Raw genomic sequence first — 144,179 nt, forward strand, 5'->3', positions numbered from 1 at the left:
TAGGTAGAATGCCTTGCCTAGATAGAGCTTTTAGGCCTTTAAAATTTATGTATGACAACCTATTGTGCCATAAGTCAACCTCAATCAAATCAGTAGTAGTTATTGCATTAGCTTCATTTAGCATTTCAACTCCCTTAACAATGAATAGATCATTGAACTTTTCTCCAACCAAGACTACCTTAGAATCCTTTAGGACTTCTACAGCCATCTTTTCTCTTGTATTCACAACCTAGAGAGTCAATCATCCCAAGGATAATAAGATTTCTTTTGAGATCGGGAACATACCTCACATTTCTTGGGAGTTTCACAGTTCCATCCTTTAGTCTTAATGAAACTGATCCAATCCCAATGATTCGGCAAGCCTTATTATTTCCCATGTAGAATGACTTTCCACTGATTTCTCTATAAGTGGTGCACAAAGGCTTGAAAGGAGTCATATGGTAGGTGCATCCGAAATCAAACACCCAATCATGTTTCCCTAAAGGGCTGGCTTGGTTAGCTTGGTCTTGAGTAGAAGCTAAATGTAGGAGCTCTCAACAATAAATTCTTCAGGTTGTTTGCCCTTAACATCTTTCTCCTTTTCTTGATTTTTCTTCTTCAAAATGAAGCAATCTTGAATCAAATGTCTTTCTTCTTGCAATATTTGCATCTCAATTTCTGTTTAGCCTTTTCTTCTTCATTAGACTATTGTTTTGCACTTTTCCACTAATTGGATTGAGGCTTGCCTTTCACAAACAAGCCTTCTCCACTAGGTCGATCCCTTTTAGAGGATTGTAATTCTATTTTTTTAGTTTTTAGGGCTAAAATTATTGAGTTAGTAGTGACAGATTCTCTGTCATACTTTAGTGCATTCTTTACCTCTCTATAGGCTTCGAGTAGGGAATTAAGACACACAAAAGCTTCATTTCATCACCAGGTTTCTCTCCAAGACACTTGAATTCTGATACATGCTTTTTGAACTAATCTAAATTGTCTATCGTGGACTTAGAAGAATGTGTCTTGTAGGTGAAGAACTTCTCCCTTAGATACATTTTATTAGGTAGATCTTTTGCTGCATATAACTCATTTAGCTTGATCCATATCTTGTATGTTGTCTCTTCTTCAATGATCTGCCTCAAGACACTATACTAAGATTCAAAATAAATGTTTCATGTGTTGTTAATTCCATATCTTCTCTTTCTTGTGCAGTGACTACATCTAGAAGCTTGGATGGATCAATGGGGACTCTATGAGCCTTTTGTTGACCATGTAAGGCTCTGATTTTTGCCTTCCAAATGGCAAAATCACCCTTTCCATCAAACTTATAAATCTCAACTCTTGCCATTGCCATTTCAAGTATGAATATGATTCTTGAACCTCCAAGATTTTCTTTCCTGAAGTCAAGATAGGTTCTGATACCACTTTTGTTAGGCTAACTTCACGAAATTCCTTACATGCCCAAAGATAATGCTGAAAAAAATGAGGAATTGAAGCCCACGATTGTTGAGAGGTCCAACAATTTGCTAGTAGGTGAAATAAAAGATAGAGAATTGGCCATGTCTTCTCTTTATGAACACACACATGGTTTGGAAACTTCATACAAAGAAAAATACCAATTGATTCGGTTTTTGGACAGAAGGTGAATTTTGATTCTCTCTCTAACTTTCCCTATCTCATAGTCGATTCTCTCTAGGGTGAGTTTCTACTAATGGAATGTTTGATTTGCATGCAGAGTAAGAAGATGAAGAGGAAAGAGAAGAACACCAACATATAACGTGGTTCAACCCAAAAAGGAAGCCTACATCTAAGGAAAGATCAGATCTTGAAGAAATTTCTCAGATGAGTTACAACTCGAGTTTTCTATATGTATTGATTCATCTAATTCTTCTCTTTTATAGTTTTAAGAGAGATCAATTACATGAATGAATTTTTTTTAAAAAAAAAACTAAAATTTTAAAAAGACTAGCCATTGGATTTAATTTCTACAACTTGGTCTATCATTTGTTCTTCCATTATTTATCATTGTCATTCTACCAACAATACCATCACATCAAGCGAAGAAATAATATCCTAGCAAGAAGTTACTATCATTGATAGCATCTAAAATGTGATATTTTTCACTTCTTAATTCTAGGTCGTTACTATGTTTAATATCTTTATTTGATGATTTTGTAGGTATTGAACATCTTGGAGGTAGTATCAGTCATTGCGAGCCATTCAGAGTAAATTGGGAGCAATTAGGAACTAATTTGAGCAACCAAGCTTCAAAGGGACGTGAACGGATGAAAATATCCCTAGATGGAGCATTGCAATGCTCAAAGAGCATTATGCAATGTTATAAGGCAGTAGCTACCTATTTTGGGAAAAACAAGGCAGTGTTGTAACGCTACAAATTGAAGACAGAAGTGCGCTGCAAAGCAAAGTAGCGTTGCAACGCTATAACTTTCCATCTGTGCAACATTGCAACGCCACAATGCTGCTCTATAAATACCATCTTTTCATTTTAGGGCAAAAAATATGCCCACCTTCGGCCTCTAACCGAATTTCCCCTCTCTTTTCTCTTCCACTTTGTATTTTGGGCATTTTTTTAGTAATTTGTCGAGTAATACCGGATTGTAGCTTCTCATTCTCCATGGGAAGGTAATATTTTGGTTTCTTAGCTTAGGGATTCAGAAGAACTCGATGTAATTTCTTGAGATTTCGATTTATTGATATATACAAACTTGTCTATGGGTTTTAATACGAATTTAGATTCATGAATTGCATGATTTTAATTGTTGATTGACGCCCAATAATTTTTTTGTGTGATTCTAATGCTTTGTAATTAACTTGTAATATTTGACACATATTTATAAGTTAATCCCATTGGAAGTAATAGGTTCGTTAGGCAAAAAGGACTGCTCCTATCAACCTAGAGAAAAAACATATTGATTGTTTAATTAGACGTTGGAAGTTAAACACTCATCTTAGCATAATCCCTAAAACTTAATGCGATTTGTTAATGTATGGAGCGAATTCGTTTTTTGTGCATTTTGATTAATTAGATAATTAGGATTATTGGTTGGGATTCCAATCAATTGGGCTAAGCATAAACAATAAGTTTAAGTCATAAATTGGTTCAATGATCTAAATTAAATTGGGTGAACCCATTCCTCTAAGCTAAGATATCTCGATTAATTGTGCTTCTATCTTTATTTTCTTGTACTTTATTTTATACAATTTCAATTATCCATCCACACCAAACCCCCTATTTATCTCTTTAACTGAAAACGAGCTTTGATGAACTAATCTTCCGCGCTTCCTTGAGGTTCGACCCCGGATTTTTCGCTTATACTACCAGTTAGTATAAATAGTTTGTTCGATGATTTATAATATTATTTGCATAGACACGGGTTTACAGGCGACGGTAAACTCGACCTTACCAATCACACTAAAGTTACTATCACTATGTATTATAGAAAATGATAGAACATTATCACTGTCTATCAGTGGTAGATAGTAATAGATTTCTATCACTATCTATCACCAATAGATAGAGATAGACTATGATTACTGCGTTGATAGATTTCTCTTTATAAATCTTTATATATCAACAAGAAACATTATTTACGAGCAATGATAATTATCTATTACCAACAAAACTATAAACTTATCTATGAGCAACAAAACTTTAGATTAAACACAAAACTAGAAGTTTAGTGATAGACAATTTTAGTGTATGTATCAATAATTATCTATAACTAAAATATCTATCATCAAAACATATGTATAATGATAGAGAGTGATAGAATACTATCATGGTCTATCACTAATAGACAATGGTAGTGGTCTATTACTAGTGATAGTGATAGAACACTATCATCGTCTATCATAAGTTTAAAAATTATTATATGTTTATAGACACTAGTATTAGTCTATACATTGATAGTGTTCTATCACTTGTTCATCTATTGCCTATCATTATCATTCTACCAACAATACTATCACATCAAAAAGAAATAATATCCCAGCAAGAAGTTACTATCACTTTCTATTAAAGACAATGATAGAACATTATCACTATCTATCAATGTATCACTGTCTATCAAACTACTATCATTGTTTTGATAGATTATTCTTTATAAATCTTTATATATCAGCAAGAAAACATTATTTACGAGCAATGATAATTATCTTTCACCAATAAAACTATAAAGTTATCTATGAGCAACCAATTTTTAAACTAAGTACAAAACTAGAAGTTTAGGGTTAGACAATGATAATGTATGTATCATCAACTATCTATAAACAAAACATCTATAATCAAAACATATGTATAATGATAGAGAGTGATAGAATACTATCTAATAGACGATGGTAGTGGTCCATCACTGTCTATCAATGATAGACAATGATAGAACACTATCATTGTCTATCATAAGTTTAGGATGAAAGATTATACCTTTGCTTTTACTTTCACCTTTTGCTTTTCAGATTTTATTTTCTTTTCTTTGCTTGATGATTCGCCTTTGACCATTTTTCTTGTTTTGTTACTTACCATCTGTTCACAAAATTTAGGTTTAATAACTATAGTCCCTGTTGTAGTCATTAATAGATTGAAAGAGTTGATGAAAAGAAAAGGAATGGATTATAACCGTCGAGTTGATGTGTTTACTAATATAGTCACTACTAGATTGTAATCCTTTAACTGATAGTAGTCTATAGAAGAAATGTGAAGACTTGACGAAGTGGAGAAAAAGAAGAAGCAGTAGCGACAGAAGAAGATGAAGAAAAAGCGGCAGCAACATAAGAAGAAGAAGAAAGTTGAAAGAAGTTGAAGAACGTTGGTGAGGAAGAACGTTGGGGAAGAAGATGAAGAAGCACGCAATTTCAATTCGGGCGATTAATCGGTTGTTGGGCTCCAGTGTTGCAATTAATCGGGTCATGGGCTTGGGTCGCGTGGGCTTTCTTGGTATTTCACTTGGATTGTAGCTGGGTTTAACAAATTTATTAAATTTTGCTATACTTTGTAAATACTTTTGTCTATTTTCTATATTTGAAAATTCTCCCATTTTAGTATTACACTTTTATGAGTAGTTTCAATTTGATTTTTTAAGTTTCAAAATATTATATTTTATCTTTTTTGAACATTTCCTTTGACCTTTCTCAATTATTCTTAGGAGGATTCTTTTTAACCCAAAATTAAAAAAAAAAAAAAACAAAAAAAAAAAACAAAAAAAACAAAAACAAAAACAAAACATAAAAACCAAATAAATAAAATCAAAGAAAGGGTAAAACCATAAGCCTTAAATAACAACACCTGAAATCTAGAAAACTCCCAAACGGGTGATTTAAAGCATGTGATGAAATAAAATCTAGATATGTCCTACATTCATTAGATATGTTCTACATTGGTCAAATGGAAATGTGGATGTGAATATTTGATGATTATGAATCAATTTTTTAATACGAGTTTTGTAAAATTTATCAAATCAGACCATTTTTTTTCTACAATGGGTTATATTGGCACGTGGTACTAAACTTAGGTTCTACATTGGTCAATTCCCTAGTTGGAGTTGTAAATCATTAATATTAACTCAAATTTTGAATAAAAATAGTTTCGTACAAATTTTGATACCAGACCATTTTCGTCATTTCTTAGAGGGCCAATCTTAGCCGTTTTTTGAACATTTTATTATTTCTTCTTTGTGCGAAATACTTGTTCACCAGAGAATAAATAGATAAAAAGGGGAGGGGGTGTTAAACTTAGATCAACTAAAACAATAGCCATATGTTTATTACAGGTAAATAGAACGATAATGATACACTCAGAAGAGAGAACAAAAGCCGGCAGAAGGAAACAGATTCCTGTCAAAACGCTAATCAAGAGATTGGAAAGAAAATTGTAACCTACGCTCTTTGTTGTGTAAAAACTAGTGTTTTTACTTGGTCAACCGAAGGTAGGGTGATATTGAATACAAGCATACAGTCAGATGGATATTTAGATTTAGGATTTATAAAATCCTTAATCATTTAAAAATCATTTTAATATTAAATTTTATAATTTAACAAAATTTTTATACTTTCGAATTTGATTTTGAATACTTAAAAGAACATTTTAAAGTGATTTAGAATATGATAAATGTTAAAATCACTTTCAAATATCTCTTAATCGATTGATAATTTCTTTGTTTCCAATAAAAGCAGCTTGAACACGTCCTTTTATGGATGGAATTATGGCATCTTGAACATGACCTTTCAAATGTGAAAAAATGTAATGTCGAGTAGATATTCCAATATTTAGAGTGGTTCAACTTCTGCACCCTAATTGTTAATTGTTTCGAAGCACAATTCCAGTCAACAAAAATAAATGCCTTCGGATTTTGTTGCAACTTGCCTTCATCATATACTAATACAGTCAGGGTGGATGCCAAAGGAAATGCTGTACATAATGATGCTTCTCTTTGCTATATAATATATATCATAAATACATAAATATACGGAATGTCTGAGAAAGAAAGGTGAAACAGTTATGGGACCATTTAAACAATGGAAAATTGAAGTTCTGAACCCACTGTGAGGTGAGTTGTAAGAGAAAGAAGTGAAACGTAGAAGGAAAAATGAAAACTGAAGGCCACATGGTTCTGAAGATGGCGCCTATAATTTGAAAGAGAGCATCTCCAACAAGATTTAGCCTCTAAAATTTTTGTCTCTGCAGTTACAAAATGATCAAATCACTCCACCAATCACAAATAAAGTTGTAAAGGCATGTAGAGGAGCAAAGAAAGACTTACATGAACATGTACAGAACATTACAAATACAAAACAAGGACGAACACCGAACCAATCGCCTGAAAGCATTCGGCAGTTATGTAAGGATTAACACATTTATGCATCATGATTGGGAGGATCATCCTTCAAACCCTTGGAAAGCAGGTCGTAGTTGATGGATGCGAGCTGGGAGAGATTCTGATTACAAGGAAACATAAACAACAAAGATAGATTGTAAGAGGCCACTCAAGTTATCTTATATTTTCTCCAGCGTGGGTGACCAAGAGGAATATGACATTACCAACTTCATACACAGTAAGTCACAAATTTTCTAAGCAAAGAAGACGGGCATGGCAGAGAGACAGAACAAGAGTACGTTCAGAAATATACATAATTTCTTTTAATTGCTTTTGAATTAATTAAGACATTGCAATCATCTTCATCTTCAATCTAAAAGTTTGTTTTAGTTTATTTGAAAGACAGATTGAAGCGAAAATATGCACACTTCAGGAAGCTGTAAAGCTAATTACTTTCTTGGTCCAGAATTTTTTCCTGATGTATAAAAAGATTTAACCACTCTAGTTCAAGCATACACTATATGTCATAGCCTGGGAGTGTCCAAACATGTTGCCTAAAATCAAGTGTGCGCATTAGAAGGATGAAATATCTAGTTTGTAGTAAAGATCAACATAAACATAAACAGCTCTTGCAGAATGACTTCCCCCAACTTCCCTGTTACGGATGAAGGTATAAAGATGAATAAATAACACTACCTTTCAGGTTCAAAGAGGAGAATAAAAATTAGAAAATAAAAAGAAAATAAAAAATGGGCCATTTAATGTATATATATTGTTGGACTTTCCATATTTGTATATAAAAATTAATTTGTCAAATAATTCTTTATTGTCTTTATTCTTTCCATAGAGGTCTTTCTCCTATAGAAGACCTAAATTACACATATTTAATAAGAAAATAAGATTATTCCCTATAAATTTAAGTTGGTATCAGAGAAATTTTTTAAATAAAAAAAAAACCCCTCAAACTAACACCTCTACAGCCGCCGCCGGTCGATTGTATCTCGATCATCTGTCGCCAGTCATTTACATCTCACCAAACAGTTTGCCTCGCACCAGAATCTCGTGTTTGTCTGATGTTTTTCGGCTGTAAATCACTGTTGTTTGGTCCTTGCCGGCCATTCGTGAGTGGGCATCGCCGGTTAACGTCATTATCCCTTTTACTAGGAAAATATGTGAACCAATGATTGTTTTGCGAAAATGCAACTTTCACAATTTAAAGATAAACAATCAATTTCCTTCAATAAATTTGGAAATGAATATTTTAGATAAGAAAAACTGGGATGTCCTAGTCTATGATACGAAAGTATAATTTGTTCTTTAGCAGAAAGAGAACTAATACTACTGAGACTATGAGTAATTTAGTAAGCGGGCCATTCGTCTGTAGATCATTGTTGTTTGGTCCTTGCCGGCCATTCGTGAGTGGCCATTCGTGTCTGATGCTTGATGGTCTGTAGTTCTATGATGCCAAGCATTGAAGCTTCTCTTTCAGGGGGAGAAATACTACAAAATGATCATATTGATCAAGTTCCTGAGTTTAAGTTTTATACTAGAAGAACATTCAACCAAAGGAACCTAGACAAGATAGTTGATCCATCACATAGCCAATCTGAGACTCCGACAACTAAAACTGGTAATCGTTCAACTGAAACTAGTAATCCTTCATCCATTTCTACTCCAACTATTGTCTGATATCGATGTTCCCATTGCCCTTAGAAAAGGTATTCGAAGTTGTACTAAATATCCTATGCAAATTTTGTGTCATATAAAAAATTATCGAATGGTCATAGAGCTTTCTAAAGCCGAGTATAGGAAAAGATAATTTTTCTCTTATTGAGTGATTGAGAAAAACTAGAGTATCAATCGTTGGGTTGAAATTAAGCTATCAATCTATACTTATATGGAAAGAAAAACAATTACAATATACAAGGAAATTATTTGAATTAATTCTCTAATTTACAGCTGCATAAGTTAGCTTGATTTCCTATACCCCTCAAACTGAATGATATTTGATAGTCATTCCAAGCTTGGAAACTAGTCCACCAAGGCTTGTTCGATGCAAAGCCTTAGTTAATATATCTGCAACTTGTTGGGAAGGATCATATCTCAAAAAATGGCAATCTATCTCAACATGCTTCATTCTATCATGATGTATTGGATTCCTTGCAATGGCGATTGCAGATTGATTATCACACAGTACTTCTCTAGTACCCTCAATCTCAACTTTGAGCTTAGTGAGAAGACGTTTTAGCCAAATTCCTTCACAAATTCCCTGGGCTAATGATCAAAATTCAACTTCAGCACTACTTCGAGCTATAACTTGTGGTTTCTTACTGCATCAAGTTACTAAGTTTCCCCATACATAAGAGCAATATCCTGATGTCGACTTACAATCAATACGGGATCCAACCCAATCTGCATCACAGTGTAAATTTCTAAGGATCTAGTCATGGCCTTTCTGAACATGAGGCCCTTTCCAGGATCGTTTTTCAGATATCTTAATATCCTATACATAGCTTCCATATGTTCCTTAGAAGGTTTGTTCAGAAATTGACTTACCACGGTAACAACAAAGCTAATATCTAGCCAAGTGCAAGTCAAGTATATTAACTTCCCCACCAACTGTTGATACTTGCCTCGATCAACTGGTTCATCTTCGGAATTAACTCCAAGCTTTTGCATCTATAGGTCTATCAGTCGGTCTACAACCACTCATCCTAGTCTCCTTTAAGAGATCTAAAGTGTATTTTCATTGAGTGACAAAAATACCTTTGCTGGATCTTGCTACTTCCATCCCTAGGAAGTACTTTAGATGTCACAAGTCCTTGATCTCAAATTTATTTGACAGGAGTTGCTTCAGTCGAGTTATTTCATTGGAAACATTTCCAATAAGAATTATATCATTGATGACGGGTAGAAATGCATGTCATTATAGGCCTTTTATTTAGAATTATGAGGGCTGTTAAATAGAAGATGCGGCGATTATATTAAGAATTCATGAGAAAATGAGCTTGCGTCGATCGGCATTAAGAATCTCAGCTAACCCACTTTTATGCGTTTTTATGCATTCAATTGTCTATCTTTGTAGTTAACGCAGGAAGCGGTCGCATACATGGAAACTAGGCTATCGCAAAGACGACCACATGCGGGGAATCTCTCCATCGCAGAGGCGAACACGTACGTTCGACGCATGGATGTTGCGGCCATCACCCACATGCGTCCATCGTATAGAAATTGCGGCCATCAAACAAATGCGATCATTGTAGGGAGATTGCAGCTACAGAATAATAACCATAATAGAGGGCCTCATGTGCTTTTTTCTATTGCTGCAAATCTAGAATCTCATCAATATATATGTGTGTGTATATATGTCTGCCATGTCTTGCCAAACAAGATACTTGCAACGCCCTAGGCCCAAGATTCGGAATTCAGATTCAACACCTTATTTGGTCCGACATTCCCCGCATCCCCTGCAACTTGACACATTTATCCTCTAATGGTTTAAAGACTGATGACTATCCCCACAAACCAACACAAGTCCTTTCAACATGTTTTTTTCTCACTCACACGCATCTTAGGAAAATTCCTAAGAGATCACCCAACATAGGATTGCTCCAAGCTAAGCACGCTTCACTTTAAAGTTCCTATGATAGCCACCAAAAAGGAAGGTGCACCTAGTTGGTATAAGTAGTAACTTTCAGTTCTTTTTAAGTTTTTCTCAACTATACTTCGATGTCCTCAAAATCCCTCTCATTCGGATGTAATCTCAATTCATTCATGTACCCCTCCTAAACTCGAGTTATTACAATACTTCTCTATAATCATAACAATAAGTAAAAGCCTGGACGCAAACAACTTTCTTGAGAAGGTTCTTTTTTTATTAAAAAAGAAAAAGACACCTTTTTAAGAAGGTTGAGGGTTTGATTTCTCAAAAGAAGGATGCAGCAAGAATTATAAAGGAATGATTCCCTCATTTAGTCATTTCCATCCTTTACAGGAGTTCAAAATTCCTTTTTAAAAAGGAAAATTTGAAATCTTAATCATTTCTAGTCTTAAACAAGAACGTCAAATAACAAGATATTAAAGGTATGAACATGAGAAGAATGTAAAGAATGTTCCACAACTACTGGGTAAACAGTATGTAAGGTATTTGAACAGATAAACATGAAAAACTAGGAATTCGTCATAACCTGCATGCCTAGTAATTTTTTAGCGGATACCTTGAAAGAGAAATTACTGAATGAGTAATTGACAGAAGAACCAGGCTCAAAATCTGTAAGGCCCCCACATTCATCTCCCTGTTCGTGAGATGCCAAGGAACCAGAATAAAGAAAATACAATTAGGATTAGTTTAAGGAGATTTAAATAAACTCTGATAAAAATCATGCAACTAAATTACCACTTCATCTTGACGATTGCTCAAACTACTATCACCACTTAAGCTGTCGGCATCACTTGAATCCTCAAGTTCACTGTGTGGATAGACATGATCATCTGAATGATTCCATGAGTAGCGGCTTGTAAAATAACTAGTATCAAGAGCACTTTCAGATGTTGGAACAAATGCAGCCTGTAAAAATTTGAAGATCATTATAACAATTTATAGATAGATAAAATTAATGTACACCTTACAGCATAAGTATTAACTGGTTCACTACAATACCTTTTGTCGGGCAAGCGTGTCCCAGTTAATATCTTTGAAGAACATATGCTGCTTCACCTGAGTAATATAAATTGGCTCTATGATGTAAGCATCCATGAAAGATCTGAGGGCACCAAGAGAACCAGCATCATAACAAGTTCATAAGCCACATTGAAAAGTTATTTACCTCTGACGCGCCTATAGCTCCAAGTCGCTGGTGAGGATCTTCTGTCAATAATCTGATAGTGCATGAATAAATATTATATATAACCAACAACATACAATTAATAAACATCCAAAACCTGGTAGCAAAGCCATGCAAATCGTCAATATTATGAAATAATACTAATATCTCAATGTATCTATCCTTTAGAGTGTGCAAATACTTCATACCAACCAAACGTCCCACCAAGGGCTCTTTATGATATTGAACAAGGGGTTATGTTAACCACCAAACAACTAAAATTCTTAAGCTAAAAGTTTATAGTATATTAAAGGCTAAATTATACAAAATACTACTAAATTTATACTGTGTCAAAAATACCCTTAAATATTCAAAAGTTCCAAAAATACCCTTACACTTTGAAAGAAAAAAGTTCAAAGGCACCCTTACTATTAGTTTTAGATATAAACCATTAGTGTATCGTTTCAAAAATACACCTAAACTGTCAAAAATTTCATAAATACCCTTAAACTTCAACATTACTCAGACTGTTAGTATATGAACACAGACCTTAATACTCCTTTAAAAAATATCCTTGAACTTTCAAAAGTTGCATTAATACTCTTAACCTTACGAAAAAAAATTTAAAAAAAATGAAAATGCTCCTACCGTTAGTATAGTGATCAATTTTTTTTTAAATGAGAACAAACGACTTTTATTGAGAAAAAGTGAGAGAGTAATGGGCATACAAAAACCAAGCCCACAAAAAGGGGACTCCATTTTCAAGAAGGGACTCCAACTATGCAAAATCATGCCTACAAAATAATTAAAAGAGGTCTTTGAGTAAACATGAAAATGAACAAGGGACCAGAGCTCCCTGAAATACCTCTCCACTTCCCTACACTCTGTCGGTTCCACTCGCCTCACTAAACCCATAAAATTGCACACTCCAGCATGCCAAAGAAACCGGTCTTTCTCCCCAAAAGGTGGATTGAGGAATTCCTCGATCATAGCACTGACATCTCTATGACCAGCACTCGGCATGCCAAACGTCTGGAGAAAGGAATCTCAAACACCACTTGCAAAGTCACAATACCAAAGAATATAGTCTAGGTCGTCTTCCGCCTTCTGACAAAGAATATAACAAAAAGGCCCAACTAGCGAGGACAACTTCCTGACAAGTCTGTCGATCGTGTTAGCACGGCCATGAATAACTTGCCAAATAAAGAACCTCACTTTTCCAAGAACCTTAATCCTCCAAAACACCCAAAAGACCAAGTCGCCTAAGGAGGAAGGATCAACCAAGTATAAAAAGAAAAACTTCCACGAGAACCCTTTCAAAGGATTGGGGCTCCAAAATATGACATCAGTTCCTCCCAATCTAAACAGGTGGCCCTCGAGTAAAGAAAGAAGAGCAGCCACATTCGTCGTTTCCCAATCGGAAAGAGAACGATAAAACCCAAAAGAAAAAGAACAAGAGCTCCCCGACCACACTAAAAAATCAACAACAAAATGGTTTTGAGAGACAAGTGATACAAACAAGGAAATAAAACACAGAGAGGTCTCTCCCCCACCCAATGATCTTCCCAAAAGTAAGTATCTCTCCCCTACCCCACCACACAACAGACCAAGTGAACACAAGAAGGGAGCTCTTTCGATATATTTTTCCACAAATTCTGATATGTACTTCTAATCCCTTTAGACAGTCAATTGAAAGAATGGAGGTCATGTTTACTTACACTTACGCTACACTATAGAGAGTTAGGCTCAGAGGTGAAACGCCACAACCATTTGCCTAAAAGGGTTTTGTTACGCAAACTAAGGTTCCCAATTTCCAAGCCTCCACCCCCACCCCCACCCCCAAGGAAACTTGTCTCAAGGATCTCCCAACTTATCAAGTGCAAGTATTTGCATTTCCCTTCGTCAATCTTTTCCTAGAGAAAGCCATACATCAACCTTTCCAAATACTTACACACATCACACAGGGGCATAAAAAGGGAAAAGTAATACACAAAAATGTCGATCAAAATTGACTTGATCAAGGTAAGCCTGCATGCATTAGAGAAAAACTTCCTTCCAAGAGGCTAACCTACTCCGCACTTTATCTACCACAGGATCCTACAAAGCGACAGACTTAGGATTACTTCCCAGATGAAGACCAAGATAAAAGAAGGGGAGACTGCTTATGTCACACCCAACCCACTTGACCTACCTTTTGAGCTTTTACCTTCATCGCAATTGATTCCCACAACACTACATTTCCCCATAATAATCTTCAAGCCCCATATATCTTCAAAAAAGGCAAAGACATGATTCAACATTAAAAACGAGTTTTCCTTACCCGAGCAAAAGAAAAGCATGTCATCAACAAATTGAAGACGGGAATGGGGGACCTTATCCACTCCCAACTCGAAAGGCTCAATGACATTGCCTTCGATGCATTTACTCATAATCCAACTCAAAACGTTCACAACAAGGAGGAAAAGAGAGGGAGAGAGGGTCTCCTTGCCTAAGACCTCTTGTCACCACTACTTTGCCGGAAGGACTTCCGTTAGTAAGGAAAGTGTAACTCACATTCCTCAGACAACCCGACATCCACATTCACCACTTATAGCCAAAACCATTCCTCTCTGTGATCTTGTCCAAAAAATTCCAGTTCACATGGTCATAAATTTTTTCAAAATAAATCTTAAAGGGCACACCTTCCTTCTTCCTGGATCTATAATCCTCAATCGCCAGCTATAAGGGATTGATCCAAGATTTGTCTCCCTGCTACAAAAGCCCCTTTCGAGTTAGAGATAGTCGACAGGAGCACCCTTTTTACCCGATTAGTCAACACTTTTGCAAGAATTTTGTACAGACTCATAATAAGACTAATTGGTCTAAAATCCTTAACTCTATTCACATTCTCCTTCTTTGGGATTAGACAAACGTACATCTCCAAGATGGAGTTATTAAGGATGCCCTTTCATAGAATTCCTGAAAGACTGACCAACTCCTCTTTGATCAAAGGCCATTTTTCTTGATAAAAAGCCAAAGAGAAATTGTCCGGACCTAGGAATTTAGAGTTGTCACTCCCAAAAACAGCGATCTTAATCTCCTCCACAAAAAAAGGTTCAAATAAGTTGTCCCTTTCTCCCAGAAATAGCGTTCCAATCAACCCCTTGGACAAAGGCTTTAGCTAGAACCTCCGACCCATACAAATTAATGAAGCAAGAAATGACTTCCTCCTCGACCTTCTTCTCATCCATAATTCTCCCCTAACTCATTAATCAGAGGCCCAATCCTATTCCTATTCTTCTGAGCATTGGGCACTATGTGGAAAAGAGAGGTATTACACTCTCCATCCTTTGCCCAAGCCACATTAACTTTTTGTCTCCAACTGCAAGTTTCCTTTATAACCACCTCCGCAAAAAGAATTTTGAGGGAGTCCCTTTTAGCCTTCAAGGCCTCGTCCAAAAGCCCTCTAACTCTATCTCATCAAACCTTGTAATCTTAGCCAAAATCTCCTGCTATTGAACTTATATCCAAAAACCTCCCTATTCCACGACCTAAGCTTCCCTTGCAGAGCCCTCAACTTACCCATAAAGCAAAATCCTTCCCATCTTCCTTGTATAGAAGCGTTCCACCGACTAAGAAGTTGGGCTTAAAAGAGGGGTGTTGGAGCCCCCAGTGTTTTCAAAGCACAAGGAAAACTTTAAGGCAACAAGCTCTTTAATCGCCTCAAGGCAAGAAATGGCCAAAAAGTATTGCCCGACTGAAGCAAGGCGCACTTAAAAAAATAATAATAAATAAATATTATTTTTTACAATTATTGATAAAAGAAAATACATAGATTTTTACAATGTTAAAATATTAAATAGATTTTTAAAATGTTAAAATATTAAAATCTTAACAAAATTATTAAGAATTAAAATAAGAATTAACTAAAACAATATGAGAAAGAAATATATATTTGGAAAAAGAAATAGAAATAGAAATGATTATAAATAGGTAAAAATGAGTTCTTTGAGTAATGGGGTAGAAATTTTTCCATTTGGCAGTTTGGTTGGCATGCAGCCAACCCTGATTTCTCTTCAAGGAAATGTAAAAAATAAAAGAACATTTCTTCTTCCCTTCTGATTTTTGACCCCTCTTCTTCCTTTGCTTCATTTTTGAAAAGCAACTGATGGATGGCCCGAAGAGTAAACAAAAAGATGACTTCTTCAACTTTTTTCTACTACTTGTGCTATTTTTTTTTCTTCCTTTCTTTGGTTTTTCTTGACTTGTTTAAATCTTGATTCTTGATATTAAAGAAGAAAGTTTGAAGAAAGTAGAAAACTTGAAGAATCATTAAAAAAAGGGCGAGCGCTTGTGTTGCTTTGAACATATGTTCAAGGCGATAGAAAGGCGCAAAAGGCGAGGGCCCCATTGAAGATGCTCAACCAAGGTACTTGCAAGGTGGTATGGCCTACATTGCCTCACCTCTCGCCTAAGGCGAGAGCCTTGCTGAGTGTTGATGGGAGCCATGTATTCTCAAAATGGAAAGGATTAGGCCTCCACGTGTTGGAATGCCTTGAATCTTTTATTTGGTGCTTCATGTTATAAGATATATTTAAATTAATCTATACGGTTGTCCTTTATTGTAATTTTGTATATCCTAGATTAGGGTTTCTCATTCTCCTAAATATATGTACCTTTTATCTAATGACATGGTAAGAAATTCATTCTCCAAAAGTACAGAGTACATGGTATCAGAGACATTTTTTGTTTAGGGTTTAGAATATTCTTTGACAGCCTTGTGAGTTAGGGTTTTTGAATTTAGGTCATCACTTCAAGTGGCTGTTTGACGACACCACCCACCTCAGGAGGAGCGCCGCCACCGTCCGCCTCAATCAAACGTCGCCATTCACCGGAAACAGTCGCGCGTAAGTCACACGCACCGCCAGTTCAAAGTTGCTCCGTTGCCATGCACCGGTGCGTGGGAGCACGTGAGGCCGCCTTCTTCGCTTCCATCGGTTAGGTTCGTCTCGGGTTAGATTTTCCAGTCCATCTGTACCTTTAGTTCTACTAACATCTACTCGAGTGTGAGGCTGTTTGGAAAATACCATTTTGTTCCTAGGGTTTGTGACTATTTTGCTCTCATTTGGGGTTGTTTCGCTTTTTGATTACCTTGCTTTCGATTCTAATTTGTTTAATTCTGCCTGTGGGATCATGTGTAGGTTCTTCATGGATGAAACGAAGCATATGGTTGTATCCAATCTAATTCCCTTAGCATCAAAGATAATAGAACATAAGTTAAATTAAGCTAATTACTATGATTGGCATCATACTATTCAGTTTTATATTATTTACTTAGTAATGATAAGGATGATCATGTGACTAAGAATCCACCACAAGATGATAAGAAAAAGGTTTGGCTTTGTGATGACGCTCGACTTTATCTTCAGATTAAGAATTCCATTGAGAGTGAGATTGTTGGTTTGGTAGATCCTTGTAATTCTGTTAAGGAACTCTTAGAGTTCTTAGAATTTTTGTACTCGAGAATGAACATGTCCATCGAATGTTTGAAATTTGTATGCAATTCTTTCGAGCAAAACAAAAAGCAAAATCTGTTACAAGCTACTATATGAGGATTAAAAAACCAACTGTTGAACTTGCCTTATTGTTAACTTTTAGCCCAGATGTCAAAGTTCAACAAGCGCAACAAGAAAAGATGGTTGTTATGATATTTCTAAATGAACTTTCACCTGAATTTGGAATCGCTAAAACACATTCTTTCTGTTTCTGAAATTTCGTCGTTAGAGGAGGCCTTCAGTCATGTTCTTCGTATTGAGAGCTCTCAAACTGGTTCGTCTATTTCTCATCTTAGTAATGCTCTTATTAGCAAGAATAATAATTCTCAAATCACTCCAGGGATGACCAACAATTTTTAGAGGCCTAATTATGAAAATCGAAAATCAGATTCTCAGGAGATTGTTTGTCATTACTGTTGTAAGCCAGGACATCTGAAATGTGATTGTCGAAAATTGTTGTACAAGGCTCAACGATCTCAACATGCTCAGACAGCTTCCACCAGTGATATGGCCGAAAAGTTTGTTACCATCTCTACTAACAATTTTGTTAAATTTCAAGTATTTCAGGAATCCTTGCAGGCATCTTCTTCATCGAACCCTACTGCCACCATTGCTGAGATAGGTAATTCGAAATGCCTTACATCATCTACCAAATGGATCACAGATTCAGGTGCCACCACTCACATGATGGGTAATTCTAACTTATTTTCTACACCTTTGTCCCTTGCCCCATCCTCATCTGTCACTTTGACAGATGACAGATGGATCCACCTCCTCTGTTCTTGGATCCGACACCATTCCTCTCACGCCATCTCTTTCTTTGTCCTTTGTATTACATTTGCCTCAAATGTCTTTTAATTTAATTTCTATTAGCCAGCTTCCTCGCGACCTTAATTGTTGTGTCTTGTTTTTTTCCTGGTTATTGTTTGTTTCAATATCGTATGACGAAGAAGATTATTGGTAGAGGACATGAGTCGAGGGGGTCTTTACATTTTTACCACCAGATACAAAAAGTTGTAGCCTGCTTTGGTGTCACATCCCCATTTGCAGTTCACTATCATCTGGGTCATCCTTCTTTGTCCATGCTGAAGAAAATATATCCTGAAATTCGTTCTTTGTCGTCTTTGAATTGTGATTTGAGTCAGTTTGCTAAATCTCATCGTCTTAGTTCTAGTCCTAGAGTTCATAAACGAGCCAACACTCCATTTGAGTTAGTTTATTCTGAATTTCTGATATTTGGGGTCCTTATCCAGTTGTCTCAAACAGGTTTTCTTACTTTGTTACTTTTGTTGACGATTATTCTCGTGTGACTCATATGCATGTTCCATCTAAAAATGGAGTTGCATCATTCATCAATCCTCTTGTGCAGACACTCCATCTCAAAATGGAGTTGCTGAAAGAAAGAACCGACACCTCCTTGAAATAGCCCGCACCTTATCCTTTCAAATGCATGTTCCAAAGCAATTTTGTGTTGATGCGGTGTCCACTGCTTGCTTCTTGATTAATAGAATGTATTCCTCTGTCCTCAATAGAGAGATTCCCCATTGTACTTTTTTCTACGAAATCTTTGTTTTCTATTGCCCCTAAGATCTTGGATGTTTGTTTTGCTCGAGATATTCGTCCACATCTTACCAAATTAGATCCAAAATCTTTGAAATGCATTTTCTTAGGTTATTCGCGTGTTCAAAAAGATTATCGTTGTTATTGTCCTACTCTTAACAAGTATCTTGTCTCTCCCGATGTTACAATTTTTAAAGATATACCTTTTAGTCCCTCACCGTCTAGTCATTGTAAAGAAGAGGAGGAGGATTTGTTTATGAGATTACCTCTTCCGCATCCTCTTCTACTCATCCTTCTTTTGTGTCTCTTCCTTCTCGCCCACTAGTCACTCGAGTTTACTCCAGGTGTCCTCCATAGCCACCTTCAGATACATGCCTACACCAATGGCTTCTTCGACATCTGATCTGGAATTGAGTGATGATCTACCCATTGCCCTTCAAAAAGGTAAACGCACTTGTACTTACCCTATTCTTCGTTTGTTTCGTATAACCAGTTGTCTTCACCCACTTATTCCTTTATTACATCTCTTGATTCCATCTCAATTCCTCACTCGATTCATGAAGCTTTATCTCATTCTGGGTAGCGTAGTGCAATGATTGAGGAGATGACTGCATTGGATGAGAATGGTACTTGGGATTTAGTCTTGCGTCCGACAGGAAAGAAGGCTACTGGATGTAAATGGGTGTTTGCTATAAAAGCCAATCCTTACGAAACAGTGGCTCACTTGAAAGCTTGTCTTGTTGCCAAAGGTTCTACACAAATCTATGCGACTGATTATTCTAATACATTTTCTCCTATTGCTAAATTAACTTCCATTCGACTATTTCTATCTATGGTTGCTGCTCATAATTGGCCTTTTGCATCAACTCGACATTAAGAATGTTTTTCTGTATGGTGATCTTCAGGAGGAAGTTTACATGGAGCAACCACCTAGGTTTGTTGTTCAGGGGGAGAGTGATAAGGTGTGTTGTCTTCGAAAATCTTTGTATGGACTGAAACAAAGTCCTCGTGCATGGTTTGGTAAGTTTAGTCAAGCACTCGAATGTTTTGGTATGAAGAAAAGTATTTCTGATCATTCTGCATTCTATCGACGATCGGACAATGGTATCACTTTGCTTGTTGTGTATGTTGACAATATCGTTATCATTGAAAATGATATATCAGGTATATCTTCTCTCAAGATTTTTCTTCAAGTCAATTTCATATTAAATATTTGGGACAACTGAAAGTATTTCTTGGGTATTGAAGTAATGAGAAGCAAGAAAGGTATTTATCTGTCATAACAGAAATATGTACTTGATTTGTTATCTAAGACTGGAAAATTAAAAATCAAACCGTGTAGTACTCCAATGATACCGAATTTGCAACTTGCTAGAGAAAGAGAATTATTTAAAAACCCTGAGAGATATAGAAGATTAGTTGGAAAGTTGAACTATTTTACAGTGACACGACCAGATATGCTTACACTGTGAGTATTTTGAGTCAGTTTATGTCTTCTCCTATAGTGGATCATTCGATTGTAGTAGAACAAATTCTATCTATCTAAAAGCTACACCTGGACGTGGGACCTTATATAAAGATCATGGTCATACAAGGGTTGAATGTTTTTCAGATGTTGATTGGGCTAATCTCGAGAAGATAGGAGATCAACCTCTGGATATTGTGTTTTTGTAGGAGGAAACCTAGTGTCACGGAAAAGTAAGAAACAGAATTTAGTTTCTCGTTTGAGTGTTGAGTCCGAATATAGAGCTATGGCACAATCAGTGTGTGAAATAGTGTGGATATACCAACTTTTATCTAAGATGGATTTCAGCATTATCGTGCCAGCTAAATTATGGTGTGATAGTCAAGCTACACTTCACATTGCATCTAATTCAGTGTTTCATGAATGAACTAAACATACTGAAGTGGATTGTCACTTTGTTTGTGAGAAAATATAAGAAAGGTTAATATCTACAGGATATGTGAATTAGACTGCAGAACAGATGGGAGATATATTTACCAAAGTTGTAAATGGAGTAAGGATAAGCTATTTATGCAACAAGCTGGGCATAATTGACATATTTGCTCCAGCTTGAAGGGGAGTGTCATAAGATATATTTAAATTAATATGTGCAGTAGTCCTTTATTATAATTTTGTATATCGTAGATTAGGATTCCTCATTCTCCTATATATATGTACCTTTTATCTGATTAAATGATAAGAAATTCATTCTCCAAAAGTACAGAGTACACTTCGAACAACCTAGTACGGGGGTCTCGCTACATTCTCTGGTGCTTCGAAGGACCTACACTGAATTCATATTTAGCATATTTATTTAATGGTTATTTACGATTATAACCCTAAGATTTAGAGAAGTGCACTATATAAACTCTCTAACCCTAAAGGCACCATTATTCTGTAATTTGTAACATTCTCGCTAATAAAATCATTCTCCCTCTGCCTCGTGGATGTGACTAACACACACTTAATGAACCACGTAAATTTGTGTGTCGAATCTCTATTTTTTTTTATGTTGTTTGTATTCTTTAATTGTCGATTTCGTAACACCATATTTGGCAACTCAATGTTAGGATAATAGGCCAATCATCCAATGTGACTCTCGGACCCAACACCTGTCTGACCTCCCCAAAAACCTTGATCCAATCTAAAGAGAGCAAGAATGTCAATCCTGTTCCTCGCTCTACTATTGGCTCAGGTAAACCTACCATTCTGCAGGTCAACCCAATTTCCTCTCTCGATAAAATCATTGAACCTTCGCATGGACCTCTCAACATGCGCACAAGTCATATTGAAGCCTCCCACTAGACATCAATTCGCGCCACACAGACCGAAAAAGTCGCCCAACTCATTCAAACTAAGCCCTCCCTCGTATTCTAGAAGGGTCATACACTCCTGTCACCCAAATAATCTCACCATCTTTCAAACCGAACGAAATCGAGAGTGAAAAGATACCCTTAATCACTTCCAGAGCAGAAAAAGTATGGTTGTTCCACAAAAACAGGATACCCATAAACTTCTCCAAAGAATCAACAGTCCCCACTCCAAACTTCAAGATTTCCAAATAATGATCATTTTATTTGAAGCTTTCTTGATTTTGAAAAATACCAATTTTAAAACAATTAACATCCTTTTTAAAAAATACCGTTGATATAGTGATCAATTTGTTTAAAACTTTTGGGTCAATCGGTGATTTAACACGTTGGTTAAGAAAAATGGACAACAGAAACAAGAAAGTCAAAATCATCTCCACTTAAAATGTCAGTTTGCTTCTAGATGTTAGTGCAATCTTCCTCAAGATTTTAGCAGCCCCTCCCAGAAAAACAATAGACATCCCATTGAGCAACACTAGTACCAATGTCAGTTTAGAAGAAGGGCAAAAATTCCCTGGGAAAATGCATCGTCCGCCATCCATGAATAATATAGCATGAAAGAAATGTTGAATCTTCATGGAGGATTCTAGAGACATTGATAATTGCTTGGACATCTTTCGTTTCTGTTAGCTCAATTACTTCTTCCAATCTTTTTCCCTGTTTAGTTATGATTACTTTCGTCTACAACTTCGATAATTTTTTGTTCTTTCATTGGTAACCTTCTAGTGCTTTTGAGTTGGCACATGTGCATAATACATATAAAGTTGTTGGTTCAAGTACACCTCCTCCCACTTTCTTTTCGTTATAATTCTATAGTTAGGGTTTTCCATTCTTATAAATATTTTGTGATATTTCCTTTTCTATGCTTTGTACACTTGTATATATTCATATCTTTGATGAATGAATAGAGCATTCTGATTCCTTCTCAAACCTAAGAGTTTTACATGATATCAAAGCTCTCTAAACAAACTTAGGGTTTTGTGAACCTTAGGGTTTGAGAATATAGAACCCGTTTGAGATACGTTTAGGGTTGTAGAGAGGTGAGTTTACATTTTTGCTCACAGTCGCCGTCTTTGGTTTATTCGCCATCGTTAGCCGCCGCCAGGGGGAAAAAAAGAGCTAATTTTTCGACACCATCCGGTCCGTCAAGGAGCCCAGTCGTCGATCTACAAAACCCCAAAGTCCGGATCCCATTTGACCAGCGCATGGGGCTCACGCACCGCTTGTTCCACTTTGTCGTCCGTCCACGCGCCGGCACGTGCACCATTGATTTTGGTTCGTTTTTTGTGGGTCTCCTCAATTTTGTTAACTCTTCTTGGTGGTGTGTTTGTTTGGGATATATAGATATACTCACTGCTTGTAAAGACATCTCTTCGGTAAATTAGGGTTTGATTCTCTGTTGTCCGGTGTCTATTTTTTGAGGTAATAGCTAATAAGAAACCAGTAGTCATGTCTGAGATTGTTTCTATGGTGTCAAAAGTAACTGAACACAAGTTGAATGGATCCAACTACTATTCATGGAGATCAAATGTTCGCCACTTTATTAGGAGCATGGAGATGGATGATCACATCACAGAAAAGCCACCGATTGATGCTAATAAAAAGATTTGGTGGCGGGACGATTCAAGAATACTTCTACAAATCAAGAATTCTATTGACTGAAATTGTTGAACTAGTAAATCACTGCGAATCAGTCAATGAACTATTGGAATATTTGGATTTCCTTTATTCAGGGAAAGAAAATATTAATAGAGTGTTTGATGTTTGTAAGACTCTATATCAACCTGATCAAGGAGAAAAATCTCTGACAAGCTATTTTATAGAGGTTAAAATACATGCGCGGAATTCAATACCTTGATGCCAATCAGCACGGATCCAAAAGTTCTAATGGCTCAACGTGAAAAGTTGTTTATCATGAGCTTTTTAGTAGGTCTTACACCTAAATATGAGATGGCCAAAGATCAGTGTTGTCAAGCTCAAATATCTCATCGTTGGAAGAAGCTTACACTCGAGTACTTCATACTGAGAAGACACAAGCAGTCATGTCATCTGATTCTAGTAGTGCTTTAATTGGACGTACAAATGATTATAGAGGGAATAAGGGATTGAATCAAATAGCTCCAAAGGTCATCCCAATAACCAGAGATCAAATCCAGGAGGTTTTGTTTGCTATTATTGTCATAAACCTGACCATATGAAGCGTGAATGCAGAAGGGTCAGAGGATGCCATCACCCTCTGCACATGTCGCCTCTACTCCTGATAATCTTGACAAGTCAATTACAATTTTTGCAGAGGAGTTTGCTAAATTTCAGTAGTATCAAGAGTCATTGAGGGCATCATCTTCTACTCCCATTACGGCCATCGCAGAGATAGGTAACATTTCTAAATGTCTTCTTTCCTCCACGTCAAAATGGGTCATTGACTCTGGCGTTACAGACCATATGACAGATAACCCCAGTTTATTCTCTAACCTTTGTACATCTACCTCTTCACCTAATGTCACTATAGCTGATGGAACCTCCACTCCTGTTTTAGGATCAAAAACCGTCCATCTTACTGAATCAATTTCTTTGTCATCAGTTTTAGATTTACCACATTTCTCGTTTAATTTGATTTCGGTCAGTAAACTCACTCATGATCTTCATTGTTGTGTCTCCTTTTTTCATGGTTATTGCTTATTTCAGGATCTTAAAACGAAACAGACTATTGGTAAAGGCGTGAATTTGGAGGTCTTTACATCTTTGAACTACAAACATCTACGGCCATCACATGCTCAAGCATATCGTCTCCCTTTGAAGAGCATTGTTATTTGGGTCATCCATCTATCTCTATGTTGAAGAGACTTCGTCCACAACTTTGCCCTCTTTAGATTGTGAGTCATGTCAGGTTGCTAAATTTCATCGTTTGAGTTTGTATCCTTGAGTCAATAAACGAGCTAGTGCTCCTTTTGAATTAGTCCATTCTGATATTTGGGGTCCATGTCCTGTTGAGTCCAAAGGAGAGTTTAGGTATTTTGTTACAATTGTCAATGACTATACTCGTGTTACATGGTTATATTTAATGAAAAGTCGTTCTGAGTTATTTTCTCATTTTCGTAACTTCCATGCTAAAATTCAAACTCAGTTTAGTGGTGCTCTTAAAATCCTACGGAGTGATAATGCTAAGGAATATTTCTCTCATACACTCAAGTCTTATTTAGATGCCCATGGCATTCTTCATCAATCTTCTTATGGCGATACTCCATCTCAAAATGGGGTTGTAGAACGAAAGAATCATTATCTCCTTGAGACAGCCAGAGCTTTGATGTTTCATATGCATGTTCCAAAATCCTTTTGGGCTGATGCTATTTCCACAGCTTGTTTCTTAATAAATCGCATGCCCTCTTACATTCTTAAGGGTGAGACACCTTTTCGTACTTTATGCCCCAAGCAACATTTGTTTCCCATTCCACCCAAAATATTTGGTTGTACCTACTTTGTTCAGGATGTTCGGCCTCAGCATACCAAGTTGGATCCAAAGTCCTTAAAATGTATTTTCCTTGGTTATTCCTATGTCCAAAAGGGGTATCGGCGTTATTGTCCTAGTTTAAATAAATATTTCGTCTCTCTTAATATCACGTTTTTTTAACATACCCCTTTTTTTCATCACCGTCTTTCTCTTCGAATAAGAGTCAGGGGGAACACAAGGAACTAGAGGATGATTTCCTTGTCTACACAGTTATTTCTCCTTCCGATCCTCTTCCTGATTCATCTCTACCTATGGCTATCTCTACTCTTCCACCCATCTTTAAGGTCTATACTCGACGACAACCTCCTTCAGTTTCATGCCCTGTACTAGAGTCTTCTTCATCATTGGATCCAAAAACGAGTGATGATCTTCCTATTGCTCTTCGTAAAGGTAAATGTACATGTGCTCATCCTATTTCCTCGTGTTTCATATAACCATTTTTCGTCTTTCACATGTTCATTCATTGCATCCTTAGAGTCTGTATCCATCCCTAAAACTGTTCATGAGGCTTTGTCTCATCCTGGTTGGTGTGCCGCAATGGAGGAGATGACTGCCTTAGATGATAATTGTACTTGGGATTTAGTTTCTCTCCCTGCAGGAAAGGCTATCGGTTGCAAATGGGTGTTTGCAGTTAAAGTTAATCCTGATGGTTCTGTTGCTCGGTTAAAAGCGCCTTGTAGCGAAAGGCTACGCACAAACTTATGGCGTTGACTATGCTGATACTTTTTCACCTGTAACAAAAATGGCATCTGTGAGGTTGTTTATTTCATTAGTTTCAATCAATCATTGGCCTTTACATCAGCTTGATATTAAAAATGCATTTCTTCATGGTGATCTTCAAGAAGAGGTGTATATAGAACAACCACCAGGGTTTGTTGCTCAGGGGAAGAATGGAACGGTATGTCGCCTTCGTAAATCCTTGTATAGATTAAAGCAGAGCCCACGAGCTTGGTTTGGTAAATTTAGTCAGGTGATTGAAAGCTTTGGAATGCGGAAGAGCACGTCAGATCATTCGGTCGTTTTTAAGAGATCTAAGGGTGGTGTCATCTTGTTAGTCGTATATGTGGATGATATTGTGATTACTGGTGATGATGCTTTAGGTATCCAGTCTCTAAAGACCTTTCTTCATAGTCAATTCTATACAAAAGATTTGGACATGTTGAAATACTTAGGAATTGAGGTAATAAGAAACAAGAAAGGAATTCTATTATCACAGAGAAAATATGTACTTGACTTGTTGATTGAAAAAGGAAAGCTACGGGCTAAGCCATGTAGTACCCCAATGATGCCCAACTTACAGCTCACAAAAGATGGAGAATTGCTAAAAGATCCTGAAAGATATAGGAGGTTAGTGGGAAAACTTAAGTACCTTACAGTGACTCGACTCTACATAGCCTATTCAGTAAGTATTGTGAGTCAGTACATGTCATGCCCTACAGTTGATCATTGGGCTGCATTAGAACAGATTCTTTGTTATCTAAAGGTTGCTCTCGGGCATGGTTTATTATATAAGGATTATGGTCATACTAATATTGAATGTTTCTCAGATGCAGATTGGGCAGGATCTAAAGAAGACAGAAGATCAACCTCAGGGTATTGTGTTTTTGTTGGTGGTAATTTGATTTCTTGGAAGAGTAAGAAGTAAAATGTGGTATCACGTTCAAGTGTGGAATCAAAATATAGAACAATGGCACAATTTGTGTGTGAATTGATTTGGATATATGAACTTCTTGTTGAGTTGGGATTTGAAATCACCACACTGACAAAGTTGTGGTGTCATAATCAAGCAGCACTTCATATTGCGTCTAATCCAGTATTTCATGAAAGGACTAAACATATTGAAGTTGATTGTCATTTTGTACAAGAGAAAATTCAACAAGGGTTGGTATCTACAGGATACGTGAAGACTAGAGAACAATTAGGAGATATCTTCACGACAACATTGGATGAAAGACGTATAAATTATCTATGTAACAAGTTGGGCATGATTAACATATGTGCTCCAACTTGAAGGGAAGTGTTATAATTCTATAGTTAGGCTTTTCCATTCTTGTAAATATTTTGTGATATTTTCCTTTTCTATGCTTTGTACACTTGTATGTATTCATATCTTTGGTGAATGAATAGAGCATTCTGATTCTTTCTCAAACCTAAGAGTTTTACACTTCTCTTATCTTATTCCCCTTCCTCTCTAGGATATATCCTCTATTTAAAAAAACATATGAAGAATGATGTGCAAGCTTCGGTAGTTACATAAATTTTCAACAATCAAGTAATCAAATCAAAAGTGAAACCAAGAAAACATAATTGAAAATAATACACCAATGAAAATTTTGTTTCTTGTCCCCAAAAAAAAAATCAAATATATATGTCTCTTACCGATCAATTAAATCTTGAGCATCATGGCTCATCTCTTCAGGTATCTGAGGCCAAGGGATCTTACGGTTGAGAATGTTATCAAATATAGTCTGTACAAAAAATAAAGATGAGTAAAATTAAACCATAAAAGTACAAAAAAAAATTTATGGAATTCTAGATAACATACCACATAAATACTGGTAAATAAAACCAAGTGACCTCATGCAAAAAGGGAATAATAACAGTAGAAAATTATCATGGAGGAGGAAAACAATTTTACTTTTGCCCTTACAGCGCAGCATTGTAGAAGAACAATTCATATTTTACCCACTACAGGAAAGGAACTAAGAAGAAATTGGAGAAAACCTCAAACTTTCCTAGCCTCTGTAATAAAGGCAGAAGGTTGGTACTGTACAGCTAAGCCATATCCTCATAGTGTACCTCATGTTTACCATGTGAAAAGCTTTGTTAATTCATTTTGCTCAGCCAACTGCATGGCTGGCGTAGGCATGCTTTAATTCAGAAGTTAAAAGCCTTCAAATCTGTCCTTTGGCATTGGAACAGATCCACTTTTGGTTGTTTAAACACCCAACCTTGCAAACCTGGATACCATGGAAGAAAGAGGGCCTTTCAACCACACCGTGGATTCAGAGCAGAAAGATCAAAGAACAGATTCTCTTGTCGAATTTCAAAAAAGAAACAAAGTGGAGGCAGAAGTGCAAGATAAGTTGCTTTTGGAGGGTGACATGACCAATATTCCTAAGTTTCTCCTCCTCATATTGCCCAACCAACCAAACCACATCTTCTTATAATGAGATAATCCCCCAATTGACTAAATGATTCAGTTTTCCCTCAATGATACCCTCCCTAAGCAAGTCCCTCAGGCATTTCAATAACAATATGAAGTAAGAGGAAAGGTGTGAAAGCATTGATCTCAATGGTTATTTGAACATTCCTAGCACAAGGAATACAGGGCTGAAAAATCACATGAAGCACAACCCAATCTTCTTGCCATCACAAAACTTTTTCCACTCTGCCATATTTGGTGGTCATCCCCGCCATCCTAGTCTGCCCATTCTTCCCATGGAAATCTCGCATCATCCTCTTGCCACCTAACTAAGGATCTAAATAAAAAGATAATGGCAAAGTACTCATAACAGACTATTCAACATATACCTAGAATCTCAAAATTAGAAACCATCGAAAAGATACTTCACGGAGTTCCCAAGTATTTAAAAAGAACTCTGTACAACATCCAAGATAACTTCCAAAGCACTATATTCATCTCAAAATAATAGCACACCTAGTATCTCTCAATCCAACCAGCATGACTCGGATGGAGATTCAATTGCAAGTGTTAGTAGTGAGGATTTAGAAAGGACAGAAACGGAGGAGATTCAAGATGGGGAAGAGATATTTGATGTCTCTGGCAAAGATTTACACCACCTTTTTCAAACAGAGGAAGAACACATGAAGATTGTGGTATTACTGAGCACTAGTTTTAAAGTTCTGTGGTAACAAAGTTTGGTCTTTTTTTTATTTCTCCTTGTTGAAGACTCTTTTGTGGAACACATGAGAGCTTGGCAACATTTTTTTATTGCTTAGCGCTTTATTGAATCTGACAAAGTTGCTTCCGGACATTTTCATACTCCAAGTAAAAACATTGTTAGTTGAATTTTGGTTTGAAAGAATCAGAAAGTCTTCCACGATAAATCAACTCGTTGGATGGATCAGTTGATACAGCAAGACTTATCGTTTCATCCTGGTGCACCATGCCCAAGATTTTTGCTCACTTCTCGGTCCAAGACTTAATCTTAAATTGAAGGCATTTATACAGCCAGCTCACTAGCTTTTGTTCTTAGATTGAAACGTTGTGTATTAGCATTTTACTTTATTCCCTATATTTTCTAGATGTACTTCTCTTTAGATCCATGTTACTCTTGAGATTGTTGTTTTGCTTTTGGATGGAATTGTTTGCCCCATTTAGTACTCACTTAATTTGCAAGGATATAATGTGAGCGCTATGGGGTGTTAACATAGTTGAGATGTCGGGGTGTGCCTCCTGATCCATTGGCCTTTTTGCTCTTCGTATAATCCTCTTGTACTTTGAACATTAGTCTCGTTTCATTGCATTAATCAAGAGGCTCGTTTCCTTTCAAAAAGAAAAAAATAACAATCTATGCATACTCACTTTGAACCACTCTTATGAAACACATTGGTGTTGTCTGTTAAAGTATATATGTGTAATTATTTGCTTATTAGTCTTGTCCTTTATTATCCTTTTACTATAGTTTAGAGCTTTCATGTATGCCTATATATATAGAGAGAGAGAGAGAATAAAATAGGCTCTCCTGTATTTTGGTCTCACAGTAACAAAGTATCAGAGCACTAGGTCTTTCCTAAGACAATTAGGGTTGTACGAGTGATTAGGAATTTGTGAACCCTAGGGTTTGAGGTTTGGAACACTTTTTTTTAGGGTTTGGCCATTTACTTGAGTTTTGTGTATCTCCACCCATTCCCAAAACCACGGCCATCAAGGTCTATTATCAGTGTTATTTTTCCTCCCCACCCTACCCAAAAGATAGCTCATTTGCCAATTTGCAAGAATTCAAAATTTGACCAAAAGATCATCTGCGCCAGACCCTTACACACCACCAAAAGTTCTAGTCATCAATCCACATGCAGACATTGAGAGTGCGTGCATGGCTGGAATCCTGTCTAATTTTGTGGCTTTCCCTTTTTTGCTACTCCATACCTGTTTGTGTGGTTGTTTTGGTCATAATTGACTGGTGTTAGAAGTTCACTTGGGAAAGAATCAAGTTTTTTATTGAAAACTTTGTCTAGTTTAGGTTTTTCAGAAATTGTGCAATCCATTAAGCCTAATCTCATGGATTCAGATTCATTTTTTAGATTTTACATTTGATGTTAACCTACGGTCGAACAAGACCATGTAGTGATGTCTAATGTGGTTCAATTGCGGACTCAATCTATCCACGGTTCGTCTAAAAATCCTTTGTTAATTTTGTCACCGAGTTCTCGAAATTTCAACATTACCAAAACTCATCAAAAGTATCTTCTTCATCACCTGCACGTACCTCTATTAAAACTATTACTAATTCAAGTAACATGAATCATTGCCTTCTTTCATCCTCTACCCAATGGATCTTAGTAAGACATTTTGGAAACGATAAGACCTTGCAGCTCCTAAATGACAAATTTTATTGGCCACAAGTTCACAAAGATGTAACAAAATTCATCAAACAATGTTTCACATGTCAAACAGCCAAAGGACAGCAACAAAATACAGGTTTATAGACTCGTTTACCCATCCCGAAAGCATTTGGGAGGGCCTATCAATAGATTTCATATTAGGACTCCCAAAAACTCAAAGAGGGTATGACTCCGTTTTAGTTGTTGATAGATTTAACAAAATGTCTCATTTTCTTCCATGTCGTAAAACATCAGATGTTGTATACATTGCTAATCTCTTTTTCAAAGAAATTGTTTGCTTCCACGGTGTTCCCAAGTCTATCGTTTTAGATAGGGATGTGAAATTCTTAAGTTACTTGTGGAAAACATTAGGGAAGAAGTTCAACACAAACCTGAAACTTAGCATAACAAGTCATTCCCAAACTAATGGGCAAACGGAAGTCACTAATCGAATCCTTGGAAATCTTATTCGTTGCATTGGAGGAGACAAACCCAAGCAATGGGACCTTGTCTTAGCACAAGCAAAGTTTGCATACAACCATATGAAAAACAGATCTATAGGGAAGTCACCATTTGAAATAGTATAGCTCAAATTTCCTAGATTAACTGTCGATCTTACTATTTTACCTTCCTCTACTCTATTGATCTTAGCTTAGAAGTGGAATCTATGGCTGAAAGGATAGCTAAATTACACTGAGGAAGTGACAGAACACTTGGAGAAGATGAACAACAAATACAAGACAAAGGCCGACAAGCATAAAAGATTCAAAGAATTCAAAGAAGGAGACTTAGTAATGAGCCACCTCTGCAAAAATCAATTCCTTGTAAGCACCTACAACAAGCTTCAACCAAGGAAGCTAGGTCCTTTTCAAATACTAAAGAAATATGGAGATAATGCTTACAAAATTGAACTACAAGAGGATTTACATATCAGCCCAATATTCAATATAGCCGACTTGACAAAATACTTTCCACCAAATCAGCTATCTCTTTCAGCTTAAACTCAAGGATGAGTTTCTTTCACTTGCATGGAAGGAATTTGATGTATTTTAAAATATTTTGATAGTTGTAGTTTATATACTTCCATTTTGTTAAATGTTCTAGCCAAATCTTGATGTCTTTGTAGTTTCTTTTTAAACAGAAACAAGTCTCTCCATTGAAATAATGAGATGAGACTAATGCTCAATGTACAATATCTACAAAGATGTCTTTGCAGTAAGTTAATCGATTATTCAAATTCTTGTTGTTATAATCTTGTATTTCTTTAGTTACCGTTGGTAACTATTAGGAGCTTAGGTTGTCAGAGAGTTAGTATTTAAACTCAACTCTTCACATCAATAATACATCTTTGAAAGCATATTTTTCAAACTTGAGTGTGTTCTCTCTTTGTGATACACCACATTTAAAAGTGAAAAACCCTAACTCTAAATAATGTTTCCCTCTTCAATGCACTATTCTCTTCTCCCATGCACACAGCCACCCTCTTTCCCCATTATCCTCTTCCCCCTCCTCCCCAATTCTACTCTCCCTTTGTCGCCTATGTCAGTTGCCGCTATCGACCACCTGTCATTGTTGTCATGTTCGACACCGACCACCCGTTGTCGCTTCTTCTAATCAATGTTGCTAACGCCGACCACTCCTCTCAGTTTGAAACGTTTGGGTTTCCTTTTTCTGGTGTGCGTCTCCATTTGCGTGTCAAAAAAATTTTAAATAAAAAATAAAAAGGACATGCATTTTCACATGTCGGACACGTGTTCAGAACATGTCCGGCCTTATACGTGTCCGACACTGACACTTCGCCAAAAATGAAGTGTCCGTGCTTCATAGAAAGTAGCTTCGGATGCAAATGGGTGTTTGCAATTAAGGTCAACTTAGATGGATCAGTTGCTCAATTAAAAGCACACCTAGTTGCCAAAAGCTATGCTCAAATATATTGAATTGATTATTTTGATACCTTTTCTCATGTGGCTAAATTAACTTCCGTTAAACTATGGCAGCATCTAAAGGTCGGTCTTTGCATCAGCATGAGATTAAAACTGCCTTTCTCCATAGTGATTATTACAAGGAAGTGTATATGGAGCAACTACTTGGGTTTTATTGCTCCAGGGAAGAAGGATAAAGTTTGTCGCCTACACAAAACGTTGTATGGATTGAACCAAGGGAAAATGACCCTTTTAGTCCCTAAGTTTTTAAAAATATGTGCATTTGGGTTGAGAACCAAGCAGTTTGTTTTGGCTCCATGTTCAACCTTCATTCGTAGCCAAAGCTCTAAAACTTCAGAGTTGCAAGTTTTGACTTTGATGGAAGTTTTTTCCTTTGATGGAAGTTTTTGCGGTTCGAAGGACTTTTTTGGCTCAAGATTTTTGAAGCAATGTTAAATTCTTAGTTAGTTTATGAAGTTTGGTCTTTCTTCACTACTTTGCAGATTTAGTGGTTTTAGTTCAAGAGCCATTTTGCTCCATTATGGGTTGAATTTAATTGTATTTGCTTTACTTTTCTGGCTTTGTCCAGTTAAGGGCTTCATTTGGTTGTATCTTCTTTATTTTGCTTATTTTGTTTCATCATCATCTGCACTTACTATCTTCAATTTTCAAATAGTAGCGCCACAGCCACTACTATTTCAGCAGGCATCACATCTTGATTTGCCAAAGATAATAAAACCGTTTCTCCTATAAAACTTACCAATTTTCACGTTCAAAGCAGGAATCTTTGCTGGTTAGAAAGTATGGAATTTTAAGCCCAAACGACTTCACCCTAATACCAGTTTGTTATGATAGAAACAGACCCACATGCAACTAATAAAGAATAAGAAGACACCGACACATAAATTTAGTATTTCACTGACGATATGTTAGCTACGTCCATAGGCAGAGGGGGAATCAGTTTTATTATCTTTGAGGAGAACAGAGTACAGAGATAATATATAAGACATTATATGAATAGAAAACCAAAGTCATATGGTCCTCTTTTATACTACTTGGAACTCATTACTTTCTTACCCCTTTTAGACGTAGAACCTAATCCTATTCCTTCTAAATATAGGAACTCGTGACTTTCCTATTCCTTTCAAATGTGGGATAACAGATTTTATGCATCTCAACAACTATCTCCAAACGAACTTTTCTCTTTCTAATGTTACATCTCTATTCAACCTAACCTCTTCTTTACAAATTGAATTAACGACTAAGCATAATCTAGGTTGGACAAAACCTCCCTTGAACCTTAACTTTCATGCAAGGAACTTGAAACTTTATTCTCATACAATCAATTTCAAAATAAAATAGACCGAGGAGTGAAGTGAACGTAAAGAAAAGAGGAAAAAGAACAAGAGAGATAATATGAAAGAGATTTATAAAATCAAAATATATAATAAGACCTCGTTCCAGCCCAAAAAAACAAAGAGTGATAAGTAGAACAACCCACCCCACATCTTGTTGGCAACTGAAAAGAGGAAAGACAGTAAGAAGACCTAGTTTATAACAAGAAGAAAACCTGGGGATGCTCTGCATTGAAGGGTGGAATGCCAACAATTAGTTCAAATAAAATTATCCCAACAGACCACCAGTCAGCTGTGGCGCCTACAGACAGAACAAGGAAGAAAATCCAGATTAGATATTTTTATTATAATTAAAACAGTTTACAATTATAATCGCTTCAGGCTAGATTTACAAGCTCTCAAAGTTTTGTAGTCCAAAGAAGGTGGAGATATTCAAAAATCAATTGTTCTTTACAAGACTTATTGTTGGACTGATCTCTATTTAAAATAAATAATTAATTAAACTTTTCATAAAGTGAATGAAAAGAGACTAATGCTCAAAACACACCAAAACAACACCATAATAAATAAGCAAAAGAAAAACACTCCGGATGAATAATAGACCAGGCAAAACTAGAAAGGAGAAAGAAAACCAAGACAAATAAGACTTTAAAAAAGGGTAAATGAAAGCACCCCATCTTCGAGATATATCTTGAACAGAAAACCCATCGAAGATCTTTGATAACGAACACCTATAAAGCACAAACATAGATATGGATACGATAGAATACAAAGATACGTCAATTTCTAAAAGAACTAAGATATGAATACATCTAGGATCCTACCTAGGATTTAATATTCTACAAGTTTCCTTGACACCCAAATGTTGGAGGATCAAGCAGGTTGTCTCGTGAGATTAGTCGAGGGCGCATAAGTTCGCCCAGACACTCACGGATATCAAAAAAATGGTATTAGAAAAATACGTCTAGGATTAGTTTTTGTCTTTTTCCCCTATTTTTTAGGATATATGTAAATTTGACATAAGCATACTAAATGCAATCCATTTTAAAAATATAAATCTCAAGTTAATTGACATTAGTACAAAATACGATACAAATCTAATACACTTTATGTTAATTGTTAATTTAGTTGAACATTTTTTTTTTAGATTTAAATTAAATTCAACTTTAACTTGAAATAAAAGTTGAAAACTTGAACTTAACTAATTTAGATTTAAAAAATGGAATAAACAAATAGTCAAGATTTAAAAAAGAGAGAGAGAGAGAGACCTTATCATGTATGGAACACATGCATAGAGAAAGAGACCATGTTTAAAGGACACGTTAATAGTATTAAATGTCCATCCAGCCATTTCAATAGAGACCTTTCACTTTCCTTTTTATCCTGGTTGCTGGCAAGCACCATTATCACCAACCTCCACGACGTCTTCTTCTCCGACTAACATGTTAGCAACGCTAAACACGATAGCACGGTATTTTTTGGTTCCTCGATCTCTTTTTTTGTGCGTTTGATTCACTGGTTCTTTTATCTTTTATTTTCTTTATTGTTTTTTTATTTAAACTTAAAAAATTTACTGGATTTCTCATTTGGGTGTTATAGTACTAATATTAAGGTTATTTTATTATTGTAAATATCTTTATTATATTGTCCTTTATGGTCTAAGTTTTACATGGTAGGTTTTACATGGTATCAGGGATCTAGGGAATTAGGGTTTTGTGAATCTTAGGGTTTGTGTATGTATGTATATCTTCAATGAATGGAATAAACAAGTNGTTTTGTGAATCTTAGGGTTTGTGTATGTATGTATATCTTCAATGAATGGAATAAACAAGTCTGATTCTCTCAAACCTACAAGTTTTACATGGTAGGTTTTACATGGTATCAGGGATCTAGGGAATTAGGGTTTTGTGAATCTTAGGGTTTGAGAGTTTAGAACCCATTTGTGTTTCATCTAGGGTTTTGTGGAGTGGTTGGTTTACACTTCTGTTCGTCATCGTCTGCCGTCACCGCCACCGTCATTGCCGTTGCCGTTATCTGCCACCACCACCACCGCAAGTTAGGTCCTTTCTTCACACCACAAGTTAAGTACTTTTAGGATGGGCTTAGTAAAAGAAAATGACCATTTGGAAACAACCAAACGGCCACCTCTTCAAAGAAAATGAAGAACCTTTGAAAGTGATGTAGGAAGTCTCAAGTGTATTTCTTGAAAGCTTTCTTATTTTCTTGTGAGGTTTTTTGGGTCTTTGTATATGTTTCTAGGCTGGCCTTTCTTAAGTTCTTTAGGCTGGGTTAAATGTTGTTTTACTGTAGTTAAAGTTTGGATTTTTTTTTAGATAAGAAACATATGAAAAATGAATAAAACCCCAAAGCACCTAAAGGTGATTACAACAGAGATTTCCAATTGGAAATAAGATAAGAAAGACTAAGTATTTAAATGGATGCTTAGTTTTGCACCAATACAAAGCAGTAGACAAAACCAATTCCATAAAGATATCAAAAGGTGAAAACACATAACTTAGCTAAAATAAAGATACAAAGTTTCAATTAGCTAAAATGACTATTTAAGACTGGACACCAACTTTTACCAAGCAATAACAAGTTTAGATCTTAGGATTTGACTATGTCGTCTGTTATTGCTTGGTAGAAGTTGGTGTCCAGTCTATAAGTATGTGTATTATAAGTTATTTTAGCTAATTGAATAATACTGAATTTTCTCCCATAATTGGTTTATGCCAAATTTGGTACAAACAAATTTAGAAAATGATACAGATAGTTTTCATTAAGTGAATGAAAAGAGACTTGGCTAAGAGGTCAATGGTTCAATCCATGGTGGCCAATGGTCAAAGATGATTAAAAAAGAAAACTAAAGAGAGCAAACCACTAAGAGGGTATTTGGGGCAAAGGAGTGGAATAATGAGCTCCAAGGAGTTATGAAGTCTAGGGAGTTGTGGACTCCTAAGGCCCATAGTGTAACAAGTTGATAAGGCATAAAATTGATGTTTTTTAGTAGCGGGACCCAGAAACTCCTTGGATCAAACAAGGAGTGGAGTTCACAACTCCTACTTCCCAACTCTTGAGCCGACGCCAAACATACCCTAAGAAACATAAAACTCCAAGAACAAAACCCAAACCATAGCAAAGAAACATAAATGACAAAACAGCACACTTAAAGAAGTTTCTATAGAAACATTCCAGCTACAATAAATAAACCAAATTTGGTAAATTGATCTACGAAGTCTTAAGTGTATTTCTTGAAAGCTTTTTTATATTTATTGTGAGGTTTCTTGAGTCTTTGTATATGTTTCTAGGCTGGCCTTTGTTAAGTTCTTTAGCTTGGTTAAATATCGTTTTACTGTAGTAAAAGTTTAGGCCCTCCTGGCTAAGTTGGCATGAAGAAATTTAAACGATCCAAATTCCCTCTTGGCTCAAGTGTTGAGAGGTCAATATTCCCCCAACTCTGATCTTTTGCAGGCAGTGGCTTGGCCACCAAGCTCGTACTTCTGGAAAGGCTTTGTTTAGGGCCTTAATTTATTGAAGCTCGTGATCCGGAAAAGCGAGGGTGATGAATTGTCCATTAATGTCTATGGTGATCCGTGGCTACCCAGACCACCTTCATTTTGGGTTATCACTCAAAGCTTTGGGGCTACGGACCTTAAGGTGTCAAACCTTTTGGATCCCAACTGCCAGTTAGATTCAGTTAAGGTTAAGAGTTTGTTTTATCCGGTGGGTAGTGAAGTTATTAATCTAAGGCAAACAATGATATGTAATTGTTGTATTTGGCACTATGATAGAAAAGGTTGTTATTTTGTTAAGTTTCGATATAAGGTGGCAATGTTAAATAAGCCTTCAAAATCTTCTTCAAGTGAGTTGGTTGGGGCGAATGGGTGGAAAAGGGTGTGGACTTCTAAGATCCCATCAAAATGAAATACTTCGTTCGGAAGGCATTCCACAATTTCTTAACGACTTGCCATAACTTGAGGGGTCGTCATATTGATATTGATCCTGTTTGTCCCCAGTGTACTGTGGGCTTGCAGTTGAAACAACAGCGTGTACTTCATTTGAATGCTCGAGAGATAGAAAATTTTGGGGTAACTCTTACCTCTGATTGGAAGTCTAAGGATGTTCACTTTTTTTATAAGAGGCGTTGGGTGAAGATGATTATGTCTCTTTCTACTAGGTTCGCACATGCATGTGTGGGGATGTGGGCTACTCAGGGAGACTGTAACAAAATTTACCATCAAACCTCTATTCCATCAATTTCTAATTGTTGTGAGTGACAGTTGACTATCTAATCTTTTTCTCAAATCTTGGTGTGAAAGATGTTGAGGTGTCGTTGAGCCCTTTCGGCCAGTCAGGGAGGTCAGTTATGCATGTGGATGCATCTTTTCATGAAGGGGGAGGGATCTCTGGATTTGGGGTGGTGATTCTTCATGAACATGTCATCTTACTTGCTATGTCTTGGTGTAAATACACATCCTACTCTTCTCTTTTGACCAACTGAAGAAACCGTTTGTAACTCCTTTGATTTGGGATTTGGCCCCTCTTTTGTAATTTGTAATTTCACACCTCATTGAAATTTGTTACTTTAAAAACAAACAAATAGAAGGAAAGCTTTAAGACAGCCACCCTTTAGTTGAAAATGGAGGACAAAAAAAAGGTGGTCCATACTAACCGTGTCCCGTTCCCAATAGTATCTCTGGTGCCAAATAATCTGGTGTGCCAACAGCAGAACGCTTCTTCCGTCTTTCTTGTTGATGCTCAGAAGCAGACATAGTAGGCTCATCATAGCCAAGAAGAGTGGTCCCGCTAACAGCTGGTCCAGACAAATCATCAGTACTGTTGATTAGACCAACCTTGGAAAGCCCAAAATCTGTCAGCTGCTTGAAGCAAAATAGGTCTGTAAGTAACAAAGAACCTTTTTTTTAAAAAGGAAACACACTTTTCATTGAATTAATGAAAAGAGACAAAGTCTCAAGGTACAAAATATACATATTTGGCAGATCAGGAGGTGCACCCGAGCATCTCAACTAGGTTGACACCCTCTTAGCACCCTCATCATGCCCATAATCGGAAATACAAACAAAACAAAACATCCAAAATAAGAATTGTTTTTATTTCCATTTTTATGAGAAGCCGAAATTTCAGTGATGGTAATTAAATGCATTTTTTTAAGAATAAAGGAACTTTTAACTGATAGTTGAGAAGATAGGAAAAAGAAAACAACAAAAAGAAAAATACCATCAGAGGTACACTAAAGAGAAACATAAAGCAATAAGAAAAACTAAAGGCTTAATCTCACATAATGGCCTCCAATACAAATATCATTACTTGAATAATCAGCAAAGCACAGGACAAAGAACACCATTTTGAGGCAGATAAGAACAAACATGTTATCAGGCTTAAGTTATTACATAAAAGCCTCCCAATTAATAAATATCCCGAGTAAGTTATTAGAGCAAACATATTCATCATTATTAGTTTACCTTAATATGACCATCATGAGCTATTAACAAATTATCAGGCTTTAAGTCCCGATGAACTACCCCAAGTGAATGCAAATACTCCAAAGCAAGAACCTGAAAAGTTGAAGAAACAAGCAAATAATTAGCTTGCAATACGAATAACTGTTTTCACTTTGCAGACCTAATGAAAGATGAAAAGGAACATATACATACAACTTCTGCAATATATACACGAGCAACCTCTTCATCTAAGCAGCCCAAATTTCTCAACAAGGAGTAAAGGTCTCCTCCGTTCAAATACTCCATCACGAGATACAAATTGTCACGACAAGTAAAAGAGTAGAAGAACCGAACCTGGTAAAATTAACTTTACAGTTAAAACAAAACCAAAAAGAAAATAAGGCAAAACTTATACGACCAAATAGACAAGCTCACCACAAAAGGGTTGCGCACAGAAATTAAAATATCACGTTCTGCCAAAATACTTTCAACAGCATTCTTCCGAATCATATCAGCTTTCTTCAAAACCTGGTGTTGCTTGCATAAAAATTCAATAAATGCAAGTCCTATAATTCCATAATACATAACTAATTGACAGATGGAATGATATGTTATTTTTCATTGATAGGATGAAAAGAGACTAATGCTCAACTTACAACTATGGTAAGTTCAGCAATATGATAATGAAAACTTGAATTAGAAGAATACAAGCAACGGCAATCCAAACAAATAGAAAAAGTAAAACTATTCAAAGAATAAAGCCCTCTAATTTAAACAAATAACTTGCACTGTGAAACTTGAAAACAGCTTGGAAAGAGAACACGAACACCAAGTGGATGCCTTAAGCCTTGCAACTACATAACCATTGAGCCACGTGAGTGATTTTTTATGAAAGACCCTTTGGTTCCTTTCAAACTTTTTTTTGAACAAAAAACAACCCACTTCATTAAGATAATGAAAGATGATACAAATGTGTGAAAGGAAACAAACACTAGAAAACAAAATATAATAAAAAAGGATCAGTAAATGCACCAGGACATCTCAACTAGGTTGACACCTCCGTAGCATTCTCATCATATCCTAAAAAGTAGAGCAAAAATTCTATAACTAAGTACAAGTCGGACTAGTCCTTGCCTAATATAAAGGCTTACACCAAAATGAAAATCTGAAAAATAAATTGTTGCCAAAATCTAAGCAGTTACAAGATCAAGAAAGCGAAAAAATGAAGGCGTTCCAATTGAGACTGATGTCTTACACCCGAATCCCATGGCAAATAAAAGCCTTTCTTCAGCCACACCTCCCAAGAACAGCTTAACACTGGAAGTTATAAGTTGTAGGATCAACGACATCCATTTTTGTGCTCATTTTCAAGAAGAAACCTTCATCATAGAAGATGTGGAAGCTAAGAAACGCCTCTTCTTGGCAGAATCTCAGCTCCTCTGGTTCTAGGAAAACATTTCTGGACTTTTGAAGCTCCCAACCTCCAGTTTTGTCGTCAATAGTGGTCATGATGCTTTTCGTGTAGTAAAACTCTCAAAGATTCGAGTCTATTCAAAGTGGTTTTTAAGATGTGTAGTTTGGCCAGCGTCTGGAGGATGTTTTTACATTCATATTCCATCACGTACTTCTAACTCCGGTTGGCTTTCTTTTAATAATATGTTAGAAGGAGCATTGAAACTAAAAAGAGAGATTATCATGCCAAAAAGTCATTCGGAGGTCCAAGTCTCGTATGCAGATATAGTAAGGAGAAGAAAGGAAAACAGTTCTTCTACAGGAAAACAAAATTCCCACCCTTCCCAGGCTTCAAAAAAACAGAGGTCCCCAAAGTTTTGGATTCAAAAAAACAATGATGTCCCAAGGAAGATTTCAGCAAATTATGGGTAGTAACTCGGTTATTTGAATTCAACAATTGGTATGAAGTATCAAAGGAAGTAAAGCTTTGGACCAATTCTAAAGTTTTGATCAATCCTCTTTCAGCAGAATCAGCTTCGATAAAGCTGGAAAAAGGGAATTTGGAAGAATTAGTAGCAAAACAAGGAGAGTGGCAGAGGATATGACAACTTCATTTGAAATTTGAAAGGTGGAATACTACCTTACATAGTCGTCCAAGGTCAATTAAAGGTTATGGGGGTTGGATATCCATTAAAAATCTGCCATTAGAATTCTGGTGCAAGCAAATTTTTGAAGCTATCGGCTCATATTTTGGAGGATTAGAAGCAATGGCTTTAGAAACACAAATTTTCTTAATGTAGAAGCTAGAATTCAAGTAAAGAAGAACTTATGTGGATTTTTGCCAGCAACCATCGAAATTTCAGATGAAAACAGGGGAAGTATTTTCTTACACTTTGGTGATATTGAATTTTTGGATCCTCCAGACAAGATTAAGAAGTTTTTTAATGAAGAAGACCTTTCAAATCCGGTAGATATAGCTCATATGAATCAAGTTTTGTTTGATGAAGGTATTTTGAATACAAATAAGTCTGAAGATTGGTCCTTCTTAAAATCAGCAGTCAACAATTCTAATTTTTCTAGAAATCCCCTGTTTTCAAAAGCTTTGATGACGCCAGCAGAGGAAAATACTAACAGCCTTTTGGTTAAGGAAGTTCAGGAGTCTTCTCAGCCAAAAAAATCGTTTCAAGAGCCTTTTCAGATGGAAGAAAATATGGTAATACCGCCAGAAGAGAGGGCTGTTGAGATTCAAGCTAAGTCCAATAGTTCTGACTTTTCTACCCTGTTTAATGTGAACAAAAGAGAGAGAAGGAAGAGCTGTCATTAAGAAGAGAGAAGGAAGATCAATTAATGGAGAGAGAATCAAAAAATGCATTAAAACTCACCAAGGGAAGTTCAACAGGCATGCTCTCGGTTATTCCACCAGCCATTACTCAATTTAATTCCAATAACAACCAGAATATCAGCACCTTTTCAGAAGAATTCCAACAATTTGAAAGATTAAATAATGGCATTTTATTTCCAACAAACAGTCAGAAAGTTCTATTGAATGTTGCAGCCCCCTCGTGCCCTGAAACCTTGGACCCTTCTGTGGTTTTTTCAATACCAACAAACAAGGAAGTCCAAGAGTCCTTTTCGGCTCCTTCCCTCCAAGATAAAGTTCTATTATTACCAAAAGAAGATCTCGGTGCCAAAATCTCTTCTTCTACACCTTCTGGTCATCTTCCAAACAACATAAGCAAGCAAAGGAAAGAGTTGCAGGCTGTTCTTTTGAAACCTTTCAGAAAACATTTCACAAGGAAGAAAACCTCTTTTCGAAATGATTAGACTTCCATGTTAAACACAGATCTTCTGGAGAATTGTTGTACTAAGGTGCAAATACCCTCTAGTCCAATTAACAGGTCAGTGGCTATTCCCTTCGAATCATTCCTGCTCTTTTCATGATTTTAAAGTTAGAGACTCAAATGTGTCTTTTTCTCGAGGTGTATTTGAACCTTTTCAAGCATCTATCAAAAATTATGCTTCTGATGAGGATTCCTTGCTGAGTATAAGCAGTGATGAGGAAGATATTCTAGCACTTGATCCCTTCGAAGAAGAGGTTTATCTCAGACAGGATTATCAACACAATCTGCCCTGCCTTTTTCAATCAGAAGAGGATCACAAATTATCCAACAGCTTCCCTCCTTCCATTAAGGCCATCGACAAAGAATACATCCCTAGCAACTTGACCTCAATTGTGGAAGATTGTGACTTGATCTTGGGTTAATTCCAAGATTCCATCATGAAAATTTTGTCATGGAACATAAGAGGCCTGGGCGATGTCTCAAAAAGACTAGCAGTAAAACAAATTATCAAGAAAACCAATCCAGATCTGGTCCTAATTCAAGAAACCAAGAAGGAATTTTTTGATATCAGAATCATAAAGGAGCTTTGGAGCTCCAAAGACATAGGATGGGAGCTAGTGGAAGCACAAGGCAGATCAGGGGGTTTATTAACTATGTGGGATGAAAGCAAAGTCTCAGTCATAGAAGTTCTCAAAGGAGGATACTCCTTATCTGTAAAATGTACAACAATTTGTAAGAAGATTTGTTGAGTTTCGAACGTTTATGGTCCCACCGATTACAAAGAAAGGAAGCACATATGGCCAAAATTATACTCACTCTCAGGTTATTGTTGTGAATCATGGTGTATAGGAGGAGATTTCAACATTACAAGAAGGGTTCAAGAATGGTTTCCATCAGGGAGACCAACAAAAGGTATGAAAAAGTTCAACAATTTCATTGATTCAACAAAGCTTATGGAAATTCCCCTTAGTAATGGACAATTTACTTGGTCAAGAGAAGGCTCCACAGCTTCTTACTCACTACTAGACAGATTCTTGACCTCCAACAATTGAGTGGTGTTCAGGCTGAAGATTAATTGGGAAAAATCAGCTATATGTGATATCAATATAGATCATAACAAGTTATGATCAGAAACTGTCAAGCTAAATTGCAAGGCTGTCACTCTTCCTTTTATGTATCTTGGCCTCCCTCTAGGCGGTTACCCCAAACAATTGGCTTTCTGGCAACCAGTGATTGATAAAATTCAAGGTAAATTGGACAAATGGAAGAGATATAACTTATCTAGAGGAGGACGATCCACCCTTTGTAAGTCAGTTCTTTCCCATATTCCTACTTACTATATGTCACTTTTCTTGATACCAGAAAAGGTGGTAAATACAATAGAAATACTTTTTGAGGAATTTTCTTTGGGAAGGGCATTCCGGAAGCAAATTAAACCACTTAGTAAAATGGGACCTAGTATCTCGGTCTGAAAAAGATGGGGGGCTCGGTATTAGTGGTTTGAAAGTCAAAAATCAAAGTCTACTAGCTAAATGGGGTTGGAGGTTCATCAATGAGGAGAACTCCCCTTGGAGGAAAGTAATTTCAAGCATACATAGAAGTAACAAGTTTGATTGGCACACAAATGGTAAATATTCCAGCAGTCTTAGAAGTCCTTGGGTCAACATTTCAAAAACTTGGCAAAAAGTAGAATCTTTGGCAGCCTTTAGAGTAGGAAATGGTAAGAAGATAGCTTTTTGGTTTGATTCTTGGCTGGACACTGTTCCGTTAAAAGTCTCTTTCCCTAGTCTTTTCAACATTTCAACCAAACCCGATGGTTCATTAAATGATTTTTGGGATGAGGCATTAGACTCTTGGTCTTTCCATTTTCGCAGATTACTAAAGGAAGATGAGTCTGAAAATTTCCAGCTCTTGATTGAAAAACTCTCCCACTCTAAACTTAATGCGCTTCCCGATAAAAGAAGGTGGATTTTAGAACCAAGTGGGTTCTTTTCAGTCAAATCACTTGTTTTATACCTATCTTGCTCCTCTCCATGGAAATCCAATAGCCTTAGAAGGGTCAATATTCTGATTTGGATAATGCTGAATGGCTTGCTTAACAGTGCAGATATTCTTCAAAGAAAGTTGCCCTCTCATTACATCTCTCCACAAGTTTGCCCACTATGTTTGGTAAGTTCAGAATCTCTTTCACACCTGTTCTTCCAATGTGTTTTTGCAGAAAATTGCTGGTTTAGTTTATTAAACTGCTTCAAGATTAGCTGGGTTTTCGACATTAATTTTAAGGATAATTTGCTTCAACTCTTGATGAGTCCAAAACTGAAGAAGAAGCCAAGATTACTTTTGGTCACGCAGTAAAAGCTTTGTTATCAGAATTATGGTTTGAAAGGAATCAAAGAGTGTTTCATGATAAAGTATCTCTTAGCCCCCTCAAATTTGATATCACTCATCTCAACGCCTCTTCTTGGTGTTCTCTTGCAAAAGAATTTAAAGATTTCTCCACTCAAGACATCAATCTCAATTGGAATGCCTTCATTTTCCCACTTTCATGATTTTGTAATAGCTTAGATTTTGGCTTTAAGTTTATCTTTCAGTTCCGCATCTGATGTAAGCCTATGTATCAGGCTTGATTTCTTTCAGCTTAGTTTAAAGTTTAAGTCTCGTTGCTTTAAGAGTTAGAAGATGATGAGAGTGCTATAGAGGTGTCAACCTAGTTGAGATATCCTGGTGCACTTGTCGATCCTTGTTATGTTATGTTCTAGTGTTTTGCTTTAGCATTTGTTTCCTTTCTTTCACTTGTATCAGCATTCATTACCTTAATGAAGTGACTTGTTTCTTGTTCAAAAAAAATTGAGACTGATGTCTTGAATGGAGAAATCTTTAAAATCTTTGGAGAGAGAGTACCAAGAGGAGGCATTGATAAGAGCGGTATCAAATTTAAAGGAACAAAGAGATGCTTTGTCGTGAAACACTCTTTGGTTCCTTTCAAACCATAGTTCTGATAACAAAGCTTTGACTGCATTGACTCAAAGTAATCTTGGCTTCTTCCATTTTGGACCAAATAAAATGCAGCAAGCAAATTTTTACGCAATAGACCAAAGTAAAGAACAATCAGGCTTCATAACAGGACCTTCCAATTTTTTTTGAAACAGAAACAAGACTTTTTCATCGAATTAATGAAATGAGTCTAATGCTCAAAGTACAATGGATCATGTGAGGAAAAAAATGAAATTATAAGAGAACTAACATAGCAACAAGAACAGGACTTCCTAATATTTGAATAACATTCTCCTTAAAAGATCCACCAAAAATTCCCCGAGTATGAAAGGTTTAGAAATTGTAGGCCTTCACTTGCAGCTTGACAAAGTGGACAAAACGAAGGAAATTAATAGGATTTAGACTTCCACATGCCCATGAAAATTTCCTTAACAATTGCCTCCGAAGCAGGCAAGAATTTCGTCAAAGATTTGACCTAATATCTTTCAGGAGGATCCAAAGCCCAATTGCAAAAATCATCTCTAGACTCCACTTTTTTCCTGACCTGCCCAAAATCATAGATTTCAATTTCTCCCAGAAGGAAAAAAACCCAATACAGAGTTCAATGATTCTAAGAACTCCATCTTGCTTCCATGCCACGTGATTAAAATACCTCTAGATTTCCAACACCCCTTAAAGGAAAGAGATTATTGAATTCCAGACTCTCCTTGGTCTTATTTCTGACAAAAGAGTCTTGGAAACTCCTGACACATTTATCTTCGGCTTCCCCTCTAGAAAAACAATTGGTGAACACATTGAGAAAGTCTAAGAGCCCTCGTTGGGTGAACATTACAATTTGGATTATGTGATGTAGGGATATTAAGGGTATTTTGGACATTTCTTATAAAAAGGGTATCTTGGATATTTCTTGTAAAATGACAGATTGTATTCTCTTTTTAAATTCAGTGTTAATTTTAGAATAAGTGTGACAAAATCCTTTTCCTTTAAGTCTATTTAAAGGAGGTTAGGTTAGTTAGTTAATAAGGTGTGTACAAGCCCTTTCTCTTTGGGTCTATTTAAAAGGAACTTATCACTCATTTTAATTTTTTTTTTTTTGAAAGGGAAACAAGCCTTTATTATTCATTAAATGAGAGTACAGGAGTTGTGTACTTGAATCATAAAGACAAAGAACTAAGGATCAGGAGCACACCCGGACATCTCAACTAGGTTGACACCCCCTTAGCGCCCTCATCATATCCGAACCAACAACTCAAAAAACAAAGAAGCCTTACAAAGCAACAAGAAAGAAACTAAGTACAAACAAACAAAAAGACTTCTTTAACGGCAGTTACAAAACATAGGAAATCAAAAACAAAAAGTCGAGAAACAAGACCACATTATGCTGAGAAAACAGTCCACTATTTTCTGAAACTAGCTGTCCAAATGAATGAAGGCCTGCCAATTTAAACTTATATCTTGTAAGGAGTACGCTTCAAAAGTTTTAGAGAGGGAGCACCATAGAGAAGCATTAAGTTTTGCAGCCTCAACAAGGGGTTTCCTTATCTTGGAACACTCTTTGGTTTCTTTCCAACCAAATCTCAACAAGCAATGCTTTTGCAGCATTAGACCACAACAGATTCAAAGTTTTCTTGAGGAGTGGCCCAATGAGGATCTACTGTACATTGTTTTTGAAAGCATTATCAAAGACCCAACAAGTGGTGAAGCATTTAAAAAGAGCTTTCCAGCAATTAATGGCATATGCACAGTCAAAGAAAAGGTGTTGGAGGTCTTCCCCATCTGATTTGCATAGAGCACACCAATTGGAAGAAAGAAAATGGGAAGACAGCTTCTGTTGTAAAACTGAAGAGAAATTAAGGGCTCCAAAAAGCATCATCTACACTGTTATATTTACTCTCCAAGGGCTGTCGGACTTCTAGAGAGCTTTCGGAAGGCAAGTTGTGGGTGGTGAAGCCAAAGAAAGATATGTGACCAGCACTGAGAAGGAGCCATTAGCTTCTAGGGACCACATGCGAGTATTTGGCAGTTTTTTAATTCTTTCTTGGACACCAGGAGTATCAAATTTTGGAACTCTAAGATATCTTCTTCCTTCAATAGCTTTCTGAAGTTGATGGACCATGAAGAAGTTTAAAAATCTCGATGATTTGACACTGAACCATTTGGGTTAATGGCTATACCAAACAAGGACGGGAAGCTATCTTTAAGAGGAATAAAATCCAGCCATGGATCTTGCCAAAATGAAATTCTTCTGCCATTTTCTAACTTAAAAGCTGCCGTTACTTCCACGATCTTGAGATACTGATCCAAGGGCTACAAAGGCTACATTTTACCTTTCTGGAAGTGTGCCAACCAAAAAAACTGCTTCCATGAATACTCTTAATAACTTTTCTCCAAACAGAAGTACTTTCGTGCATAAAACGCACGCCCCACTTAGCTAACAGTGCCAAGTTTCTAGCCTTCAAGCCTCCAAACCCAAGATCACCATCTTCTTGCTTTCTAGAGACAAGCTCCCATTTCACCAAGTGATTTATCTTGCCACCATTGTGGCCTTCCCAAAAGAAGTTTCTTATGATTCTTTCTAAGGCTTAAACCACCTTTTCTGGCATCAAAAATGAGGACATATAATAAGTTGGTAAATTAGAAAGGACTAATTTGCAAAGAGTTACTCTTCCTCCTCTTGACAGATTATATCTTCTCCATTTGTCTAATTTATTCTGTAATTTATCAATTACCGGCTGCCAAAACTCCATTTTTTTTTTGGGGTATCCACCCAAGGGGAGGCCCAAGTATAAGAAAGGAAGGTGTACTATTTGGCAATTCAGCCTTGAGGTTACTGCCCTCAACTTGTTCTCTTCTATGTTAATTCCACAAAGGGCAAATTTTTCCCGATTAATCCTGTGTCCAGAACACCACTCAAAAAGTGCAAGGGTTTTTCGAAGATTATCTAGCATGTCATCACCATATTTGCAAAATAACAAAGTATCATCTGCAAATTGAAGGATGGAGATCTGAACTTTGTCTTTTCCAACCACGAAGCCTTCATACATACCTCTTTCATGGATTTTGTCAACCAAAACTTCAGCTCCAATATTCTTTCAAGATTTCTCCAAGACTCTTTAGTCTTCACCAATTGGTATCAGAGTAACCTCGTGAAAAGACCTCATGGCGAGTAAAGGGTTTGGTAAACTCCCCACTCTTCTCCCCCTCTCTTCTAATGATGCGGAAGCATCTTTTTTCACTTCTCCTCAAACCACCAACCGAAGATTACGGAATCTAGAAACTTCTGTCAACGGCATCATGGATCATATGAGTGTTATGCAAAATTCTATGATGGGTTTGTAACAAGCGATTGAAAAACTGACTTTGGACGTGGGAAGAATGGTTGAAAATCAACCAAGAACTCACCAAGAAGCACCAGCTGGACACCAAGCTGGTGGAAACAATCAAGATCAGCTGCAAGAAGTTCAATAAACACCTTAAAACCAGCATCAATTGCTTCAAAGAAAGCAAGATTTGCCTAGGAGGATCCAAGAAATTCCTTCAAGAATTCGAGAACCAACAAGACTACATCAAAGATTTGAAGACAGAGGAGTGCAGCTGCCAAATCCTGTTCATAATCATCAACATCTGCCGGTTTACCCACCGGACTCGGGGCACCAAATTTGTTGGGGCTGGATTATGATTCATTTGAGGATGAAGACTCGGCTAGTCCACAATGTGAGCAAGAATGATACATCCACCTCAAAGGATTTGCACGAGCACAAGGGTACAAAAATCAAGATTATTATCATGATTGGCATGGCCAACCAAATTGGAGGCAAGAAAATGCCTTTAAAATGAAGATCAACATATATAATGGCAAGATAAATATCAAAATCTTTTTGGATTGGGTGAAAAGCATGGAAAATTTCTTTGACTATATGGGAACCCTGGAACACAAAAAGGTAAAACTTGATTCTTTGAAACTTAAAAGTGGCACATCGAAGTGGTGGGAAGTGGTGGGATCAAATTTAGGGCAATCGACATTTGCATGGTAAAAGGCCTATAACTAGTTGGCCCAAAATGTTGAAACTAATGAAGAAGCATTTCTTGTCAGTGAACCATGAAAGGCTTCTCTACCATCAATTTCGACATTACAAGCAAGGAGCTCGATCAATTGAAGACTACACAAAAGAATTTCATTGTTTAAGTGCTAGGAACAACTTAGCCGAGAGTGATAGTCAACAAGTGGCTCGGTTCATTGATGGGTTGCGGCAACTCATCAAAGAAAAGGTGCACCTTCAACCCCTATCTTCCTTGGTAGAAGCAATGTCCATAGCCTCCACAATTGAAAAAGATGAAACCCTAAAATAGAAACGGTGGGCTAGCCGAAGGAGTAATTGGGATAGAAAGTCAGCAACAACCAGAAAATCCATAGCAGAAACTTCAAAAAGGCAGTCCAGTGAAGCACCTACCAAAAATACCAAAAACAAGGGGAAAGAAGTTGAATCTAAGGAAAGTCCCACTTTTTCTTCTAGAAATAACAATAATCCTTATAATAAACCTAATCTTGGCAAATGCTTTAGGTGTGGTCAAATGGGACACCTTTCTAATGATTGTTCCCAAAGGAAGAATCTCACAATTCAAGAACATGAGGATGAAGAAGATGAGGACTACTATGGGGAACACATCAATGTGGCCCAACCGGATGAGGGAGACATTCTTTCTTGTGTAATCCAAAAAGTCCTCTCGACTCCGGTAATTGAAACAAACCATCAAAGGCACGCGTTGTTTAGAACCCGTTGTACCATCAACGGGAAGGTGTGCAACGTTATCGATAGTGGTAGCTCGGAAAGCTCGGAAAACATGATGTCTAAGAAACTTATGCACCACCTTAAGCTAAAAGATAACCCACATCCAAGCCCCTATAATGTAGGATGGATTAAAAAGGGGGGAGAGGTTGTTATTAATGTACTTTGTACGGTTCCATTATCAATTGGAACACACTACAAAGATCAAATCATATGCGATGTCCTAGAAATGGACACTTGTCACATTCTACTTGGAAGACTTTGGTAATATGATAACCATACCAAACATAGTGATAATGCCAACACAAATGAGTTTGAATGTATGGGTAAAAAGGTGATCCTTTTACCTATTGATTTGAAAACTCCTATGAGCAAACATACCATCAATGAGAAGCACAAGGCAAACTTATTTTCTATCATGCCTTATAAACAAGCATGGGCAAATGCAAATACATTCAAACTAGCTTTATTTGTCCATGCCAAACCCGAGGCCTTATTACCAACCCCTATGGACAGCAAAGTGCAGAACCTTTTAGACAAGTTTCCCTCCATTATTAAGGTCTCAAGTGACCTACCTCCACTCCGAGACATCCAACATAACATAGATTTCATCCTCGGATCTTCTTTACCTCACTTGCCCCACTATCGAATGAGTCCTAGTGAATATCGAGACATTCCAAGCCATTATCCAAGATCTTTTACAAAAGAAACATATTCAACCTAGCCTCAACCCTTGTGCTGTCCCAGCGCTTTTAGCTCCCCAAAAAGATGGTAGAAGGCACTTATGCATAGACAGTCGTGCAGTCAATAGGATAACAATCAAATATAGATTTCCAATCTCAAGATTTTCATACCTACTTGACCAATTAGCCAGTGCAAAGGTATTTTTCAAGGCATATCTACATAGTGGATGCCACAAAATAAGAATTAGACCGGAGGATGAGTGGAAAACTGCATTCAAAACTAACCAAGGACTATTTGAGTGGCTTGTAATGCCTTTTCTTTTTTTTTCTGAAAAGGGAAACAGCCTTTATTATTCATTAAAAGAGTTTACAGGAGATGTGTACTTGAAATATAAAGGCAAAAGACTAAGAACTACAACCAAAGGATCAGAAGGCGCACCCGAGCATCTCAACTAGGTTAACACCCCCTTAGCCCCTCATCATATCTGACTCTACAAAACCAAGAACTAAGATCTAAGATAAAGGAAGCCTTACAATGCAACCAAAAGAGACTATGAACAAACAAACGAAAACTTACAAAAGCTACTTAAACAGTAGCTGCAATACTCAGAAATCAAAAACAAAGACAACAATAGAGACAAAAATCCTGAAAGCACGACCACAAAATTCTAAAAAGTAGTCCACTATCTTCTGAAACTAGCTGTCCAATTGAATGAATGCCTGCCAACTTAGACGTATATCTTGTAAGGAGTAGGCTTCAAAAGTTTTAGAGAGGGAGCACCAAAGAGAAGCATTAAGCTTTGCAACCTCAAACCGAGCAAACCAAGGAGTTTCCTTATCATGGAACACTCTTTGGTTTCTTTCAAACAAAATCTCAGCAAGCAATGCTTTTGTTGCATTAGTCCATAGTAAATTTGAATTTGTAATGCCCTTAGGGATGTCAAATGCACCTAGCACTTTTATGAGACTTATGAACCAAATATTTTTACCTTGCATCAACAAATTTGTTGTCATTTACTTTGATGACATCCTAATTTATAGAAAGACTATCAATGGCCACCTTACACACCTCCAAGAAGTATTCTTTATCCTTGAATCTAATACTCTATACATCAATCCTAAGAAATGTTTCTTTTTATGCAGCAGCATCAAATTTCTTGGCTTCATTATTGGACAAGAAGGTGTCCAAGCGAATCCTCAAAAAAATTGCAGCATCAAAGAATGGTCAATACCTACATCGGTCAAAGAGGTGCAATCTTTCCTTGGTTTAGCATCATTTTACCGTAAATTTATTAAGAATTTTAGCTCTATAGCTGCCACTTTAACTCATTGTCTAAAGAACGGTAAATTCATGGTCTAAAGAGACTTTGGATAGTTTTAATGCTTTAAAAGATAAGCTAGCCAACCCACCGGTTTTAGCCCTCCCAGATTTTATTAAAGTATTTAAAGTAGCTATAGAATCAAGTTTTATTGGCATAGAGGTTGTCCTCTCAAGAGTCCCATCCTTTGGAGTTTTTTAGTGAAAAGTTAAGTGAGACTAGACAAAAGTGGTCCACTTATGAACAAGAACTTTATGCATTGGTCAGAGCCCTCCATCAATGGGAACATAATCTTATAGGCAAGGAATTTGTTTTAATAGTCAATCACTATTCCTTAAAATTCATTCATTCTTAGAAAAACATAAACCGAATGCATGCTAGATGGATTTCCTTTTTACAAAAATTCGATTTTGTCATCAAGCATACCTCTAGAATCACTAACAAAGTGGCTGATGCCTTGAGTAGAAAGTCATCCCTCCTTACCATGCTTCAAAGTAAAATTATTGTCTTTGACCACCTACCAACTTGTTAAGAGAATGACCCAAATTTCCATGATATTTAGCAAACATGTTTCTCTAACTCTACTCCTAAGGACTACCACCTTTTGGATGGTTTTTTATTTTGTGGTAATAGGTTTATGCATCCCACAAGGATCTCTACGCAAGGCTATCATCATGGAAGCCCATTCAGGCGGCCTAGCAGCTCATTTAGGCCGTGACAAAACTATGAAACCCTTGTCACCCGTTTTTTCGGGCCTTCGCTTCGAAAAGATGTCAACAATTTAGTCAAAAGGTGCTTTACTTGCCAAATCTCCAAAAGGTCACACTTAAAACACCGGTTTGTATACTCCTTCCAATCCCTACTAACATTTAGGAGGACTTATCGATGGATTTTATATTAGGGTTGCCAAGGATACAAAGGGAGTTTAACTCCCTTATCTATATTTGTTTTCGTGGATAGGATTAGTAAAATGGCTAATTTCATACCTTGTAAGAAAATATATGATGCTTTGAACATTGCTAATATTTTCTTTCAAGATATTGTCAGGCTTCATGAAATTCCAAAGGCAATTGTGTCTGATAGAGATGTTAAATTTATGATTTTTTTTTTTTTTTTGGAAAAGTTTGTGGAAGCGTTTTAGCACTAACCTCAAATTTAACTCTTCAAGCCACCCACAAACAGACGGTCAAACAGAAGTTATAAACCGAACAATGGCCAATATGCCTCGATGTCTAAGTGGAAATCAACCAAAATAACATAACACTAACCTTGCACAAGCAGAGTTTGCTTACAACAACATGCAGAATAGATCAATGGGGAAATGTCCATTTGAGATTGTATACACTAGGCCCCCTCGTTTGACTTTTAATCTTACAACTCTTCCTTCTAATGTAGATATTAGTGAAGAAGCTGAACAATTTGCTGAACGTATTCAAGAGCTACACTCGGAAGTCAATGACCACCTAGAGAAAGCAACCACTACATACAAAGCTCAAACGGATATTCATAAAAGACTGTTCAAGCCGGGAAACCTTGTAATGATATATCTTCGAAAGGACCACTTACCAAAAGGAGCATACAACAAACTTAATGACAAAAAGTTCAGACCATTTGCTATACTTAAGAAATTCAGTGAAAATGCTTACAAGATCGACCTCCCATCTTCATTCAACACAAGCAATACTTTCAATGTTGCAGACATATCTTCCCTTATCAAGCCCTAGATGAGTTCAAGCTTTCAACTTAAAACTCGAGGAGCTTTCACTTTGGAGGAAAGTAATTATAAGCATTCATGGAAGAAGCAAGTTTGGTTGGCATACCAATGGTAAATCTTCCAGCAGCCTTAGAAGCCCCTGGATTAACATCTCAAGATTCTGGTTAAAAGTGGACTCCTTGGCAGCCTTCAAAGTTGGTAACGGTGAAAGGGTAAGCTTTTGGTGTGATCCTTGGTTGGATTTGGTTCCTCTAAAAGTCTCATTCCCTAATCTCTTCTCCATCTCCACCAAACCCAAAGGTTCATTACAAGACTATTGGGATGAGACTTCAACCTCTTGGACTTTTCATTTTAGAAGACTGTTAAAGGATGAAGAGGCAGAAAAATTCCAGCTCCTAACTGGAAAACTCTATCACTGTAAACTTAATTCGCTTCCTGATAAAAGGTGGCCTTTAGAACCAAGTGGGTTTTTCTCAGTCAAGTCTCTTGTAAAGCATCTATCCTTCTCCCCAATTGGTCCGCTACTAGAATCACCCTTATGGAAGTCTAAGAATCCTAGAAGGGTAAATATACTGATATGGATCATGTTGAACGGCTTACTTAACAATGCAGATATCCTCCAAAGGAAGTTACGTACTCGCTATATTTCTCCACAGGTTTGCTCTCTTTGTTGGGTAAACTCAGAATCTCTCTTACACTTGTTCTTCCAATGCATTTTTGCAGAAAATTGTTGGACAAATCTATTTAAGTGCTTCAATGTCAGCTGGGTTCTTGATAATGATTTTAAGGCTAATGAGCTTCAACTCTTGATTGGCCCATATTTGAAGAAGAAGCCAAAATTACTTTGGACCAACGCAGTTAAAACTTTATTATCAGAACTTTGGTTCGAAAGGAATCAAAAAGTGTTTCAAGACAAAGCTTCTATTAGCTCCTTTAAATTCGATATCGGCCATAATGCCTCCTCTTGGTGCTCTCTTTCCAAAGCTTTTCAAGACTTCTCTATACAAGACATCAACCTCAATTGGAATGCCTTCATTTTCCCACTCTCTTGATTTTGTAACAGCCTAGTTATGGTTATTAATTCTCAGTTTATCTTTCGGTTGTAAGCCTTGTCATATGCAAGGTCTTCTTTATATTGTACTTAGCTATGGAATTTTAGTCCTTCTAGGAGATGATGAGAATGCTCGAGAGGTGTCAACCTAGTTAAGATGTCCTGGTGCATTTACTGATCCTTTTTGCGTTATTTAGTGTTTTGGATAGTTTTGCTCTTTACGGTTTGTTTCCTTTCATACACTTGTAACATCTTTCATTATCTTAATGAAGTGGTTTGTTTCTTGTTCAAAAAAAAACTCAAGGATGAGTTTAATTCTAAAGGGTCCGACTTGATGTAGGGATATTAAGGGTATTTTGGGCATTTATTGTAGAAAGGGTATTTTGGGTATTTTTTGCAAAATGACTGATTGTATTCTCTTTTTAAATTTAGTTTTAATTTTAAAATAGGTGTGACAAACCCTTCTCTTTTGGGTCTATTTAAAGGAGGCTAAGTTAGTTAGTTAATTAGGTGTGTATAGGCCCTTTCACTTTGGATCTATTTAAAGGGAATTTATCACTCATTTTAATTAAGTAATAAAAACTTTAGCTCCAAGATTTTTCCAAGACTCTTTAATCTTCACCATTATGCCTTGTGGTTTATTAAATTGTGCTTCAGTTATGAGAAGAAACTTCCCCCTCACAGCTTATCCCCATATATATGCCCTCTATGTATGGCCGCTTCGGATGACTTGCAGCACTTGTTCTTATTTGTGGATATGCTGAAAAGTGTTGGTATCGTTTGTTTGCTTGCTTCAATCTTAGCTGGCCTTCAGCAATGTTTTTGGTGACAATGTTTTGCAGATTCTTATTGGTCCAAAACTTAAACCGAATCCAAAATTACATTTTTTTTTTTTTGTACCAAACGGATCAAACCAGTGATGAGTGGAACGAGTTGAAGCCTTAACTCAGCCGCACCACTTAGCCAACAAGCTACAAACTGTTTTTTACCGAATCCAAATTTACTTTGGATTAATGTGGTCAAAGCCTTGCTTGCAGACATTTGGTTTGAAAGGAACCCGTGATCGTCTTATCAATTTCCTTGACAACGGCCTTCTCAACATCTAAGGGTATTTCAAATTTACAACCTAAGAGAAAGTGACATTTTGAACGGATTTAAAGGCTAAGAAGACTTTCATACTTCTGCTGATCAAGGATCAAAACATCTGCCAACCTTGTTTGTCAAATCCAATAGATACATGAATATTTTTGCTCCCCGAACTTGGCCAAAGTGCACACTCCACAAACAAGCCCACTGATGAACAAAACTTAGATAAGGGAATGACACCATCATCAAATCTGGTTTTTTTTCGAGAAGAAGGCATAAACTGGGCAGAGCAACAACTCAAACACACGGACCTCTAGCCACCTTACCATTGGCAACAAGAATAAGATCTTCTAGTTATTGCTCAAGTTTCCACAAAGAAACCAAACCCACCAAACAAACACAAAAGAACTGCTTATTAATGCTACAGTTATTGATTTCCATTAGATCAAGGAGAAACAAAAGCTGAATTACCTGCAAAACGAGACAACTTAGAGAAAATAAATTGACCAAAAAAGGTTGAAAGGATGATCGGAAAATGAAACTAGCCGTCGGGATTACTGATTAGGAGAAGAGAGGAGAGAGGAGAGAGCATACTTACCTTTTTTAAAAAATGATTAGATGGAATGACATGTTATACGCACAATCTAGTTTTACGGAGCCATGATGAAAAATACAAGAATGATTTGTGATTAATTCTAAACTTAGAAAATTGAAGGATGACGTCAAGAAGTGGTTTGCTGAATATGAAGAAAAAAGGAAAAGAAATGAAAAAAGCCCCATTCCTAAAATGAACTTTTTTCTATGACAAATCAGATAACAATGATTTGTCTCCTCTTGCATAGGAAATCAAGGAGATTTTTTTTAAAAGGAAACAATACTTTTTCATTGATATAATGAAAAGAGATTAATGCTCCAAAATATAAAATATCCAATTAAATAAAACAAATAGAAAAGAGAATCACAATGGATGAATTTGAAGCAAATAATACGAAAAGCCTACAACTAAGAAGCACCAAAATCTTAAAAAGAGAGCCCCAAAAGAAGCTAAGAAGCAAACCAAACTAAAATATTGGAGGAAATGTAGCCTTTTTTTTAGGCATCGAATGATGTAGTAGGATTAGGGTAAATTACGGTATCTTTGATAAGGACAACGGACCACCACATATTTCCACAATTGTATGATATTGTTCACTTTGGATAAAACCCTCATGGCTTAGACTTTGGTACCACCTAAAAGGCCTCATATCAATGGAGATAATTGTCCACACTTACATACCCTTGATCACTCCCTTCCCTAACCAATGTGGGATTTTGTTCGCACTCCGAAAAATCCTCCCCTCGAACAAAGTACCACTTTGAGCCTCATTGAACATATCCGTCCACTCCCAACCCTGAGAGCTTGCTCTAAATCTCAATGCATCTCCAATTCATCTTGAGTCAACTTGCTCTTCTACCCCCAAGGCACATCCCGTTCATCTCAAGTTAATATCCAAATAGAGCATACGAGCACGAACACGAGCACAAATCACACTTGCTCTTATCAAGGTAGGGGAAACCAAGACTACCCAAATAGAGCACGAATGAGGCTCACTAAATTTCTTCGTTCATAATTGAAGGATTTCACAATATAGCTAGATTTAGACCAAGGCTCTAGTATCAATTGATAAGGACAACGGACCTTTACATATCTCCATAATGATATGATATTGTCCACTTTGTGTAAAAACTCTCATGGCTTTGGTTTAGGTACCACCCAAAAAGCCTCATACCAATGGAGATAATTATCCATACTTGTATACCCATGATCATTCTCTTCCCTAACCAATGTGGGATTTTGTTCACGGTCCTAGCAATCTTGCTCGAATCCTTAATTGATGCGAACAACTTCTGATGCTCCTATATCATTTTTGGTAATTCATTTCAGTTTAACACTTTCAAATGTAGAGAAATTGTATGCATGCACTACAGGCTAAGAATATTATCCTCCATGAAATATGGAAAGTATAATTTGGAATAAGAAAAAAGATTATAGACATCATAGAAAATTCCTAAAGAAGAAGAAGGAAAAATAAATGTCGTTGAATGATGAACTCATCACAAGCATGGAAAAGAAGAGGCCAAAAAATGAGGTAAAACGCTGGGAACATTATTTAAGCATCAGTCGGAAAATTAACCTTTATTGCAAAAAGGTCCCCTGTTGTCCTCTTTTTAGCCAGGAAAACCCGACCAAATGCCCCACGGCTGATTGGTTTTATAATCTCAAAGTCATCAATTGATGTACGGTCCTTTGAAGAATGGATGGGACTAGTTCTTAAGCTACGAACAATGTCATCTTCAAGAGGAGTATCTTCATCAATAACAGTACTTACTATTTCAATCTTTTCATCATCCACCAGCTCACAAAGTTGCAAATACTTCTCCCTATAAAATCACCAACCATCAAAAGTCAAGCAAAATCTAAGGCAGTATACACATTCAAGAGAATGTTAAAAAGAAATTTGGCATGATGGGAGTCATTAGATACAATAGAACGCCAACACATGGTAAAGTAGTGCATATTACTTTGAAAATCAAATTTATACTGCAAACATACAGACCGGATTAACTTTTCAATGCGAGTGCCAAAAGTTTCAACTGTCAGTGCATTAAACTTCCTGCGATTAATGACAACTCTCAAGTCCTCAAGGCATGTCAGCAGATATCGCATCGAGCAATCATCACCCAGAGGTGTATTTGCTGAACAGCGTGCAATATCTGCAAGATCACTGATCTGCAAAGATAGAAAGTCCTTGCTCATTATTGGACAATAACTTATTCATGAACCTTGAGTTAATGATAATCATGTTTTATTCATCAGAAAAGCAGTATTTTATGTTTACAGGAAACTTGTGTTACTCATAAAGATCTTAATTGTGAAAGAACTACATGAAATTCTCCATGATTTATGCAGGACTAAAACATTACCACCGCAACACCCCCCCCCAAAAAAACATCAAAGTAGAATATGTTCGTGCTGTCCGCATACATCAAGAACTCTTTTTTAGCAATAGTCTTACCCAAGCACCTCCTTTATTAATTTTATAAAATGGAATTTACATGGCAGAAGTGACCAAAAATAAATGGAGTTATGAGAACTCTAAATTACTATGGTCAAACACAGTTAAAGCTATCCATTCAGAGATCTGGTTCAAAAGAAATCAAAGGATCTTTCAGGATAAGTCTCTTCTATGGTCTGCTTACTTTGATTCTGCTCGGGTTAAACTTCATCCTGGTGCTCTCTTTCCAAGCTCTTTGCAAAACTTTCTATTCAAGTCTTGTGTTTAAATTGGAATACTTTATCTTTCCTGCCTTGTATTGTTGTATCATTTCAAGTTTTGCTTGTTTTATGTTTGGTTTCATTGTATCTTGAACATTAACCTCTTTCCATTAAGTAAATGAAAAGTTATGTTTCCTTAAATAACTTTTAATTTTGATTTTTTATAAAGTCCGTTGTAGATTAAAGTAAGCAAAAAACCTCCACAATATCTAACTTGAGTAGGAAACTGAAAAAGCAGATGCTGCAAATCCTCACTTTCAGCCAAACAAAGAGGAAAAATCGAAGGACAAAGACAATGATTCAGAAGCTTGCATTGTAAGTGGATGAACAATTAAGCATGCCATGAATCATCACCCAAATGATGATATTTATACGCATAGAACTTTTAGTTTTCTACAAAACATGATAAATATCCTTTCCCATAAAAGCCGAAGTATCCAACTGCTTGGATAATGATTTAACAGAAAATCTACTAGAACGATCCAAGCTCCAATATCGTGAATTTGAACGACCCAAAATTCTCTAACTAGCCAAGCAACCTAATAATTGCTGAAATTCTGAAGCTTCCTCCTCCTTAAGCCTCCAGCAAAAGGACAAGTCCCAAGAGGAGGTGGTTGCATCCGAATGCTCAGACTGAACCCTTAGGATTAGAAGTAATATTAAATAGCCGAGGAAATTGGTGTTTCAAAGGGCATTCAGCATTCCAAGAATCAAGCCAAAAATATATTCTTCTCCCCTTTTTTTTAAACGGAAACAAACTTTTCATTGATATCATGAAAAGAGGCTAATCTTCGAATTACAATGAGACATAATAATCAATATAATCTAGAAAACGAGGGTTTTTTTTACAAAAAAAATCACGAAGAATACAACATGCATCTATATATAGAGAGATAGACTCACAAGTCGTATATCGGGTGATTTTTTTTTTTTTTTTTTTGCCCTTAATGTAGCTCATTCTAGAAATACATCTTCCAATGGGAAATTAAACAAATTACAATATATTTACACCATCATTTTGTATTTGACTATCTAATTGTCCAATATTATAACGAAAAATGAATAATGCAGTAGCCAGAAGCATAGTAAAAAACAAAATGTAGTAGCCAAAAGCAGTGTTGTACAAGAATTTAGAGCCTTAGCACATGGTATTTGTGGAGATATATGGTTTAACAGAATACTTGAATTAAAATTGTCTCAAAAGACTCCCATATGGATCTACTGTTTTGTTATCATCGCCATAACACATAATCTAGTCTTAAATGTAGTATTTCATAAAGGAGAAGATAGATGCAAGTGTAATATGCATTTCTTAGCTTCCAACAACTAATCAAACAGCTGATATGTTAACTAAAGGTCTTTCTTTTTTTTAAGAAAAGGATACCAAGATTTTTCATTATTTTCTCAATGAAAGTTGATTTTCCTATTAAAAAAAATAATAATAAATAAAGGTCTTTTCTTTTTTTTCTTTTAAAGAAAAGGATACTAAGATTTTTCATAAAGTGGATGAAAAGAGGCTAATGCTCAAAGATACAAGAAATAAGAAGACCTTGTAGTTGTTTTAGATAAGTAAGAAGAAATACAATAATATTCTTCTTCTATCCTAAATTCAAGTCGAAAACCCAAACAAAAGAAAATACTAAAAATAAAACAACCAAAAGTACGATCAACTAAAAACAAACAATGAAACTCTCCCAGTTCCTATTCAGGTATTGGATTGAGTAACCCTTAAAGTACTATGCTTTCTTATAATTACTTTCTACGTAGTATAAGAATTAGAAGTCCTCACAAAACTACACAAAACAATGTAGACACTTTTTATAGAGCAGCATTTTTAAGTTCAGTGATTATTCAACAAGTATAATCAACTTGAGTAGTTGAGTTAGGAAGCTTTCTTCTTATTTTTAAATAAAGTTTCTTCACTGTTTTCTTTTTCTGGAGTTTTTACTCTATATTGTTGTAACATTTTATTCGTAATTTTTTACTGCTGTGATACAGAGGATTTTCCGTTAAGATTGTTTCTCATTACTAATATAATTTGAAAAATAAATTAATTAACTTATTGCTTACTGGAGAAAATATCTACACTACGGTTTGTTTCCTTACTATATTTTGGCTCCTCAAAGATCTCATACATGCCACAGGGTATATTTTACAATTAAAAAATGTCGAAAAGAAATGAGCATTGACATAAAGGATACCTGCGTAAGATCGTCATGTTCGTAGTATGCACCTTTCCCAGCCAGAAACAAGTCAAACTGACTGGTTCTTGGTGTTAATAAGGGAGATCTAGGAGTCATGCTACCAGCCGATGATGTTGTCATACCTTGATCAGACTTTGGACCAAAACGAGTTTTACAAGACATGGAAGGTAAACCTTTTAAGTCATCCATAAATACAGAACTATCAGTTTCATGGAAGCAATCTAGCATGTCTTCTGAGCCCCTGCGGGACCAATCACTATGCTTTGGGGAAATATCAGATTCTTCGGTCACGCTAGAATTTGAAACTTTTGCAACATCCGGACTTCCTACATGCTGAGAATCCTTTTGCGTAAAAGACTCGATCATCTTCTCTAAAGTTTCAGCAATTCTGAGTAGACGTTCATTAACACTTATACCCTTTTGATCACATCGATCAGCAACTGCACAAATTCTTGAATGATCTTCCACATTTGCTGTAGGAATTTCTTCTTCACAAATGCGACAAATTATTGAACTCTCATCAGATACAGTTGGTTGATCACCCCAACCCCAAGAAGGCTTATGTTGGTGCTTTGTAGGTTGGTCATGAGAATCTCTGGGCGGATGAAGCTCAGAAACCTTGGCAGCAGCCAAATCAGTTTCAGAAACACCCAACCCGATTTTTGACACATTCAAAGATTTAAATTTCTTATTATCACCCCGATCCTTCAAAGTAGGTTCTTTCACACTTTTTGCTGCTGGAGAAGGCAATTTTTTCCAAGAAGCCATCCGGCTTCTGCCAGTAGGAGATACCAAATTCTTTGAAGTATCATCGGGAGATGTTGAGACATTATTCCCAGGTAGTATATTGTGTTCTCTGCTCCAATCTAAACCATGCTGCTCCTGGCTGTAAGATTTCCTGGAAGAAGCTGTCTTAGAAGCCTTGGCTGCACTAGAACTTTTCATTTCCCTTCCCATAGCTGGAGCAATGCGTTTATCAGCAGAATGCAGATTTCTCGACTGACGAAGCTGAAAAACATTTTCATCTTCAGCTAACCCACTTTCTTTATGGAACTGCAGCAACCTCGTACATCTAGTGAGAATGAACAGCATTCGAGTATGAAGTTGTTTCAGCATGCCAGGAGGAAGTTCTTGGCGTCTATCATCCAATTCCTGAACAATGCTTTCACACTGAAGCCAAAATTCACCAGGGGATGACATAGCACAGCTGCGAGCTAAAACCAACAAGTCTTCAATTGTCTCTTGCCACTCTGGATGAGTATCCACATTCTTTTCAAGAACTCCAACCAGATCAGCAGCAAAAATAGCCAAGTCAGAATTTACTTCTTCCTTTGCCTTGTCAAATTTTGCTCGTATCATAACTAAGACCTCCTGCAAAAAATGTAATCACAAACAGCATAAGCTTCAGGAGACAATTTATTATGGAGCTAGAAAATATCACACACAGAGACAAGATAGCACCTCCAAATTATTTAGACGACGTGACTTCCAAAGTGGGAAAGGTCGTACGCCTTTTGAATTTAGTTCATGGGAAAAACTTTTGATATCTGCAGGATACTTCCTTCGAGGAGCACTTGTGACTCGGAGTATGGCTTGAAAGCGTGGAGACTCGGACTCCTTTGGATTTTCACAATCATAAGAGGACTGGAAAGAGGAGTATTAATAACAATCTCAAGTACCTCACAACATAAACAAAAAGGTGAGTTCTTTTATATATCAGAAAAGGAATATTCTTTTTTAAAAAAGAAGGGAGGAAAGAGAGAGAGATGGGAGAAAAGAAGAAGAAGAAGGCAACAGCCTATAGGAAAATGTGAGATATATTAAACTCAAAGAAAATATATGAAAAATTATCAATCATGAATTAGAAGGAAGGTAGCATTGAAAAAAGTTTATTTTAACATTACATTACCTCTGGTGTACAGAAATCTAAATTTCTTAATCCTTCAGAACATCCCCATGATGATTCATAGCGTCCTGTAATGTTAATCACAATGTGTTGGACACAAATTACACTAACTTTCCAGTTAAGCAAACATAACTACCTCAAAAAAATGATACATCCGCCAGCAGACAAATAAAATGATGCAAGATTACATGTTGAAGGAGTCCATAAAATGGCAAGTAAATAAAAAGGAACAATAGAGACAGACTGCATGCATCATAAAGACTACTCAGACTAGCTTGGTTAACTTTCCTTATCAACCACCTCCTCAGATAATCTGGCGGCCCCTTTGGATATAGTAAGAAAGGATTGCATTTTTCCTACCTTTGTTTCTCCCTTAGGTTTTTTGGAAAAAAAAAAAAAAAATGAAAACAAAAAGAAGAAAAAGTTCAGGATACAAACTCCCAAAAGGAATGAAAAAGAAAAAGGAGAGATACAAAACAGCAAGTAGACCCATAAAGAGAAATAGACATGTATATAAGCATTAATAGAACAAAGAGCCTTTTCAATATCTTCGCCTGAAAGCTAAGGAGAGCTTGCAAACAAAAAGTGTATCTATGGAAAAAGTCTCCACCAATCACTGAACCAAAAGCTGTCACAACCTTCAAGCTTGGGCTTTCTGGGAGCCAATGGTTGATAACTTAGAGCTAAAATAGATAAATGGGAGGAGTCTTCAACTCTTTAAGGGATATAAATAAACTGACTCTATCGATTATAAATTGCTTGCCCATTTATTACTCATCCCTTCTTCAAGCTCCCATCAAAGTCACCATGTATTACCTTAGGGAAATCGATAAGGGACTTCATCTGCAATGGTAATAATTTAGGTGTGTACTTAGTGATTTGGAATTAGTCCTCTAGCCTACACAATATGGAGGCCTTGACGGGGTCTTGAGGTCTTCTTTCAAGTTAGGGAACGATGTTCTTACGATGAAATTGCTTTTTTTTTAAGGAAACAAGACTTTTTATTGATGAACTGAGAAGTGTCTAATGCGCAAATTACAGTGAAACAGAACAAGGAAAATGAAGCAAATACAACTAACTAAAGCCCATAACTAGACTAGGCTATAAAAGTAAAGCAAAATGAAATACAACTCAACACGGAACAAGATGGCTCTTGAAAGAAGACCGCTAAATCTGAAACTATGAAAATCAAGAACCATGTGATGAGTGAGATTCACACAGAAGGATAGCACTTTATGGATAGAAATTATTCTTGGCATCCATAGGCTTGAAAAAATATATATAGGCTTGAAATGTTATGATGGTAAACTATATAGGCTTGAAAAAAATATATATATTCTTGGCATTAGTCTCTTGTCATTTTATCAATGAAATGTCATGTTTCCTTTTCAAAAAAAATGTCAAGGCGGTAAACTAAACCTCCCAAAGGTTCTAGGAAGGGTAAGCCTTGGTTCCAATAGGGGTAAAAATTATTCTTTAAGTACTAATTTGCTTCATTGTCAATGAAATTTATTTCTCCTTAAAAAAATGATGACAGATTGGTGACAAGACCCTTAACTAAGGCTCTTATGGTGGAAGCGCACAATCATCAACATTCCAAAAGATAAATTTCCATCACAGTTCTCAAAGCGCAATGTGGACTCTAAGGCAACAAATCTCTAGATTACCTTAAAGGTTTGTTTGTTTCACAAGTTTTGCCAAGGAATTTCAAACAAACATTTAATATGTTTCTTTGTTTCACAGGATTTCATTTTTTGTTAATGAAAAGAGACTATTTCTCTTGATATTAAAATCCAAGATATTATTATCCATGAAACTTTGAAACTCATCTGACACAGATTTTCTAACGCCCTTTATACAGGTGGGATTTATATGTTTGGAAGATGAACAATAAAAATATAGTCTAATTAATTAATTAATATCAATTAATCATTACTATTAGTTTTAATTAATTAATTACTAAATAAATACATTACTCATACTTAATAAATTTCAATTAATACATTTGCAATAAATATTTTATGTTATCTTAACTATTTAATACAAAATTTTATTATTAATTATTAATATTGTATTTATTTAATTATTTTTAGTAATTAACTAAAATAATTTAATTAATGTTTTAGTGTTTAATATAAAAATATTCATTCATTTTTTATTAATTGATTAAATAATTAATTAATATAACAATATATTAAATAATTCTTAATTTAAACTATGACTATATTAATTGTTCTCTTAAAATAATTATACAATTTTGGTTTCTATGTATAAAAATGGTAAATCAAACATAGATATTTTGGGCCTGGTTGGTAGGCAACACAGACTTTGTTTTATTTTTTCAAATTCACAAAGTTTAGTGAATATGTGTATGATTGGTAGTTTGAATTTTGTATTTTAGAACTGTTTTCTAGATTCTACTTTTGAAAATTGTTTTCTGGATTCTGTAATCCAAACAGCACAAATTTTGAAAACTTTTGTATGTTTTCAATGTATCCAAATTTTGAATTAAAGATTTTAAAATGCAGAGTTATATTAAAAATGATAAAAATAATAACAAATAAATTATTTCTGTTATAAACTCAATTATTCTTGTTAAATTAAAATAACGTAATATATTACATTTTATATATTATATGATATTACAAAATAATAATTATACAAAAAATTTAACATAAAACAACTTCATAATTTAATTAGTAAGGGTTCATATTCAACCTAGCATGTAGCGAGTAACTAAATATATTTTCAAACATCTTTTGAAAAATTGTTTAAATTGGAATTTAATTTATAAATCTGTTACTAAACACATATCTGAAAACATGAAATGCAACTTTGTTTTCTTTGAATCTCATGTTTTCAAAATTCTGTTTTGAAATTGCCTACCAAACAGGCCCTTAGTTTCGAGACATTAATTATCATGCATATCCAAACATAGACATTAGTTATCCCAAATCCTTAAAACTCAGACATTTAAAATCCTAAATATTTAATATCTCTACCTATGAAACAATATTTGCGATCCAAATGGGTCGTAAGGGCAGAGGTGAAAATTTTTTTGTTGTTTGAGTGAAGCAACGTATAGTTAATAAAATACTAACAAAAATATTTATACCCATTATATTACATATTTTTTATAAATAAATTTTTAAATTTTAAAGGGAAAAGATCCTAGAAATTGGCAATTTCAATTTGAGAATGGTTCTAAATGGTACCTAAGGCTTCTTGGACTATTAGTAAACTAACAGAAAAATGGAAAGCAAACAGATTAATTGTTCTATTTAAGATGGAAAACCCTAACGGTTGTCGGCCCTTCCCTCCTTCTCTTAAATCCTAGACGTCAACGCTTTGCCTCCGTTCACCACCGTCTCAATTATTGTTTGCTATCCATTTCCATCCTGTCGTGTCCCTAGTTTGTCCATTCTTCAACCACCCTCCTTTCTCCACCATGGCAATCCCTAGTCGTGCTCCCTTCTCACGTCGAAACCTTAGCTCTTCCGCCATCATTGCCCATTCCTTTTGTCGGAGCCTCAGATCTAATCCCTAGTTTGTCGAAACCCTAGCTCTCAAGTTCCTCTCTTTCTTTTGATGTATTCTTGGCCCACCCCCGCTTGTCCTTGTCGGAAGGAACCTTATCCCTCTTTTTTCGTCACAGCCTTTCGCTGCCACCATGTAAGTTTGTCATTCTTAGTTTTACGCTCAATTTTTCTTCTTTCTTCAATGGGCTTCCTCTAAAGTCTTCAACTGTGTTGTTCAATATTCTTCAAATTTCATCTCTGTTTTCATGGATTTTTAAAGTTGTTGCACTCAAAACATATTCTACCATATTTGAGGAGAATGGTTTAACCTATTTGGCGAAGATGGGAAGTCAACAAAACGTGCCTATTTCAGATACTTTTTTGCATTGTTTTTTTATATAAGATATGAATGGTATATTTCATATACCCCCCCCCCGCTCCCCCAACCAAAAAAAAAAAAAAATCGAACGAATAAAAGCCTTCGAATTGTTAAAAATCATGGAAAGACTGTAATTACAAAAGAATTTGGTGTAATTTGTACACCGCCAAGAGGTTGTGTGTTGCACAACCACTCAAAAAGAATCAAAAGGAGCAAACTTATCTTCTAAAATTCTGCTATTTCTTTCTTTCCAAGTGCACCATAAGAGCGAGCGAGTAGCAAATCCCCAAAGGATTTTGCCTTTGCCACCGTAGGCAAAACTATCAAGCCCATCAAGCATCCAATCATCAACTTTGTTAGGAAGGCAACATATCAACCCAAAGGTTCTAAACAAAAGAGACCACCCGTTATTGGCAAACTCACACTGAAGGAATAAATGATCAAGGGTTTCCTCATTTTTCAAACAAAGGCAGCAAATAGAGGGGCAAAGGGAGGACTATTTTGCGTTGGTTTGAAAATGCTTTAGTTGAATTACTTCAATTTTCAGTTCATTTTTTCTTTTAAAGGAAATTTAGAGATGATTTTGGTTTCATCTACTTATCCAAATTTAGATCATCTTTTTGCTGCCATTTGAGTGCTCTGTTTGGCCTTCCACGCAAGGAAAAAAGTTGGTGCAAGTTCCTACTGGCTTCGACAAAAAAGGTTGGATGGTGTATTGGGAAATGTATTTTGGTTGGGACAAAACTTTTCAGTCTCCTTCTTGCAAATTCTTTTGGCCATGATTTATCTTTCTTTTAAGGAAAAAAAGGAGGAATCTTCATTAAGTGAATGAAAAAGATAAGAAACTAAGGCTCAAAACACAAGAAAAAGACAAAGGCCAAAAGAACAAAAGACACACAAAAAAAACTAAAAAGATAGAACAAGAAAGCCAAACAACTAAACCCTATGAAGAACAAAGACAAAATAAAACAAATCAATAATAAGAAATCATTCAATTGCATGGTAATCCTAAGTCTGTCGTTTTGGGTAGAAATGTTAAATCCATGATTTTTTTCCTTTTTTTTTTTTTTTTTGAGCTCCTTGTGGAAAGTTCGACACCAATTTACTTTTCATCACCACTTGCCATCCTCAAACCTATGGCCAAACCAAGGTGACTAATTGCACGTTGGGGAACTTGATTCAATGTTCAAGTGGGAACAAACCTAAACAATGGGACTTTTGTCTTCCTTAAGCTGAATTTCTTTTCAATCATATGACCAATCGTTCCACAAGGAAGTCGCCATTTGATATCATTTATACTAGCTCCCTCATCTAACTATTGATTTGTCTAATCTTCCTTCGTCAATTGATGTTAGCTTGGAAGCAGATCTCATGGCTTCAAGGATTAAGGAGTTGCAAGAGGAAGTCACAATCACAAAGTATCTTGAGGAAGCCAATGCATCTTACAAACGTAAAGCAAATGCTCATAGACAACATGTTCTTGTTGTTGGCGATTTGGTCATGGTCCATTTGCAAAAAGCTCATCTTCCAGCTGGTCACCACAATAAGTTGACAAATAAAAAGATTGACCCTTTCTCCATCTTGTCCAAGCTTGGTCAAAATGCCTACAAGATTGATCTTCCCCCCTCCATGCCCATCAGTCTCATCTTCAACGTCTCAACTCTTTCTCACTTTCATACTCTAGATGCACTTTCCTTGGTTGCTTAAACTTTGGACAAGTTTTCTTTTCAGTGGAGAGGTTTGATGTAGGAACATTCTTTGTTTGTAGCCATTCTTGCTTGTTCTTAGCCCTTCTTGGCTTTCTTGCATTTCTTTTGGGTTTAGGTTGTTTAGTTCTTGGGTTTAACCTTTGTTTTTGGTGGTTTTTGTCTTTCTTATGGCTAGTGGCCCCACAACTAAAAAATAACAATTTCATATCTTATTAACTCCTTACGCTATGGGCCCCACCACTACGCAAATCCCCAAACTTCATAACTCCACTCCTTGTCCCCAAACGCCCTCTAAAGGTTTAGTTAAGCTTTTCATCTTTTTTACTGCTTGTTTAACGGCCTAATGCATTTGTTAACTGCCTTCATATCTATAAATATGAAGGAACTTAGTCTTTTTAGACTACTAATGAATTGAGGTATTTTTTCGAACCCCTTGTGTATATTCAAAGGAACGACAGTATTCGTCATAAGTCATCCTTGGATAGTTTTGTGGAGAATACTCTTTGTACTGCCTTCAATCAGCATAAAGAGTAAAAGCGCAATTAAAAAAGGTAATAAATGAAAAAATCACAATATCGACAAGCTTTTCAAAATTAGAGGCCAGAAAACAATACCGGCTTCATTGGATGATTCGACATTCTGTAACCGAGGCTGTCCTAACAAATTTGGACTCCGTTCAGTAGATGGTGCATTACCAATTGGCATACTGTCGGAATTGCTAGCATTGTGAATATGGCTTTTAACATTGTCCTGAAAACCCAATCTTTTCTGACTCGCCGCCTCTGTCTTCCCCCCACTAGAAGACCCCGACCATGTTGAACCTGAATTCGAGCCTGAGCTTCCATCACCGCAATTTCTGGAAAGATTGCTCGAACCCAAGGAGCCCTTATCACCTTTGAAACCCAAAAAGCTCTCCTGCGGCAACGGGCCTGATCTTGTCTTTATCCTATTCAGTCCAAGGGATGATGCCAGAATAGGTGAAACCGATGAAGCCACGTCCTTCACATCGGCCGACTTCTTGGCCTTCGGTCCCAAGTTCAAGCCGGATATTGAGTCAGACTTCGAGGGCGTCTCGATCGGCAATGGAGCTTGACTGTCTTTTCGTTTCCAATCCTTGCTCCGGGAAGCATCTTTCAGAACGGTACCTCTGAAGCTGCTGCTGCTGGGATTAGAAATCTGGGGTTCATCTTTGGCGGCTGATTTGTTCTTCTTCTTGTCGGATCTGATGGGCGAATTGGAACCAAGGAACCGGGGACTGGATCCATCAGGGCTGGAAGAATCGGACTTCTTCGAGGACGAGAAAAACCTGCCTTTGAATACCATAGCAACCGCGTTCCTAGTGTTAACTGCGGTATGGAGGAAGTGTTCAAAATCGGTGCAGTCCCTAGCATAGAGATAGACACAGCTCGCTCAGAGTGACATTGAAGACTATGATGCAACTAGAAATAGAAAATTTGGAGAAGTTTGAAAACAGAGAGACGAAAGTAAACGTTTGGACTAGACTTTAGGTGGAACGACATCGAACGCGGGGAACGCAGCCTCATTATTGATGAATTGGGTTGTATTGAGTTGATCCAACTCAATTGTTAATTTTTCAATATAAGGGTCTTTGTTTAGTATAGAATTTGAAAAATAAAAAAATCAATAAAAATAAATTTGTATTTCATGTTTTTAAATACGTGTTTGGTAGCAAAATTTAGAAATTGGATTATAATTTAAACAATTACAAATTAGTTGTAGTTACCCACTAAATATTAGTGGTCAATAAACTATTATTAATTTATTTATTAACGTATTTTATGTTTAAAAAAATTGTAAAATTATTATTTTGTAATATTATATGATTTATAGAATAAATATGTCCCCATAGTTTGGAAGAAGTTGAAATTCAAATATTATGGTTAATTAGAAATTATCCCCTGTGGTTTGATAAAAGTTTCATAAATAGTCCCTATAGTGTGGCTATTTAAGAGGACTTTACAACTTAAAAACACTATATATATGAAGTTATATCAAACCATAGAAATTAAAATCTAAATTTTAAAATCATATGAGCTAACTTTTTAACTTTATCTAAATCATAGAGGACCAAATTTAAAATTTAACCTAATTTATAATAGGTTACATAATAAATATTTTAATTTTTAAAAAATTTAATTGAGTTTATAACATGATGTCTTATATTTATAAATATTTTTATTTTTATTTGATATAATTATGCATTTTTCAAATTATGGATGTAATGAAAACATAAAATAATGTTGTTTTCAGAATTTGCACTGTTTGTATCACAGAATTCGAAAACAGTTTTCAAAAATAGAATTCAAGTTATCTATCAAACACATATTCACTAAACTCAATGAATCTGAAAACATAAAACAGAATCTGGATTGAGACGCTAAATAATCTTTTATTAAAAACAAATCTAACCCAACTCAACCATGAAACATTTGTGTTAGGTTGATTCGCGTTATTCAGGTCATTTATTGAAATTTTTATTTTAAAATGAGGTAGAATACTAATATGTAAAAATTTGATTTAATTATTTTCATATATTGAATTAATAATAAAACTCAAATTCAATCGATTTAACAAACTTTTTTCAAAGTACTAAAAAACTATTTTTAGGAGTTGTTGAAGAATAAATTATCCAAAAAAAAAATAAAATTAAATAAAACCATGTCTATATGATTGTACAAGTAAAAAAAATATACATTTAAAAGTTAATATATAATAAGTTCAGGTTGGTTTTGATTATTTTAGTGACCCATGAACCAACTCAACTCATAAAAAAAAGTTGTTTTAAAAAAAAAAAACACATTTTTATTTAAACACTCTTGATAAAAACTAATTAAAATACACTTGAAAAGCTAGGTTGAATGGTTGTCCAAACACTATGATTTCTTCCAAAATGACTTATTTTTTAAATTAAATAATTGAAAATGTATTTCAAGTACACACTTAGTTTAGGATAAACACTTGAAAACAATTTTTAGAAAAATGGTTTTTGAGTGTTTAATGGTTAATTTCTTTCTATTTGTATAATTCTTAAAGTTATCAAAATGCCCTCAAAAGTCATCTATCTCACTTCCTTTATGTTATCGTGGCTACCACTACCCCTCCATCGCCCATCTCCCACCAATCTTAATTTAAAAAATTCTTAATTTGATTAAAACCTCATGAATGGCAACATGAGCACAATTGGCTTGAATGTGCATTATCAACTTTAAAGTATGAGGATCGATCCCCTACCTCCCATATCATTTTAAAAAAAATAAAAAAAAAATTAAGAGATATTTTCGATTCCAACTCATAGTGGTCTATAATAGCCCACTCAATAGTCGGGGTGCAAAGAAAATGGGTGGTTGCTTAAATGGCAATTAAGCCCAAAACAATAGCATCTGTAGCACAATAATTAAACAAAATTGTAGATATAGCACAAAAATATACCAGAATATTGAAAGAGTCCAAAAAGTCCCATGATTTTTGCTCACTAGTTTTCGTGCGCCTATTTATTTTTTCTCAATTTGAAAGTTATCATTGATAGCTTCTATCATCAACTATATCATTGAAGCTTCTATTAATTGAAATCAATTTTGAAATATTAATACTCAAGATTGTCAATGGCTATAAATGATAGACTTCTATAATTGGTTATTAACTTTGAAAGAAAATCGTCAACTTTTAAAGATCAAGCTATATTGTTAGTATGGAAAATTATTAGTGGTTATCACTGATAGACTTTCATCAATGACTATCAACTTTAAAAATCTAACTCAAAGTTATTAGTGACTATTGTTGATTCTTCTATCATGGTTATCACTGATGTTTCTAAGTGGTTATTGAATTCGAGAGAACTATGTACTTTGAAAGAGTAACACTTAAGGCTATCAGTGATAGCTATTAGTGGCTAACGATGATTCCCTAATACATTTTTATCGATGACTATCAATTTTGAAAGACTAACATTTAAAAACTATTAGTTGCTATTACTAATGGACTTCTATTAGTGGTTATCAACTTTGATTAGCTATTCATGGTTATCAGCTAAGTTATTGAGGTTCAAACAATGTTCTCCATTAATGTGTCATCTCATATTGGTTTCTTTCTTTATGATTATGATTGATCATAAATCTTTGATTATCAATAGTTATCAACGGCTATCAACTTTCAAAGATTAACACTTAAAGCTTTAATTGAGAAATCTATCAGTGACTTTGCCAATAGACTTTTATCACACGCTATTAGCTTTGAAAGATTAACCCTTAAAATTATTAGTGATGGAAGCCTATCAATGACTATCAATTTTGAAATATTAAAACTTCAAGTTATAAGTGATAGAAAGTTATCACTTCGTGTAAATTTGTGCATACAAAGCATAAACTGCTTATTTATTATAATAATTAACATGTATTGTATATATACTTTTTTTGTCACGATATATTAGATAGTATCAGTGATAAATTCTTATCAATGATAGAAGTTTATCATTGATAGACTCCTTTTATAGATATCATCGCCATCACCAATGTCTACCTAAGTTTTATCACTGATATCACTAATACACGGATATCATAAATATCTACCTAAGTTTTATCACCGATATCATAAACACACGGATATCATCAATATCTACCAAAGTTATATCATTGATACATAAATGTTACTTATATCTACCTAAGTTATATCACCAATATCATCGATTTAAACGCTAAAAATTACAAAATTCATATTTTAACATTTTAAATAGGGCTCCAACGAACTCTTTTCTAACATTTAAAGATATGAGTGATAGTCAGTGAATTCTTCAAATAATAGACTTAGCATGTCGGTGATATCACATGTTATCACCGAGAAGGACTAATGGCTTATAGAGAGCAGCTACAGAATGCGCAGAAAGACTTCCAATGGTGGCAAAAACTCTAAGGGGTCATTTGGTTGGAGGGAAATGAGGGTGGGAATGGGAATAGGTTTACAAAGTCCATGTTTGGTTGGTGGGATTTGTTTATTTACCTTAGAAAAGACAATTCCTAGGTATCTTTTACCCACACAAATGAAGGAAGCGCATACCCATTGAGAAGTGTGGGTTTTCATTTATTCTTCCATTTCCTACCACGATTTTCCTTCCTTCTAGTAGTGAAATTGTATAGCATTTTGTTACTCAGCGATCATATAGCATTTGATAAGCAAACGTGTAGCATTTGGTAGGCGATCATATAGCATTTGATAGGCGATCGTATAGCATTTTGTTACTCAGCGATCGTGTAGCATTTGGTAAGCGATCGTCTAACATTTGGTAGGCGATCGTATAGATTTTGCTACTCAAGATCATGTAGCATTTGGTAAGCGATCGTGTAGCATTTGGTAAGCGATCGTATAGCATTGGGTAGGCGATCATATAACATTTTATTACTCAGCGATCGTGTAGCCGAGCTCAGCGATCGTGTAGCATTTGGTAAGCGATCGTATAACATTTGGTAGACGATCTTATAGCATTGGGTAGACGATCGTATAACATTTTGTTACTCAGTGATCGTGTAGATAATTTAAGCGATCATATAATATTTTGTAAACGATCGTGTAGCGGAGCTTAGCGATCATGTAGATAATTTAAGCAATAGTATAGTATTTGTAAATAATCGTGTAGCGGAGCTCAGCGATCGTGTAGATAATTTAAGCAATCGTATTATTACGAAAACGATAATTAAAGAACACAAAAAAGGGAATGTAGAGATAGAGAAGATCGACACACAAATATATGTGGTTCACTACGAATTCTGAATAGTTTTCGGGGGCGTTGCCCCTGGTAAGCGAGACCCCCCTACTTGGTTGTTCGAAGCGCCAACAAACAGATTCAAGGTATTTCAACAAATACTTGATAGGGACAATCTCAATTTTTTTTAATTCCCACATACTATTTCTAGACATTGTTTTCCCATGCACAACCAAACATAGTCATCCTTGATTTCCAGTAATTTTATTCCCATACATCCTTAATTCCTGGGCATTGAGAAAACCTCAATCCAAACGGCCCCTAAGGTCCTATTTATAGTGACCTAGGGCAAAATTAATTTGCCTTAATTAACAAAAAATAATTTTCATATAAAATATTAAAATAATAATATATATATATATATATATCTATTCAATTATCAAATTCTATATCATATATTTCCTTAATTGAATTTCATTCAAATTAAATACATATAATAATAATGTGTCTTAATACACTAATAATTTAATTTGATATTTAATATATCAAATACAATAAATATTTTTTCCTATTTAATATATCAATTATATTAAATTTAATTTGAATACTTGAAATTTTCTCCCAACTAAATTGAACCCTAATTGTTCGTACGACCTAGCAATAGGACCTTATAGACCTATAGATTACAAGCTCAAATGATTCAAAATTAATTAATTAAACTCTTTAATTAATCAATTCTCATTCATTTGACTATAGGTCACTTCACATTATAGACCTATAGCTGCAATCTTATGCATTGTAAGATAAGTTGTGTCCATGAATATAATCATTACAAACCAATTCGATTTTCACGAGTTGTTCATAATTACCGCTAGGTCAAATGTCTGTTTTACTCCTTAATTACATCTTGCACCTAAAATACCACTTATCTGTTAATGAACAATATGTTTATGATCAAATCATAAACCAAGTTCCTCTTGGACCAATAAGGTCTCACTGTTCAAGTCTTGAAATCAACACTTAAGAGAACTACTCATCTACTTACCCTATGTATGAATGAGTGAATTCCATCTTTATGAACTTATCTTCCTACCTCCCTATCTGGTCAAGTCTACAAAATGCTAAGCTTATTGAATCGGCTACTTGGGTCATTCTCACCCATGAAAATCAAAGGACGAGCCTTCATAGGTAGGTGTTCATAACTCACTCAAGATTTAGATCCAGGTGCATATGATAATCCTATGAAATATTAACCTATTCAATGAACAGATTGATAAAAAGAGATTAAATATTTCATGGTCCAGTCTTATACAAACTCTTTGTATAAGATACCCCCACGAACATGTCTTCATATGAACGATTTGGATCAAATGGTTTGTAACAATTACAAAGTGGGTCGTATCCATAGTGCCACTAATATAAGCCACTCACCTTACACTATAGATCCTTTAGGTTATATCTTGAACACGATCTACTCATATGTCAACTACATACTATTCGATATTACATTTAATAAGCTTGGATGTTTAACAATAATGAATAATATAATACTGTATATAAAATAATTAAATTAAATTAAATAATTATTAAATAACTCATTAATTATGAGGTTTTAGGGAACAAATCTCAATATTTTAAAAATTTTCTATAATTGCAAATCTTTTCTAAACTTGTTATATTTGCAAATAATAAGCTTTACTCATTGCAATTATTCTAAAAAATGGGGAATAAAGGTTATTTAAACGAGTTTTTATATGAAGGGCCCTTTTTTAGGCCTAAATGAAAAATGTCCAAATTCAAAAACTTAAAAATCCTAGCCTTCTACTTGCGTCATAATCATCTAAACTTATCATTGTGATTCCACGAACCACGCTTAGTGGTCTGATGCTTGATTAACTCTAGCTTCTTGCTCGCAATCTTGCCCCAAGCTCTTGCGCTTATTCTCGCTTTTTGTCCGATAGTGTTAAATTTTTAAAGGCAAACAAAAATGTTCTATGTTCACATTTTTTCTTCTTTGATTTCTCACTTTTGCTCTCTCGTATTCCCCTTCTTTCTCAAACGAATTCAACCCTTGGTGTATCGCTCTTGATTATTTTTGTTGTTATCTTTGCTGCTAATTGAATTCCTAAAAAGTGTTTTGTTTTCCTTTTATTTAGAATTATCTATGCTTGATTTTATTAGATTTAATGTTGTTTGCTAGTTGATTTCAGAATTTGAGCAAGAGAACGAGACTTGGAGGTCAAAAGAGTAAAAATTGACCAATTTTGCCCAATAAAGTCAATAAGGGGCCAAATCTCCAAAATAGGAAAGAACGAAGGCCAAATTACCCAAGAAGAAGGGCGACATGGCGATCTCAACCAGTCTTGTGGTGAAAAGCACCTAAAAAGTACTTTTATTTGTCTTTTATTTGGAGTTGTTTATGATTGATTTTGTTAGATTTGATGTCCTTTGTTAGTGAATTTTAGGATTTGAGTAAGAGAATGAGATTTAGAGGTTAAAAGAGTAAAACGAACCAATTTTGCCCACTAAAGTCAAGAAGGGGCTAAATCTCCAAAATATAGGGAAGAACGAAGGCCAAATTACCCAAGAAGACGGGCATCGTTGTGCCCTAACCTGAGAGTGCATCGATTGGGTGGCCGCTGCAACGCCATGAAAAGCACAATAGTGTTGGTCGAGAGCGTTGTGGCACCGTAAACATCATGTTCAAACGGAGGCCACAACATTGTAGTGTTGTGAAAGAGTGTTGCAATACCACAACGTCAGTCTATTTTAGAAAATTCTAGTTATTTATTCTAGGGTTTTTAGCCTACCACCATATTGAATTTTGGAGTTTTGAGGCCTAGAGAGAAGGATTTCTAAGCAAAATATAGAAAGTCTTTGGTGCTGAAGTTGATTTGAGAGTGTTGGAGGGTCAATTTCACCATGGAAACAGGACTGAAGCGCTAAATAACGCCTTTTCTTTCCCTTTTGTATCTTTGGTTCTTGTTGTATTTTTGCATTCTAATGTTGGTTCTGACTATGGAATCCATGTTAGATTGAGTTTCTCATTGTTGTAGGAATAGATAAATTCTTAGGATTATTGCTAAATACTTTTGTGGATCTTGAATGTCAATTTATGTCAACACTTTCTAACATAATTGTTATTAATGCTTTTAGACGTTTGACCAACATATAAATAGGTTTATGATTTAAAATCTTACTTTAACAAGTAGGTTTTAGATTATGAATGATAGATGTCCTCCCTAAATGATCTATCTTAGTGTCTCTAATCTTGCTTATTTAGAATGGTTAATGTATATAAATGTTTATATTTGTAGGAACTCGAGTAATACATGCATTCCGAAGCGTTACAAAGCATTTGGGGTTGATTTGGAGCAATTATCAACTTATTGAAGTATCCAAACTTCAAAAGAATGTGAAAAGATGAAAAAGCCCCAGGAAATCATGGTGTCGTGATGCTATTCACAGAATGTACACATGGGTAGGCACTGCAACGCTGCCCTATGGTGTCACCATGCCCATCAAGCATTAGGCGATTGCGATAGCACAATGCACACATCAGAGAGCACACGCCAGCACGCAAGGTGAAAGGGCATGCACAAGCTAATGCCTTAGAATTGAGCTACGATAAGGGCTCACAGCATCGTAGCACCATCATGATTTCTATATATACTTTTCATTCACTTAGTGTTGGAAAAAAAGGAAAGTGTAACAACCCACATTTTTTTTAGTAATAATGTAATTTCAGTAACTTTTATTAATTGAGAGCATTTTTTTGGAATTTTTGGCTTAAGTGTAATTACGGGAATTTAATGGATTGACGTTGAAAATATTCAATTTGGAAATTAGTGGCAGGAATTAATTTCATTTTGAGAAGGAAAGGAATTTAACAAAATAAAGTAGAATAAGGAAAAGAATAAAATAAAAGTTTATTATATTTTCTTTTAAGTTATTATTATTATTTATAAAAATAAATATACCAACACCTTTTCTTCTTCTTCCTTACGCCGCCCGAAGACCCACCCCCAGGCTAGCCACCATGTGCAAACGCCAGGCCTCCTGAACTGTCCCATCATTTGGCCGTCCGTCAGCCGTCATCCCTACCTCCTCGCGTCGATGGTCTGAGCCACACACACAATCTCTCCCTAGCTGCTCGTCGCCCCTATCAGAATGATGATGCTTTATTTTTTGAGGTGAAAATATGGAATGAAATGCGGTGATGGAATTGTGTTGAGCAACAAGTTTTCTCAGTGGAATCCAAGTATAAACCCCACTGAGTTTTCTGGTAAGTCTAGGGTCAAACTCAGGGACTTGGAAAAATGGTATGCGGTGGTAATTTTCAAGAAGACTTTGCGGTAACTGGTAACTCAAATAGTTGTTTGGTGTTATTGGTTGCAGTAATAAAATAAATAAATGTGGCGGATTTGAGAAAAGTTTGATTATGTGATAGATGCACTGAGTATGCGGAGGAACGGGTTGAGAAGGTCTTTAACTAGTGTTACCTGGGAATGTATCAGACTATGCGATCATGTTACACTCATGCAACAACAAATCATTTTCCAATGCAAATGTGGTGCTCCTAAATCTATGATGCATTTGTTGAATGCAAAAGTATCCATAGAGCTTATTCCTAAGTCTCTACTATTTTCCTATGCGATGATGCAAGATGCACACAAAGACAAGGTGACAACATACAATCATATCCTATCTCTAGGATGCATGTGATGCATTAATAGCAAACAGTACTTTTCCTAAGCTCCTATCTCTTGATTATGTGTTCTAATCTGACTCTCCCGAGCCTAGATTCTAACCTGACTTTTCCAAGCCTAGATCTTGTCCTTAGACTACCCTCTCGAGTATCTCTAATGGACGAATGAAGCATACATAATACAAGATAATCGCATAGAATGAAGATCCCTAGTTAGCCTAGTTAAGTACTTCTCAATCCATTCGATAGATTTAGCTACTCATGCTTAATAAATAGAGAGTGAACAGATATAAAGAAGTAAATTCCATTTCTATAGATGAGTTTGAGTACAAAATAATAATGGAAGATAAGGATAGAGAGCCTGATAGCAATCTCTTACTTCCCAAGGCTTTTACACTATCAACTCTATTCGGTTCAAAAGATATTCCTGCTTTCACTGGAGCTGGCCCTCTCTCTGATCTTGAAGCTTCCGGCACTCTCCCAAGTTCACTGGAACGATCTGTTAGCACAATCTCGCTTATCTCGCTTTCGCCTTAAAATAAAAGAAAATCTAAGAACAAGGCTATTCTAACTATGGAGAAAATTATCTAAGTATTAGAACTTGCTGAACTCGCTGAATCCCTTTTCTAAAGGTTGCCTTCGGTATTTATAGAGTTTCGGGATGAACGGCAACTTCTCTCTTATGATTGCACAGATGAGATGGCTTTAATTCCCTGACTGATGCACCGAATATTTGTCACCAAAAAGCTGAGTGTACTTGTTATCGTTAGCGGCTTGTCAACTTAATTCGGATTCGACCGTTATCAGCTTTCTGTTCCATCGTGATTAATTATGCCTTTCACTTAGATGCGCCCACCAAATTGTGCCAGTTCTATGCGACAATCCTTCTTGAGCAGATGTTTGCGAGCACAAATCACCACAAAAGCTTTACGGTAATGCTGCGCTCGACCATTGATTTCTTGTGATCGCGCTTTCCGTCTTGTGTCAATGTATATTCTGCATAAAAATATAAAAGTTAACTATTTCTATACGATGAACGCATGCGACCGCAATGAGTTATGAACTTAATGCTTTTTGGACGCAATCTAACATATTTTATCAACGCAAACCTTCATTGTTTAATCACTTAGCACTGTAAGAACATGCATTTCTGCCTGTTATCAAACGCCGCTCGTCCGCCCGTGGGTTGCCACCGCTTAGATCGGTGGCAATGAACTCGAGCCCCCAGCCACATTGAAGCTATTAACGCCCAACCTCGAGTTTTGCAGCCATCGAGTTCTCCAGTCGTCGATGATGCCAAATATTGGATTTGGGATTCAAGCTTCTGGAGGAATTTTAAAGTCAATGGTGGGCTATCTAACATCCTTGAGGGTCATTATCGGTGGATTTTGGAGTAAATTGTATGGACTTTTGGTCGGTTTTAGGGCGCAGATTTGTTTGGGAATTGATTCAAGATTCTTTAGAATCATAGACGGTTGTCATACTTGGATATTATTTGGGCTTTCTTTCAAGGTAAGTAATCTTACTACTGGAACCACCTTTGTGTCGGGCGATAAATTTAAGATTTATTTTGAGGATTTTAAGACTTTTTACAAGGATAAATTTTTTATTGTTCTGATATTGAATGAACTGTTTAGAAAAGATATATGAGCATGTGATAATATGTCTGAAACATGTTAATGTATGAGCATGATTTAGAATTTTATGCGACATTAAAAGGACGATTGAGCATGACTCTAAATTATGATGTAAGCGACACTACTACTAGAATGTCTTAAAGCTAGGTGAAAGTTGAAGCATTTGTTGATATACATATTTATGTGATTTATTATGAAAGTGTGTAGGCAATATGATGTATTATGAAATTTCAAATGTTTGATTGTTTACATGAGTCAGTGTATGAAAGTGATATACTAGAGTTGATCTATTAAAACTAGATTAAACATATACGTTGAGGTTAATTAACATGATCTTAATGAGGAGATTTTAGAAGACTCATGATTATGTGAATGTTATATGAAGTTAGATGTAATCTTTTTTCCTTTCCAGACTATGTGACTGCATGAAAATGATGCATGTCCAAGGGCACTAGTACATGAAAGAGATGTACTAGGACTGGTGTGTATGAAAGTGATACATACCTAGAGGGTACTGGGGTGTACGTAAGAGGTGCACACTCAGTGGGTTATGTGTATACGAAAGAGGTGTATACATAAACATGTGTACGAAAGAGGTACACACTCAATGGGTTATGTGTATACAAAAGAGGTGTATACATAACCAGGTGTATGAGAGAGGTACACACTCAGTGGGTTATGTGTATACGAAGAGGTGTATATATAACCAGGTGTATAAGAGAAGTACACACTCAGTGGGTTATATGTATACGAAAGAGGTGTATACTTAACCAGGTGTACAAAAGAAGTACACATTCAGTGGGTTATATGTATACAAAAGAGGTGTATACATGACCATGTGTACGAAAGAGGTACACATTAAGTGAGTTATGTGTATACGAAAGAGGTGTATGCATAACCATATGTACGTAAGAAATTGTGTTTCCTTCGGGATTCACTAGAGATTATGTTTCCTTCGAGATTCACCAGAGGTTGTGGGTCCTACAGGACTTACTAGGGGTAGTGGACATACTTAACTACAGTAGGATAGAAATAAGTTTTTCATGTATGTATGTATCCCATGAGAACTAGAGCAGTTTATATGTTCCACTAGAGGTAGGCATTTAGAGGACATAGATGCCTAGCCTGATCCCAGTAGTGGGGTTACTTGCTGAGTATTTTTATACTCACTCTTTCTCATGTTTATGTTTCAGGTAAGAGTAGAGACGTACTGGTGAGTGACAAGCGGAATCCGTGATCGAGCCACTAGGACCAGTTTTATGCTTCCACTCATGATGTTTAGATTTCTTTCATGTTTTGCAACTTTCAATCTTGATGTTTGAAACTTATTGTGTAGTGTTTGTTTTTAGTCTTTTGCAGATTTCTAGACTCATTAAATTCTAATTATGATTTATGGGTACCCTGTTATTTGACTTTTTATTTAGTTTTAAATGAAAATCTTTTATTTGACTTTATTTATTTAGCATTTATTTTACCATAAAAGAGTATCGTTTTAAGTTCCATACATGCATGTATTTTGTTACAATGTATTTACATTGTAACAAAGATTATGGAATTGGATATCTCTTTTTTTGACATAAAAATATTAACGAGCAAGATTAGAGATACTAAGATAGCTCACTTAAGAAGCTATCAAACACACCAACCTAAACATTGCTCGTCCTTAACCAAGAAAAAATAAAACAATAATATGAATCATCTGTTGCAAATTTGTGACTTTAATCTCATATCAAAAGATAACAAAATATTCACAAAGTTAGAATCACTCAAATGCATATAATTGACGAGAAATTTAAAACCAACTCTTTATCTTGTAAGTGTGTGTATGCACACTTAACCAACCTTACCTAGGTCTTTATAAACCCCGAAAGGTTATATTAAACCCTCAACTTATTTTCCCCTACTCTAGCTTAAACACCAACTATCAAGTACCAAAACAATCAAGACTAATATATCAACTAAGGTGCCTAAAACAAACTCTAGGATACCCTAAACTTGCATTCCTTTTACCTAGAGGTACTAGCTTTCACACATTCACCATAGGGACTCGTGCCCAGCCCATTGGCTCTTGGGTATCCTAATCGATCACAACAACAATAGTTTTTTTTATCCCTAGTCATGCATACACAGTACTAAAGGGATAAAATCTTGTAGTGGAAGCATATGAACGATTTTGTTTTGATGTAGGGTAGATGAAAATTATAGAATTAGGTTAAAATACAGACAACTCATAATGTGAGTAATTAGTGGTTGAAAATAGAATTGAGATCAGGAAAAATTTAGGATCTTTCTTCAATGAATCCTAGCAATGATTCGTCTACAAATTGTCCTTCTTCTTCTACGTCGAATACTTCCAAAAAGCCTTCCTCGCTATATGTCTCGGCAAGAACACACTTGTGGGAGTGCTTGTTAAAAGAGAAGAAAGGAAATTTGAGATGGAGATATGTCTCATAGAATTTCTTCTATTTGTTTTTTAGAGAGAGCATTTTTGTTGAAACTTGTGTTAACCCTCTCACAAACTCTTCTATGGAGATTTAATGATAGGAAGAGAGCAACTGCCTACCTCTCCACACCTCTACGTTAAAAGAGGGGTGATTAGTTAAATATTAATTAATTAATAATTAATCTAATTAAATATCTTATATTTAATTAAATATATTTGAATCATATTAAATGCATATTCTTCTCTTAAATTATAGTTTTAATATGAATCTTATTCATATTAATATATAACCTATAGTTTTTATATAAATTTTATTTATATTAATTTAATATTTGGATCACATTTAAATACATGAATTCTCCTATAACATATAGTTTTAAGTTTGAATCTTATTCAAATTTAACTATATATTATAACGTATCGATGTACATTATATTAATTGCATCATATACAATTAACATATGTTTTCCTAAATCACCTTGAACATTTTAAATTATTCTTTCAAAACTTTTTCGTCCTTATTAATCTATCGTGAGCTAACAAGGGGACCTAATAGACGTACATATGACAAGCTTTAATGATTTGAGATTAATTAATTAAAAATTTTAATTAATCAATCAACATTCATTAACTATGGAAAAAACCACTATAGATCTATAATTGCACTCTTATGCATTGTAGGACATTACAGCTCGGTCAAATGTCTGTTTTACCTATATAATTACCATTGTATCCTTAAGTATCGTTGATTCTCTAATGAACAATTTGTTTATGGTCCAATCATGAATCAAGTCCCTCTCAGACCAATGAGAGGGTGGACCCTATTGTTCAAGTCTCGAAGTCAGTATTTAGGGGAATTACTCATCTATTTAACCTAAACGGAAAAGAATGAGTATCATCCCGTGAAATTACATTCCTAGCTCCATGTTCGATCAAGTCCCAAATTGGTAGGCTTATTGAGTTGGTGACTTGGGCCACACCCATGCAAATCAAAGGACGAGTCCTAATAGGTTGGATTTCATAACTCACTTAGGATTAAGATCGAGTTATATACGATTATCGTATGAAATATGAATCTCTTCCATTAACAAAGATACAAAGAGAGATTAATGATTTCGTGGTCCAGTCTTATACTAACTCTTTGTATATGATACCCCAACTCATATTTCTCTACATGAACAACTTGGATCACATCATTTGTAATGATTATAAAGTGGATCGTATCCATAGTATTACAAGGATGAGACATCTAACCTTATCTATATACTATAGACCCTTTAGGTTATTACTTAAACATGATCCACATATATGTCAACTACATACTTTTCAAGTTTCATATAATAATATTAGATTTTTACTATAATGAATAATTCATTATTGCATATTTAATAAAATAATTAAATATTGATCATCCCAAGTTTAAGGAAAATTTAAATTAATCATCTTTAATTATTTGGTTTTCTTCCTTTAATTTTGAGCCAAAAATGAGATAATTTGAAAAGATAATTAATTTTGATTTGAGATTTGGGGATTGATTTGATTTGATAAAAAATTGGAAGATTTAAAATTATTTTGAGGAAGAAGAGAAAATGTGATTTTGACTAAGTCAAAGTCAAAATTAGGTCAAGTCTTAAGCTTATATACATATAAGAAAAAAAGAGAGAAAATTTAGATGGATTTCACATGAACCAGCCGACAGGCCTCCTTTCCTTCATCTTCAACCTCACGACACACATCCATTCATCAATCTCAATGCTTACAGCTTAGGGGTCACTATCATCGCTCATTTTCGTCTCCAACCAATCACCTTCAGATGTTTGTCATGCCTTTACTGTCCGATAACAACGATAATCATGTCCGACAACACTTTCTCTCTCTCTAGTGATCTCTCCCTTACCAACTCCCTCCCTCATTCAAGCTCCAGTCGGAAGACCCACGCTCAGCCAACCACTGCCGCACCATCGTGCCTCTATTCGTCTGACCATCAGTGTCATCGTTGTCAATAGGGGCTTCGTGGTTCATTCTTCTTGCTCCATTTTCAACTCAAGTTTCTCTCTCTAGGCCTTTATTTTTTCTCTTTCCACAAATTTTTGGTAGCCACTAAAACATCTAGTGTTCGTTGTCACTAGAGGCGATCGATCCGTACAACCACCTTAAAGTTGGGTTTGTGAATAAGTTTCCTTTCTTTAAGAGTAATCTTTGGTTTACTTAGGTGGTGTTTGGCTCACCGACATAAGTTGAGTTGAGTTGGTAAAATAAACCAATTCAATGTTTTGCCCAAAAACTTTAAATGTTGGTGGAGTTGAGTTGGTATATTTTACCAACTTACCCCAACTTACCCCAACTCACCTCAACTCCTCATTCTTGTTTTCAATGGCTCCACCCATCGACCACTGTCGGCGCTACTGCTACCACACTCCGAGAACCAACTTCAGGCTCCGACAACCACTTTCGATGACAACTTTAGTGACCAACTCTGATGACCACCTTTGTGTGACCAACTCTCATGACTAATTCTGAGTTTTGATAACAAACTTCGATGATCAACTCCGACTACAAAATCTGGCAAAAATCACCTTCGACGACCACGTTCACATGACTAACTCCAGGCTCCGACAACAAACTCCGATGAACAACTCTGATGACCAACTCCAACACCACCTTCATGCGACCAACTTTGAGCTCCAACAACCATATCCGACTACAAACTCCAGGAAACTCCGACAACTTTAGGCTCCGATGATCAACTTCAGTGACCACCTTTGTACAACAAACTTTAGGCTCCGACAATCACCTCTGATGACAAACTCCGACAACTAACTCCAATACCACCTTCATGTGACCAACTTTGATCTCCGACAACCACCTCCGACTACAAACTCCAATGAAAATCATCTTTGATAATCAACTTCGAAAACCGCCTCCTACTATTATATTACCAGTGACTATTAAAGTATGTTGTAAAGTTGTTGATCATATAAATAATAGTATTTTGTCTACGTTAAGTGCAATATTTATATCAAATGAGTGTTAAGAATATTTGAAAAAATATGTATATAGTTGAAAAAAAAAAAAAATCATAAAATGGAGATTTTTGCTAGAACTTTGTTGGCAAGAATTAGTGAAAAATGAAGATTTATTCTCTAATGATCCTCCAAATTTGGAGGAATAGAAAGTGAAATTGTGGAAACAATGTGGTGACGTTCCATTGGCTAGTAAGGTTAATTGTTGTTTATTACCGAAAAGAAAGAAAGAAAGAAAGAAAGAAAAATTTAAAAAAATAAAAGAAAAAAATGCAATCCATATTGTATTCAAACAAATATGGGTAGAATTGTTGAATAAAAAAGTTCTAAAACAAAAATAGTAATCATAAAGGCAGATTATTTAGAGTCCAAAAAATTGCACCATATACTTCAGACATATGAACTCAACTTTTCATCCCAAATGCATACATATAAACTCAGACAAAATAACTTTACACCTCAAACACAGACATAGAAACTCTACAGATATATGAATATAGACATCATATCTCAACTCAGCGCCCCAATTAGCTCCTTAAGGTTTTTGGAATCCGCATTGAGTTTAGTTCTAGCTTTGGCCTAAGTTTTGGTTTATGCATGATATGTGGAGGCTAGATAGGAGTATTTGAAGGGTTTTGAGGTGTTGTTCGGCATAATTAAGTTTGTTTTAGAAAGGCTTTGGTGAGTATTTAAGGTTTCAAACCCTTTTTATCCTATTTCCTCTCGAGCTTACCTCTTTCACTTGAAAAGAGGTGTAAGGACAGTTGATATCACCCTTTTGTGATACCTACTGTCCATCTTTAACTGATTTGGCTTTAACTCAATTTTAGCCAGAGATAAATTAACTTTAAATTTTCATATATCAGAATTTAAGCTCATACAGTTTAACAAGTTCACAAATCATTTTCCCTACCCCATTTCCAACTACTAAGTAAGAAGTTTTATCTTGTGGCAGACCTCGTCTTTAAGTAGCAACCCGGACTCTTCTGCTACCTGAAAAGGAAACATAAAATGAAAGAATGAACTAAAGCCCAGCGAATGGTAAATATCTTATAAGGTCTCTTTCAACCCTTAGAGAAAAGGCTTAATAACATCATATCAACACCACGAGGTTACTATTCAAACCTTAGGTTTAAACATATTCATTTTCTGCTATCTCTACACACAGTAGATAGTTAACCATATTTCCCTATATGCACATAGCTCTATCTCGTGTGGGCTCAGAAACTAGACCTATTTCTCTGACCATCCCACGTGAGGTTCTTCCCACAGGCTCAGGAACTAGGCCTTATGACTCCATGACCATCCCATGAGTTTCCGCCACAAGCTCAAAACTAGGCCTTTATGACCTCTGTGATGGAACATAAAGAACAACATGCACAACGGAAGTAAGGATGGATAACGTTCTTATTACATAAAACTAAGAATATGCATGCATAAAGGGTTATAAAATACAACCAGAATCCACCGCAATATTCCTCTCTGTGCTCGATTGACACCACCAACGGTAAATCCTCGCTATTCTCCAGTTGAAGAACATGGTGGTGGGACTGTTTTGTTAGTGAAGATAAAGGAATTTCACTCTAGAAAAGTGGAGAGTAAGGAGATCTTGGTGGAAGAGTCAAGTGAAAAGTCAAAGAAGTATTGATTTTTCCACATTTCAAAAACCAAACTATTTAAAGACAAATTACATTCAAAATCCTATTTTGCATGTCTTCCACCTCAAAATCCACTAGCATGTAATCTTTAGGTGTCAAACTTTGGAAGTGCCACTTTAAAGTCCACTTAGTTAGTGGGAAAATCCAACAATTGGATTTTTCCACTAACTAATTTTAATATAAAACAAGCTTTTATGAAAAAAAAAAACACTTTCATAATTTAGAAAATATTTAAAAATAAATTTAATATCACATATAAATTATTTTTGACACCCCACTTTGATCAATCACATTAATCAAGTTTTAAAAAAACCCTTTCATGCTAATGTTCAAGAATACTCTAAAAAATAATTAATTAATAAATAAATTATTTAATTATAAATATATCTCATATAAAATACAGTTTTCCCTTAAGCCCGAATTTGAACATTTCAAAGACTCACTTCACCTAGTTCTTCAATTTTGCCCGTATTGAGCTAGCAAGAAGACCCGATGGACCTACAAATCATGGGCTCCAACGATCCAAGACTAACCGGTCAAACTCTTTAACCTAGTTAATCAACATTCGTTAACTAACAGGACTGTCCACTATAGCCTGTAGTTGCACTCCTCTCATTGTAGATATATTATGTGTCCATTTGATATAACCATAATAAGTAAGTCAACTCTTCCCTGGTTGTTCGTAATAATGGCTGGGTCATAAGCTGTTTTACCCCTGAGATTACATCTTGCTCCTTAAGTCCGACTAATCCTCTAATGAAAAATTGGTTTGTGATCCAATCCCTGAGGCCCCTTGTTCAAGACCTAGAGTTAGCACTTAAGGGAATAACCTTCTACTATCCCTAAAAGCGGGTAGGAGTGAATTCCGTCTTGCATCCTATGTCCCTAGCTATTTGTTCGGTCTTACCCCTGAAATGGGAGGCTTATTGAGCCAGCGCTGTTGAGCCAACCCTCACCTATGCAAATCTAAAGATAATCCTGAATAAATATGAGTTCATGGTTTGCTCAGAATTAAGGTCAAGTTACCTAGGTCATCGCTTTGAAATAGTTAGTCCTAATAATAAACAACGTTATAAAGTAAGAATGACTTAATTATTGGTCTGATCTTATGCAAACTCATTGCATAGGACGCCCCCACTCCTCATGTCAATACATGAACAAATTAAGATCACTTCGTTTGTAGCACTTTACAACAAATTGTAACAACTACAGATTGGGCCGCATCTGATAGTGTTACTAGATTAAGGTACCCATCCTTATTCGTATACTATAGACCATTTTGGCTATTTACTAAACTTGGTCCACTCTTATGTCTCCATATAAAGTTTATGTATTCATATAATAGCCATGGATCTTTATTTTATTGGATTTAGACTTTACAAGTACAATTCACATATTCAATTACAACTTTATTGAATAAACGTCAATAACATCTTTATTGATAATACAATATGTTTAACATGATAAACTGCGAGTTTTAGGACATATAACCCAACAACCCGACCAGCCCGTGTGATTCCACCACAGGCTCAGGAACTAGGCCCTAAGACCCCTGACCATCCTGCGTAGTGTATTCTTTATCGCCATACAAGCTATGCAAATACATGTATGGGATTTCATAACAAACGTTTAAAGGAATACCACTCACAGTTTATTAGTAGGGTTTCCCTTTTGTTTCCTAATTCCTCCCTGGATCTCAAGCCAATACCAATAGCTATGAACTAGGCCTTAGGACAACTGCAAAGTTTTCCTTCTTTAGGTTAGTTGGACGCATTAAAGCTCTACTGAATGATGGAACAAACACATGCACAGCGGAAGGAAAACGGATCTAAAGTACTCTAATTAGGTTAATTTCAAAAAATAAGCATGCTATTAAAACAAATAAAAGGGGAAGAAAAAATACAAACTTGTAGACTTGAAACTTCTCCAAATTAGCTCCAATCCCCTTACGAACTGTTCGTAGACCAACACGAGAGTCTTTCCGATTATTCTCTAGCCTTAGAACAGAATGGTGGAATCCGGTGAGTGACTAGTTTAGAGAGGAAAATGTTAAGTCTTTGAGAGAAAAATGTAATGAAATTATCACATAATCTCATCAATTTCGACTATGGCCAAGAGTTCTAAACAACATAAATTTCTTCCTTTTAAAGGCTATTACATGCCAAACATGCAACTTTGAGTTTGATGAGAATTTGACCCTAAAAAATCCACTAATTCAAAGTGGGATTAGTGGGGCAAGTGTCTTCAAATGAAGACAACACTTAGCAATGCAAAGTTGACATTTCTCATTCACAATTGTGGGATCTTTCCATTAACTTGGTCAATGGTTAAAGTTTGACTCTTGAAGTCCAAAGTCAACTAATTTCATTTTTTCAATTTCAAAGTCAAAAGTAAACAATTTTACTTTCAATGCATTTTTTACCTAGTCAACAATTTTGACTTTTAATGCAATTTTGACCAATTCCATTTAATTTCAAATTTAATTCTAATAATCAATTTTAAAATTAAATTAATATTAAAAAATTAATTAAACAATTTAATTAATTTAATTTAATATTAAATCCAACACTAGTTCCAATCAATATGAATCACTATTCATAATCTTGATATTTAAATCTTATTTAAATATCTTCTATTTTCTCTATTTTTATGTTTAATTCACAATTAAACATTAGGTTAAATATTGTATATATTTAACGATTTACTCCAAAAATCAAATTTGAACACTTCAAATTCGTTCATCACACCGTTCTATGGTTTAGTTCGATAGGAGCTAGTAGAGGGACCTCATGGACTTACAGATCATGGGCTCCAAGGATTTGAGATTAACCGACTAAGCTCTTTAACCTAATAAACCACCATTCGTTAACTACTGGATCACTCCACTAAAGCCCAGTAGTTGTACTCCTCTCACTATAGATATATTATGTCCACTCGATATAACCATGATTAGTAAGTCAACCCTTCACAGGTTGTCCGTAATAATGATTGGATCAAAAGCTATTTACCCCTGAGATTATATCTTGCTATTTAAGTCCCACTGATCCTCTAATGAACAATTGGTTTGTGATCCAATCACTAAACTGAGTCCCTATCGGGCCAATGAGAGGGTGGGGCCCCTTGTTCAAGACTTGGAGTTAGCAGTTAAGGGAACAACCTTTCTACTATCCCTAAAAGTGGGTAGAAGTGAATTTCGTCTTACACCCTATGCCCCCAACTATCTACTTGATCTTACCCCTGAAATGGGAGGCTTATTGAACCGACATTATTGAGCCAACCCTCACCCATGCAAATCTAAGGATAATCTGGAATAAATAGGAGTTCATAGTTAGCTCAGGATTAAGGTCAAATTACTAGGTCATCGTTTTGAAATGGTCAGTCTTAAACATAAACAATGTTCTAAAGTAAGAGTGACTTAATTCTTGGTCTGATCTTATGCAAACTCATTGCATAGAACGCCCTCACTCCTCATGTCACTACATGAACGAATCAGGATCATTTTGTTTGTAGCACTTTACAATATATATCACTATAGATATATTGGACTGATATCTGCTAATAATTCCAACTGCATAGCATATGTTAGGACGAGTACACAACATGACATAAATACTTTATCTTCTTGAGGATCACAAAAGTAACCACCCTTTGTCTCTTTAGGATAGCCTACAAATAGGCATACCTTTGAACGACGTTTTCTTTGGATTTTGCACCAACACATATACTGGGCATCCCCAAATCCTGAAGTGAAATAAACTACCTTTACATCTTTTCCATAACTCGTTTTAAAAAACTTTTCTGTTCAATATATACACTGCAGTCTCTACTGTGTGACCCCAAAAATAACTTGGCAACTAAGCATAACTCATCATAGAACGAACCATGTCCAACAATGTTCTATTTCTCTTTTCTGCAACACCATTTTGTTGAGGTGTGTCAGGTGCTGTGAGTTGTGACTGAATTCCGTGTTCTATTAAATAATCCTAGAATTTGAAGTCCATGTACTCACCACCTCGATCTGATCGAAGTGTTTTAATCTTTTTACCTAATGGGTTCTCAACCTCTACCTTATATTCCTTGAACTTTTCAAGTTTATCGGACTTTTGATGCATTAGGTAAATGTAGCCATACCTTGAATAATCATCGATGAAGCTAATGAAATATTCATACACTCCTCTCGCTTTAACATTCATCGGACCAAAAATGTCTGAATGTACTAGCTCTAAGGGTTATTTGGCTCTAAGACCTTTTTTAATAAAAGATCTTTTGGTCATTTTTACCTCAAGGCAAGATTCACATGGCGGTAAATGGCTTTCTTCTAACTGGTTTAGAAGTCCACTCATAACCAATCTTCCAATCCTATTGAGATTAAGTTGACCTAGTCTTAAGTGCCAAAGATAGGCATTTGGAGAATTTTTTTTATTTCTTATTTTGAGTTTCAGCTTTTTTAAACATCTCTATTTTCAAAATGGCTTTTACCTTAGTTGGTTTTAACATGTATAAGTTATTCTCTAGATATGCAGAACATACTTTATTACCTTTTGAGATAATGAACATTTCATTATATTCAAAAGAAACTTTGTAATTTCGTTCTAGCAAACATGGGATAGAAATTAAATTCCTTTTCATAGAAGGAATGTAATAAACATTTTCAAGTAAAATGTGTCCATCTCCAATAAATAACTTTATATCTTCCACTCCTTTAGCTGAAACAACCTCTCTTATTCTTATCTTAAAGGTTGTTTCGCTTTCTTTAGGTTGTCTTCGGGAACTAGTTTCCTAAGCAAAAGCATAGATATGATTAGCTGCGCTTGAATCTATTATCTAGATAACTTATCATTTTCCACTAAGCATGTCTCAATGACAAGTGCCTTTGCAAAAAAATAGCGAGATTGAGAACATTCCTCTATTAAAACATAGTTTAAATCATCAACTGCTAGTATATTCGATTTGCATGTTGATTTACCGCTAAAAGTGCTAGAAGCGAGTAAATTTGAAGAATTCAATATGCTGAAATTATAACCAAATTCAATTAGTAAATTTCTTTTAAACCTTATCAGATTTTAGCAAAGTAATAATGTACCTAATTCTTATTATTTTATTTGCAACGATACTATAATGAGTAAGAATAAGTGCTACCGAGGGACAGTCAAATACTCTTTCACTAAAGCAAGACATTCTTGACTAAATACTATCTCTAGAATAACTCATATTCTGATAATCATTTAGCTACCATTTTCGGTCAAGAACTTACTAACACGAAGTAATTCTATAAGTGTAACCCCCCAATTTCAGATCTAAGAGATTAACGGCTCCAATGATGCTACCACATTGGAGAGTCAAAGTTGGGAAATGGAATAAGAAATCCCATCCATTTCTGGAGTTTGAGTTGTTCCAAATCCTATGTTACAACCCTCTAAAGGAATACCCGTGGTTAGCGACTAGCAAATGCCGCCTTAAAGACGATAAGCAGTTGCAATATAGGAATCTCATGGTCCAAACTAGCGGAAGAGACCGCAGGACGCATTGACACACATCATTCACCCACTTACTATGAACTACTTCCCCTATTCACCTTGATATTGACTCATGCAAACACAATCCGAATGGAGGTCACTCCTAGGGTGACACGAAGCGTTGCATAGATCTCACGGTGTGAACTCTTGGGGACATGAGTATAACGACCCGATCCCCTAGGGTTTAAGTTAAGCCGTTACTAAATACATGCGTGCATGGAACTTAAAACGACACTCTGTTATGGTGAAATAAATGCTAATTAAGGTAAGTTCAAAAAGACTTTCATTAAATTCAAACATTAGAAACAACGGTAGGGTGCCCATAAATCATAAATGATAATAAATAAGTCTGAAAACGATTTTTAATAGTAAGTTTTAAACATCAAAACTAAAAGTTAAGAAAAACATGTAAAGAAATCTAAATCTCATGAGCAGAAGCATAAAACTAGTCCAAGTGGCTTGATCACGAATTTCGCTTGTCCGTCGCTGGTGCATCTCTACCTTTACCTGAAACAACAACATGAGAAAGAATGAGTATAAAATACTCAGTAAGTAACCTCACTACTGGGGTCAGGTTAGGCATTTATGTCCTCTAGATGCCTACCTCTGGTGGAACATATAAACTTTCCTAGTCCTCATGAGACACATACATACATGAAAAATTGAGTTCTATCCTACTGTAGCTAAATATGCCCACTATCTCTAATAAGTGTCGTAGGACCCACAACTGCTAGTGAATCCCGAAGGAAACAAAATCTCTTACGTACGCATGGTTATACATACACCTCTTTCATATACACATAACCCACTCAATGTGTACCTCTTTCATACACATGGTTATGTATACACCTCTTCGTATACACATAACCCATTGAATATGTACTACCTCTTTCATACACCTGCTTAAGTATACACCTCTTTCGTATACACATAACCCACTGAGTGTGTACCTCTTTCGTACGCCTGATTATGTATACACCTCTTTCGTATACACATAACCCACTGAGTGTGTACATCTTTTGTACACCTGGTTATGTATATACCTCTTTCGTATACACATAACCCACTGAGTGTGTACCTCTTTCGTACACCTGGTTATGTATACACCTCTTTCGTATACACATAACCCACTGAGTGTGTACCTCTTTCGTACACCTGGTTATGTATATACCTCTTTCGTATACATATAACCCACTGAGTGTGTACCTCTTTCGTACACCTTGTTATGTATATACCTCTTTCGTATACACATAACCCACTGAGTGTGTACCTCTTTTGTACACCTGGTTATGTATATACCTCTTTTGTATATACATAACCCACTGAGTATGTACCTCTTTCGTACACCCCAGATCCTCTCTATGAATGTAGGGATGTATACCTCTTTCATACACATGGTTATGTATACACCTCTTTCGTATACACATATACAATTGAAATTTGGAAAGATCCTTCTACTGCTCATGGAAATCCTTGTGTTCGATTTCCTTCACCTACATGCTTCTAGATGCAATTGGGTCCTCAACGGCCATAAAAAACTAGAAACACATGCATTAAGGTTCAAGATTCAACTATGTTGATTAAGTTTTAGGAAAGTCATGTTCAAATAATCAATTTGTTTCTTAAATCTAGATTAAATGTGCGATGCAAAGATTCATGGACAACCTAATAAAAAACCTAAGCATGCTCATCTAATCAGTGCTACAAGGGTAAATTCAAAGCATGGACGATACAAGGATGCGTGCGAGCTTGAATTTAACAAGCAAAGACATGCATTCATGATAGAGGCATCAATCCACATATAAAAGCAAATATAAATTAAACAAGATTTAAGAAAAACATAATTCTAGATTAATGCATAAAAATTTAACTAAAACTCATCAAAATACAAAGAGTTCTTAATCCAAGAACTAATCCAAAGATTACCTCATTGATTCATGGACAAACCAATGAGATACAATCCAATACATATTTATAATCCAAAAAATAAAATAGATCTAACCTAAAGACACTAAAAATTAAAGGGAATAGAATAAGAAAGAAAGCCTGACTTAGGCCTCCATGCTTCAGCTCCATGAGTCAGCCTAAACCCCTCAAAATTCAGCATAATCTGACCTAGGGCCAAGGAGATATATTTATAGGATTCATCGTAGTGTTGCAACGCTTGGAATGGTGTTACAATGCTGGGTTGCACGCGCGCTCAGCTCCATGTTCGTAATTCTTTGTAGCATTGCAACGCTCTAAGGAAGCATTGCAACGCTGATGCTTCTGCCTTTAAATGTTGGAGTGAAGCATTAGGATGCATTGGGACGCTGGCATTGATTAAGCTCAGAGCATCGCGATGCTTGGAATAACATTGCAACACTGCCAGAAACTTGCTACTCAATTCTCGACATGTCAATAATCGATCCTCGATCACTCGGTAGCATTTTTGATTACTCGACAGCCTCTTACTCGATGGTGCTTAATGGCTGCCTCAAACTTAGTGGTACTTGATGGAATTTTGGTCTCTTCAACTCTTCGAAGCCCAGATGTTCAAATTAACTCTAAATTGCTTCAAATTAACCCCGTTTTTAACCAAATGACTAATTCTACCTCTTGGTTGCTCGATACCTAAAAAATAGGAAAATAAACACATAAAATCCACTAACGAACCCAAATTAAGCTAGGAATATTAGCTCTCTTTTAGACAAACATGCAAGCAAATGATATAATGTGCATTTAGACTTTTTAAATTTTTCTAGCAAAGAGTTGAAACCTATTTTTTAAAAGAAAACGTCTTTTTCTTGTAAAGTTATAAAAGAAAGGACCACTCAGTTTTAGTTTATTTAAAGGCTAAAACTAGTAGAAAGGCGACATCCAACTCTCAATTCCTTTTCACCCTACACTGGTTCGGTTATTGGTCTAAGATATACCTAACTTGGAAAAAAGAGAGACAATTCTAAGACAAGGGTGCCTTTTAAAACTCATGCATATAAAATGCAATTGACATTTCTTTTACCTAGAGGGATAGCTTTCACACTCACACTGTAGGGAACCTATTGCTCTTTTCTCACGGGCTTTAACTAAACACGATGGAGGTAGCTCTTTTCACCTCTATCCATGAACACACACATATGTTAGTGACGGTTATGTTAATTTGGCAAGCTTGCTTTATTATTATTATTTTTTTTATGTGCTAGCAACTTTTCTTCTTCTTCTTTTTTTTTAAACACTAGGCCCTTTTTTAACATATTTATCTAGGCTTACCTCTAAAACAAGATTGTTGGTCTTAGACAAAAATTTGTCCTATCGAGTTGACAAAGAAAATTAAGTAGATATGACGTTTCTAAGAGTTTTAAGATTTTAAATAAATCTAAAAGACTAAATATTTGATTTTTTTATAAAATTAAAAGGAAAAGAAAGTTTCTTTGAAAAATTGAGTTTCAAAATTTTGTTAGAAAATATTTTAAAAAGTCTAAAATTTTGTTTGTATCAATACTTGAAAGAATGTTTCATGAAAGTTTCATTAATAAAGAGATTGTGTAAAAAAAATGATGCATAACAAACAGTGTGAATGAGATTCTTGAATGAATGAACATGCATTGAATCAATCATGCATTAAAGAAAAAATGAGTCATTTAAAAAAAATGTCAGGATCATGATATTGTTTTTCAAATAATAAAAAAATATGTCATCGAAATGGATAAGAGCCTCATCAAGATGTATCTAATCAAGATCACAAAATTCAAATAATTCAAGCTCAGATGCTCAAGGGTTTCAGACATGCATTTGTATATCACAGAACAAAAAATTGTAAGGCCCATTTTTATACAACCCTAGTAAAATTTCACGACATGTAATGTTCCGCACCTCCAACTTAAAAATTAAACATTGTCCTCATTGGTTTTTTTTTTTTTTTTTTTTTTTTAATGTAGATATAAATGAGAAGACAAACAGAAGGGAATAGAAAACTCCCCTGGTTTCGTGTAGTGGGTGGTGGTAGAACTTTTTTTCTTCCTGCATCAAAATTTTTCTTTTTCTTTCTTTCATTTTGTTTGTTCCTTAAAAAACAAGAAAAGAAAAGAAAGGAAAAACAAAAGAAAAGAAAAGCTACAAGAAAAAAAGTTAGTCTAAAAATTTTATGTTCCTAGAAAGCAAATAAAGGAAAGCAAGAAAACGAAAAATGCAAAATAGGGCAAATACGAAGGAATATAACGGAAAAATATACTGTCAATGGTCAGTCTGAGTCAGGTGAGTCATGCTCTCTTTGGATATCGTACTGAAAACCGATGCTAGCGTAATAGAGACGGTCTTGTTTATACATGGAGTCGACAGTTCTCTGCATATGCCTAACATCGCGAGCAGTCTCGCGGCTCACCTTTAAGGCTTCAACAGTTGTCCTAAGGGCTTGCTCACCTAATGTGTCTCCACTCTTGGTTTTCTCATGGGGTTGATCTAGAAGTTCTACCCAAAGTGGTTCCTCTCTAAAGTGTTCTTCTTCCTCTCCTAGCTTTTCTTCTTCTTGTTCGTGGAGTTCTTCAACTCCACGGCCTCGGAAGGCTGAGATAGACGTTTTAGAAATTGGAGCTTTAAGCCTCATACTCTCCTCCTTTCTGGGTATTTCTACCCCAGACCTCTGACACAACAAAGTTATAAGACTAGGGTGTCCTAGGCTACCCGTACTAGAGCAACGTCCACACCGTCTGATGGAAGCATGAATAACCCTCCCTACATTTATGGACATACCCTGAATGAGACAATAAAGGAGTTTAGGTCTATCTCTTGTCAAGTCAGTCAGTTTGAGTACAGACATTAATCTGGAACACACGAAAGCATGCCAAATTTGGCCTACAACAGACATGCCCGTAGATCTAAACCGAATGGCAACCCCGCTAGAACATGTCCATTGAGCTCCTTGCCCACCGAGGGCCTCTATAATCTCTTGTTCGTCTAACGGCTAAGAAAGAAAGTGTCCATACTCGTCACCTAATTGAGCTAGACCTAATATTTCGTTTATTCTAAAGGAAGAGAAAGAGACTCTAACACCCCTCAACAATAAGACATCTCTGTCAAGGTCATTGTTGGCATAAAACTCTCTCACTAAAGGGACCACAACCTCACTAGGATTGGCTACTAAAGTTTCCCATCCTTTCTCATGTATTTCATCAGTGATTTGAGGATAGAAGTTTGGCTCTAAGGTTAAGGCCCTTTCTAGTACTAAGTTCCTAAGGGCTACCACCTGATGGTACCTACTCTCAACCCCTTCAGAAGCAAACCTAGGGTTATTAATCTCGGGTTGTGGAAGAGAATTCCTACCACTAGAGTTGGCAATATTCTTCCCCTTTTTAGCCCTAGGATCCATAAAGAATTTTCCAAGGAAAAGCTCACAAAATTAAGGATTAATCCTAAGGGAATCCAAATAAACTCTTCTAACAGATTTCCCAACAAAGAAAATCACACCACTACCTGATTTTGGAACCTGCAAACAAAAAAATCCTAAGCATTTTATTTCTAACTATCCAAAATTCAACAAAATCACCACAACACCATTTCATTCAAGCAAAACATCCATCCATCAAGCAAAACTCAACTACAATTAAGATAATCAGTAAATAATTCAAATAAAAAAGAATGCATAACCTTCGATTAAGTTAAAGATCTTGCTTGAGAAGAAAAGGAAAAGCCCTAAAAATGGGTTTTTGGTTGAAAAGCCTAAAATTTCAAGGTGGAAATCTTTGAAATGTGAGGGAAAGGATGAGTTTTGGAAGAAAAATGCTTGGATTTTGAGTTTGGGATTAAAATCGATAGGGGGTGAATGAAATTTTTTAGAGAAAATAGGTTTGGGGAAGAGGAAGTCGAGTTGGGTATCCTTCAAATTCCAGAAACTGTGTTAAATCATAGTTCTTTCTCACAACGTCGCGATGCTATACGTTGTGCCGTAATTTTCTTTTTTCCTTTTCATTTTTTTATTAAAGAAATTAGATTATGAGCTTTATTAAGAACAAAAATTTAAAATCAAATCTAAAATTAAGACTAATTCTAAAAATGAATCCTAAAAATAAAATAAATATATTTTATTTTTGACTCCTGGCTTCCTTTAGGAAGGGAAAATTTTTAACGTCGATTGCTCGATGAGACCCATCTTTTCCGCTTTTCAAGGTATGTAAAAATGTTCATACTTCTCCGGTCCTCTCTTAGATGAATCTATATAGCCTGGAAGGGCTATAAGAGAATTCACCTTTCGATAAGAACTAGATAGGTCAAATTTTGGTTTTTTAAACTTTGGCAAAAAAGAGAAAAAGAAAGAATCGAAAGACTCAAGTGACCCAAGAGTCGAAAGAAAAAAAAACTCGACAATAGATTCTGACTTCTAAGGATGATATGAGTAGTAATAAAAAATATATAAGATGCCAGAGGGAAAAAGAGAATGAGGTTTGACTACCTCAATCTCAATTACCTGAGACTCCTCAATATGAGGCTCGAACTCGGGGAGTAAATACCCTATTTGTTAGTTGATCGAGAGAATTCCTCAAACGTATCGATCTCGGTGCGATAGACAATGGAAGGCTTTGAATGACTTTCCAGTGTAAGCCCTAGATGTGCAAGTTGAGGAAGAGACTCTACCTTAACGAGCATGGGGGTTTGAGTCCCTATGTACGACTCAGTAGGTTCCTGTACACACTGAAAAGAAGAATTAGCAAGTTCACACATAAAAGTCTTACCTTGACCTATACTTCGAGGAACTAGCTGCTCAGCATTTAGGTCGACGCAAGCAACTTCACTGCAAGGTTTGGTATTACTAGAAGATTGATAATCCTAAGACTCTTCTAGTCTTCCTACTGATTCAATAATCTGAGCAACAAGGTTACTCAAGTTACTAAATTCAATTTTAACTTCCGTTTCAAAACTGAAGCTATCTTGTTGGAAACTAGGGGATTCTTGATGACTGAGGGAGATTCCTGCATAATCTCACAAGAATTTTTAGAAAGCTCCTTACATAATTCTTCTAGACAAGTATCTGAATTAGAGGAAGAGGCATGTATCGACATCGGTGTTTGGCTAGATATCTCCTAAGAAGGGTGGTGTTCACGTACAGAACAACGCGAAACCTATGTTTGCCTAATAGCGAAATCTTGAACAAGAGAGGTTAGTTGAAAAACTTGACTTTTAAGTTCATTTAATTCTCTTACCTCTTGTTCTTCCTTACATTGAGCTGCTTGTCTGGAAAGAAGAGCATAAAAGATATTCATATCCGCCATATTAAAACAAGTGTTTCAAAGAAAGAAAAATATTTTTGGTGTTTTTAAAGTTTACAAGTCAAATTTACTAAGAAAGAGATTAAATGGTTTAGCCATTCCCCGACAATGGCGCCATTTTTTCGCACTCGAATCGATGTCGTTAGTTTGATTCTTCCCAAAACAAAAATAAATCACCAAACCTAGATCTTATACTAACACGTACCATAAGTGACAAGCATAGTGTCGATCCACAAGGAAGGTTTGTTTAATCTTTTCTTAAGCTATGTTCAACTACGAAAGCAATAAAAACAGGGTTTTGATAAAGCAAGAAACATACTTGAAAATGAAAGGATAAAAGATAATTGTAAACAAAAGTTGTTAAATCTTATTTGTAGTTCAAGTTAGACATTCAATACAATCCTATCATCAATTTCCACAAATTAGTCATGTAAACAAATTATGCACACAACTACTCACTTGACTCGACTAGGCTAACCTCTAAAAAGGCAGATAGCTAACAAAATCTAATCAAGAAAGCGTTCTAACTATTGATTAAAGTTGGAAACGCTAACCCTAATCAACCTATACGCCTCTAGTTCTATTGGGTTTGATAGCACCCATGTAGAATAGAAAACATATGCATTAAGTTTTAAAATTCAATTGTGTCGGTTAATTGTCAAGATAGTCATATTCAATTAACCGAATTGTTCTTGAATCTAGCAATTTATGTATTCTAGGAATAGCCATCAAATACAAAATTACGCATTTCCACTTGGTAGACTTTAGTTAGACATTCTTATACATGAATACATCCTAGCAACATATCCAATCAAGATTGTATCAAAATAAGGACATTCATTACTAATATTTAGCATCTGATACATGGTGTGAATGATAGACTAAGAAGATGAATACAATTGATGATAAAGAGATAGAAACAAATATAGAAAAGTGCCAACGTCTTGACATAGATCTGGACGGTGGATTTGCTTGTCGGTGGATGGAATGGATGAAGAGAAGAGCTTCCCTCTCAGGTATGCTCGTCTGGTAGAAGTGACCTTGGTACAGAGCTTCAACGGCAGGGATTGAAAGGAATTGCCCTGAGACTCACCTCTCGGCCTTGTCTCTTAAATCTTCCCGGATCTTCTCTGATCAGGCTCTTTAGACAAGTCTCTCTCTCAATATACAAATATCAAAATATGCCCGTATCAAGTATCTTTTTCCAATAGAATTTCAAAGGCTATTTATAGGCTCAACTTTGACTCTCTACATTGTGGACCCCACTTTATTATTATGGAAATTTTGGAAATGGTGGAGTGAATATTCCTTCTGTTACGTGATCAATCCTATCAGAAATGCACAACGGTCAGCTGTACACGTGTCTGGATCCTTCGCAATTGTGTTGCTCTTTTGCATCTTCGATCATTTGCTCGCATGCGGTGTTGTTTTTTATTACTGCATGCAGTTGAAGTTGCATTGATCGCTTAGCTCTTGATCGATTGTTGCATGCACCGTCATTGCATTGATCGTCTATTCATTTCTTGATGATTGGTGCAATGCAATGTTGATGCGTTGTTCTTTTTATGTCGAGCCATGAACGCATACAGTGACTTGATTTCCTACAAAACATACTTGAAATATTCTTTTCTACCATTTCAATGGTTTCAGTGGGTGTATTGACGACAATTTATAATTCTTGCATTTCTTAGCTAATTTCTCTACAATTGACGCAACTTTCCTTTCTTTTGGCCTCAATATCTAAATAAAGCAGTATAAATAACTTGTATTTCTACAAGTTATCACACCCCAAATTTAGATATATGTTTTTCCTCAATTACATCTTCTACTAAGGCAATATTGCTCAATTCCTATCCTAAATTTTGTGTCGATTGGTTGCTCCGAATGCTCCATCTAGGCACATTACTTAACATTGCAATTTTTTTCTATCCTTGAAAATTCCTAACAAAGCTCAACTTTATTCTTCTATACTACAAATTTATGCTCAAAAATGCTTTCCTAGTTTAAAGAGAATGTTTACCTCTTCTTGTCAAAACAACTTGATGCGTCTGGATGCGGGGGTCAAACTTTGCCTCATTTATTAGAGACTGTTGATCATGGTGACACCCTTCATTTTGGCTTGTTCCCACGGGTGTCATGCGAACATCCAACTACGGTTATGTAACAATCTCAACTTTAACTCATGAATTTTAGAGGATCTTTTATTTTTCTTTCTCATTTTTCTCTTTTCATATTGCGTTGTTCTAGGAAACCCACCTTCGTTTTGGCTTGCTCCTATGGGTGTCATGCGAACATCCAACTACGAGTAAGCTCCTTTCACAACTTAACTCTTATTAGGTTGGGAATGTTTTTGAGGTTTCCCTTGCGCTGACATTGGAGTTTATATGATTTTTTTTTATAATTTTTTTTTAAAATAATGAGCGCATTTTTCTTAATGACTGCATACTCTTGATCTCATCTGCTCAGACCTTCCCCACCCCCAAATTTAGAGATGCGCAAGGTCCTCATTGCGCTGTTTGGACAGACTAGACAAACACTTTGACAAAATTTCAAAAAGAAGATTTGAGCAGAATTTTGAAGGATAAAAGGTAAAGCATTGCTATAGCTACGAATTAACTAAGTGTTAGTCAGAAAATACAAGGTGTGGGAAATGTTCCTAAGTGTATGTATATTTCATCAAGGCAGTGCAATGAGTAACGCAAAACAAAAGATCAAGAATATCGCAAAGTTGACAAAGGATGACAAAGAAGAGGCACAGGCATATAGAGAGAATTGCTACTCAATTATATTGAAAATTAACTAAGTATACAAGTAATTACAAATATCACAATGCAAAACTTTTGCCTGTACAAAGAATCAAAGAATTTAATTAAATAATGAATGAAATAAAAATAACAGAATGGCCGCAATAAAAATTAAATTGTAAAAATTATTGAGGAGTAAGAGGTTCTGGAGGAGGTTTCGGATGTGGTACTTGAGGAGCTTCTTAAAAAATCAGATGTTGCTTGAGATGCGGAGGTACCATGGGTCCATAAAGATATGCTGTCATAAAATTAAAGTACACATGGTTGCGCTCCACTAGCTGTCTTTGGTGCAGGTGGATCGTATAAGTGTTGTGTTGGATATTGATCAACACCTGCCTTGTCATGGCAGCACTACGTTGTAAATCATCGACTTGCTTGATAACCGCATCAATTCTCTGGCTGAAGAAGGCTTATTGCTAAGAGAAGAGTTCTTGTTGTTGGGAGAAGAGTTGTTGTTGTTGTTGGGCAAGAAGAGGCTGCATATCTGCTAATTCAGCAGCTAAGGAAGCAACGATGGGTTGTGCCTGTGATGCCTCACCATCGACGTTTTGGGGTTAGGCAGAAATGCCTTCACTCAAATCGTGTGGGTCATCAACACGCGGTGGTGGAAGGGGAAGTTGCGATGATGATGCTGAAGGTGATGATAGGGTTGTTGGGTATGCAGTTGGAGAATCTGGGGGAAGGAGAAGATTGGTAAAGTGCTCGGGAAGGGAAGAAGAAGGTTGTGTGGGAGGGCTTGGAAGGCGAATTATTAAGGGTAAAGGGTCCAAGGGTTCTGGTTCTTGCATTGTTGAGTCTTGGATTTTCTCCTTTCCCTTGTCGTCTCTGCACTGTTTCTTCGGTTTGGGCTCTTACGGCGCATTCAAATTAATGTTGGGCCTCTTCAAAGGGAGCTCAGAGCAGTGTGGGGAATCTTTGAGGAGCAACCTAAAATTCTTGATGTTTATTAGGCCGTGAACTTCTGCCATTGGCTCTTCATCAATGCCTACACCCAGTGATAGGCATAAACTTGAAACTGTCCATGGGAAGAAGTACTGCCCTCTTATATGCCCTACGAAACCTTAAATTTTTCTTGTGATCAATTGGCTCACATCGAGTGGAATTCCGCACGCAATGCAATATGCGGCCATGACTCGATCCCTCGAAATTGTTTTGTCATGGGAAGTTGGGCTTAGCCGCCGTTTGACCAAATAGACCCAAAATCGTGCCTCAGGAAGCAGTCTCTTGGACGCCAGGGTCCTGATGCCTTTTAAAGAAACCGTCCACTTAGTGCTCGGTTGCATTAATATTCGCAACATCTTCCATCTGCTCTTCAGTGGGATCATCAATGATTTTGTTGCCCGGTGGATCCGGGTTATCCTTCATCTGGTACAGTTCATTGGTGTCCCTTGCGCTGAAAGACACCATTTGCCCTTTTATGCTCACCATATCCTTGGTGCCATGTAGCCGTCCGTGGTAGAAGATGCGCACTACCTCTGGAATGACAATGGTTGGGCACTGGCAAAATGTGTCCCATCCATGTTCTACGATCACGCTCGTAATTAGGTCTGGTAGTGGCGTTGGCGCAGGGAAAAAGCCCATCTCCATCAACAATTCATCGTTCTCCTTCTTTCTTGATGGATGCACCTTTGCCAATGTAGGGTTACTACTCTCTACGACTGCATTGCCCTTTTCCTTGGTCAACGGAAGGTAGGATTGCTGCCTTTGTTTTCTTTCTCGTCCTTGTGTTGTTCCTCTTTTTCCCATTCAGCAAGTTCTTTTGCCTTCTTCTTTCTTAAGCGCTGCACGTTTGCTTGGCGCTTCTTCTCCTTCTCGTCCTTCTTCTGCCTTCTTCTTCTTTTCTTCTTCTGTCTCTTCTGTCTCTTCTGTTTCAAACTCTTTTTCAAACTTCTCGAAAGCTAGCAAAGGCGCTGTTCCTCTTCGAGCCTTCTTATTTCCTCGATTCTCGATATTTCATTATTGCAGTGCACCTCCTCATCTTGTAATCTTCTCCTTCGACTACTCTCTCGATGATGAGTTTTGCCCGCATCATTTTCTCCTACTTCTCTTCCTCCTCTTTTCTTCTCCTCTCCTACTCTTCTAATGCGTCAATCAAAATTGGAGGGTCCACGGTTGACCCTTGCGGCGCATTCTCCTTGCGACGCCACATCAAGGGGGTAACATCCCCTTCTTCTCCTTCGTCAGTCGCAACCGTCTGCATTGTTTCAGGTTGCGCTGGTTCGCTAAGTTGCGTTGATTCCCCCTTGTTCTGCTTTACGGAGGTGGATTCTCCATCCAGCTCTGGGCTTGCAACCTTCTTTCTCCTCTCTTCTTCCTTCTTCAGGTGTCTTTCCTCCCGCCTGCGTTTTTTCTTCTCACTCCTTTCTTGTTTCTTCTATAGCTTGGCCTCTTCATCTTCTGCATCCTCCTTCTCTTTAATCTTCTCCTCTGCTTTGCCTAGATGGGATGGCTCATCTCCTCCAACCTTCTTTTCCTTACTCTTCTTCTCCTTCGTCTCTTCAGCCCCTTCGAGCTGTTTCTCCGCCGTTGCTTCCTCCAAAGAGACTCTGATGGGTCCTTCATAGGATTCTACTTGCGTAGTTTCCTTAGGATCCACAATGACCAGAACGCTTCTCCTTGACTTCTCTTTCGTCACCTCCTCCGTATGCAGTGGTTGGTTCACAACCCCAGCCTTGGGCAATCCTCTTCCTTTCTCCAGGTTGCTGAGAATTCTCCCAAACACCTTCTTATCGTCTTGTCTCTTCTTCTTACTTTCAGAGGAGAATGTTGGTGTTGGGAGTGGGGTGCTTTCAGAACTCTACCCCCTCTTGAACTGAAGTGACCTGGCTGCTAAGGGGTTTCGCCGGGGTCTTTTGGTGACTCGAGGGACAATCTGTGGCTGAGCATCGAGACGGCGACTGGCTACAAGGAATGCTGCCTCTCGCATGGTAAGCTGGGTTCTCGAAGGTGATGAAGGTGAAGAAGATGGCTGGGAAGTCTGGTCTGCCATGGATGCCGAAGTAAAAGAAAACTGGAAATTGTTATGGTTCTGGGAAGGAAGAGAGGTTTGGTATGCAGAGACGATTTTAGGGTTTCTTTTTGCAAAATGAAGCAAGTAAACGATTTGAGACGAAGAGACTCGCTTTTATAGGTTGGGCCTTGATGGGCCTAATGCGGATTCTGCGGTGGCAGACCTCGAGCTACAAAAAACCTTGCCATTTGCACTCCTCACATTTATGAAGTTGTAGAGTCGTACGTCCTTTCAACTGCAAATTCATCATGTCCTTGGAAGCTGAAGCGATTAGACCTCTCAGTTTGAAAAAAGAATTTTCTTTGGTGAAGAATTAACACAAATGAATTCATCAACGCAGATGCATCTTTGCTAAGGACGAGCAACAACGCATGTATCCCCGCAACACACCCCTTAACTCAATGCATTTCTGGAGGACGGGCGCATGGTATTTCTATCAGCACATCACTACCTCAACATAGTGCATTTTTGCTAAGGACGGGCAAAGAATACATATGAGCGCAACACATCCCTCAACGCAATGCATTTGAGTTGGATGAATGCAAAGTGTATCTTATTGGTACAAGACGCACCCATTAACGCAATGCATACCGAATGTTGATTGTTTTATTATTAAATTTTATTTTTATTTTTATTATTTTTTTTCATCAACGCAAGTCACACGAACATTGCGGTAATAATTTTCTTCTTATTAACCAATCATTCACCAGGTTTAAGAATAATGCATTTATGACAGAAAAGTTAAAGAAATTAAAGAGAGTACAGAAATAAATGCAAGGGAATTAAATGAATCATACATTCATAAAGCATTTAAAGACAATTTGAATGAAGCCGTAAATGACAAAGTTCATAAATAAAAAAAGACAGGAATTTAAAAGAAAACATGTAAACATAGAATTGAGATATGGACCAGAAGATAGTTTTCTTTGATGAACGCAATCCACACCTCCATAGGCGGTCCAGCTTGCCTGCCCAATGTCTCCAAGACATTGTTCTCCTCCTGGTTTCATCCTGCAATGTATACGGTGAGAAAGATGAACTACTTCCTTTGGGAATCACGCCAGTTATGAAGAATGCGTTGCACCTTGCATTCTCTGCAACCATAGATCTTGAAGTTCCAGTGCTTAATCTGGTTCTGATGTACTCCTGTGTAAAAAATACACCTGATCTCTGGGTCAGCTTAGAATTTTTGGATCACCCCAGTACTCATAAGCTGCCAGACTGCTCTTCGTGATAAACAGCCAGTACAAAGAGATCTGTCCTGGACATACTACAAACGTACTCAACACTAAACGTTACCAATCCCCGACAACGGTTCCATAAACTTGACACGCAAAATTTGATGAATGTAATGTGCATGCATGATGATGTGCTATAAGCTCATGTTGCCATAAACTTGTAACGCAAAATGTAATCTTATGCTTTGTTGTTACTCATGCACACTTTATGCGATACTACTTCTAGATGTATGCGTTATTAATCAAATTCTTGTAGTATGCTATGCGTTGTCACAAGTTTCCTTGCGTTGAAACCAAGTATAATTCCAACGCAAGTTTCTCGAAGTGATCCGAGGTCGAACACAAGGATTTCTTAGTTAATGCATTACGTTCGTGATATATGCGACCGGGGGTTTTTCAATTAATAAATGTTGTGTTTATATAGGTATTTAAAGTTGCGGTAAAGTAAAATTATGCGGTAAAGTAAAGTTGCGGTAATAAAATAAAGTGTGATAAAAGTAAACCTAAGCTATTATGATACAAGATACAGGATACATGACACATGATATTGAGTTTAAGAATGACTATGAAGATTATACAAAGGGTCATGTTATGCGGTGGCAAGTCTTTATGTATGAAACAGAAGTAGAAAAGATAACTAGTATAAACATCGCAAGTTCATTTTTTACGTTAAAGACGTAACTACGGTTCCGCTTTCCCTTGGCATACACCTCTCAGTGATCAGCCGTGTTCCCACATCTTTGTGGTGAAACAGAGATGAACGTAATGAACGCAAGGTTGCTTCCATCTCTGAAAGTACTTCTCGCTTTAGTTAACGCATTTTTTCAACCTTCTCTCGACAGAAGGAGTGGCATCTTCACTTCTGCTCTGACAGGTGAAGATGTCGTCTAGCATGCTTTAGCTAAACATATTTATTTCCTTAACACAAATTAATTTACTTGTTAGATTCATGCTAATTACCAAGGGATTAAGAAAACATCATGGACAAAGCGATTAATGGAGGAACGGAAATAGACAAAAAGATGGAGATGAAAATGATCATAACATTCAATACTAATATTTAGCGTCTGATACATGGTGTGAATGATAGACTTAGAAGATGAATACAATTGATGATAAAGAGATAGAAACAAATACAAAAAAGTGCCAACAGAAACAAATACAGAAAAGTGCCAACATCTTGACACAGATCTGAACGGTGGATTTGCTTGTCGGCAGATAGAGTGGATGAAGAGAAGAGCTTCCCTTTTAGGCTTGCTCATCCGGTAGAAGTGACCTTGGTACAAATCTTCAACGGCAGGGATTGAAAGGATTTGCCCTGAGACTCACCTCTCGACCTTGTCTCTTAAATCTTCCTAGATCTTCTTCGATCAGGCTCTTCAGACCAGTCTCTCTCTCAATATACAAATATCAAAATATGCCCGTATCAAGTATCTTTTTCCAACAGAATTTTAGAGGCTATTTATAGGCTCAGCTTTGACTCTCTGCAGTGTGGACCTCACTTTATTGTTATGGCAATTCTGGAAATGGTGGAGTGAATATTCCTTCTGTTACGCGATCAATCCTGTCAGAAATGCACAACGATCAGGCTGTACACGTGTTGGATCCTCTGCAATTGCGTTGCTCTTTTGCATCTTCGATCGTTTGCCTTCATGCGGTATTGTTTTTTATTACCGCATGGCGTTGAAGTTGCATTGATCGCTTAGCTCTTGATCGATTGTTGCCTGCGTAGTCATTGCGTTGATGTCTATTCATTTCTGAATGATTAGCGCAATGCGACGTAGATGCGTTGTTTCTTTTTATCTCGAGCCATGAACGCATACGGTGACTTGATTTCCTGCAAAACAGACTTGAAATATTTTTTTCTACCATCGCAATGGTGTCAGTGGGTGTATTGACGACAATTTATAATTCTTGCATTTCTTAGCTAATTTCTCTACAATTGACGCAACTTTCCTTTCTTTTGGCCGTAATATCTAAATAAAGCAGTATAAATAACTTGTATTTCTACAAGTTATCAGTGTAGCGTTGCGATGTTGAGGCTAGCGTTGCAAACCTAAATCGTAAACAAACCAAGAAGCGTTGGGCTAGGGTCTTGATGCTGGGTTGCGTAAGGCATGTGCGCGGATAGTCCTGTCAAATTTCGGAGTGTTGCAACGCTATTGGGCACAAGTCCACCCTGTTGGATGAATGGCCTATATTCTCAGCTCAACTTATACTCAGTTGGGCACATGAACCTCTCATGGACGCATGATTGGTTCCCTCCAATGCATGCCCACCCTCAAAACCCTAGTTCTCTCCAACACTCCCATTTTGAGTCTCCTTTGAGGGAATGTGAGCTGTGAGCTGAAGTGAAGCTTTCCCGTAGTATTTATAGGCCATCAACGAATGACACCTCTCCTTTTGATTGTCTTCATCACGTTGAGCCACCACCTACTTTCATGCCACCTTGTACTTGCATGTGAGCTTGAGGTGTCTTCACCATGCATAGTCCAATGCATGGCTCCTCCTTGAGATGTCACTCCAACACTTTGCATGTCCTACTATGCACCCACCTCATCCTTGGCTCGACCAAGACCTCCTTTGGTTGAGCCACGTACCCCATTTTTTTGTCAATCCGACCTTACTCTCCATGTTTGCCCAAATCAACACATGATATTTATGTTTGGGCACATGGTTGCTTCACCAACCTACCATATGTGTCTAACTCCACTCAGTATGCGCCCATATAGTGATCAACGCATGCCTCCTAGGTTTGGACGTATGATTCTCTTACTATGATACCAACTTGTCTCCCATCTCATAGCATAACTTCCTCCTTTGGCTCATCGCAAAGGTATGTGCCCAACCTACTCTTTCCCTCCTAATATGCATCCAACTAATAATGCTTCCTTGGTGTACCTCTTTCTTAAAGGGTTGTCTTGTGCTTCCATCTTGCTCTACATAGACCCAAAATGGAATCCACAAAGTCCCGTATGCATCCAACCCTAGCCTTATGCATCCGACGTACCTTTACTTCCTTCTTCCTTGGCTTCTATCTTCTTTTCAAAGCAAAGCTTTCTCCTTCAAACTCAAAGGTATAGCCATGTTTCCTCTTTGTCTTACTTTTCCTCCAAGCACGTGAAGTTTATTCAGACAACTGTTATAAACAGTAAACATATATGAAGTTTATTCAGACAAGTGTTGTTGATTGTTTAATAACTCTAACTACAATAAACTACGAACCCTTGGCTATTGTCATGAATACTTGGACTTTATGTGGAGACATAAACTCGATCAAGTTCGAGCAAAATAGCCTAAATCGTCTATAGTACTTGTATTTGGTTGGGTATCTATTTATGGAGATAATATTGAATATGACCCGCTTTATGATTGTTACAAATGTTGTAAAGTGTCATAAATGATGTGATTAGTTCGTTCATGTAGAGACATGTGAGAAGGGGTGTTCTACACGATGAGATTGTATAAGACAGACCACGAAATAATCAATTTTACGTATTAACACCGTTTATCGTTAACATTGATTAATTTCACTTCTTGATGACCTAGATAACTTGATCTGAATCCTCAGCTGTCTATAAACTCTTGTTTATTCACGATTGTCCCTTGATGTGCCTAGGTGAGGGTAAGCTCAGTGTCGCTACTCAATATGCCTCCCATTTCAGGGATAAGACCAGGTAGATGGTTGGGGACATAGAATTTGCAAGATAGAATTCACTCCTACTCATTTTAGGGATAGCAGAAAGGTTGTTCCCTTAAGGACTGATCCTGAGTCTTGAACAAGGGGCCCCATCCTTTCGTTGGCCTAAGAGGGAATGGATTTAGTGATTATGATCCTAAATCAATTGTTCATTAGAGAGACAGTAATACTTAAGAAGAAAAGATGTAACTCAGGGGTATTTCAGTATTTGACCTAGCTGAGGTTACGAACAAACTGTGAAGAATCAACTTATTGATGACAGTTATATCAAATGGACACATAATATATCTACAGTGAGGGGAGTGCAACTATAGGCTATAGTGGACAGTTCTGTTAGTTAACGAATGTTGATTAACTAGGTTAAAGAGTTTGATCGATTAGTCTTAGAATCGTTGGAGCCCATGATCTGTAGGCCCATCGGGTCTTCTTGCTAGCTCAATATGGAAAAAATTGAAAGACTGAGTGAAGTGAGATTTGAAATGTTCAAATTTGGTCTTAAGGGAGAATTGTATTTTATATGAGATATAATTTACAATTAATTAATTAATAGACTATACTTGATCATTAGCATGAAAGTATTTTTTAAACTTGATTAATGTGATTAATCAAAGCTAGGTGTCCTAAACAATTTAATATGTGATATTAAATTTTTTTATTTTTTATTTAATTGAAATTGTTTTATTAAGTAATTTTCAAAATTTGAAAATTGTATTTCATGTTGTTAATAAAACAATTAATTAGTAGAAAAATCCAATTGTTGATTTTTTCCACGAACTAAATGGACATTGAAGTGGCATTTTCCAAGCTTGACACTTGAAGATTACATGTTAATGGAGTTTGAAGTGGAAGACATGCAAGATGAGATTTTGCATGGAATTTGTCTATAAATTGTCTTGTTTTTGAAATTGAAAAAGTACTAATGCTTCCTTGACAATTAACTTAATTTCTTCCACCAAATTCTCTTTACTCTCTTACTTAATATAGTGAATTCCCTTATTTTCACTAACATATCGGTTCCACAACCGTGTCCTTCAATGGGAGAGTAGCGGGATTTACAGTTGGTGGTGTCGATCGAGCTCGGAGAGGAAGATTACGGTGGATTCAACAAAGGTTGTATTCTCTAACCCTTTGCATGCTTATTCTTATTTTAATGCAATTAGAACGTTAAACGATTCATCGCTTCCGCTGTGCATGCTTTGTTTTAGTTCACATCACATCATTCTTAATCTATGTGCCCATCATGCTTACTTATGCGTCCATCATGCTTACCCTATGCGCCCAACCCTAATTCTTACTTGGGTTGTGCATAGTTTAACAACTAGTTCACTCAACACTTAACAAAATCTTCCCCCATGCTTTCACTTTGTCCCTAGCCTCAAAACATGGTTCTTCAAGTTCACAACATAGCTTATAATATTCACAACACCCCTCATGTTCACAACATAACTTCTAATATTCACAGCATAGCTTCCAACATCCCCTAAACATCCAAAATTTGTCCAAAATCTCTTCTTGGATGTACCTACTATGCATTCAACATACGATGCTATGACTTACTATGTTATGACATGGTCAACTATGCTATGAACTATGCTACGACTTTCACCTATGCTATAACCTACTTCCTCAACTACACTATGAGTTGAACTTAGTGATCCATGGTTAATGCGATGAAATAATGGTGTAGAATGCGATGGTGGAATATGCGTTGTGCATGCAAGTTTTCTCAGCAAGATCGAAGTATAAATCCTACTGAGTTGCCTGGTAAGCCCAGGGTCGAACACAGGGACTAAGGAAACGATATGCGATGGTAGTTTTTTATTACTTTGCAGTAACAAATAAAACAATGCGGTTGTTGGTATGTTGTTTAAGGTATAAAGTCAATGTGGTAGATTTGAGAAAAGAGTTAATAATACGAAAGTACAATGAGTATGCAAGAGAACGGGTTGAGAAGGGATTTAGCTAACATTTCCTAAGAATGCGTTCATGTTATGCGATCATGCTACATACATACAACAACAAGTCATCTCTCAATGCAAATGCTATAGCTTCTAGTTTTAGAACGCGTGCGATGTATGCGATGATGTCTATAGGACTTACGTCTAAGCCTCTATTCTTGTATATGCGATGATGAATGACACACACATACACAAGGCCACCGCATACTACCATAACCTATTTCTAGGGTGCATGCGATGCATGTTAGCAAACAGAGCTTATCTCTAAGTCTCTATCTCTTGTTTATGTAGATCTAATCTTGCTTTCCCAAGTCTAGATTCTAACCTAGCTCTCTCAAGTCTTAGGTTCTTTCTTTAGACTCTCTCTCGAGTAGCTCTAAAGGTGTGATGGACGCAAGATAAGACAAGATGATCGCATGCAATGAAGATCCTAGGTCATGTTAGCTAAGTACTTCTCAACCCATTTGAAAGTTTAGTTACTCATGCGTATTTTAAAGAGAGTGAACAGATGTAGAAATGCAGGTTCCATTCTATAAATGAAATCGAAATACAGATTGACAATGTGAAATAAGATAAGGAGCCTAGCAATTTCTTTCTTCCCAAGGCTTTTACACAATTTTTCTCTACTCTGCTCAAAAGATATTCTTGCTTTCGCAAGAGACGGCCCTCTCTCTATTTTTCACACTACTTGGCACTCTCTCGAGTTGACCAGGACGATCTTCCGGCGTCTTCTCCCTTCTCCCGCCTCCGCCTTATAAGTATAAGAAAACTATGAACAAGACTAATGTCACACCCCTTCCCAGATTACCCTCGTAATTTGGAAAGAGATGTGACGGTAGCAGTTACTAGCCCTACTGCCAGCACTTACCACCTAAGCCTTCTAACCTAAATACTAACCTGTTAAACATTATTAATATACACATACAACATGCCTCCATAAGGTTCTACATAAGTTTATATAATCACAGGCAAACAGTCATGACACAACATCTACAGGTAAAATATTTACAGTTGGGCCCAAACATCACTAACAAAGCCCTAGTCCCTCTCAAAACATGTGTACATAGGCAGACCATCAACCTAAGTTCTTCTTGACAAGCCAGACCTTTCAGTGTCAAGCAACAGCAGGATCAACCTTGAGGAATCTGACCGCTACCTAGAAATGGAAAACATAGAAAATCTGTGAGCTAGTAGCCTAATGAGTGACTATAGAATCATATTACACCATGCATTACATCATTATAAACATGTAAATATATCGATGGGCATCTCAAGCAACTTCCTTTAAACATAAACATTGATAACTACTTTTAAACATCATTAAACATCATTGTTCCCTAGTTGAGAACGAGCATACATTGCTCTAGCTCCCAACGTCTGTTACCGACCAAGAGACCCATACTTCGGCCTCCCTTTGCTGGTATATGGCCTAGGAGACCCATACTTCAGCCTCTCATTCAGAACTACCTACGTGCACGTGAAGTTTACTAAATACCGTCAACACCATAGGTACTTTCTAGATACTTTCCATACCTTCAGTATCCGATTTACTAAAAACACATCATGCTTTTTGCACAAAGACTCATTCCATCATAGCCTTCCTCCAAAATGCATGCTTCAACATAGGAACTTAACTTTTGTAATGAATTCACAACATACCTTGGCATGCGTTAAAACATATACAACCTGGAGAAGATACGCTATGTTAATCATTAAACATTTGTTGCTTGAAGAAGTATAAATTCATCATCAACATCACTATAACTTACGTGGTCTTTCATGCATAAGTATTGAAAGCATTAAGTTCATTTTAGTCACTCATAGCTTGTCAGAGCTCTTAACGATTTATATGCCTCCCCTAGCTCTTTTTGACCTGAAAGGACATAATTCCAGGTTAGATTCCTTAGAATTCTCAGTAAAATACCTCAGATAGTTCGTTTACTAATGAAACTTTTATCAACAAAATCAGCATTACTAAGGAGATAATCATCATGAGCGAGATCATCCCCATGAGCAAGATCATCCTTATAAGCAAGATTTACCATTCCTAGTGAGATTTGGCACTTTCCAGCGAGATTTCTGTCCTTAGTGAGATCCACCTCTCGCTCGCTCTTGCTCTCTCTCGCTCTCGTGAGCTACCTGCTTAATCTTCCTAAGCAGCCGCTTGTTTATGTATAAATTTCTTATTTTAACTTCAAAAATTCATAACTCAAAATCCAGGACTCTTTTTAAGAAATTTCCTTCTACAAATTTATTTATAATTGATTTAACTTTCTTACCTTAAAATATTAGCCGAAAATGCCTTGTATTTTGGCATGGAGCTTCCAATATTCACCCCTGGCCCTAATTAATTCGAGAATCTACCCCTTCTGAAAATTCTTCACTTTTTATTCTTCTCCTTCTGAGATCTTTCTCTGGAAAACAACTTTGAAAACTAGATTCTCTCAGCTTTCAAATGGCATCAATCTCACTTAATTTTCTCATGTCATTTGCCAAAATCGAGCTTTTAAAGTTCCGCTTCCATTTGTTCTTCCTACCACCTCCCGTGTTCAATGGTCAAGCCGCCACCTCATCCCGCACTTACCGTTTCCAGCCAATTCTAATTAGTGAGCTCCTTCAATTAATTTGTTTTTCCTTCCCTTCCTTCATAACTCCTATAAGTAACCATGGATCTCCACTTATCAAATAATTAATATAACATTCCTTTGGCTAAACATTCTTATATAGGAAACTTAGAGTTCGGGGTTTACAACTAACTATCTTCTATATGGTGAACTCTCCAAACTCAGTGAACTCCTTTAATGAAGGTGGCCTTCGGTATTTATAGAGCTTTAGGGTGAAAAGCTTTTTCTCTCGAATGATTGCACTGATGGGATGTCATTAATTCTCTGTCTGATGCGCCGAATAATTGTCACCGAAAAGTTGAGTGTATTTGCTACAGTGTGTCATTAACGGCTTGTCAACTTAATTTGGAATCGACCGTCATCAGCTTTCTGTCTCATCGTGATTTATTAAGACTCCACCTTGATGCGCCGTCTCTATATGACCACCTTCTTGAGCAGATCTTCACGAGCGCATATGATCGCTTAGCCTTGCGGTCGCAATCTCTTAATGCGCTCGGACGCTAAATTCTTTGGATCGCAATTCCGCCTTGCGCCAACGCATTTTCTGCACAAAATACATAAGTTAGCTATTTTTAATGTGATGGACACATGCGATCGCAATGTTATAAACTTAATGCTTTTGGACGTAATTTTATATATTTTTACCATCGCAATCCTTCATTATTTTATATCTTTGGGTTGTAATAACGTGCATTTTTGCCCATTATCACTTAGGAAGGATTCTCCATTCTCTCTTACGGTACGAATCCAACCCTTATTTTCATAGAAAAATTTGGACAATTAGCCAAATTTTTTTACCCTTAACTATTATGCTTCCAACACTTAGAAATTTTTCTTCCCCCAAGGCATAGTTTAGGTACTTAGTCAAAATTTTCCCTTCCAAGGCTTGAGTTATGAGCTCTTCTCCCCACCTAAGGAAACTTGTTTGGGTGTTATACTTGGCTCTTTGCAGTATCTACCCTCTGACATTGTTATAATTACACCTCAATATGCTATACTCATCTCTCCATTTCGCAAAATTTGACAACATTTCCTGATACTTTTTCTTCAACTGAATATAGTCGTCTGTTACCACCTATCGCGCATTGCAACATATCAAAAATTGATGTTCAAAGCTTGTAAAGGATTTCTGGAGAAGCATGTTCTTACATTCTGCCTCGGTAAGTTGGGATTTGTACTCTTTGGCTGAATTTTGTATATTCACAATCTCTACAATGATCCTTTGGGATGATGTGGCATGCTCATCTAAGGCACTCTGAAAATTGTAAGCAACCTTATTCATCTTCTTGAACTCTTGTTTTAATTCTTTGATGTACTCTTTTTGTGCTTCCACCTCATTGTGCAAGGAAGTGATATCTCTTAGTAATCCCGTATTCTTCTTTTTCATTTGGATCGCTTCGACGTTCAAAGAATCTCTTTCCTTCTCCAACTTCGATTTCTTTTGGAGACGTCGCTTTGCCTCCTTCAATTGCCTCTGGAACTTGTAGATTATTAGACCCATCTTTTAACTTTTCTCAACCCTTCATTTTCTATTGTTAAGTTCTGATTCATCTCCTTAAACTGGTCAAAATTATTTTCTTGATCGTCAGGACCTGCCCTAAAAGTTATGCTTGGATCCAATGACTATGGTGCAATAGCAATTTCAATCTTGCTCTTGGTTGCCCTCCAATGGTCGTACAAAATCATAGTTTGATAACTCATGGTTTATCATTGCCTATAAACCCTTACTGATCAAATAATATTTATAAATCACTGAACGAACTACTTATACTAACTGGTAGTACAAGCATCAAATCCGAGTCGAACCTCAGGGAAGCACGGAAGATTGGTTCATAGAAGCGCAATTTTAATTAAAGTGGCAAAAGGGGGGGGGGTGGATTGGAATAGGAAATGCATAAAAAGAAATAAAATGCAATGAAAGGTAAAGGTAAAAGTGCAATCAATCGAGGTGTCTTAGCTCAAAGGAATGGATTCACCCAATGCCATTAATATCATTAAACCATAACATATGACTTAAACTCCTTGCTTATGCTTAGCCCAATTTAGTTAGAATGCTAAACAATGGTCCTAGTTATCTAATTAGCTATACATGCTCAAATGAATCCATAATAAACATGATTAACCAACCACATTAAACTCTAAGGATGACGTTAAGATGAATGTTTAACTTTCACTACCTAATTAAACATTCAATATGGTTTCTCTCTACATTGATAGGGCAAACTACTATTCATTATAGATAATGAATTGAAAGCCTAACTAACCTATTGCTTCCTTTGAGATTAACCTATAATTAAATGTCACACATTACAAGTTATCTCTAAGCAATCAAATTGCACACGAATTATTGGTCGTCAATCAATAATAGAATCATGCCATTCACAAACGCAAAACTCATATGAGGGTTGCGCTTAAATTGATCTTTTTCTTCTTTTAGGGTAAAGGGAAAGAACCTACAAAAGAAAAGAAAGAAGATAAGCTAGAAAGTAGTAAAGGAAAGAAGTAAATTTTTTTCACCTAGCTCCCTCCAGGAAGGACAAATTTTTAACATCTGTTGCTCGATGTGACTTGTCCCTTGTCAAGGTACAAAGAGATTTTCATATTTCTCTGGTCCCTTCTTGGATGAGTCAATATAGCCTGGTAAGACTATAAGGCTGCCCATGTTTTTTAGGCAACCAGACAGGTCGAATTTAAGGAGTCGAAACAAAGAAAAAGCTCAACAGATTTGTGGGGACTAAGGGAGGAAAATTAAAAAAATATATGAAATATCAGGAGTTAAAACAGGGCGAGGTTTTTCGACCTCTAACTCTATCACCTGGATGTCATCCGGTTTAGGCCTGAGATCCTCCTTAGCCTCACAAAATGGGAAGCATGGTGTGACGTCCTCATCATAAATGGAATAGTAACACCTTGTGAGAAAGTCGGCCTCCGAAGTATAGATAACAGGCTGCTCTGGTACACTGTCTAATCTTTGCACGACCTCTGTCAACTGGGCAACATGGTCGATAATGCTTTGCAGCTGAGCTTGAATGTCCTGTTGAAATTGAAGAGAGTTATTAGCAAGTTCACAAATTAAGAACTCCAAAGTCATACCTAGGCATGAATTTCCAGGAAGTGGTTCTTCCGCTTCCACTGCATTGACATGGACTACCTCATGCTTTTGAGCCTCTGGAAAATCCAAGGAATGGTCTGGCAATAGCTTGTTTGGCCTCCCAACTAAAGTTGCAAGCTGAGAAACAAGGTTACTCAAACTTTGAAAGTTAGTTCTAGTCTTTGCCTCGGGGCAAAGACTTTCCTACAAGAAGCACTCAAACTCCTGCTACCTACAGAGGGTGTCCTGCTGAAGCTCAAAAGTACCATCAACAAGCTCTATAGCCAAAGCCTCTAGAGACTTACCTAACCTTGAAAACTGAGCATGAGTCGACTAGTGTGGTGCTATGAAATCTCGATCGTCCAAGCTCTGCTGCCATCTTGAGTATCCATGGTCAAAGAACTCCTCCACTAAGAATGGTGAGGCTCATAGTCCAAATGGCCATAATACCTCTTATTATAATGACCTTGTGATACTGGACTCCACTGCATCCTCGGGCCTGCTGCTTCTGCTTGCTGTGAACTCTACTCTATCATGTAGCCAACCAAGGCAGTCAACTCGACAATGTGGAGGTCAAGGCCACTTATCTCGTCATCAAGACCTACAACTTAGCTTTCAAACATCCAAGATCGATTTGGAAATTCTTTCATGCTCAATTGACACAAGAAAGAAAACAAATCAAAGCAAAAGAAACTTTAACTAAAAAGAATTAATTGACTTCCCCAGCAACGGTGTCAATTTAATAGCTCGTGGTTTGTCATCGACTATAAACCCTTACTAATCAAATAATATTTATAAATCACTGAATGAACTACTTATACTAACTGGTAGTACAAGCAGCAAGTCCAAGGTCAAACCTCAGGGAAGCATGGAAGATTAGTTTCTCGCACATTTTCAGTTAAAGTGGTAAATTTGGGGGGGGATGTTGGTGTTGATTGGAATAGGAAATGCATAAAAAGCAATAAAATGCAATGAAATGTAAAGGTAGAAGTGCAATCAATCCAGATTTCCTAGCTGAAAGGAATGGATTCACCCAATGCCATTAATATCATTTAACGATAACATATGACTTAAACTTCTTGCTTATGCTTAGCCCAATTTAGTTAGAATCCTAACCAATGGTCTTAATTATCTATTAGCTAAACATGCTCAAATGAATCCATAATAAACATGATTAACCAACTACATTAAATTCTAGGGATGATGCTAAGATGAGTGTTTAACTTCCGTTTAATTAAACATTCAATATGGTTTCTCTCTACGTTGATAGGACAAACTACTATTCATTATAGACAATGACTAATTCCACCTCCAAAATGCTCAAGACCTATAAAATCATTAAATAAACACATTAAATATAGTAACGACCTAGAATTAAGAAGAGGAAAGTAGCACATTTTTTGTGCTATCATAGTTCCCTCGCAATGCCACAAAATCTTCATTCTTTTGACAAATTTCTATGCTTCAACTGCTTCCCACCTTGGCAGTTGTTGTGTTAGCCTCGTACATGAAGTCCTAATCTTCCAACCTATAGACCATTGTTGTAAATTTCTTTGACCATGCTTGGTGTAATACCAGTAAAAGAGAGTAAGTGATTCCTCCCCATAAGCCTAATAATGGAAAAAATGGTAGTTGTCCACATCGGTATGTCAAAGGGCTTATGGGGACCTAGGATGCTCTCCATACTACTTCTTGTAATGTCACACAACCTAGGAATTGCATCCAAGCTACAAGGTCCGATGTCGCAAGATTCCATCTCGCAACATTGAAGTCTCTAACGGTATTCCTCCAGGGACTACTAAACTTTATACGACAATACCCAAACTCAACTGGATATTTAAGTGACTAGAAATCATATGAAAAGCATTGGAGTACAACCAAAAAACTTTCCTTTGCCTTGGACTCAATAATAGCATAATGATCTAACAGTTTCTTCCATGATTGGGATGATGAGATTCACTACTCCCTCTATTCCACCAAAGAGCTTAACAACTTCTGTTTCTACGCAGTCCTTAATGTTGGGAATGTTCTAGAACTCGCAATTTGTAAATTTTGGGTTAAACATTCTATTTATCAATAAAATATTATTGAGTATTTTTATTCAATAAAGCCATTGATATTGCATTCTATTATGAAAATCCAATAAACAAATCCATGACTATAGTATGAATACTTTAAATTTATGTGATGACATAAACAAGATCAAGTTATAGTATATAACCTAAATGGTCTAGGAATGTATTAATAATAGCGGAAGCAACAAGGATCATTTACACTCGAATTAATTAATTTTGACAAAATATAAAGCATGTTAATGCAGAAAACAAGTGAGTTTCATGACATACCTTTGTAGAACCTCTTTAAAGCACGATCTCCAGCTACAATCTTTTCCAAATCTTGTTGCAGACCACCTCAAGATCTTCCCACTATTCTCTTGGTGCTCTAGATTGAGTTGTGGGACTCAAAACAAGCTTGAATCAAGGGATGATGGAGAATTGCTCACAACAGCAATCTTGTTGAAGAACACTTTCTTCAACACGAATTTTCTCTAAAATTCTCTCTTGATTGCATGCCTCAAATTTACTCCAATCTCTTCAATATATTGTAGATCATCATGCAAGGAAGAGAGTTGCATGAGTTGCAGCTCATGCTTGGAGTTAATGAAGAAGAGGAAATGGAAAGTGTGCGAGCATGAAGAAGATGGATAATGGAAAAACATGTTTTTCCATTTGTGTATTATTTTTTTTCCAATTTTCCAATTTTATCTCAAAATTAAAACTTGATTTTTTAAAAACCATTTTGATTTTAAAACTGAAAATTTAATTTTATAAAATTAATTTCATAAATTAATTTTTAAATAAAACTTAATTAATTTAATATCAAATATTAAATTAATTTTTACACACATCCATCTTTATATATTTAAATCGTTTTTAAATATAAATTCTCCTATTCTATTTAATTCTCAAATTAAACATGTAATTATATCTCATATAATTACTAGTTCTCTTAATTCTAATCTGAACGTTTCAAATTAACTTATCACGTTATTCTAGAGCTAGTCCAATTACGAGCTAGTAGGGGGACTGATGCGTTATTTTATGAGGTGGAAATATGGATGAAATGCGGTGATGAAATGCGTTGAGCAATCAAGTTTTCTCAGTGGAATCCAAGTGTAAACCCCACTGAGTTTCCTAGTAAGTCCAGGGTGGAACTCGGGGACTTGGGAAAGCAATATACGGTGGTAATTTTCAGAAGACTTTGCGGTAACCAAATAAATCAATAGTTGTTGGCATTGTTGCTTGCAGTAATAAAAATAAACAAATGCAGCGGAGTTTCAAAAAGAGTTGATAAAATGGAAGATGCGATGAGTATGAGGCGAACGGGTTGAGAAGGATTCGACCAACACTTCCTAGGATGCGTTCATGCTATGTGACCATGCAACTCACATACAATAGTAAACCATCTTTCGATGCGAATGTTACGATTCTAATGCTAGAATGCATGCGATATATGCGATAAGTCTATAGGACCTACACATAAGCCTCTATTCTTATTTATGCAATGACAAAATGACACACGAAAAAACAAGGCGACCACATAATATCATACCTATCTCTAGGATGCATGCGATGCATGTTGACAAACAGAGCTTATCTCTAAGTCCTTATCTTTCGTTTATGCAGTTCTAATCTTGCTCTCTCAAGTCTAGATTCTAACCTAGGTCTCTCAAGTCTTAGGTTCTTTCTTTAGACTCTCTCTCGAGTAGCTCTAAAGGGATGTTGGTCATAGCATAAAACAAGATAATCGCAAGCAACGAAGATCTTAGGTCATGTTAGCTTAGTTCTTCTCAACTGATGTGTGGGAAATTAGAAGCGAATTTTACTCGACAACCAAATTCCCTTGGACGCGTTATGTGATGCATATTCCTAAGATATGCGTTGATAGTCATGCGTCGATGGTCATGTGTTGAAATGAAAAATACGTTAACGAATGCATGCGATGAGCATGCATCCTGCCACAAGTTTTCTTGCAATGGAACCAAGTATAATTCCAACGCAAGTTTCTCAAGTAATCTGAGGTCGAACACAGGGAATTGTAACTATATATTTGCGATGATGTACTTGCGGCGGTTTGAATAAAAGAAGGGGGGTGTTGCTAAGTTAATCCTACTACTACTCCTATCTAACAGACAACACAATGAGAATATGCATGAAAGGTAGCAAAACGACAAACTTTGACATGAAATAAATGTATGGGAAATTAGATAAAATGCGGAGATGTTTTCATTGTAACCCTTAAGAGTGACTGCGAAGGCAACCCTAGTCAATGCAAGCCAATGTGATCATGCAATATACATACAATAGTAAACCACCTCTCGGTGTGAATGCTACAGCTTCTATTGCTAGAACGCATGCGATATATGCGCTAAGTCTATAGAGCCTACATATAAGCCTCTATTCCTTTTTATGCGATGACAAAATGACATCCACACAAATATACGACCACATAATATCATACCTATTCCTAGGGTGCATGCGATGTACTGTTGACAAACAGAGCTTATCTCTAAGTCCCTATCTCTTGCTTATGTCGATCTAATCTTGCTCTCTCGAGTCTAGATTCTAACCTAGCTCTCTCGAGTCATTATATTCTTTCTTTAGACTCTCTCTCGAGTAGCTCTAAAAGGGTGTTGGGCACAACATAAAACAAGAAAAATGCATGAACTTGGTTGACGCAGAGTTATTACTATCCCTAGTGAATAATGCATACCTTGCTTAATGCATCCAACCACTTACCTTCCCGGGCAGTTGATTATTGCTGACTTTACTCATAGATAAGCAATGTGTTAGCCTATAGATAGGCGTTGCAGCAGCTTCACACTAAGCAAATAAGGTTACTCACACACTCGCGCAATGCACACCTCTCAATGGGTTGCTACATGTTTCATATCCCTAATCCACATGACTAAGTATGCAATACTCAAACACTCTCACTAATGTTGCAATGAAAGTAAAGATGCTAAGCAAAACAGATGGAGATGGAGTTGAAGGAACGGAGAAATGCACTGAGAACAAATTGTATTAATTCCTTAATTCAAAATGTCATACAATACAATATAGGAAAAGAAAGGAAAAAGAAATGACCAACTGGAAGCAAAACTTTGCTTCCAGCGCGAGGCTGCCAGTGGTGCCATGGATGGGTGGAGGAGCTGACTTTCTCGAGATCTAGCTCCAGTCGAAGTTTTCGGTCGTCACTCGGAATGGATGAAGGAGGTGAAGAACTCTCAGGCGTCTTTTCACGCATATTGTCTGGATCATGGGGAAAATCCCCAGTTGAGGGATAATCCCGGATAACTTGAATTTTAGCTCGTGCGGCTTCTATTTATAGAGCTTGGATCGTCGATAGCATTAATTTGAATGCTTTAAGTCTGACGTTCGGCGTGTTATCCTTTTCTGAACATCTACCACCAACAGCATGGTAGGTGAAATGTCAACATCATCTTTTGGATTTTCCCGAGGTAGATGCGTTAATGCGTTCATTCCACCTACCTTGCGTTGATCCTTTAGTTTGCGTTGTCATGTGGCCACAGTCATTTAATGGCACATTCGCTTAATACTGCAACTCTACACGATGACCGCAATCGCTTGACGAGCACAACTCCCATGCGATGGACGCATATGACTGATTACTGCAACATCCATGCGTTGATCGATGCGTTTGTCTTTGCGATGGAGTGTTTCTCCGCATGCGGTCGTCTATGTGTGGTCTGTTTTTGCGCGTTTGCATTCATTTCCTGCATTAGCTACAAAAATAGAACATTGAATGCATAATTAACGCAAAGTAACAGGTTAGCTGAGATTCATCATGTTGATCGACGCAAACTTTTTTTTCTCGTGAATTCCTATCATGATCGACGCAATTTCTGCCTAACAACCTTCATAATTCTAAGTAAAAGACCTAAGTTGACATGCATTTTTGCATGTCATCATCAACCTATTCAATAAGTTTAGCTACTCATGGATGCTAAGAGAGTGAACAGACGTAGATAAAGAACTTTCATTGTATAAAATATAAAGTTGAAGTACAAAATAACAATGCAAGAAGAGAATAAAGAGCATGGTGCAATCTCTTGCTGCCCTAGCTTTTACACCGTCTTTTCTACTCTTGTTCAAAGATAATCTCGCTCTCGCGAGAGTCGGCCCACTCTCTGCTTTCTATGCCTCCAGGTTTCTCTTGAGTTGCCCTGAGCGATCTTCTGGCGTCTCTTCCCTTATCTTGCTCCACCTTTAAAATAAAAGAAAACTATGGACAAGGCTGAAACTATGAACTCGTTAACCCCTTTTCTGAGGGATGCCTTCGGTATTTATATAGCTTAGGGGTGAAGGGCGTCTTCTCTCTTATGATTGCACAGATGGGATGGCTTTAATTCTCTAACTGATGCGTCGAATATTTTTCAATGAAAATCTGAGTGTACTTGTTATCGTTAACGGTTTGTCAACTTAATTTGGATTCGACCGTCATCAGCTTTCTGTCCCATTGTGATTAATTATGCCTTTCACCCAGATGCGCCCACCAAGTTGCGCTGGCTCTATACAACAATCCTTCTTGAGCAGATGTTTGCGAACATAAATCACCGCAAAGCCTTGCAGTAATGTTAGGCTCGACTATTGCTTTCTTGTGATCGCGCTTTTCGTCTTGCGTCAACACATATTCTGCATAAAAATACAAAAATTAACTGTTTCTATGCGATGAATGCATGTGACCGCAATGTTATTAACTTAATACTTTTTGGACGCAATTTAATATATTTTATCAACGGAAACCTTCATTGTTTAATAACTTAGAACTGTAATAACGTGCATTTCTGCCCGTTATCACACCCCAAATTTAAACAATACTTGTCCTCAAGCATAAGCTAAAGATTCCTTTAACAAGTCGACCGCAATTCTCTTTTCCTATATTTCTCAAGCATATTTCATTCAAATCCTATACACTAAAATTTCCTTGATTCTTATTCAAGTCTCTTCTTAAAATATTTCTAAGACCTAGGGACTACAAGTTTAACCTTTAAAAGGGCTTTACTCGATTCCATGACATTGCATGATTTATTTCAACAGAAAAAAGCTTTTTCACTAGGGTGTAAAATGATTTTATCCCTGCATAGTTTTGGCATTATTATTTTTTTCTGACCTTACATTGATCCAAGTGCCTCGCCTTCGTTTTGGCTTGCCCCCACGTGTGTCATGCAGACATCCAACTACGAGTAAGGTGCTCTTTCTCAGATTAAACTCATACCTATTCGAAAGCGGAGTTGCGGTCATTTATTTATGCATTGATCCTGGCGACTTACTTTCGTTTTGGCTTACCCCACGTATGTCATGCAGACATCCAAATACGGGTAAGTGCCTTTCACAACTTAACTCTTATCAACATGGGTTTCCCCATTGCGTTGACAGTGGAGTTATTCTCAACATTTTCTTTCATTTTTTTTTTGTAGAGCTAAAAAATAGCAAGGTCAAAAATAAATACATCACCCCTAAATTTAGAATGCGGCAATGTCCCCATTACCAAAAGATTGAAAGAAGTCATGTGATGTTCTTAAGAGGCTATGTAAAGAGTCGGTTTGAAAGAAAGCTATCAGAACACTAACTTCTAGAAATATTTCATGAGGTGACTATCCTAAAATTATGCTGACCCTAGTGTATATGAAAAAAATAGAAGAATGTGTGTCATCATTGAAATCATAATTGGCAAAGAGAAAGCATGCGGTGACTTACTAAATTTATCAATGTTAAATGATTGCGGTAATCAAAGAGGATGCGGTTTTCTCGCTTCTCCTGCTCTCTTCAAGTCAAAGTTTAGCTTCTTTACCGCCCACATTGCTTTGTATTCCAGCTCCAGAGGAAAATGACACGCCTTACCAAATACCAACACATACAGGGACATACCTATGGGTGTTTTAAATGTAGTCTAATATGCCCACAACGCATCGTCGAGCTTTGTTGCCCAATCCTTTCGCGATGGCCTTACTACCTTCTCAAGTATCAGCTTGATCTCTCGATCGACACCTCGGCCTGACCATTCATCTGCGGATGGTATGCAATGGCCACTTTGTGGAGAATGTTATATTTGCGCAACAGTTCCTTGATAGTATGATTGACAAAGTGAGACCCTTCATTACTTATTATGGCACGTGGAGTGCCAAAACGAGTGAAAATGTTTTTCTTCAGGAATTGAGAGACTACCGCCGCATTGCTTGCGGCGCATGCCACTGCTTTAACCCACTTGGATACGTAGTCGACGGCTAACAAAATATAATTTTTACCATTCGAGAGAGGAAATGGTCCCATGAAGTCAATACCCCATACGTCGAACAACTTAAGTTCTAAGATGATGTTCATAAGCATTGCATGTTTCCATGAAATGTTACATGTGCGTTGGCACCAATCACACTTCATCACGTAGTCAACTGCATATTGACCAGTAGAATCCACTCTGTAATACTTTAGCTGCAGTGCGCTGTCCTTCAAAGTGCTCACCATATGGTGAGTCGTGACATTGCGATAATATGCATTGTTGAGCAGCATTTGTTACGCATATTCGTAGAATCTAGTCTGCCCCCATTTTATATAGATTCGACTCATCCCAAAAATATGATCTGCATTCATTCTTGAGCCTCCTCTTCTGGTGGTCAGTATAATCCTTTGGAAATTGCTTGCAAACCAGATAGTTGACTATGTCAGCATACCATGGCAATTCTTTAATATAGAACAACTGCTCATCTGGGAACACCGTACTCATCTCTAACTCATTGCAGTAAACCTCAGAGTTTTCCAATCTAGACAAGTGATCCGCAACTTGGTTCTCCGCCCCTTACGATCAATTATTTCTATGTCAAATTTCTGGAAGAGGAGAACCCATCTGATCAACCTTGGCTTAGCATCCTTCTTTGTCATTAAATACTTTATCGTCGAATGATCAGTGTGGATGATTACCTTTGTTCCCAGCAGATATGCTTTAAATTTTTCCAATGCAAAAATTACCGCAAGTAGCTCGTAGTGGTGTAATTAGTCTGAGCAGGATTCAGCGTCGTACTCGCATATGCGATGGGATGTAAGATTGCCTTTCTCTTCTGTGCCAGAGTTGCTCCCATCACATACCCGCTTGCATTACACATTAATTCAAAAGGAAGTGTCCAATCCGGTGCGATTAACACAAGCGCGGTTGTCAGTGCATTCTTCAAAATCCTGAATGCGTTGAGGCAATTGTTGCCAAAATCAAATTTTCTGTCAACCTCTATCAACGCACTCGGCGGTCGTGCTATTTTCGAAAAGTCCTTGACAAAGCGTCTATAAAATCCGTCATACCCCAAGAAACTTCTTACAGCCTTCACACTTATTGGAGGTGCGAGTTTTTCAATTGCTTCTATTTTTGCTTTATCCACCTCCAACTCGTCCCGAGAAACCTTGTGCCTCAGCACGATGCCCTCCTTTACCATAAAATGGCATTTTTCTCAGTTAAGAACGAGATTCGTCTCCTTGCATCTTTTCAGTATCTTCTCCAGGTTGGCCAAACAGACTTCATAGGTGTGCTCATAGACAGAGAAATCGTCCATGAAGATTTCAACAGAGTCCTCAAGATAGTCTGAAAAGATGAACATCATGCACCTTTGGAACATGCTCAGCGCATTGTAGAGGCCGAACGGCATGTGGCGGAAAGCGAAAGTCCCATATGGGCAGGTGAATGTGGTCTTGTCCTGATCTTCTAGAGCAATCATAATCTGGTTATACCTGGCATAGCCATCCAGAAAGCAGTAAAAGTCATTTCCGTCTAGACGATCTAGCATTTGGTCGATGAACGGTAGAGGGAAATGATCTTTCTTCGTTGCCGCATTTAGCTTGCGGTACTCCATGCAGATACGCCACCCGATGATGGTCCTTTGCAGTATTAGCTCATTATTTTCGTTAGGGACTACCGTCATGCCGCCTTTTTCGGCACGCCCTACAAGGCGCTAACCCACGTGTTGTCTGCTATCAGATAAATAATGTCCGCATCTAACCATTTGATGATCTCCTTTTTAACGACCTCTTTCATCACAGGGTTGAGTCTGTGTCAATGTTTGATCGATGCCTTGTGGTCTTCTTCGAGATGTATGTGGTGCATACAGTATGCGGGGCTAATTCCTCGAATGTCTGCAAGCGTCCAGCCAATTGCTCGCACATGTTTCCTCAGAATGCTCATCAACACATTCTTCTGGTCTTCATTAAGTTCCAAGGAAATAATTACTGGCAGCTTCTCATTCTACCCCAAAAATGCATACTTTAAGTGGTTTGGCAGGGTCTTCAATTCCATTATTGGTGGTTCTACTAAAGACGATTGCGTTGTTTTTCTTTCTTCTTTTACTGTTGGCTCTTCTTCTTGGGTTGCGATCATCTCAACTTCCTTGTTTGTTTGTTTTTTTATGATCGCATTACATGCAGCAATGGATGTGCTTGCATCCTCTTCTTCATTCTCTTCGTCAAGCTTTTCTTCTTCAGTCAAATTCTGGTCGTTGTCAGAGTCATGTAGATCTTCTTCGTCAGGAAACTTCATGGCACGGATGATGTTGAACTTGAGCTTCTGTCCATTTACACTCAAAGTGATCTCTTCTTTGTGCATATCAATCTGGGCATGACCTATTGATAAAAATGGTCGCCCAAGGATGATGAGCACATCTTTGTCGGCTTCGTAATCTAAGATGATGAAGTCGGCTGGTAAGATATATTTGTTGATGGTGATTAGCATGTACTTCACCTTCCCCTCTGGATGCACAAGGGATCTATCTACAAGTTGGAGAGTCACGGTTGTGGGATCAAGTTCCCCACATTTAGATGCTTAAAGATCGACAGAGGCATCAAGTAGATGCTGGCTCCAAGGTCACATAATGCTTGCCCGATGTACAGTCCTCCAATGGAGCAAGGTATAGTAAATCTCCCAAGATCTCTCATCTTCGGTGGAATTATTGATTTCGAGCTCTGTGTTAAAGCCACTGGGGAAAACTTACCAGTGCCTCTCTTTTTGGTTACCATATCCTTAAGAAACTTCGTGTATGTAGGCTCTCCTCAATCGCTTCACTAAACGGAATATTAACATGCAATTGTTTTAACATAGTCATGAAGCGTTGGTACTGTACCTCGTCATTCTTCTTCTTTCTGAGTCTCTGCGGGAAAGGTGGTAACTGTACTCTCACGGTCCCCTTCTCTGCTGGCTTTAAGGTGGATGCAACTTCTGGCTCTATTACTTCTTTTTCCTCTTCTTCTTCTCCTTGAGTTACTGCAATTTCAAGTTCCAACGTAATAGAAGCTATCCAGCTAGGCTCCTTCCTTTCTCCCTCCACAGTTTTTCCACTCCGTAATTTCACAACTTGACATTGCTCTTTACCCGATCCCCTCGAGTTGCATTGGAGTTCTGTTGAATTCGGCAGAGCCCCTTGCAGTCTGTTCTTTAGCTCGCTTGCAATCTGGCCCATCTGTAACTCCAAGTTGTGGATGGACGTTGCCTGATTTTGAAGCACAGCTTCATTTTTCTCAATATACTGCTTCAACAGACTTTCCAAGGAGGAAGATTGCGGTGGTTGCGAACTATTGGCTTGACTGCTCGTCTGACCGTTATTTCGCGGGAAGAATTCAGGTGGCCCTTCTTTTTGTGCCACAGATTGGAAATTCTATTGCTGATTCATCCATGCAAAGTTGGGGTAGTTTCTCCACCCAGGGTTGTAGATATTAGAAAATGGATTATTTTTCACAAAGTAAATAGACTGTGGGTTTTGTGGGCATTCTTCCATTGCGTGTCCGTCACCGCAAGTCGCACACCTCGCGGCATTCTGATTAATTGCGTTTACTTGCCCATTTTGCGATGTTGGGCTGTTGATCGCAAGTCCCTGAATTAGGTTCATCATTGCGGTCATCTGATTTTGTAGTGAAGTGATAGCACCATTACTTGCGTCGTTATCCTTGATTCTCAGTCTCTGATCACTCTCTCTCCAATCCTCATGGTTTTTAGAGATGCGATCCAAGATGTTCTTAGCCTCGTCATATGTTTTGTCTAGCAAACCACCAGTGGCTACCACATTGGCAGCGGTTGGTGAAGCGAGATTTAAACTGTGATAAAAGATTTTCATTTGAAGGCAGTTTGGTAATCCATTGTGTGAACAGTCCCTGACCAACCTTTTAAACCTTGCCAGGCATCGCTGAGCGATTCGTCCATGTCTTGTTCAAAATCGGTGATTAGTTTCCTTCGTCGAGCATTCTCAGTAGGTGGAAAATATTTCTTCATAAATTTCTCTACGACTTGTTCCTATGAAGTGATCTCTCTCGGCTCGAGGGAATACGCCCATTTTCTTGCCTGATCACATAGAGAAAATGGAAACAAAGTTAGTCGAACTTCTTCGACAAAGATGTTCGGGAACACAAAAGTATTGTAGATTTCTATAAAGCTATGTGGTAGGCGTGCAGGTCCTTGCCACGTCGTCCTCTGAATTGCCCTGTAATCTGGATCATCTGCAGCATCACCGGCTTCATTTCGAATCAGCTTCCATTGAGGGCAGGTCTCATGATTCCTACAGAGAAATCATAGAGGTTTGGCGATGCATAGTCCCTAATGGGCCTATTACGATCGTTTTTCAGAAGGATTGGATTCACCATAACGTTGTTTTCGTTTTGTGCTCCATTTCCAGGCTACTCCACCATTTCTTCTTTATTGGGCTATTGTGGTTGGCAGTTGTTTCTTAGTCTCCGTCTGAACGTCCTCTCAATCTCTGAGTCATAATTCGCCAGAGATTGAGAGTCTGCAAAGACATAAAAAAAAAATTACTGTTAGCACATTGATTTGCCAAAGTGTAAACCCCACTTGATGCATTATTTTATGAGGTGGAAATATGGATAAAAATGCAGTGATGAAATGCGATGAGCAATCAAGTTTTCTCAATGGAATCCAAGTGTAAACCCCACTGAGTTTCCTGGTAAGTCCAAGGTCGAACTCAGGGACTTGGGAAAGCAATATGCAGTGGTAATTTTCAGAAGACTGCGCGGTAACCAAATAAATCAATAGTTGTTGGGATTGTTGTTTGCGGTAATAAAAATAAACAAATGCAGCGGAGTTTCGAAAAGAGTTGATAAAACGGAAGATGAGATGAGTATGCGGTGAATGGGTTGAGAAGGGTGATAACTTGTAAAAATACAAGTTATTTGTGTTGTTTTATTTAGATATTGCGGCAAAAAGAGAGGAAAGTTGCGTCGATAGTATAAGAATTGGCTGAGAAATACGAAAATTATGAAATTTCATAAACGCATCCACTAACCACATTGTGATGGCGAAATAGAATGTTTCAGTCTCTGTACAGGAAATAGGTCACCGCATGCGTTAATGGCTCGAAGACAAAATGTACAATGCATCTACATCGCATGTGCCAATCGATCAAGAACAAAGAAATGATCAACACCACCATCTGATCCAACAGGGAAATCGATCATGGACTCTAGAGATCAACGCATTTCAACCACATGCGGCGATCGATCGAAGATTGAAAGAGCAACGCATCTCGCGAACGATTCTACAAGTGTACAGCTTTCTTGTGCAATTCTGATAGATTTGATTGTGGAGCAGAGAGGAATTTTTTCCATTACGCCATGGTAGGAACTATCAGAATTATACAGTGGGACCACAATTCAAAGAGCCAAGGTTATCTATAAATAGCTTCCTTGAATTCACTGAAAGATATACGGGTTGGAGAGAGGCTGGTCTAAAGAGACTTTACAAAGAAAATTCGGAGAAAACTACGAACAAGGCTGAAAAGGAGTCTCCGAGCAAGGAATTCTTTCTGATTCCCGAAGCTGAAGCACTGTGCTGATGGAACATGAGACATATGCAGCGGAATTAGGATCTAATTACACCTAAATGGCTTTTAAATTAAAGGAAAAAATGCATGTAATTGAAGGAAAAACAGTAATTAAAAATTACTTTTGAAGCTCCCAAAAATTGCTTTCCTCGCTGAATCTCGGCCCGAAATCTTTCGGACCACCACTAAAGTTGACCTACTATCCTCTGAAACTCAGAATCGGGGTGTGGACTGATGGATGAAGAAAACGAGAGAGAGAAAAACAGATGGAAAATAGAATGAATTGGGTTTGGTGTTTTTAATTTTTTAGCCCAATTATGAAAACCAATTTTTCAAAAAATGGCAAAAAAAGTCCTGTTATCAATTCAAAAGCCCATTTTATTAGAAAAAACCATACAACAATTGCATTATCCAAATCCGTAAAAAACTCAACACTAGAATCCACTATCTAAGTGGCTTAATGTCTCCACTAAAGCCAACACCTAGCCCACTATTTTGTTAGTGGGAATTATCCAAACAAAAAATTTGGATTTTCCCACTAACTGTTAGTCAAAGGGCAAAATAGTCATTTGGTCAAAGTCAACACTTTGACCAAAACAGTCAACATTTTGACTTTTTATGATTTTCCCATGTTGACTTAATTTTGACCTCCCAAGCATGAATCCACATTCATTTTCTTGAAATTCAAATCACATTTGAATATAAGGTCAGTCAAAGTTTGGACTTTCAAAGTCAAAAGTTCAACTCTTTGACTTTTATATCTTTCGGATCCATTTACCGATTATTTTCGAGCTTCCGAATATGAATGTATTCATATTCTTGATATTTAAATAGCATTTAAATATTAAAGTTGTATCTCTAAATTGAAAAACCCGACCACTATATCACATATACTTGTCGGTTTCTCTCTCTTCACCTAATTCGAACAATTCGAATTATTCTATCATACTGTTCTAAGTTTATTCTATATGAGCTAGTAGGGGGAACCTAATGGACCTACAGATCATGGGCTCCAACAATCCGAGATTAACGGATAAAACTCTTTAACCTAATTAATAAACATTTGTTAACTAACGGGTCATTCCGCTAAAGTCTCGTAGTTGCACTCCTTTCACTATAGATATATTTTTGTCCATTTGATATAACCATGATTAGTAAGCTAATCCTTCACAGGTTGTTTGTAATCTCAGCTGGGTCATAAAAATCGTTTTACCCCTAAGACTACATCTTGTTCCTTAAGTTCCACTGATCCTCTAATGAACAATTGGTTTAAAGTCCAACCTATAAACTGAATCCCTCTCGGACAAAGGAGAGGGTGAGTCCCCTTGTTCAAGACCTGGATCCAGTACTAAAGGGAACAACCTATCTACTATCCCTATAATGGGTAGGAGTCAATTTCGTCTTGCACCCTATGTCCACAACTATCCACCCGATCTTACCCCTGAAATGGGAGGCTTATTGGACCAGCGATGATGAGCTGCCCTCACCTATACAGATCTAAGGATAATTCCGAGTAAACAGGAGTTCATAGTTAGCTCAGGATTAAGATTAAGTTACCAAGGTCATCAATTAACGAAATAGTTAGTTTGATACATAAAACGGCATTTATAACGTAAAAAGTGACTATTTCATAGTTCAGTCTTATGCAAACTCATTGCATAGGATGCCCCCACTCACATATCTCTATATGAACGATTCAAGATCACATCGTTTGTACTAACTATAAAGTGGGCCGAATCCATAGTATCCTAGAATAAGGTGCCCAAACTTATTTATATACTATAAACCATTTTGGCGATATATTTGAACTTAATTCACATTTATGTCACTACATAAAGTTTAAACTACATTAAATAGCCTCAGGACCTTAGTTTATTGGATTCAAGATTACAATTTCAATAACAACTTTATCAAAAAACAAAACAGAATATGTTTATTAATTTACAAACTACGAGTTTTAGGACATAAAATCCAACATGTGCAAAAGCTCAATTCTACCGAGAAAGCAAGCCTGAGAGGGAAGCTTTCCTCTCCACTACATCCATACGTCGACAAGCACAAGTCTCTTATTGGGATCTATGTCAAGACATTGACACTCTTTTCATATTTGTTTCTATTCTTTAATTCATCTTTTGTGTTCATCTTCTTTAATCCCTCATTCACAATCATGTATCAAATGCTTATATTTAGAATTAAATGTTATCATCATCATCATTATCATCTCTCTGTCCCTTTCCATACATTTATCATCCATTTTTTCCATGATGTGTTCTTAATCCCCTAGGTAAAAGGGGAGAATTAAGCGAGTGAGTTAATCTGTGTTAAGGTAATCAATTAAGTTTAGCTAAAGCATGCTCGATGGTATCTTCACCTGTGAGAGCAGAAGTGAAGATGTTATTCTACCTATCGAGAGAAGGTTGGAAGAATGCGTTAACTAAAGCGAGAAGTATTTCCAGAGATGGAAACAACCTTGTGTTCATCACGTTCATCTCTGTTTCACCATAGACGTATGGGAATGCGGCCGATCACTGAAAGGTGTACGCCAAGGGAAAGCAGAACCTTAGTTGCATCCTTAACGCGATTGATGAACTTGCAATGTTTTTACTCTTTACTCATTCTCTTTCTACTTCATTCATAAGACTCGCTATCACATTCATAGATTCTTTTGTACAACTTCACAGCCAGTCCTCGACCCCTGTATCATAGTAGTTTAGAAATTTACTTTATCAACGCATTTTACTTTCAGCGTAATTTATATTTCTGCAAAAACCAAGATTCTTTATTCTTTATTATAACCGGTCGCATATATCACATTAGTATCGCATTTAACGACAACAATTCTCGTGTTCAACCTTGGATCATTCTGAGAAACTTGCATTGGAATTATACTTGGTTTCAGCACAAGGAAACTTGTGACATGCACTACTTCATCGCATACTACGAGTATATCACTATTAACACATACATTTAGAATGTAGTATCGCATAATATCTTTATCGCAAAGCACTTGAGCACACATAGAGCACTTTTATTCATTCATTAGCTAATAGATGGGGACATGAACTTGCATTACATTCATATTCATCATTGTCCATATAGATAAAGATATAAATTTCTATTCCTCACAAAGGGTTCGGCCAACACTTCCTAGGATGCGTTCATGCTATGCGACCATGCAACTCACATATAATAGTAAACCATCTCTCGATGCGAATGATACGGTTTCTAATGCTAGAACGCATGTGATATATGCAATAAGTCTATAGGACCTATACATAAGCCTCCATTCTTATTTATGCGATGACAAAATGATACACACACAAACAAGGTGACCACATAATATCATACCTCTCTCTAGAATGCATGCGATGCAGGTTGACAAACAGAGCTTATCTTTAAGTCCTTATCTTTTGTTTATGCATTTCTAATCTTGCTCTCTCAAGTTTAGATTCTAACCAAGCTCTCTCAAGTCTTAGGTTTTTTCTTTAGACTCTCTCTCGAGTGGCTCTAAAGGGATGTTAGGCATAGCATAAAACAAGATAATCGCAAGCAACAAATATCCTAGGTCATGTTAGCTTAGTTCTTCTCAACCCATTCGATAAGATTAGCTACTCATACGTGCTAAGAAAGTGAACAGATGTAGATAAAGAACTTCAATTGTATAAATATGAAGTTAAAGTACAAAATAACAATGCAAGAAGAGAATAAAGAGCCTGGTAGCAATCTCTTGTTGCCCAGGCTTTTACACCGTCTTTTCTACTCTTGTTCAAAAGATAATCTCGCTCTCGCAAGAGTCGGCCCGCTCTCTGCTTTCTACGCCTTCGGGTTCTCTCTCAAGTTACTCTGAGTGATCTTCTGGCGTCTCTTCCCTTCTCTTGCTCCGCCTTCAAAATAAAAGAAAACTATGGACAAGGCTGAAATTATGAACTCGTTAACCCCTTTTCTGAAGGATGCCTTGGGTATTTATAGAGCTTCGGGGTGAAGGGCGGCTTCTCTCTTATGATTGCACAAATGGGATGGCTTTAATTCTCTGACTGATGCACCGAATATTTGTCACCGAAAATTTGAGTATACTTGTTATCGTTAGCGGCTTGTCAACTTAATTCGGATTCAACCGTCATCAGCTTTCTGTCCCATCGTGATTAATTATGCCTTTCACCCAGATGTGCCCACCAAGTTGCACAAGCTCTATGCAGAAATCCTTCTTGAGCAGATGTTTGTGAACACAAATCATTGCAAAGCCTTGCAGTAATGCTGCGTTCGACCGTTGCTTTCTTATGATCGCGCTTTTCGTCTTGCGTTAGCATATTCTGCATAAAAATACAAAAATTAACTGTTCCTATTCGATGAACGCATACGACCGCAATATTATTAACTTAATGCTTTTTGGATGCAATCTAACATATTTTATCAACACAAACCTTCATTGTTTAATAACTTAGAACTGTAATAATGTGCATTTCTGCCCGTTATCAGGGACCTCACGGACTTACAGATCATGGGCTCCAACGATTCGAGATTAATTGGCTAAACTCATTAGACCAGATTAATCCCCATTCGTTAACTACTAGGTCACTTCATTAAAGCCCATAGTTGCACTCCCCTCACTATAGATATATTATGTCCACATGATTTATCCATAATCAGCAAGTCAACCCTTCACAGGTTGTTCATAATAATGGTTGGGTCAAATATCTGTTTTACCCCTGAGATTATGTCTTATTCCTCAAGTTCCTACTAATCCTCTAATGAACAACTGGTTTGTGATGCAATTACTAAACCAAACTCTCTCAGCCTAGTGAAAGGGTGGGGCCCCTTATTTAAGACCTCAATTCAGTACTAGAGAGAACAACCTTTCTCCTATCCCTAAATCGGGTAGGCATGAACTTCGTCTTGCACTCTATGTCCCCAGCTATCTATTAGCTCTTACCCCTGAAAAGGGAGGCTTATTGAGCTGGCGCTGTTGAGCCAACCCTCACCTATGCAAATGTAAGGATAATCCTGAATAAACAGGAGTTTATAGTTAGCTTAGAATTAAGATCGAGTTACCTAGGTCATCTAGGTGAAATAGTCAATCTTATACAGTAAACAATGTTATAAAGTAAGAGTGACTTATTGGTCCGATCTTATGCAAACTCATTGCATAAGACGCCCCCACTGCTTATGCCATACCATGTACGAATTAGGATCACATCGTATGTAGCACTTTACAACTCTTTGTAACAACTACAGAGTAGGTCGCATCCAATAGTGTTACGAGAATAAGGTACCCAACCTTATTCATGTACTATAGATCATTTTGACTATTTACTCGAACCTAATCCACTATGTCCCCACGTAAAGTTCAAGTACTCATGCAATAGTCATGGTTCTTAGTTTATTAGATTTAGACTTTCATACAATTTATAAAATCAATAATAAGTTTATTGATTATAAAAAATGTTTATCACTTTACAAACTGCGAGTTTTAAGACATAAAACCCAATAGTAACACTATTAGATGCGGCCCATTTCGTATACTAATATAAATGATGTGATCCACAAATCATTCATGTAAATACATGTGAGTGGGGGCATCCTATGCAATGAATTTGCATAAGACTAAACATCGAAATAGTCACTTTTCTTTATAACGATCGTTTACTGTTAAAACTGACTATTTCAAACTGAAATAACCTAGGGTAACACGATCTTAATCCTGGGCTAACTATGAACTCCTATTTATTTCGGGAATATCCTTTGATCTGCATAGGTGAGAGTAGTCCAACAACACTGCTCAATAAGCCTCCCATTTTGAGGACAAGGTCGGATAGATAGCTGGGGACATAACTATGCAAGATGAAATTCACTCCTACCTGACTTAGGGTTAGCAGATAAGTTCTTCTCTTAAGTGCTAATGCCTAGTCTTGAACAACGGGGCCCCGCCCTCTCTTGGTAGAGAGGGATATGATTTATAAATGGTATTATAAATCAGTTGTTCGATAGAGGGTCAATGAGAGCTTAAGGTGCAAGATGTATTTACAGGGGTAAAATGGTAATTTTGACCCAACTGTAAATACAAACGACCTATGAAAGATTGACTTACTGATTATGGTCAAAATGGACATAAATATATCTACAGTGAGGAGAGTGCAACTATCGAGCTATAGTGGTGTACCTTGATAGTTAACGAATAGTAATTAATTCGGTTTAAAGAGTTTAACTAATTAATTATAAATTGTTGGAGCTCATGATCTGTAGGTCCATTAGGTCCCTCTACTGGCTCATAAATTGGAATAACAAATTGAGTATTAAATTGGATGAATTTTGGAATTAGGGTTATGAATTTGAAATGTTCAAATTCAATTATTAGGGTTTTCAATTTATTGTATTTGATACAATTAAAAAACGTTTAATTTAGATGAAACTAAATGAAACTGGATAATCCTATATTAATATTTAAATTATGATTTAAATATGAAATTCAATCATATTGGTGAAATTTTGTGTTTTATTAATTTAATATTTTAAGATATTAAATTAATTTTCTATTAGTTAAAAGGGTTTAATTAAAATAAAATTAGTTTTATATAAATTAATTTATAAAAAAAAATTAAAAAATATTATTTAAAGCAAAAATCAATTTTAGGAAAATTTATTTTAAAACAAAAATCAAGAGAAAGTGGATTTTTCCAATTTTGGGAAAAATCCACTATCTCTTTAAGTGGTAATTACACCAATTTCCATCAATAATCCACAGTAGGAGCTGCCTTTCATGCTGCCTTATTTATCCTATCATGTTTTCAATTATATATACATGCTTCATGTAGAGAAATGGGATGGAATATCTGGAAATTTGAGCTGAACGGCTGGGAAAATTGAAAACCTCACAAACCCAATAAAATCCCTCTCCAATTCAGCTAGATTTTGAGTGCTTCCACCACATATTCGTTCTTGAATAGCATGTTTAAAACTCTAATTAAAAGTAGCTAGAGTGCTTATTGATTTTAATTTATTCTGTTGCATGTTAGATTACTCATTCAATTTGTATCAGGCATGAATTTAAGTTTCAATTATCATTTAATTTTAGTTTGGTGTGGTGAATTTCTTAAGCATGTTTGAATATGTGGACTGATATTTGGTTTAAATTCAAATTTGACATTAGAATTCTCTTTGATTTCCAAGTTAAATTTGTAATTGGCTCTTGTTTGATGAGCTTTAATGTTTGCTCTAGAGTATGTAATTATTTGGAGTCATTCAAGTTCAAAATAGGTTGTAATTTGAAGATTGAAGCAAGCATGTTTCGAGTAGAAAACTGAAGTTAGGCCTTCTGCCCAGGAGTGTCACGACGCTGTTCATTTGAGGACTTTGCAATGCCAATAGGCTGCTTAATGAACAGCATTGCAATGCTAGGGATGTAGCATTCCACGATGCTGTTTTCATCCAAGGGTTTTTACTTCGCGCACTACCTGGCCGATTCGTGGGTTAAAGAAACCAGTTCGATCGGTTCTCCTCCAAACAAGTCCCAGTTCAACTTCATTTGGTGCCTTGGTGGTCCGGTTTAGGCGGTTCAGGTCGGATCGAGTGGTTCTTCATCAAATTGAAGTTGTTCTTGAGTTTTTTTTTTTTTTTGTAATGTTTTAGTTTTTTTTGTTTAGAATGCCAAAATTGAACCATATTAGTGTTATTTAATTATTTTATGCATTTGATGTGTATTATTTTTGAATTAAACATGTTTGTGCATAAAGTATGCCATTTTAGATTTAAAATCCCACCATAGGTAAACATGTTACATGCATTACTGTATGTTATAATTAGTTATAACATATAGTATGCATGTTTTAGGGTTGGTTAAAAATTGATGTAATTATTATATTGTTTTTAAATACCTTTGAAGCATGTTATGATATGTTAAAGCATGTTTATTTTTTAAGTTTGTTATAAAATGGAATTAGACTTTAAAATCCATAACAAAGATAAAAAGCATGCTCACTTAGGCTAATAAATGTTAAAATATATTGCTACCTTATAAAATTTGGTTACAAACTCAAATTGGTTCATAAACCTGTCTAAGGCTGGGGGTACTTAAGTTGACGGTTTACGTAACACCTCCTACCTGGGGATTATGACCAAAATATTGAGCGTTGATAACTGATTTTATGTGCTTGCATGAGTGTTATGAGGTTTAAAACTGGCTTAAACACATAAACATCGTAGGTTAATATCCAAATATAAAAGTTATACTTGGATAAAATCACATAGACTTAGGTTCTTCTTAATTAGCCATAATAAAGCCTAAGTAATTGAATACCTAAACATTTATATACGATATAAAGTTAATATCTCTCACGTCCCCAAGAGTTCACACCGTGAGATCAATGCTCCACTTCGTGTCGCTTTTACCGTGACTACTCCATATGAAAAGTGTTTGCATGGGTCAATAACAATGTGAATGGGGGAAGTAGTTCATAGTAAGTGGGTGAAGAAAATGTGTCAACATTTTCCTACGGTCTCTTCCATTCGTTTGAACCGTGAGATTCCTATGTTGCACCTGCTTTCGTTTTTAGGCGGCACTAGCTAGTCATTAACCACAGTGATCCCCACGGAGGGTTGTGATAGGTCTTGTAAAAGACTATCTTTTCTTTTCTATGTTAAAAACCTCAATTCTATTTTATAGGTAAAAGAAAATCCCAACACTCTTGAAGCTATTTTGAGGATTTTAGAGCATAATGGAGTCAAATTAACCAAAAGAGATCAAAAGAAGTGAAGAAAAGAAGGAAGAAAATTGAAGATGTGCAGATTTTTTGCCAGCTGATTTTTGTTGTCTATCATTAAAAGTTAGAAGGCAGTAGCTGAATAAGGCAGTGTCGTGACGCTTCGAAGAATGATGGAAAATAAAAAAAAAATGTGCACTGCACCTCTACGCAAGTAAGCGTCAGACCAACGTCAGCCTAGGGTCGCGACGTTGCGACCCTCTGCAATACAAAAACTGAAATTTTCCATATTTCAAGAGGGAAATAACTCATTCTTTAGAGTGATTCCATGAACTAAAGAACAATTTCCTGAGAGATTCTATCAATTTTTGTTCAATCTTTATTCATTTTATGCCAACTTCAATGGATTTCTTCAAGAGCTCTCCAATTTATGGCCAAGTAAGTAATTTTCTTGGGAAATATTTAGTCTAAGTTTTAGTTCTTGAGTTCTTTTGTATAATTTCTTGAATTTTTTGAATCTTTGAATGTTCTTGGACTGAATTTGAATAGAAATTGATGGATGATAATTGACACTTTGATTCTATTGATTTCTTGTATGTAAATCTCCCTTGGCACTATTGCACAATAGAGAGATAGGTTACAAAAATTAAGTTTTCTTGTGTTAATTAGGACTTTTTCCAAATTTAACTCTTGAATTTCTTAATTTCTAGCATTCATACAATCGTTCTTGAAATTTACTCTAATGTGTTTTTTTTAATGTCATAATCACAATAACCCTAGTTCTTTAAGCAATCTAAGAAAAAGACATGATAAATGCTATATGGAAGTGTTTTTTACTTAGATTAGGGCTAATTGGTAAGATTCCTATTAATTGGCTATATGGGTCTTTAGGGACTTTCCCTATTGTATTATGAAATGTTGATTTTTCAATCATGGGTTCAAGAACAATGATAGAATTAAACTTAGTAACAAGATTTTCCAAGAATCTCTCTCTATCAATTCTTTACTAAAAAAAGGAGTTTTTTATACAATTCTTGCTACAATTGCTTTTATCTTCATTCTAGTTAGTTTCTTTTTTTTTAAAAAACCTACATTTTATTGCTTCTGCATTTTGGAATTCAAATAGTCAATTTTTAAGCCAATTATTTGTGGTTCTCTTGGGATCGACCTTTTACTTCCTCTATTACTACATGCGGAGGGTTGTAATATAGGATCTGGAACAATCCAAGCTTCAGAAATGAATAGGGTCTTATAGTTCCATCTTGGATATTGTCTTCATCTCGGGGGCATGTTTATACCATTCTATAAAATCTTAAAATGGCGGGTCATACTTACGAGAATTACTAATTGTTAGTTAATATCTTGACCGAAAATGTTAACCAAAAGAATTATAAGAATAAAGAGTTATTCTGATATAGTTTTTTGTCAGGATTGTCTTGCTTCAGTGAAGGAATTTTTTTACTGCCCCATGATAGCAACTGTTCTAAATCACTAAAGTATTGTTGCAAATAAAAAAAAAGATTTTTTAGGTACTTTATTGTTTTTTTGCTAAAATTGGATTTAGATGCATAAGTTTAATAGAATTTGTTTAAATTTTTTTAGCAATGTCAAATTCAATTATACAACTGCTTGCTTCCAATAAGTTTAACAGAGAAGGATATTCAAACTGGAAATCCAACATTAATACGATATTAGTTATAGATGATTTGAGGTTTGTGTTGATGGAGGACTGTCCTTCGATTCCCAGTACAACAACGAACTGAAATGTTCGAGACATCTATGATCGGTGGGTTAGGGATAACAAAAAAGCCAGTGCTTATATCTTAGCAAGTATATCTGATGTACTTAATAAGAAACATGAAGTAATGCCCATTG

General features: G+C 36.5%; 1 protein-coding gene and 1 pseudogene across 2 annotated transcripts; one reads left to right on the top strand and one right to left on the bottom strand.

The window, feature by feature from the left end:
* Positions 1–6,386: 6,386 nt before the first annotated feature.
* LOC120082744 (probable serine/threonine protein kinase IREH1) lies at positions 6,387–70,922 on the bottom strand. 2 transcript variants are annotated; one of them, XM_039038028.1, is made up of 18 exons: positions 69,986–70,922; positions 63,769–63,833; positions 63,321–63,503; positions 61,857–63,230; positions 58,937–59,109; positions 58,514–58,760; positions 39,848–39,940; positions 39,626–39,766; positions 39,434–39,526; positions 38,623–38,827; positions 34,166–34,251; positions 27,485–27,573; positions 11,633–11,747; positions 11,467–11,523; positions 11,203–11,373; positions 11,024–11,101; positions 6,753–6,927; positions 6,387–6,670 (listed from the first exon to the last, which is right to left on the bottom strand). In XM_039038028.1, the coding sequence occupies exons 1-17, from the start codon at positions 70,692–70,694 to the stop codon at positions 6,847–6,849; spliced, it is 3,960 nt and encodes a 1,319-aa protein (XP_038893956.1). In that variant the 5' UTR covers positions 70,695–70,922; the 3' UTR covers positions 6,387–6,670; positions 6,753–6,846. The 2 variants fall into 2 exon arrangements, with proteins under 2 accessions (XP_038893956.1, XP_038893957.1); XM_039038029.1 differs by having other exon boundaries at positions 11,633–11,684; positions 69,986–70,920.
* LOC120082745 lies at positions 15,590–23,818 on the top strand (annotated as a pseudogene).
* Positions 70,923–144,179: the final 73,257 nt, after the last annotated feature.

The sequence above is a fragment of the Benincasa hispida genome, chromosome 8 (genome assembly GCF_009727055.1).
Source record: "Benincasa hispida cultivar B227 chromosome 8, ASM972705v1, whole genome shotgun sequence".
NCBI classification, from domain to species: domain Eukaryota; kingdom Viridiplantae; phylum Streptophyta; class Magnoliopsida; order Cucurbitales; family Cucurbitaceae; genus Benincasa; species Benincasa hispida.

Bases quoted from the DNA above. Each gene is read 5' to 3' on its own strand.
- LOC120082744 (XM_039038028.1), bottom strand. From the start codon at position 70,694: ATGGTATTCAAAGGCAGGTTTTTCTCGTCCTCGAAGAAGTCCGATTCT. The intron at 63,834-69,985 runs GTATTGTTTTCT...TTAACATTACAG, and splicing joins CGAATCATCCAATGAAGCCG to GACGCTATGAATCATCATGG. The intron at 11,374-11,466 runs GTATTGTAGTGA...AAATTTTTACAG, and splicing joins ACACGCTTGCCCGACAAAAG to GCTGCATTTGTTCCAACATC.